This window comes from Hypanus sabinus, chromosome 28 (assembly GCF_030144855.1).
Source record: "Hypanus sabinus isolate sHypSab1 chromosome 28, sHypSab1.hap1, whole genome shotgun sequence".
Taxonomy (NCBI): domain Eukaryota; kingdom Metazoa; phylum Chordata; class Chondrichthyes; order Myliobatiformes; family Dasyatidae; genus Hypanus; species Hypanus sabinus.
In genome coordinates this window covers 36,067,872-36,209,986 of record NC_082733.1, presented here as the reverse complement: position 1 = coordinate 36,209,986, position 142,115 = coordinate 36,067,872, and the positions used below count along the sequence as shown (strand labels likewise).

General features: G+C 42.8%; 1 protein-coding gene across 3 annotated transcripts; it reads left to right on the top strand.

Annotated features, from left to right (window-relative positions):
• The first annotated feature begins 25,476 nt into the window (after window positions 1-25,476).
• On the top strand, window positions 25,477-93,960 carry LOC132382364 (synaptic vesicle glycoprotein 2B-like). 3 transcript variants are annotated; one of them, XM_059952483.1, is made up of 12 exons: window positions 25,477-26,014; window positions 50,006-50,186; window positions 53,310-53,461; window positions 69,133-69,266; window positions 70,958-71,047; window positions 71,660-71,770; window positions 75,632-75,720; window positions 80,089-80,253; window positions 81,315-81,448; window positions 90,003-90,209; window positions 91,385-91,544; window positions 93,777-93,960. In XM_059952483.1, the coding sequence occupies exons 1-12, from the start codon at window positions 25,477-25,479 to the stop codon at window positions 93,958-93,960; spliced, it is 2,145 nt and encodes a 714-aa protein (XP_059808466.1). The 3 variants fall into 3 exon arrangements, with proteins under 3 accessions (XP_059808466.1, XP_059808467.1, XP_059808469.1); XM_059952484.1 differs by lacking the exon at window positions 90,003-90,209; XM_059952486.1 differs by lacking the exons at window positions 50,006-50,186; window positions 53,310-53,461 and having other exon boundaries at window positions 25,597-26,014.
• Window positions 93,961-142,115: the final 48,155 nt, after the last annotated feature.

Below are 142,115 nucleotides of genomic sequence, written 5' to 3'. Positions count from 1 at the left end.
TGCAGCAGGGCTCCCCAAAATCTTTTATGCCATGGACACCCCCCCCCACCATAAACTGATGGGTCCCCGAATGCCAGGCTGGGAACCCCTGCTCCCCAGCCTTTATTGATTCTGTTCATTGGAGCCTCATACTCAGCGGTGAGACAACCAGAATTGGGTCTTAAACCCATGACAGGAATTTTTAAACCTGAATAAACATCAGGGTCATTGGCAATAAACCAGGGCCCGCTTTGTCGTGTGGTCCCACATCTCCGTGGAAGCAGAACATTAATTTTACATGCACCCAAAATATTCCTCACCTTTATTGAAGTTCCATGCAGGGAATATGGAATACTGTAAGGGGCAGGGTGACATTTACACACAGTGGCCACTTTATTTGGTGTAGGAGGTACCTGAGTGTATTTCTGTATGTTCCTGATCTTCTGCTGCTGTAGCCCATCTATTTCAAGCTTCACTGTGTTGTGCATTCAGGGATGCTCTTATGCATACCACGTAATGCATGGTTATTCACCTTTCTGTCAACTTCAACTATTCTGCCCATTCTCCTCTGACCTCTCTCATTAACAAGGCTTTTTCACAGAACTGCTGCTCACTATGTGGTTTTTGTTTCTCTCACCATTCTCTGTAAGTTCAAGGGACTGCTGTGCATAAAAACAGGAGGTCATCAGTTTCTGAAATACTCAAAGCACCCCATCTGGCACCAGCAAATCATTCCACAGTCAAAGGCACTTAGATCACATTCCTTTCCCATTCTGATATTTGGTCTGTAAAACCACTGAACCTCTTGACTATGCATGGAGTGGAGGTGCTGCCACATGATTGGCTGATTAGATATTTGTCTTAATAAAGTGGCCACTAAATGTACATTACAAGATGTTTAAAGCAGCTTAGATTCACTGCACTAGAATTGAAGAAGATCAAAGATAATAATGGATACAAAAATTCATTTTCATCTCAGGATTTATTCTTCTAAAGCATAATATAATATTCAGATTGAACCTTTCACTGTGAAAGCTCTATATTTAGCACCAGTGTCATTGGAAAGAAGATAATTATTTATTGATTAAGTGGATCCTGAATTTTACAAGAAATATTTTATCTCAGTTACTTCTCTTTAAGCCCCCTGCACTATGGTGTTTAGGTTACTGATCCTTCCATATAGTTCCATCTGGGAAAAAATCAGATTTACTTAATTAAATCTGGAGTAACAATCCAGAATCCCGCAGCACAATACTGGTCCTTTGGCCTGCGATGTTGTCCCTCACACTTCTGAATAAAAATTTCTGAGGGGTATAGATGGGGTAAATGCAAGCAGGCTTTTTCCGATGAGTATCACACATAAGATGCTGGAGGAACTCAGCAGGTCAGGCTGCATCTACGGAAATGAATAACCAGTCAACGTTTTGGGCCGAGACCCTTCTTCAGCTCTGAGAAGGAAGGGGAAAGATGCCAGAATTAAAAGGTGGAGGGGGGGGGGGAAGAGGCTAGCTGGAATCTGATAGGTGAAGCCAGGTGTGTTGGAACGACAAGAGGACTGGAGAGGAAGGAATCTGATAGGAGAGGCAAGGGGACCATAGGACAAAGAGAAGTATGAGGGGACCCAATGGGAGGTGATAGGCAGGTAAGAAGAGGTAAGAGGCCAGAGGAATAGAAAAAGATGGGCTTCTGTACCTAACAAAGTGGCCACTGAGTTCATGGTTTTGTAGCCTATGTTAATGTTAATGTTTGCAAGGAACATTTGCAGCCTAACGATCAGGCTGACGATTGACGTCTTGCAGACGTTCATGGACGGCTAGCTGGTGAAAGGTAACAGTCAGGTGAGCAAATAAGGTTGACGATGACTGCTTACCATTAACTGAGTGCCACAGCTTCCTGGCTTATTCGATATGTCCGGGTATGTCTAGAGAAGTTAGGCACAAAGATTAAAATTCACGACAAAAGTACATTCCCGTGTTCATAGTCACTCACTTCAAGTTTAAATGTGTTGTGCATTTAAGATGCTCTTCTGCACACCACTGTTGTTACACATGTTTATTTGAATCAATCAGGTTTATTATCACTGGCATGTATCATGAAATTATTTAACTTAGCAGCAGCAGTTCAATGCAATACATAATATAGAAGATGAAGAAAATATAATAATAATAAATAAATAAATTACAGTATATGTATATTGAATAGATTAAAAATCGTGCAAGAACAGAAATAATATATTTTAAAAAGTGAGGTAGTGTCCAAGGGTTCAAAGTCCATTTAGGAATGGGATGGCAGAGGGGAAGAAGCTGTTCCTGAATCGCTGAGTGTGTGCCTTCAGGCTTCTGTACCTCCTACCTGATGGTAACAGCGAGAAAAGGGCATGCCCTGGGTGCTGGAGGTCGCTGGCTTTCTGAGATAATGGACGCTGCCTTTCTGAGATACTGCTTCTTGAAGATGTCCTGGGTTCTTTGTAAGCTAGTACCCAAGAAAGAGCCAACTAAATTTACAACCCTCTGCAGCTTCATTCAGTCCTGTGTTGTAGACCCACCATACCAGACAGTGATGCAGCCTGTCAGAATAATCTCCATGATACATCTACAGAATTTTTTGAGTATATTTGTTGACATACCAAATCTCTTCAAACTCCTAATGAAGTATAATTGCTGTCTTGGCTTCTTTATAACTGCATTGATATGTTGGGACCAGGTTAGGTCTTGACACCCAGGAACTTGAAGCTGCTCACTCTCTCCACTTCTGATCACTCTATGAGGATTGGTATGTGTTCCTTTGTCTTAGTCTTCCTGAAGTCAACAATCAGCTTTTTTGTCTTACTGACGTTGAGTGCCAGGTTGTTGCTGTGACACCACTCCACTAGTTGGCATATCACACTCCTGTACGCTCTCTCGTCACCACGTGAGATTCTACCAACAACGCTTGTATCATCAACAAATTTATAAATGGTATTTGAGCTATGCATAGCCACACAGTCATGGGTATATAGAGAGTAGAGCAGTGGGCTAAGCACACACCCCTGAGGTGCGTCAGTGTTGATCATCAGCGAGGAGGAGATATTATCATCAATCCGCACAGATTGTGGTCTTCCGGTTAGGGAGTCAAAGATCCAATTGCAGAGGGAGGTACAGACACCATGCTGAGGCAGGAGTTCAGTCTAGTCATGACCAACCTCTCAAAGCATTTCATCACTGTAGATGTGAGTGCTCCCAGGCAATAGTCATTAAGGCAGCTCACATTATCCTTCTTAGACACTGGCTATAATTGTTGCTTTTTTGAAGCAAGTGGGAACTTTCGCCCATAGCAGTGAGAGGTTGGCTCACGTTTTCAGAGCCTTACCAGGTACTCCATCTTGACCTTCTGCCTTAGGAGGGTTAACTCTCTTTAAAGACAGCCTAACATCAGCCTCTGAGACAGAAATCACAGGGTCATCAGGTGCAGCAGGGATCTTCACAGCTGTAGTTGTGTTCTTCCTTTCAAAGCGTGCATAGAAGGTGTTGAGTTCATCTGGTAATGAAGCATCGCTGCCATTTGTGCTACTGGGTTTTGCTTTGGAGGAAGTAATGTCTTGCAGATCCTACCAGAGTTGCTGTGTATCCAATGTCACCTCCAATCTCATTCAAAATTGTCTCTTTGCCCTTGAAATAGTCCTCCGCAAATCATACCTTGTTTTCTGGTACAGACCTTAGTCGCCAGACTTGAATGCCACAGATCTAGCTTTCAGCAGACAGCGTACCTCCTGGTTCATCCACAGCTTTTGGTTTAGGAATGTACAGTAAGTCATAGGTTAAGGGTGAAAGGGGAACTTGAGGGGGAACTTTTTCAAACAGAGGGTTGTGAGAGTGCGGAATGAGCTGCCTGCAGATGTGTGGATTCAGGTTAAGTTTCAACATCTAAGAGAAATTTGGGTAGGTATATGGATACAAGAAGTATGGAGGGCTATGGTTCAGGTGCAGGTAGATGCAACTAGGCATATTAATAGTCTGACATGGACTAGATGGGCTGAAGGGCCCATTTCTTTGTTGCAGTGTTCTATGACTCTATGATCCTTTAACCTACTCCAACATCAATGTAATACTTTCCTCCTATGTAGACCTCAGTTTTCTATCACCCACATGCCTATCTAAGAGTTTCTCAGATATTTACCTTGAACCTACCTTAAATGCCCCTGATATATCTGCCTCTACCATTACCCCGGTAGGGCTTTCCATCCAGCCACCAATGTCTGTATTGAAAAGTGTTGCTCTGACATCCCCCTACACTTTCCTCCAGTCACCTCGGGTGCTAGGGTAGCGTGGCATTTAGTGCAACACTATTACAGTTCGGAGTGTCAGAGTTCAGAGTTCAATCCTGGCATCCTCTGTAAGGAGTCTGTCCGCCGTCCCCACGGAACACATGGGTTTTCTCTGGGTGCTTCGGTTTCCTCCTGTAGTCCAAAGACAAAGTGATTATTGTAAATTGTTCCATGATTAGGTTAGGGTTAATTGGGTTTGTCAAGGGTTGCTGGTATACCTTGGTTTGAAGGGCCAGAAGGACCTACTCCACATTGTATTACTGTTAAAATAAATAAATACAATTATGTTCCCTCGTATTAGCAATTACTGCCTTGGGTTAACGTCTCTGCCTCTCCTCTCAATCTATGTCTCTTAACAACTTGTGTACCTCTTTCAAGTTAATGTTAAGAATAACCATACTAAGCTGCTATAAAACCCCATCTGGTTCACTTCTAATCATCTTTACGTCATCCGGCCATGTGTGAATCCAGATTCACCAATGTTGTTGGCTCTTAGTAATGGGTAATTAGTTTATTACCATCAGATGTACTGAAATAGCAAGGATGCAATTTCAAGGCTTTCTAAGGCACTGGTGAAGCCTCACTTGGAGTATTGTGAGCAATTTTTGACCCCTTATCTAAGAAAGGGTGTGCTGACATTGGAGAGGGTTCAAAGGAGTCTCAAGAAAATGATTCTGGGATTGAAAATCTTATCCCATGATGAATGTTTGACGGCTCAAGGCCTGTGCAGACTGGAATTCAGTAGATTGAGGGGGGTTCTCATTGAAACCTATCAGATGTTGAATGGCCTCGAAAGAGTGGATGTGGAGAGGAAGTTCCCTATGGTGGTGGAGTCTAGATCACAGCCTCAGAATAGAGGGACATCCATTTAAAATGGAGATAAGGGGAACTATCTTTGGTCAGAGGGTGGTGAATCTCTGGTATTTATTGTCACAGGTGGCTGTGGAGTCCAAGTCATTAGGTATGTTTAAAGCAGAGGTTGATAGATTCTTGATTAATCAGGGCATGAAAGGAAGGCGGGAGATTGGGACTGAGAGGGAAATGATCAGGCTTCATGAAATGGCAGAGCAGACATGATGTGCCAAATAGCCTAATTCTGCTCCTATATCCTATGGTCTTTGCTACCTTACAAAGTTAAAACTTGCAACATAGGAGACAGCAGAGCTTCACTTCCAGATTAGCTTAACGCCTTCTACGCTTGCTTTGATCACCAGAACAGGAAGGAACCGTCGCCCACCTCCATGTCTCCCGATGATCCTTTCGTCTCAGTATCTGAAGATAACGTGCAGGCGACCTTCAAAAGAGTGAATCCAAGGAAAGTATCCGGTCTGGCTGGAGTACCTGGCCAAGTACTGAAAGCCTGTGCCGACCAACTGGCTGGAGTATTCACAGATATCTTCAGTCTCTTGTTCCAGCAGTGTGCGGTACCCATTTGCTTCAATCGTTCTGGTGCCCAAGGGAAGCGTGGTAACCTGTCTAAATGACAATTGCCCAGTGGCACTTATATCCACAGTGATTAAATATTTTGAGAGGCTGGTGTTGAAGCATATCAGCTCCCGACTGAGTGGTGACTTGGATCGACTCCAGGCCTACAGCAGGTGCTATCTTGCTGGCTCTTCACAGAACTCTGGAACATCTGAACAGCAAAGATGCATACTTCAGGATGCTCTTTATCAATACAGCTCAGCACTTAACGCCATCATCCCCTCTAAGTTAATCAGTAAGCTCCAAGTCTGAGCCTCAATACCCCCTTGGACAAATTGGATCCTGGACTTCCTCATTTGTAGAACCCAGTCAGTTCATATTGGCAGAAACATCTCCACAATCTCCATCAGCACAGGAGCACCACAGGAGTCTTACTGACATTGAGTGAAAGGCTGTTGTTAGAAAACCATTCAGCCAGATTTTCAGTCTCCCTCCTGTATGCTGATTCATCTCCACCTTTGATACAGCCCACAACAGTGGTGTTATCCTCAAACTTGTATACAGAGTTGGAGCTGAACTTAGCCACATAGTCATAGGTGGAAAGCAAGTAGAGCAGAGGACTAAGCACACAGCAATGTGGTACTCCTGTGCTGATGGAGATTGTGGAGGAAATTTGACATGTATGCACTCTGATAATAAATTTTACTTTGAATTTCATAGAGAAAAAGCTTTGTTTGACCTGCTATTCAGACATATCATTCCAAGAATAACTACATTAAGATAGTACAGAAGTTAAAACAATAACAAAATGAGAATATAGTGTTACAATGACAGATAAAGTGAAAAGCAGGAGGCTATAAGGTGCAAGGACAATGACAAGGTAGAATGGGAGATGAGAAGAATGTGGGGTGGGGGATTTTATTGAAACCTACTGACCATTGAAAAGCCTAGATAGACTATATGTGCTGAGGATATTTCCATTAATAGGATAGTCCAGGACTAGAGGGCACAACCTCAGAATACAAGGACATTCCTTTAAAAAAGAGATGAGGAAAAATTTCTTTAGCTAGAGGGTGATTATTCTGTGGAATTCATTACCACATAAGGCTGTGGAGGCCAAGACATTAAGTATATTTAAAGCAGAGGTTGAACGGTACTTTATTAGTCAGGGTGTTAAAGTTTGTGGGGGTAAGGCAGGCGAATGGGGTTGAGAGGGAAAATAAACCAACCATGATAACAGTCTCAAATGGCTGAATTGCCTAATTCTGCTCCTTTGTCTACTGGTCTTGTGGTCTTATAGTCTTTAGGTGAAGTATTTCTTGCTGACTGTCTTTGGTAGACAACTTCTTTTCCACAAATGGAAACATTTCCTCACGACCCACTTCATCGAAACTCTTAATAAATTTAACAATTGTTTAATTAAAAAATAAATACTTAAGGCCTATCAGATCACTCATTACTCAACGGAAGAGACTCAGACTGCTCATTCTTTCCTGAATTAGATATCCTGGCATTTCCAGTGTTAACCATATAAATTCTCCCTACAGAGAATTCAGAACTTCTACTGTTCAGAACGGACAAAAATAGGCCAGAGGACTTGTTTCTGTGACTCTAAAACTCCTTTCCATGATATAAATTGTAGAGAAAAAAATCCATTATCAATAAAATTATAATCCCTACAGAGAGCTCACTCGTTTGATATGGGACATGATGTAATTATGGTATTGGGTCTGCAGTGAATGTATCTCCAATACTCATATAGAGCTGTTTTCTTGCTGGTAGTGTTGAAGGAGCTTTAGAAGATGGAAGTCTGCAGAGAAGAAAGCCAAAATAAATATTGAGTTTACTGTTATATGAACTGTACATGCTCAAGCACAGGTGAAATGAAAAACTAGCAGCGGCATCACAGGCACATAGCATTCACAAGAAAAACATCAATTATTGATAAACTCTTATTAAAAAACACAATTAATGACTATTGAAATGCAAAGTGTTAATAGTGTAGTTATATGAAGATAGTGAATAGGATTGTGCAGATTGGTTCAAGAAGTAACTGCTCCTGAACCTGGTGGTGTGGGAGTTCGGGCTTCTGCACCTCCTGCCTGATGGACCTCCTGCCTACACGAAGATGGCTTTGCCTGGAAGGTGGGGATCTTTGATGATGGCTGATAGATGAAACAGCATTTCCCACATAAAGCTTTTGTTTCTAATCTCCTAACCAGGTAATTCTTGCACAGATGGGTGGAATGTGTGTAGGAATTAGTACAGCTGGATCTCGAAGTTTGAAGATTTCTGTTTCTAATCCGGAATTTTAATGACCACCCTTCGATGGATTGGAAGCTGAAAAACTACAGGATGATCATGCAATGAAAGTAAATGAGTGGTATCTTTTCCACTGTATGTAGATGTGTAGGCCTCCGTTAGTCTCGATAGACCATGGATTTGAGCCTTGTTTTTTATATGGAAGACTGGCAGTTGCCCAAGCTGCAAGTCTCCCCTCTCCACGCCACCGATGTTGTCCAAGGGAAGGGCATTAGGACCCATACAGCTTGGCACCGGTGTCGTTGCAGAGTAATGTGTGGTTAAGTGCCTCGCTCAAGGACACACACGCAGCCTCAGCCAAGGCTCGAACTGGCAACCTTCAGATCACAAGACGAACGTCTTAACCACTTGGCCATGCACCAACACCTGATAAAGGCACTACCGACTAGTGGAGTGGGCTGGTCACCTAACAATCCTGCTCCCTTCGTCCCTGTCTAAGCGCAGGGACATTGGACAAAAACAGGAACTATAAACATGTGAAGTTCTGCAGATGCTGGAAATCCAACGCAACACACACAAAATGCTGGAGGAATTGAGCAGGCCAGGCAGCATCAAAGGAACTGAGTAAATAGTCAATATTTTGGGCCAAGACCCTTCTTCAGGACTGGAAAGGAAGGGGGAAGTCACCAGAATAAAAAGGGGTAAGGGGAGGGGAAGGACGATAGCTAGAAGGAGATAGGTGAAGCTAGGTGGATAGGAAAGATAAAGAATTTGAGAAGAGGGGACCATAGGAGAAAGGGTAGGTGGAGGGAGAGAGCTGATAAACAAGTGAGAAGAGATAAGAGGCCAGAAGAGAGGAGAGAAGAGGGAACATTTTTTTTAATCCAGAAGGAGAAATCAACGTACATGCCATCAGGTTCAAGGCTAACCAGATGGAATAGAAGGCGCTGCTCCTTTACCCCGAGATTGGTCTCATCTTAGCACAAGAGGAGGCCATGGACCAACATTTTAGCAATTTATTTATGCTTATGTTTGTACAGTTTCTTTACAGATTATAGTTACTGATGTTTACAGTTACTGTTCTATAGATTTGCTGAGTGTGCCCACAGAAAAAAAAAGAATCTCAGGGTTTGGTTCCCATTGTTGTCTGTCAGCAGCTTGTACATTTCCCCCGTGATCGTGTGGGTTTCCTCCGAGTGCTCTGGTTTCCTCCCACAATCCAAATAGAATGTGTTGTTCATTAATGCAAACAATGCATCTCACTGTCTGCTTCGATATACATGTGACAAATAAAGCTAATCTTTATCTTTAAACTGAACAACCCACGGGCTCTTTTGTTTCATTTCAAAAATAGTCTTTATTCCTGATAAAAAAAAGAAACAAGGCAAGAAAAAAAAACTTTAAATTCATGGCCAGTATATTATGTTAGTGTATTATACAGCTTTACTTAAAGCTAGACATGAAGGAAGGCAAAATGAGGGTAAAGTACCATTAGAATAGTAGAATAGTACAGCACAGTACAGGCCTTTTGGCCCACAAAATTGTGCCGACCCTTAATGAAGTTAAGTTGTGAAGTGAGCACCTTTGATTCTGTAGTGAGGAGCACATGGCAAATTCAAAATTAAAATCAATGAAATTATAAAGAAATATAAAGCGAACCATAGATTAATTAGATTCTATAATAAGCTCTTGTGAGAAGTGAGGGTTATAATTAAAATTTCAGTGACTGGAGTGATTGTTCATTGACTTCAGTGAAAGAACAGACCAATCAGATGTTATCAACAGTGTTTGACATCTGCCTGCAAGCTCTTGTTTTGAGATTAATTACATTGTGTGCATTAGCTTTTTGAAATATCCTTTTTCTGGGTCTGTCTGGAACGAAAGAGAGTTTATCAATTGATATCAACCAAAAGACTGGCTTTAATGGGTTATGCCTGTGTGCTGAGTCTGTTGGGGTCTGTGAGACAGAACTGGGGAGGTATAGATGCCATAACCACACAGGTTTCTGCAGATGCTGGAAGTCCAGAGCAACATGCACAAAATGCTGGAGGAATACAGCAGGTCAGGCAGCATCTACGGAGAGGAATAAACAGTCGATGTTTCGGGCCGACACGCTTCATTAGGGCTGGAAAGGAAGGGGGCAGAAGCCAGAATGAGAAGCTGGGAGGGGGGAAGGGGAGGAGTACAAGCTGGTAGGTGATAGGTGAAAGCAGGTAGGGGGGCGCGGGGAGAGGATGAAGTAAGAATCTGGGAGGGGATCAGTGTTAGAGATAAAGGGCTGTAGAAGGTTCTCGGCCGGTAATGTTATCTATTTATTCCCCTCCATAGATGCTGCCTGACCTGCAGTGTTCCTCCAGCATTTTGAGAGTTTCTTTGGATTTCCAGCATTTGCAGAATCTCTGGCATCTGCGATTTCACTGCTGCACCCTTCCTCCACCTTCACTGCCGATCTGATGAGTCCTCACCTTCCACCAGCTCCACCGTTGAGGTCTTGCAGCAGTTTGCTTGGAGTAGCATTGCGAGTATAGACAACATACAGAATATAAACGTGCATGAATTACACAAGACAGAGAGGGAAACGACTGTGCAAAACGAGACATTAAAACCAAAGGAAAGGTACAGAAACAAGTTTGTGGTGGTGCAAAAGTGATGACTAGTGCTCTGCTGCTAAATTAATGTGAATTATCCAATGAGCCCAGGTCCTAAACCTCTTCTGATCTTTCCACTGGAGCTATGCCAGCTGTTTGGTTGAGTACTAAGTGAATTAGATTACCTACTCTCTTTTGTTTTGGAATGGCGGTACAGAGGACACTTTCCTGCTTGTTCTCATTGGACCACTATCTTGTCTCTTTGGCTACCCTTCATCAATGCAGCCCCTGAGGGGTTTGGCAGGTGGAAGTTTGTTTTGTTGGTGGCGGGTCGATGAACAGATGAACTGTTGATTCGTGATCCAAAACCATACTTGGGCAGGTGATCCCACTGCTCAGTCGTAAGATCTCACAGTTTGGCAGACCCTTCAGCCCATCAAGCTTGTGCCAGCCTTTGAAGAAGTGTCCAATTAGTCCAATTCTCTTGCTCTTAACTGTGCTTCTTCACAATTTCCTTTTAGAAAGTTACTACTGAGTTGCCTATCTTGCTTTTATATCCTGAATAAACCTCTTTTCTTTATCTATCTAGCTATCTAATTAGTTAGTTAGTTGGTTACAGAGCAAAGTAGGCCCTTCTGGCCCATCAACAGCAATCCCCTGATTTAATCCAAGCCTTGTCACAGGACAATTTACAATGACCAACTAACCTAGCAACCGGTGTGTCTTTGGACTGTGGGAGGAAACTGGAGTACTTAGAGGAAACCCACATGGTCATGGGAGAATGTCAGATGCAGTGGTGGGAATTGAAGCTGGTTTGCCGATACTGTAAAGTGTTTTGATTACAACTATGCTACTGGGTTGCTCCTATTTAATGCTTTTATCCCATTTCCTTTGATAACATGTTTCGGAGCAAACATTGTACACTAATAAGAACCTTGCTGCCGGCTGGTGGAGTAGTGGTATCAGTACCAGACTTCGAGGAGAATGGTGGCAGGTTCGAATCCAGCTGGCCCCTTGAACGCTTTCCATCCGTGCTGGATTGAGCATCAAGCTAGCAACTCAGCCTTATAAAAAATAGACCATTGCTAAGAAAATGCCAAAAAATGCTGCCACAAGTTGTGCAAAGGAACAACAACAACAACAACCTTGTTAAAACCTCTGATACCTCATTCATTATAAGCTGGGTTTTTGCAACCAGTGGAAAGCTTCACAACACTGCCTTGCTTCAGACACTAATGCAAACGATCAAATCCATTAACAGCACCACTCTTTTCCTGACTAGAACATGAAAACATTTGCTGGAGATGTCCTTAATTGGTTGCCATTTTGACACTTAGACATTTGTGCTGTAAGCACATCAGCTGTGGTCAATTATCTTTTGGTGCTTCACAGGAGAACTATGGAATAAAAATTGACATCAGCTCTTTCAGAGAAATAGGATGTATCATCATAATATATATTCATAATGTATAGTTGCTTCAAGAAGATGGTATCCGTCATTGAATACCATCACTGTTCGGGTCTCTTCATGTCACTACCATCAGAGAGCAGACGGAAGTCTGAAGGCCCACACTCAACAATCTTACCCTCTGCCATCAGATTTCTGAATGGTAGAGGAACCCATGAACTCTATCACATTACTCCCTTTTTTTGTATTATTTATTTACTTTGAAATTTATAGATTTTTGTGCCTTTACACTGTGCAGGTGGCACAAAAGAACACATTTCAGGTTATATGTCAGTGATAATAAATCTGATTCAGATTTTGGAACTTTTTCAGACCAGTGGGTTTTAAGGAGAATGCAGAAGGGGAGGAGGTGGATGGAAGGAATTCCTGAGTTTAGTACCAAAGTACTGAACACTTGGATGACATGAAGACGTAGAAAGGAGATTTACCAGGATTAGAGAATAGGCCTTAGGAAGATAGGTTGAGTGAGCCAGGTATTTTCCCCTTGGAGAGGAGGAGTAGGGGTGATAAGAGGTGGATAAGATGGTAAGAAGCATAGACAAAGTGGACGACCAGAGGCATTTTCTCAGGGTGGAAATGGCTTCTACAAGTAAACATAGCATTGAAGTGTTTGGAGGTCAGAGATCGACTTTTACCCGGAGAGTGATGGGTATGTGGAAAATGCTGCCGGGGGTGGTGGTACAGTCAGATACATTAGGTACATTTCAGATACTTTTTGATAGGCACATGGATGAAAGAAAAATGGAGGGCTACAGTATGTGGAAGGGAAGGGTTAGATTGACCTTGGAGTAGATTAAAGGGTTAGCAGAACACTGGGGACTGATGGACCTGTACTGTGATGTACTGTTCCCTGTTCGATGTTCTACGGCTGTCAATGGAGAAAATAGCTGAAATCAAGGAGGCACAGGGAGTAAGAAGTTGATGAGAGCAGAGTTTCAGAAGGGTATAAGGAAGTTACTGGTGTGGAATTTAAAGGCAATGGGAATTTTAAAACTTAGTCCATGATGCAACGTCGAATCACTGATGTGGATAAAGGTAAATGGTCATGCCAGGGACTGTCTCCTGCAGCTTTGCCCTGTCTGCCACAAAATGCAGGATTTCCCTGAGGCCACCCAGTTCAATTCAGCTTCCCATTCCCATTCCAGCATGTTGGTCCATGGTTTTCTCTACTACCACAACGAGGCCACACTCAGATTGAAAGACTCATATCCTCTCTGGGTGGCCTCCAACCTGATGGCATGAACATCGATTTCTCTAGCTTCCGGTAATTTCTCCCACTTCTCCCCTCTCTTTTTTCATTGACCATTGTGGTTCCTCTCTCATCCATTCTCATCAACTCCTCCTTCTCTTTCTTCCATTGTCTACTGTCCTATCTTATTAGATTCCCCTTCCTTCAGCCCTTTACCTTTTCCACTATTCACCTCCATTCATCCCCACCTTCCCCTTCCACTGGTCTCACACTTCAGGCTGGCACTCCCTCTCACCCACCCTCACTTGCCTATTCTGCCTTCTTTCCAGTCCTAATAAAGGATCTCAGCCCGATACATCGTGTTCTTTTCCCTCCACAGATGCTGTCTGACCTGCTGGGTTCCTCCAGCAGTGTGTGTGTGTGTGTGTGTGTTACTCTGGATTTCCAATCTTTGCTGAATCTCCTGTGTTTACTATCTCCTGTAGGTGGTTTTGAGGAACATTGTTGTTGTAGGGAAGCAGGGGGTGATCTCTAAACACAGTATTCCATTCCTGACTTAGACACAATCTTTGCTGAATCCTAGCTCAAGGTGTGGATCGGGTTTCTTTCAATCTAATTAACATATCTGACTTTAACAAAACAAAGAAAGAAAAAGAAAACAAAATCAGCCACTCTGCAGGAACAAAATAACCCACAGCAGCTCCTGTCAAATGGAATAAATTATGAAACCATTTGGGGAGTTGGAAGAACGTCAGCAGCCTGATGGGGAACTCCTCATGGGATTCTCGCATCAACGCAATTAAAGGGATTGCATAATGAAACTATATTTGGCTTTTTGCTTAAAAAAGAAAACAAGGATTTCTCTTTGGCATGAAGGAGGATGAGAAGTGACTTGCTAAGATGTACAAGATGATAGGAGGTACAGGATAGATATGGCAAATATTAGGTTGGACAACTTTAAGATGATTGGATAAAAGTGTGCGGGGGGGGGGAAGCAGAGGCAATGATTTACATAGAGTGGTTCAAATGGTTCAATTTAATGTCAGAGAGTGGAGACAGTATGCAAACTGAAATTCTTACTCTTCACAGACCCAAGAAACAAGAATCCCCAACAAATGGATGAACCCCAAAGGCCCCCTCCCAGCATCTGCACCAGCAAAAGCACTGTGCTCCTGCCCCCACCCCATTCCACCATGGAAGCAATAGCAACCCCCCCCCCCCCCCCCCCCCCGCCGCCAAAGAGACCTCGATCTAGAGCCCATCAAAAGCTACAGTCTGTAACCTAGCATTTTGGTATCTCAGACAGGTGGGTACATGGAACATGCTGCTACGGGTGGTGGCAGAGACTCCTAGATAGGCACATGGATGAGAAAAAGAATGGAGGGCTTATATAGGAGGAAGGGTTAGATTAATCCTATATCAGGTTAAAAGGTCGGCACAACATCATAGGCCGAAGGGCCTGTACAGTACCCCAATTATCAATGTTCTGTGTACTTCCCAGAACAATTGTTTATGTACGCCCTAACACATTCTTTCCCTTTGTTCTATATATCCCTCTCACCTTCTCCTCTTCCACAAATTAATTTGCATTTCATCCTTATGTCTATCAGAATCAGATTTAATAGCAATGACATATGTTGTGAAATTTGTTGTCTTTGCAGCAGCAGAAGTATGATTCAATACATAATAAGAAAAAAAACGGAATTACGTTAGATATATATATATATATATATATATATATATACATACATCTATATATATATGAAATAGTTAAATAAGTAATGCAAAAATAGAAACATAAAGTAGTAAGGTAGTGTTCATGACCATTCAGAAATCAGATGGCAGAGGGGAAGAAGCTGTTCCTGAATCACTGAGTGTGAGCCTTCAGGCTTCTGGACCTCCTTCCTGATGGTAGCAATGAGAAGAGGGCTTGACAAGGGTGATGGGGGTCCTTAATGACAGACCCTACCTTTTCGAAACATTGCTCCTTGAAAGATATCCTGAATGCTGGGCAGGCTAGTGCCCATGAGGGAGCTGACTCAGTTTACAACTCTCTGCAGTTTATTTCAATCCTGTGCAGTAGCAACCCCACCCCCCCCCCCCCCAAACCAGACAGTGATGTGGACAGTTAGAATGTTCTCCACAGCACTACGATAGGAATTTGCAGATGTCTTTGGTGACATGCCAAATCTCCGCAAACGAAGTTTATAGTCGTGTGCTCAAGAATGGTCAGGCACAGGTGCAAAGAAAACTTGCTAGCAACAGCAATCAGATGAGCATTCTCGACCCAAAATGTCAACAGACCTTTTAAAGACTAAAGAAAACATTAGCTTTACTTTTATATGATTTTCTATATAATTTGACTCCGACAAATATGAAATGTTGCATCTTGGTTGATCAAGTGCAAAGAGATAGTCCACTGTTAAGGGTACAGAGGGGTCTGGGGCATCCAAGTTCATAGCTCTCAGAAAGTGCCCATACAGCTTGATAGGGTGGCTAAGAAGCCACATAGCATGCTTTCCTTTATTAGCCAAGGCACTGAGTTCATATATCAGGAAATAAAAAAAAACACGAAATGCTGGCAGAACTCAGCAGGCCAGACAGCGTCTATGGGAGGAGGTAATAACGACGTTTCGGGCCGAAACCCTTCATCAAACCCTCCTGTCTGTGCTCCAAAAACTAATATTTCTGTTCACCCCAAGTATCTGCTCTGCATTCATCTCCCATGCTATGGAACACTGGGATAGTTCTCGCTGCTGTCATCAGGATGAAAGCACAGGAGCCCCAGCGCTCACGATCAGGTTCAGGAACAGTTACTACCCCTCAACCATTAGGCTCTTGAATCAAAGGAGATAACTTCACTCCTCCTCCATATACAATAATTATTTATAGCAGAAGTGTTAAATATGTGAGTACCATTACAGTGATGTAGTGGAGATGTATTTGTGGCACTTCAATTATTCTTTATCTGTCCAAAATAATGAAGTAACAAATAGAGCACAATTCTAAGGCATGTGATATTCTGTAATGAACTGATTAATGAAGACATTATTTCTCTTTCCTTACCTATAATTCCAAGACTTCATAGCTTCTTCCCCTAAGATCACTTGCAGTGACAGACAAATGGGAAAGGTTGTTTCACCATGGCATAAATTCTTGGAGAAAAGCCATCAGCAGACATAATTCTGCAAAAAATTGCTTTTCCCCTTGTTTCTCATCAAATCAGGTATTTTGACACCAGTCTCTCTTCCTCCACTTTTTTCAGGTCTTCTCATTAATTTAGGGTCAATTACTACTCCTGCACAGGTTCTTGATTAGTAAGGGCATCAAAGATTACAGGTATTTCATCAAAACATGTAGAAGAAAACTTCTTCTTCCTGAAGAAGGCCCAGCAGCGGATGTACTTCCTGCGGCTCTTGAGGAAATATGGTCTGCCTCAGGAATTGCTGCTGCAGTTCTACACTGCAGTCATTGAGTCTGTTCTGTGCACCTCCATCACTGTGTGGTTTGGAGCCGCCACCAAGCAGGATAGAACCGGACTACAGCGCACAGTGAGGACTGCCGAGCGCATCATTGGAGCCTTCCTGCCCTCTATTGTGGACTGTTTGAACTGCTTCCGTCTGGTAGGTGCTTCAGATCCCTCCAGACTAAGACTAATAGGCACTGGAGAAGTTTTTTTTCTACTGCGGTCACTTTGCTGAACAGTTAACTGCCGGTTAACTGTCGGCTAACTATTACTTGGATTGCACTACTTGTACGTATAATCTATATTTTCATTTATATTTATCATTATTATTGTTATGAGCAGAGAGACAACATCTGCCAGAAGTAAATTCCTTGTATGTGCACAGGTACTTGGCGATTAAAGTCTGATTCTGATTCTGAATACTAAAAAGCCTACATAAAGTAGATGTGCAGAGGACATTTCCAATAACCAAATAACCATATAACAAATACAGCATGGAAACAGGCCATCTCGGCCCTTCTTGTCTGTGCCGAACGCTTACTCTCACCTAGTCCCACTGGCCCGCACTCAGCCCATAACCCTCCATTCCTTTCCTGTCCCTTTTCCTATCCAATTTTACTTTAAATGACAATACCAAACCTGCCTCTACCACTTCTACTGGAAGCTCGTTCCACGCAGCTACCACTCTCTGAGTAAAGAAATTCCTCCTCATGTTACCCTTAAACTTTTGCCCCCTAACTCTCAACTCATGTCCTCAATAGCGGGAGAGTCTAGGACCGAAGGACACAGCTTCAGAATAGAAGGACGTACCTTTAGAGCAGGAATTTCTTTAGCCAGAGGATGGTGAGTCTCTGGAATTCATTGCCACAGACAGCTGTGGAGGCTAAGTCACTGAGTATATTTAAAGTGGCGGTTGATAGGCTCTTGATTAATAAGGTATTAAAGGTGTATTATTAATCCTTTTAAAGGCATAACAAGGGGAGGAAGCAGGAGAATGGTGTTGATAAGGCAAATAAGTTAGCTAAGAAGCACAAACACAAGAGAAACTGCAGATGCTGGAAATCCAAAGCAACACACATAAAATGCTGGAGGAGCTCAGCAGGCCAGGCTGCATCAGTCCTGATGAGGGGTCTGGGCCTGAAATATCGACTGTTTACTCTTTTTCAAATATGCTGCCTGACCTGATGAATTCCTCCAGCATTTTGGTGTATGCTGCTTTAGCCGAAGAGTAGATTTAATGAGCCGACTTCCACTCTTCTGTCCTATGGTCTTAGGAAATGCATGATCTCATTCTGATAATTCTATTAAATTGTGTCCACCTGATATCTCATCCTATCTGTCAGGGCGCTAATTCTTTTTGGTGTTTTTGAAAGCAGTTCCTCAGTTGCGAACCGCTGCTGTTTTTTCACAGCCAGACTGGAAGCCAAAAAAAAATAAAACACCAGATTGTGATTGTCGGCCAACTGTGCGTCATTGGCACCAAGATGGCAATCCCATAGTGAGACCATATGGATGCTGGAATAAGAAATAGACATTTTTTTTCCACAAGGGCAGGAGGTTATTGCCGCCTAGGCTGGAGTTAAAGCATACTGAGAGAGTGGAGACTTTCTCCAGCATAGTTCAAGCTACTCCTGAAATGGTGCATTTTAGCATAGTTTGTTTGAGTGAGAAACATGCTGTAGTCTCTGGCTCATCAGGACTGACATCTCCAGCCTTAGAGGAAAACAAGAAACATGACTAAGTATCTGAGAGTGCATTTGACAACGTAATTTAATCCAAGGGTCCAGACAATTTGCACTGATTGCATTGCAGTTTGGTCTTCCTGTTGGTGTCTGCAGCCCTCTGTTACCAGTGCAGCATAATAATTGTACAGGGGCTGTCTGTTAATGTAAAACAGTGGACACTCGACGATGTCAGTATAGGTCAGCTGACAGTCTAGCAACTAGCCGATCATTTGTAGAACACAGTTCTTTTTTTCTAACTTGATTTGTCACATGTACATAGAATTATATAATAAAATGTGTTGCTTTTGTCAAATCAAATCAGCAAGGAAATTGCTAAGCAGGCTGCAAGTGTTGCCAATGGCAAAATAGCATGCCCACAATTTACTAATACTAATCTTTGGAACATGGGAGGAAACCAGAGCACCTGGAGGAAGTCCATGCAATCACGGGGAGAATAGAAACAGACAACAGTGGGCGTAGCGGTTACTTGAAAACAAACCAAAACCGTTGAGATACAAAGCCAGGGTATGACACACTTCCAAATAATGAAGTTCCAAATCGAAAAAAGTATGTCCGATTCTTTATTACTAAACAAGCAAAGCTGAACGATTTTATAGTGATAAAAACTAGCAAAACAATTTAGTGAGATTACAGTCCAATTAGCAGTCTAACAGCAATATCAGCATTCAAATAATATAACTAAACTTTCTAATGGCATTCCAGTTAACCTAGTTAGTGAAATGAAGATCTTAGGGTAACTACTTAGAATATTTAAGCAGCTTAATAACGTTCCACTCAATGGTCAACAAAAAATAATATTCCCTGTGGCTTATCCACTCTCCACAAGGCAAAACAACTAGCAAAACAAGAATATGTAACTATACTCATTTATTTCTACTGTTATGAATGTACCACAGCTCTGAGGGGCCGAAGGGTGCGGGGTAGCCCACTCCTTTGTGAGAATCACAAGATCACTGTTGGGTTGGGTCAAGGTGCCCAGGAAATGAGAGAGAGAAGTGCAGAATGTCTCGTTTCCCCGGCGATGTAAAGCTATGGGACATGGCCATTGTCTCAGGAAGGCGAAGTGTGGATTGGAGATGCCCTCAGGCAAAGTGGGCTGGTTGAGGGAGAGATTGCATCACCCCCAACCTGATTGACATCTACGACCCTGCGAGTCAAGATAAAAGAGGGTCTGTAGGAACAGTCCCTCAGACGCACCAGAAGAAACGTTAAGCGACCACGTAATAGCAGGAAGTCATCTGAAGGAGGCCACGTGCGTTCAGTTCCGTTGCTGGAACTGGTGGCTGGAACCACGGAAAACGGCTTTTAGCTAACAACGGGGAAACCCACTCCCCTGGCTCAAGGGATTAGCATCATAAAAGACCTGGGCAAGTTTAAACCGCCTCACTCTTAAACCTAAAAACGCTGAAGCTTGAACGAACTAACAGAGACTGTTATATTTCCATCGGACAATACATTATCCCCTAGACAATGATAGAGCTATTTCTTATTGGTTATTATTATACCCGCGCTTTAGATTTAGTATTGACGACGTACATTACCTGTATGTTTGCATTAATCTTATTTTTGTGCCCCTTTATCAATAAATACTTTTAAAAATAGTACTATCAGACTTCAACGGACCTCTCTATCTTTGCTGGTAAGTGACCCAGTTACGGGGTTTTGTAACACTACCATGCCTGTACCTTCTTCCTGAATGGATGAAGAAAGAAGAGATCATGACCTTGGCGGCGGGGGTCCCTGATGATGGATGTTGCTTTTCTGCAACACCACTCCATGTAGATGTGCTTTAATTCTGGCATGGGCTTTACCCATGATGGACTAGGTTGCATCTATTACTTTCTGTAGGGTTTTCTGTTCTAGGACATTGGTATTTCCATACCAGACTATGATGCAACCAGTCAATATACACTTCATCACACATCTGTAGAAATTTTAGATGCCATGCCAAATCTTCTCAAACTTCTAAGGAAGTAGAGTGCTGCTGTGCTTTCTTTATAATTGCACATATGTGCTGGGCCCAGGACTGGTCCTCTGAAATGATAACATGAAGGATTTTAAAGTTGCTGACCCTCTTCACCTCTGATCCTTCGATGATCCTCCTCCTGAAGTCAATAATCAGCTCCTTGATCTTCCTGGCATTGAGTAAGAAGCAGTAGTTGTGACACCCCTCAGCAAGATTTTCAGTCTCCTGTCTTTATGCTGATTCATCACCATCTTTGATTTGCCCTGTGACAGTGGTTACATCAGCAAACTTGAATACGGCATTAGACCTGTGCTTGGCCTCGCAGTCATAAAGCAAGTAGAGCAGGGGCTAAGCACACATCAGGTGTTACACCTGCGCTGACTGCGATTGTGGAGAAGATGTTGTTGTGAATCCAACTGCAAATGAGGAAATTGAGGATCCAATTGCACAAGCAGATATTGAGGCCATGGTCTTGAAGCTTAGTGATAGTTTTGAGGGGATGATAGTATTAAATGCCAAGCTGTAGTCGATAAAGAGCATCCTGATTTTTGGTCCTTTGCTGTCCAGATGTTCCAGGGTTGTGTGAAGAGGCGATGAGACGGCATCTGCTGTGACCAATTTCACCACTAGGCAAACTGGAGCGGATCCAAGTTGCTTTTCAGGCAGGAGCTGATATGTTTCATCAATGTGGATGTAAGTGCTACTGGATGACAGTCATTAAGGCAGGTTACCACAGTCTTCTTAAAACACTGGTATAAGTGAAGTCTGCTTGAAGCAGGTGGTACCTCAGATTGCTGAAGTGAGCTCTTAAGGATCTTAGTGAACACTCCAGCCAGTTGATCAGCGCAGGTCTTTAGTACTTGGCCAGATTGTTCAAACTGCTTTTGGATAGAGACATAAGAACAGAATACAGATAAGTGACAACCTAAACAAATGCTAGAAGAGATTCAGATGGGCTGAATGGTAACCGCTTCATTCCAGTGTTGGAGAAGTTTAGAGGCAGGAATGCTGATCCTTCACCAGAGGTGTCAGATTAACACAAGGTCCATTACTGGTGTGAATGCAGACCATAGTTCTTAGGTCACTCCCCTGGGATTAGGAAACTCAGAATCAGAATTGTGTTTAATATCACTGACATATGGAGTGGAATTTGTTGTTTTGCAGCAGCAGTGCAGTGTAATACATAAAAATGTTATAAATTGCAATAACAATATGCAGTACTGTGCAAAGGTCTTAAATACACTTATATAGCTAGGATACCTAAGACTTGCACAAAACTATATTTCTCATCAGGGAGTGGAGAACAAGTTTGTAAATCCGTCCGTCACAATAGACAGGACCTCCCGGTTGCCACCCACTTCAACTCTGCCTCTCATTCCCATCTAGATATGTCCATACATGGCCTCCTATACTGCCATGATGAGGCCAAACTCAGGTTGGAGGAGCAACACCTCATCTACCGTCTGGGTAGTCTCCAGCCTGGTGGTATGAACATTGAATTCTCCAATTTCCAGTAATTCCCTCCCCCTTCCCCTATCCCAGGTCCCTCTCTGCCTCTCTTTCAACTTTCCGCTTCTTTATCTCTACAATTCTTTCGTGCTTATCCCCTGCCCCTCCCCCCTTTATCTTTCCTCTGATTGGTTTTCCACCTGGCACCTCTAGGCCCTACCCACTCCCCTATCTCTATTACTGGGCTTTGGCCCTCTCTTCTCCCCCATTCCTGACGAAGGGTCTTGGCCCGAAACGTTGGTTACTCTTTTCTCACAGATGCTGCCTGACCTGCTGAGTTCTTCCAGCGTTGTGTACGTATTCTTTGATCCATAGCACTTGCAGTTGTATTTTTGTGTTTTTTGAAGTTTGTAAATCTGAAGTGAGAAAAGGATATTGGGAATGGTGAGGGTGGGTGGAACACCATGGGAGGGGTGTGGGGCAGGTGGCAGAGAAGGAGTGCCAGGGGCGGGGGTGGCACTGATGCCAGTGCACCCATCCCTGAGGCGCTAGGCAAGTTCATTTGATTCCAAACAATTGGTTTATTGATCATTTCAATGGTGCTTCCTGTTCCCTCCCCTCAACCTTCCCCTTTTCCCAACCAGGATTCCCCTCTCCCTGCCCCCTTCCCACTGTCAGTCCATAATAGAGACCCATATCAGAATCAGGTTTATCATCACTCACATGAAAATTGTTTTTTTGCGGCAGTGAAATATATAACATTACTACAGTACTGTGCAAAAGTCTTAGGTCACCCTTTATCTGTGCCAAGGACTTTTATACAGTACTGTATAAAATTAAATTAATTAAGCAGTGCAAAAGAGAGCAAAAATAGTGAGATAGTTTTTATGGGTTTGTTCATTGTCTGTTCAGAAATAGAGGAGGGGTAGAAGCTGTTCCTAAAATTTGTTGGCAGTGGGGTAGAAGCTGCCCTAAAAGCCCTTTCCTAAAGGGGGCAGAGGGAGGTGGAAAAGAATGCCTATCACATTGCATCCTCCACAAAATTCTGGAGGAACTCAGCAAATCAGGCAGCATCTATGGAGGGGATTAAACAGTTGATATTTTGGTCCAAGACCCTTCATCCTCTCCTGGTGAAAACTCCTGGCCTGAAACATCAACTGTTTATTGCCCTCCGTAGATGACAATGGCCTGCTGAGTACCTGCAGCATTTTGTGTGTGTTGCTCTAGATTTCCGGCATCTCAAGGTTCAAGATTGTTTAATGTCATTTCCAGTATACAAATGTAAAGGACAACAAAATAATTGTTACTCTGGCTTTCATACAGTACAAAAAATACAATATGATAAATAACACAATAAACATAAATACAAAAGATAGCTTAGATACATAAATTGATTATACACTATATCCATAAATTGACGCCTTGCACAGGAGTGGCTGTACATAATGTGACTCTGATTGGTTGTGGTGGTTCGGGGTGTGGAGGAGTGCATTAATGGTGGGAGGTGTTGATCAACCTTTGTGTCTGGTGGATGCTGTGTATCTTTCTCCCATACGAGAGTGGAACAAGCAGTCTATGAGCAGGGTGGGGAGGATCCTTCATGATGTGAACTGGCCTTTTTCCTGCACCTTTATATATATCCTTGATGGCGGGTAGGCTGGTGCCATTGATTCATTGGCCAGTGTCGACTACTCATTCCAGATCTTTCCTGACCGGCTCAGTGCAGTTTCCGTACCATGCAGTAATGCAGCATGTTACGACGCTCTCTACTATGCCTCAGTAGAATGACATGAGCATAGATGTGCACAGTCCAGCTCTCTTCACCCTCCTCTGAAAGTACAGGCGTGGGCGAGCTTTCATGGTCGTGTAGAATGTGTTACAGGACCGTGTGTGGCTGCGAGACACGTGGACGGCCAGGAGTGTGATACTGTTCGCAAATTCCACTACTGTGCTGCCAATCTAAAGGGGGTGTGAGCGGTGCAGAAGCTTTTGCAATTATAAGTCACAGTGCATTCGTTATTCAACACAGACATGCACACGCAGGTTACAGTATGGCTGGAGTCCATTTGGCAATGAGTGCTCTATGCAACAGTAATTCAGTTTATCTTTTTTTCCTCACTGCCCTGCTAACTCAGTTCTACTATGAATGCATTATTAAAACTGCCTTCATTATCCAATGCAGTACTTTCGAAATCCTAACCACACACTGGGTTAAAAGGCTTTTATCTTCCATTGCTTTTGATACCAATTCCATTCATTTTACAGTATTGTGCACATATGTACGTCTTGGGCACATAGGTACTGCTAGAGTGCCTAATACTTTAGCACAGTCCTGTAGTTATTTTAATGTATTGCACTGTACTGCTGCTGCGGCAAAAACAAATTTGACGACATATGTGAGAGATCATAGGCCTGATTTTGATATGCGTCTTTATTGTGAACTGAGAGAGGGAAGGGGGCAAGGAGAGGGGGATCATGTTTGTGAAATGGGGGAAGGGAGAGGGAAGGGAGCAGGAAGCACCAGAGAAGTATTCTGTAATGATTAGTAACCCAGTTGTTTGGAATCAAATCACCCTGCCTGGTGTCTCAGAGCTGGGTGTGTCTGGACCCACACCACCCTTCACCCCTGTCACTCCTTCCCTGCTATCTGTCCCATACCCCTCCCACGGTGCTTCACCCTCACCATTCCCAACAACCTTGGCTCGCCTCAGATTTACAAATTTGCTCTTCACTCCAGTTTGACAAATACTCTAGATTGTCATCTTCAACCTACACATGATTGGAAATAGTAAACACTAGAAATTCCGCAGATGCTGGAAATCTAGAGCAACACAGACAAAATGCTGGAGCAAGTCAGCAGGTCAGGTAGCATCTATTGAGGAGAATAAACAGTCATCATTTGGGGCCAAGACCCCTCTTCAGGATGACAAGGAAAGGGGAAGATGCCAGAATAAAAAGATAGGGGGGTGGTTTGGAGAAGGAAAATAGCTAGAAGGTGATTGGTGAAGCCAGGTGAGTTGGAAAGATGATGGACGTAGTCATCTTTAGCACATTTAATTTAAAACTTCATAGTTAACAAACCAAATACAGGGATTCCACTGAGTATTGATAAAGCCCCTAAGGACTGCTAGCAGTAAGCCAGACATCCGTAAAAACAGCAACCCAATTTAAAAGCAGATCAGAAAGAGACATGTTGTAAAATTAAGTCATTTCGTTTCAATTCATGCCTTTGAGAAGTCAAATTTATTTTATTTTTTGCCTTCTTTTGCAGAAATTAACCATTGGGGCTGATCAATGAATCCTGCTAAAGGTTATTCATCACGTCAAAGCACCGACAGAGCTCGAGAGCTGTGCTTTTTAGAACTGATTGGAAGGATTGACTCGCTCTGTCCCTGATTACACCTGTCTTCTCCTGGGAGAGATGCAGTGACCTCATTGTGGAGCTGAAGAACCAGTTAAAGGATTCAGTGTTATTTCTTCAACTGAGTTCTCCTGGAAAATCAACAGAAGAACATCTATCACTTGCCATTATATTGATTGTGCCTGTCTTTTAACAGTGGAAATACGTTGTTGATAAGACCATGCCCCTGTAGTCGAGGTGTACGCCAGAAAAAAATCTAGTTTTTAGAAAGCATAATGGACGACGGATTTGGGAATAATTCGAACTTCTTCCAAGGAGCTAAGGACATTGCCAATGAGGCCAAGAGGCACGGAAGGATGCAGGACTCCTACAATAGATATGATGGTGGCGGGGACTATGCCTCCTACGATGGGGGCTATTACAACGGTGGTGAGCCCCAAATGCAGGAGGACGCTGACAGCGATGCCACAGAAGGGCACGACGAAGATGATGAGATCTATGAAGGGGAATATCAGGGAATCCCCCACCCCGATGACATTAAAGCCAATCGGAGGGCAGCAGCTCAACCCGTTTCAGACGAGTACAGGGATCAAGCAGACCTCATGGCAGAGCGCATAAAGGACGAGGAGCAGCTGGCGCACCAGTACGAGTCGATCATTGAGGAGTGCGGGCATGGGCGTTTCCAGTGGACACTCTTCTTTGTCCTCGGCTTGGCTTTAATGGCTGATGGAGTGGAGGTGTTTGTGGTAGGCTTTGCACTGCCCACAGCGGAAAGAGACATGTGCATGTCAAACTCCAATAAAGGAATGCTGGGTAAGTGCTGGTACATTGGCACTCATGGGCATGTCTTCTTAAAGTTGTGATTAAAGCAAAGAATTGCATATCCTTTCCTCCTTAAAAATAATGCAAGGTCAATCACAATGCAAATATGAAAATAGTCACCCAGCAATTTACTCTTCATCTCATGTTCTCGATTTTTATTGCTTATTTATTTATTATTTCTTTCTTTTTGTATTTGCGCAGTTTGTTGTCTTCTGTACTCTGGTTGAATGCCTGAGTTGGTGCAGTCTTTCATTAATTCTGTTATGGTTATTATTCTATAGATTTATTGAGTACGCCCTCAAGAAAATGTATCTCAGGACTGTATGTGGTGACATATATGTACTTTGATAATGAATTTGAACTTTAAGTGCAATGCAGATGTTATCTATAAAGTTAGAGTGTCAGTGAATCACACAGTATGGAATGAGCCCCTTCGGCCCATTGAGTCGTCACTAGCCATCAGCAATCTATTTCCACTCATCCTACATAGAAACATAGAAGTCTACAGCACATTGCAGGCCCTTCAGCCCACAGTGTTGAGCTGACCATGCAACCTACACTGAATCCATTTTCCATTCAAAGTTGCATGGGGATATCCTTACATTATGGTGTCCATTGTTAATGGACAGTTTCTCAGTCGACAGGAAAAAGCATTGACTCATCGGACCTAAGGCCCATTTCCATGTTGAATTACTCTCCCATCCAGTGAAATTTTCATGCTTTTCTGGAGGGACCAGCCATACATCGTGGGGGAGGGGAGGGTTTTCTTCCTATTTAGGTTGTGGCCCTGGGATGGAAGTGCAGCAGATAGCACAACACTGTTAGAGCTTGGGCTGCTCCTGAGTTCAGAATTCAATTCAACCCTGTGCATTCTCCCTGTGAGCACATGGGTTTCCTCCAGGTGCTCCAGTTCCCAGTCCGAAGATGTACTGGTTAGTAGGCTAATTGGTCATTGTCCTGTGATTAGACTGGTGTTATATAGTTGGGTTGCTGAGGAATGTGGTCACTGGGCTGGAAGGATCTGTTCTGCTCCGAATCTCTAACAAAAACAGTAAATAAATAATTCTTACCCAGTCGCAGGCACTTAGCATGCAGGGCCATACCTACCTTTGTTACATTTTATTTCCAAAATCAACTTCTATGTATTGGAGATTTGGAAATGGTGAATATAAAGCTTCTACCTTACTGCATGAGTGAAGATGGACTGAAAAGCTTTATTTATTGAAACTTGGTAAAATTTTTCAACTGACTAAAGCCCAACGTTTACATGGTTTGAGCAGAGTCAGGCTGTATTAATTTCCCTCATGTTTCAAAGTTCAAAGTAAATTTACGAGGGGTGATTGATATGTTCGTGGCCCTAGGTAGAAGGAGTCAATTTTAGAAAACCTAGCACATTTATTTTTCAACAAAGTCCCCTCCTACATGTACACACTTAGTCCAGCGGTCGTGGAGCATATAGATCTTGGACCTCCAGAAAGTGTCCACAGATGGGTGAATGATAAGTTTGTGGCCTAAGGTAGAAGGAGATGAGTTATACAGCTCCCGTTACATGCACATGCAGGTCAACTCTCTGAGTGATTATGCAGAAAGTTTGAAGTTAATAACTCATCGCCTTCTACCTTAGGTCACAAACTTATCAATCACCCCTCATATGAGCAAATTATATGTATGTCACCATATACCACCCTGCGGTTAATTTTCTTGCAGGCATTTACAGTAGAAACAAAGAAACACAATAGAATCAATGAAAAACTACACAGAAACTCAGACAACCAATGTGCAAAAGAACACACAGTGCAAGTACAAAAGAACTCCCAAATAATAATAAATAAATAAATGTAATAAATAATATAGAGAATGTACGTTATAGAGTCCTTGAAAGTGAGTCTATAGGTTGTGGAGTCAGTGGTGAGTGACGTTATCCACTCTGCTTCAGGAACTTAAGGCTCTTGTATCTTCTTCCTGATGGCAGCAATGAAAAGAGAATTTAACTCATCCTGAGATGACAAACGTGATTTCATCAGCCCCAACAGCTTATTGCAAACTGACCCATTGACCAGTCTTCCTGTATGAGCTGTTAAACCATTCAGGCTGTTGAGACCTCCTGTCTGCCTTCATTCATCTGGTGCCCCAGCGGGTTTCCTGTAGATTCAGAACACCAGCAAACACACACCCTCGCTCACTCTCACCTTCCATAGGATTACAACACTGTGACAAAATACCGCAGCCTCATAGCCTCCTTGGTTCAGGTCATCGGAGATCTGGGTTTGAAGCAAGAATCTTCCTGAACAGTACGGTTGAGTCCTTAATTCTCTTGATTCAATACCAATGCTGCTCCTTCAGCACAAGGTCTTAGCTCATATCTCAATGGAATACTGGAGATTTGAAGGGAAGACTTCTAGTGAGGTAGGCTTTGCAAGCTGAGTCACCTGCCCACTCCTTGCTGCCCTTGAGAAGCTGGTGATGGTGAGCTGTGTTACTAAACCGCTGCTGCTCCTGAGGTGTAGCTGTACACGGAATACGATGAGGGAGAGAATTCCAGGATACTGACCCAGTGCTGGAGAAGGAATGGCGATACACTTCCAAGTCAGGACCTTGGGTGGCTTGGAGGGCAACCTCCAGGAGGTAATGATTGTCAGAAAAGCTGTCTTTTGGTTGAGACATTTAAAACGAGCCTCCAGGTGAACAAAGAACACAGATCATAGAACTTTACAGCACAGTAAGGGTGTTTGACCACAATGTTGTTTTGCCCTTTTGACCTATTCCAAGATCAATCAAACACTACCCTCCTGAATAGCCTTATGTTTTTATTTAATCTCTGTGACAATCTAAGTCTCTTAAATGTCCATAAGCCTTCATTTTTCTTACCATCCAGATCTTAGAGCCTTATGAATATCCCTATTGTGTCGGTTTCTATCACCATCCCAGGCACTGTGCTCCAAACTCCCAGCTCTCTCTCTTGTAAAAAAAACTTCCTCTGACATCTCCACTAAACTTTCATCCACTCACCTTAAATAGATGTCCTCTACTATTGGCAATTGCCACCCTAAAAGAAAAAGACTGGCTGTTCACTCTATGTATGCTTCTCATAATTGTACACACCTCCATCAAGTTGCCTCTCATCCTCCTTTGCTCCAAAGAGAAATTCTTAGCTAGCTCAACCTCTCTTCATAAGGCATGTTCTCTAATCCAGCCAACGTTCTGGTAAATCTCCTCTGCGACCTTTCTAAAGCTTCTGAGTCCTTCCAATAATGAGGCGACTAGAACTGAACATAATATTGCAAGTGTGGTCTAACCAGAGTATTATAGAGCTGCCCATATTGTTACATGCTTCCAAGTGTCTGTAAGAGTTACTGCTTTTGGTTGCCTGGGCTATTCTGACACATTTCCAAATCAGCAACCTCTACAACTGAGAAAAACAAGGATGATATTGGAACCTCATCTACTGCATATCCTTCAAACCCTCTTCACCTTCTTGGGCTCTTAGCTTCCAGCAGAGCACAGGCCATTGATGACCTCCTGTCTCCATCATCCAAAGTCAATGGTATGGTTGGAGTTTATCAACATTTCTGTAATTCTTTGTATCTACTGTACAGGGGATTGGCCTATTTAGCCTCACTGCTCACTAGCCTTACCCATTTCCATCTCTCACAACTCGGATGTACAGTTGGACTTAGAGAGACTCAAACCCTCTGCCCTCAGCTATACATCACCCTAACTTGCCATTCCATCATTGTCCTCAAGTCGAAATCTTGAAACTCCCTTCCCTACAACATTAAGCAAATACTTCCACTGGCAACACCTCAATGATTCAAACAGGTGGTTCCCCATCACCTTCTCAAGAGCAGTTAGAGCTGAGCAATAAATTTTGGCCTCACCAGAAATGCTGAAGTCCCAAAAGACAAAAAACAGTAAGTAAAAAGGGCTGAGGAGATATCTTGGGTGATATGGAAAATATTTATCATTAATTAGTGCTTGGAATTGGATTATTATTGTCATAGGTACTGAGGTACAGTGAACAGCTTGTTTGCATTCCATTCATACAGATCAATTCATTACAGAGAACATTGAGGTAGAACAATATCAGAATGCCAGATAAAGTTTAAAACTTTCAGAGAAAGTGCTGTGCATGTAGACAGTAAGCTGTAAGATCATAACGAGGTTGATTGTGAGGCCAAGAGTCCATTTTATCATACTCGGGAACCAATAAACAGTTTCTAAAACAGTATTTTTGTTAAGCTCATTTATGATGAAATTAAATTCACTGCTATATTTTTTACATTGTAGAAGAGAATTGGAGCTTTGGTTTAGTACAATCTTAGATCCATACTGTGTACAAACAGATCCTTTGGTCCACCTAGTCCCTGCTGACCCACCCATACTAATCCCATTTACCAGGACCTGGTTGATTGCCTTCTCTGCTTTGGAAACTCAAGTGCTCATTTACATACTTTCTAAATGTAGTGAGAGTCTCTGCCTCCAGCCAATCAGATACCAGCCATCTTCTGGGAGAAAAGTTTCCTGCTTTGTTCCCAGCTAAGCTATGTGCCCCTTACTTTAAACCTCCTCATCATCATAATCATAATGTGTCATGCTGTATGACTTGGGCAACCATGGTCTCATGATCATGATTGTTCTTGGCAAATTTTTCTACAGAAGCGGTTTGCCATTGTCTTCTTCTGGGCAGTTTCTTTACCATATGGGCAACCCCAGCCATTATCAATACTCTACAGAGATTTTCTGCCTGGCATCAGTGGTCATATAACTAGGACTTGTGATAACCCGGCCCTTAACACCCAGAAGACCAAGGAGATCATTGTGGACTTCAGGCATGCCAGGAGCCACACTCATGTCCCCATCTACATCAATGGAGCTGTAGTGGAGTGTGTATCGAGCTTCATTTTCCTCGGTGTCCACATTTCCAAGGATCTCATCTGGTCCCCGAACTTCTCCATCCTGATCAAACAGACACAACAGCACCTTTATTTCCTGCAGAGCATCAAGAAAGCTCACCTCTGTCCCAGGATACTGATGGACTTTTACCGTTGTACCATTGAGAGCATACTCACCAACTGCATCTCAGTGTGGTGTGGCAATTGTCCCGTATCGAACCGCAAAGCACTCCAGTGTGTGGTGAAAACTGCCCAGCGGATTATCGGCACCCAATTGCCCACCAATGACAACGTCTACCATAAACGCTGCCTGGGCAGGGCGAAAAGCATTATCAAGGTTGCATCTTACCTTAACCATGGACTTTTTACTCTCCTCCCATCCGGTAGGCACTACAGGAGCCTCCGCTCCTGCACTGGCAGGCACAGGAAGAGCTTCTTTCCTTGCGGTTGTGACCCTGCTGAACCTCACTTCATAACGCTAAGCAGTATTGCACCCATATTGTACTGTCCCAGTACTTCTATATTTGTGTGCTGTAGCACTTTTTTTATTTGCAGCTATTTTGTAAATAACACTATTCTTTGCATTTCTGGGATGCTAACTGCATTTCATTGGCTTTGTATCTGTACTCGGCACAATGACAATAAAGTTGAATCTAATCTAAAAAGCTTCAGCTGCTCATAAGTCCATCCACCAGCTGATCCCATGGCTTTACATGACCCTGATTGGGGGCTAAGCAGGTGCTGCACCTTGCCCAAGAGTGACCTGCAGGCTAGCAGAGGGAAGGAGCTCCTTACACCTTCTTTGGTAGAGATGTATCTCCACCCTGCCACGCAAACTTTAACCTATGTCTGCTAACTTTAGATACCTCTGCTATGGTGAATAGTTTCCTAATATCAATCCTATCAGTGCACCTCATAATTTTGTATACCTTTATCAGGATCTCTCAGTCTCCTTCATGGAAAACAAACCCCGCTTATTCCATCTGTCCTTGTGACTGGAACACTCCATCCAAGGCAGCGTCAGTACTGTTATAGAGAGCGGGTGTCCAAGTTTCTGAAGTGGGATTGGTGCATGCAGTTTCCTAATTCCACACTGGACCATGTTCCAATGAAGTTAGTCATCTCTACTGAGTAGCTTAATTATCCATTGTTATTTCAAGCCAAGATTGTTCTAGAGCAGGGGTTCCCAACCTAGGGTCCATGGGCCTCTTGCTTAATCGTATTGGTCCATAGCATAATAACTGTTGGGAACACTGTTCTATAGACTAGACAAACCATAAGAAGAGAAAGGCAGCAGGATAAGTTATGGGAAGTTTCACAATGCACCCCACATGAGGTAGGAGAGGGCAGACAGGGGAGGAGGGGGATGGAACCATCAGAAGCCCACGATCATAAGTTTTCATTAAAAATAATATCGTCCCTTTAAGAATTTTAAACTCCAGGAGGTTATTTTAAATGGAAATGTAAGAAAGGCAGCTTTAATACAACTACCGTAAATAATATGGAATACAATATTTTGCTGTTCTTGCAGAGCCTCATTAAAATGATGGCCAGCTGCCCAGAATGGTATCAGATTGCACGGAAGTCTGTGATGTGAGTTTGCAGCAATGTATTGATTGAGGACTTTAATGGAAACTGCTTCTTAAAACACTATCTTTCATTTTGTGCATTGACAGTGAGGAAAATATATTCATGAGGCTGCAGTGCATTAACAGAGTGTCCTGGGGAAAAGGAAAGTAATGATCCAAATGCACTCATATCTTTTGAAGAGTCTTTGCTAGTGGAGATAATGGTCGGTAAAGCTTATTCTTGCCGAGGAATGGAACATGATAGAAAACAGAACATAGAACAGTACATCACAGATTCAGGCCATTCAACCCACAATGCTGATTAATTAAGCTCATTAAGCTAATGCTGCCTGATTTTGCTGATCACTTCTGCCTGCAGATGGACCAAATCCATCCCTTCTCTACATATTTATATACCTATTTAAGTGCCTCTTAAATGCCTTTGTCATATCTGTCTGGCAGTGCATTCCAGGCACCCAACACCCTCTGTGTAAAAAAAACTGGCCCTGCATATCTCCCTTGAATTTCTCCTTCTCACCTTACATGCATTACCTCTAATATTAGACACTTTGACCTGGGAAAAAGATGCCAGCAGCCTGCTCCGTGTATACCTCTCACAATTTCCAATCAGCCTTCTTCTCAGCCAAAGGAATCATCCCAAGTTTCTCAAAACTCTCCTTTTAGAACCCGCCCTAGAGAGAATCTAGGAAGTATCCTGGTAAACTGCTTCTGCACTACCCCCAAAGTCTCCACATCCTTCAATGGGTTGACCAGAATTGAATTAAACACTCCAGTAGCAGTCTCACTAGCATTTTATAAAGCTGCAGCATAATTTCCCTACTCTTGAGGTTCCCTACCCTTGACTAATAAAGAAAAACATTCCAGCCTATTAAATTATGTGACTATTTTCAGGGAGCTATGGACTTAGATCCCACGATCCCTCTATACATCAATATTGTTACGAGTCCTGCCATTAATGGTCACTTTGCATTCGATCTCACTAAGTACAATACCTATGTGAAATTGTGACTGTTCCCTTAGCTCTTGATCTTCATTGCAGGCTGATCCCCTTCTCCCCTATATCAGCTTTGAGGTTCCTACATGGAACATTGAATGTAAGGTCATAAGGCCATATGACATAGGAGCAGAATTAGGCCATTCAGCCCATCGAATTTGTGCCACCATTCCATCATGGCTGATTTATGATCCCTCTCAATCCCATTCTCCTACCTTCTCGCCGTAACCTTTGATGCCCTGACTAATCAGGATACAAACAACGTTCAATTTAAATATACCCAATGATTTGGCACAGCTGTGGCAATGAATTCCACAGATTCACTACCCTCTGGCTAAAGGAATTCCTCCTCATCTCTGTTCTAAATGGATATCGCTGTATTCTTAGGCTGTGCCCTCTGGTCATAATCTCCCCAACTGTAAGAACCATCTTCTTCATGTCCACCCTATCTAGGCCTTTCATTATTTGATACATTTCAATGAGAACCCACTCATTCTTCTAAATAGCGGTGAGTACAGGCCGACAGAGATCAAGCACTCTTGTATACATTGACCGTTTCCTTCCCAGAATTGTTCTTGTGAACCTTCTCTGCACCCTCTCCAATGCCAGCACATGTTTTCTTAGATAATGGGCCCAAAACTGCACACAGTACTCCAGGTGCAGTCTGACCGATGCCTCATAAAGCCCGAGCATTACATCCTTGCTTTTGTATTCCAGTCCTCTTGAAATGAAGGCTAACATTGCATTTGCTTCCTTAGTACTGACGCAGACTGTGTTGAATCCTGCACAAGGACTCCCAAGTCTCTTTGCACCTCTGATTTTAGATTTTTCTCCCCATTTAGAAAACAGTCTGCTCCTTTATCCCTTCTACCAAAACACTTGACCGTAGACTTTCTTACACTATATTCCATATGCCACTTCTTTACTCATTCTCCCAATCTAAGTCCTTTTGCAGATACCCTGCTTCCTCAACTCTACTTGCCCATCCATCTATCTTTGCATCATCCGCAAACTTGGCCACAACGCCATCAATTTTATCATCCAAATCATTGACATATAGTATGAAAAGAAGTGGACTCAACATCAACCCTTGCAGAACACCACTAGTCACCAGAAGCCAACCGGAAAAGACCCCCTTTATTCTTACTCTTTGCCCTTTGCCTGTCAGCTAATCTTCTATCCATGCTAGTATCTTTCCTGTAATACCATGGACTCTTACCTTGTTAAGCAGCCTCATGTGTGGCAGCTTGTCAAAGAATGCTGGTAAACAAAATTCACTGACTCTCCTTTGTCTATCCTGTCTGTTAGTTCCAACAGATTTGTCAGCCAAGATTTCCTCCGAAGGAAACCATGCTGACTTTGGCCTACTTTATCATTCATCTCCGAGTATCCTGAAACCTTATCCTTAATAACGGACTCATACATCTTTCCAACCACTGAAGTTAGGCTAACAAGCTTATAATTTCGTTCTTCTGCCTCCCTCCCTTCTTAAGGGGTGGAGTGACATTTGCAATTATCCGGTTCTCTGGAACCATTCCCAAATCTAGAGATTCTTGAAAGATCATTACTAATGGCTCCACAATCTCTTCAGCTACCTTTTTCAGAACCCTGGGGTGTAGGCCATCTGGTGCAGGTGACTTATCTACTGTCAAGCCTTTCATCTTCCCAATTGCCTTCTCCTTAGTAATAGCATCCACACTCAATTCTGTCCCTGACAATCTTGAAATTCCAGCATACTGCTAGTGGTTTCCACCGGGAATACTGTTACAAAATGCTCATCAAGTTCATCTGCTATTTCTTTGATCCATCCCCCCCCCCCCCATTACTCCCTCTCCAGCATTCTTTTCCAGCTGTCCAATATCCACTCTTGTATCTCTTATTCTTTATATATCTGAAAAAAAATTTGGTATATTGCTTTATATTTTTGGTGAGCTTACCTTCATATTTCATCGTTTCTCTCCTAATAGGTTTTCTAGTTGCCTTCTGTTGGTTTTTTAAAAGCTTCCTAAACCTCTAACTTCCCATTAAGTTTTGCTATATTATATGCTGTCTCTTTTGCTTTCGTGCTGTCATTGACTCCCCTCGTCAGCCACAGTTCCCTCATCCACCCTTTAGAGTACTTCCTCATTCCTGTGCCCCCAAATTCCCTCAAGAAAATCCAGCTATTGCTTTCCTGCCATCATCCCTGCTACTGTTCCATTCCAATGAACTTTAGCCAGACCCTCTGTAATTTCCACTGTAAAATTGATACATTCAGTATGCAAATACATGTAATTTACACTAATTGTTCATCCATAACACTCTATTCCCTTCATTTTCATGTGTCTATCTAAAAACCTTCCAAACTCTACCAGACTGCTTGCTTCTACTACTACCCCCGGTAGCCCATTACAGACCTGGCCACTCTCTCCGTGATAAACTTTCACCTCATATAGCCCTCAAGTTTATCCCCTCTAACATTAAAAGCATGTCCTCTGGAGCTTGATATTTCTACCAATGGATTCTTAGGATTCTAAGCAATGTTGAAGAATGGAGGGACTTGGGGGAGGGGGTGTCCAGAACCATAGATCCCTCAAAGCTGTCACACGAGTTAGTAGGCTGGTTAAGAAGGTGTTGGGTATGTTTGCCTCATGACTAGGGGGCTTGGGTTGAAGAGCTATGAGGTAATGTTGCATTTCTATGAAACTCTAATTAGAGCACAACTGGAGTATTGTGTTCACTTTTGATTGCCCCATTACAGGAAGGATGTGAAAATTTTAGAAAGGAAATTTATCAGAATGTTACGTAGGTTAGGGAACATGTCTTTCGAAGGAAAGTTCTGTGGCCTAGGGTTTTTCTCTTTGGCGTTGTATGAGATTATGTGTTGCACACATAGAGTGGACAGTCATCACCTTTTTCCCCATGGCGTAAGTGGCCAATACCAGAGGACATTTTTTTAAGTTGAGTGGAGGAACGTTCAGGGGAGATGTCAGAGGTACACAGAGAACAGTGCGTGTCTGGAACACATGGCAGGAAGTGGTGGTAGAGTAACGTAGAATAGATTAGGGTCCATTTAAAAACTCTTAAGCACATGGATGTAGGAAAAGTAGAATGTTATGAGCTGTTAATGTTGGAGATGTATTGGACACACGATGAGAAGAGAGGCTAACTCAGTCATCAAGACAGCACTTCAGTGGACCCCTGAAGGCAGAGGTTCCCGAGGATTGGAGGGTTGTGGATGTTGTTCCTTTATTCAAGAAAGGGAGTAGTGATAGCCCAGGAAATTATAGACCAGTGAGTCTTACCTCAGTGGTTGGTAAGTTAATAGAGAAGATTCTGAGAGGCAGGATTTATGAATATTTGAAGAGGTATAATATGATTAGGAGTAGTCAGCATGGCTTTGTAAAGGGCAGGTCATGTCTTACGAGCCTGATTGAATTTTTTGAGGATGTGACTAAACACATTAATGAGGGTAGAGCAGTAGATGTAGTGTATATGGATTTCAGCAAGGCATTTGATAAGGTATCCCATGCAAGGCTTATTGAGAAAGTAAGGAGGCATGGGATCCAAGGGGACATTGCTTTGTGGATCCAGAACTGGCTTGCCCACAGAAGGCAAAGAGTGGTTGTAGACAGGTCATATTCTGCATGGGGACCAGTAACCAGTGGTGTGCCTCAGGGATCTGTACTGGGACCCCTACTGTTTGTGATTTTTATAAATGACCTGGATGAGGAAGTGGAGGGATGGGTTAGTAAGTTTGTTGTTGACACAAAGGTTGGAGGTGTTGTGGATAGTGTGGAGGGCTGTCAGAGGTTACAGTCGGACATCGATAAGGATGCAAAACTGGGCTGAGAAGTGGCAGATGGATTCAAACCAGATAAGTGTGAAGTGGTTCATTTTGGTAGGTCCAATATAATGGCAGAATATAGTATTAATGGTAAGACTCTTGGAAGTGTGGAGTTTCAGAGGGATCTTGGGGTCCGAGTCCATAGGACGCTCAAAGCAGCTGCGCAAGTTGACTCTGTGGTTAAGAAGATGTTGAGATTCGCCCTGAACCAATCACACAAAGAAACTCAAAGCACAAGTCATTCATTCATTCTGTGTCATGTCATATGACGTAGGTGATCATGAATAAACTCTTCTTGGGCTTCCAGCCTGTACTCGATTGTAAGCCTGAGAAGAGTATATTCATCATATACACCAGGAAAGCACTAGATCCCAGGTGATCATAGTCAATCCATGACCATGGTTGTTCTTGGCAAATCTTTCTACAGAAGTGCTTTGCCATTGCCTTCTTCTGGGCAGTGTCTTTACAAGATAGGTGACCCCAGCCATTACTCTTCAGAGATTGTCTGCCTGGCGTCAGTGGTCGCATAACCAGGACTTGTGATGTGCACCAGCCATCCCCCACTTGCCCCCTTGGCTTCATGTGACCCTGAATTGGGGGGTTAAGCAGGTGCTACAGCTTGCCAAAGGGTGACCTGTAGGCTAGCGGAGGGGAGATGCACCTGACATCTCCTTTGGTAGAGAAGTATCCCCACCCTTCCACCATAAAGCACAAATACAGATGCTGAAAATCTGAAATAAAATGCTGGAAATGTTCAGCAGATCCGGCAGCACCTGTGGAGGAAGTAATGTTTCAACTCAATGATCCTTCATTGAAATAAGGAAAAGAGAGAAACAAATAGAGTTTGTGATGTGGTGGAGTTATCTTCCTGCTGCAGATGCCAGTACTTGAGGTTCTCAATGCCATCTTGATTGGCCCTTCTCCATCTTGAATAGTCACGGACCGGAAGACCCAAGGGTCGTGCCATTGCTGCATTTCTTTGAGAAGCTTCAGGTACATCCTCAAATCTATTTTCAATCTGCTTGATTATTGCTTCCCATAATAGATCTTGTCAATGATGGTCCAAAGGTTCAATGGTTCCATTTAATGTCAGAGAATGTTTATAGTATGCAACCTGAAATTCTTACTCTTCACAGACATCTAGAAAACTGACAAAAAGCCCAAAGAGTGAATAATAGAAGAATGCTAGATCCCAAAAGTCCCCCCAAGTGCCTTCCATGAATAAGCAGCAGCAATGCATCAAAGCACTTGTTCCAGCAGGCAGTATCAGTCCTCCCCCTCCCACCACCCACCATGCAAGCAATAGCAAAGCCCCTAAAGAGATTATGATGTAGAGTCCCTCAAAAAGTAACTCACCGTTTTGCCATGCTGCATACTCTCCTCTCACCAGAGAGGTGAGGGAGCAATATCTTCCCTTCCACAGTGTCAGGGGAAAGCAATAGCTCACTGTTTCGATGTTAGAGCCAGCCACGTCTCTTATTCGAGCTCACCTGACTAGAGAACCAGCAGACTTCCCCCCACCCACCACTCCCCCTTCGGGATAGAGAGGGAGCACTGGTGGGTTTGGGAACAGACGTACAAGGAAAGTGGTCAGTCCAGTTCAAACTCAGTGCTGGGAAAGGTGTCCTTGGACAAACCCTAATGTTGGTTCACTTATCATTTCAGTGAATCAGACGCTTGTTCATTGTTTATAAGAGTTATTTCAGTCCCTGCGTAATCATCAAATTCAAAATTGGCCAGCACTGTAGCGTTCTGTTATCATTTGCAGGTTTATTTCACAGTCGTTGATATCCGGAGACACTGAGATACACATGTCCCCCTGACGTTCACATAGACACCGTACAGGGACATAGTGCCGTTTGCCAAACCATTTTTTTACCATAACAGTACAACCATAGGACCATGATTTAAAGCAAAATGCCAGGCACAACCAACAACCTGGGTACAAATTGCAATCAAAATTCGACGTTGAGAAAGGAAGTCTTCCCCCCAATATTTCACAACAGCATGTGAGTTATCAGTGACGAATGCAGATCTCCCATTGTACGAAAGAAAGAGGTGAGAATTCTCTCAGCATTCTCCCAATATTTCTTCTTCAGCCACGTTCCAAAGGAAACAGGTTGCAGTTGCTTCTTTATGTATTGTTTCTGGAATCCTGCTGTGTACCAACATGCCAGACGTGACTACGTTTGAGAGTCCCAAGAATGATCTGGGAAAGAAAGATCTGAGAATCAACAGAAGATAGAAAGGGCTTGTCAAAAGGGCAATGTTATGATAGTGATGGGAGATTTTAGCATGCAGGTCGACTGGGAAAATCAAGTTGGTAATGGATATCAAAAGAGTGAATTTGTTGAATGCCTATGAGATGGCATTTTAGAGCAGTTTGTCATTAATCCTACTAGGGGATTGGCTATACTGAACTGGGTGTTATGTAATGAAACGGAGACAATTAGGGAGCTTAAGGTAAAAGAACCCTTAGGGAACTAGTGATCACAATATGATTGAGTTCAACTTGAAATTTGATAGGAGAAAGTAAGGTTTGATGTAGCAGTATTTCCGTGAAGTAAGGGAAATTACAGTGGTATGAGAGAGGAACTGGTTAAAGTAAATTGGAAGGAGCTGCTGGCAGGGATGTCAGCAGAGCAGCAATGACGTGTGTTTCTGGGAAAAATGAGGAAGGTGCAGGACATATGTATTTGAAAAATGAAGAAATACTCAACTGGTAAAATAGTACAACCATGGCTGATGCGGGAAGTCAAAGCTATTGTAAAAGCACAAGAAAGGGCATACAACAAAGCAAAAATTAGTGGGAAGATAGAGGATTGGGAAGTTTTTAAAAACCTACAGTGAGCAACTAAAACAGTCATGAGAAGGGAAAGGATAAATATGAAAGCAAGCTAGCAAGTAATATCAAAGTGTATAGTAATAGTTTTTTTCAAGTATGTTAAAAATAAAAGAGAAATGAGAGTGGACATTGGACCACTAGAAAAAGAGGCAGAAGAGATAATAGTTGGGGACAAGGAAATGGCTGATGAGCTAAATGAGTATTTTACATCAGTCTTCACTGTGGAAGGCACTAGCAGTATGCCTGATGTTGTAGTGCAAAGGAAGAAAAGTGGTTGCAGTCGCTATTACATGAGAGAAGGTGCTTAAAAAGCTGAAAGGCCTAACGGTACATAAGCCACCCAGACCAGATTATCTAGGGTTCTGAAAGAGGTAGTGTTAGTTATTGTGGTGGCATTAGAAGTGATCTTTCAAAAATCATTAGACTCTGGCATGGTGCCAGAGGATTGGAAATTTGCAAATGTCAGTCCACTCTTTAAGAAAGGAGAAAGGCAGTGAAAGGAAATTATAGATCAGTTAGCCTGACCTCAGTGACTGGGAAGAGGTTAGAGTCAACCTTAGGAGATGGAGTACTTGGTGATACAGGTCAAGATAGTACAAAGTCAGCATGGTTTCCTTCAGGGAAAATCCTGCCTGACGATCCTGTTGGAATTCTTTGAGGAGATTACAAGTGGGATAGATAAAGGGGATGCAGTAGATGTTGTAAACTTGGACTTTCAGAAGGCCTTTGACAAGATGCCACACATGAGGCTGCTTAAGTTAAGAGTCCATGGTATTATGGGAAAGTTACTAACATGGTTAGAGCATTGGCTGAATGGTAGGAGATAGCGAGTGAGAATAAAAGGTTCCTTTTCTGGTTGGCTGCCAGTGACTAGTGGTGTTCCGCAGGGATTGGTTTTGGGACCACTTCTTTTTATGCTATATATAAATGATTTGGATGATGGAATAGATGGCTTTGTTGCTAGGTTTGCAGATAATAAGAAAACTGGTAAAGGGGCAGGTAGTGTTGAGGAAACAGGTAGAATGCAGAAGGACTTAGGCAGATTAGGAGAATGGACAAGAGAGTGGCAAATGAAATACAATGTCCAAAAATGCATTGTCATGCACTTTGGTAGTAGAAATAAATGTGCAGACTGTTTTCTAAACGGAGAGAAAATACAGGAATCTGAGATGCAGAGACACTTGCAAGTCCTTGTGCAGAACACCCTGAAGGTTAACTTGCAGGTTGAGTCGGTGGTGAGGAAGGCATGTTAGCATTCATTTCAAGAGGTCTAGAATACAAGAGCAAAAGTGTGATGCTGAAGCTTTATCAGGCACTGGTGAGCCCTCACCTTGAACATTGTGAACAGTTTTGGACCCCTGATCTTAGAAAAGATGTGCTGGCATTGGAGAGGGTCCAGAGGAGGTTCACAAGGATGATTCCAGGAATGAAAGGGTTATCATACAAGGAATGTTTGATGGCTCCGGGTCTGTACTTGCTGGAATTCAGTAGGATGGGGCGGGGATCTCATTGAATCCTTTTGAATGTTGACAGACCTAAATGGAGTAGATGTGGAAAGGATGTTTCCTTTAGTGGGTGAGTCTAGGACAAGAGGGCACAGCCTCAGGTAGAAGGGTGCCCTTTCAAAACAGAGATTCGGAGAAATTTCTTTCAGCTAGAGGGTGATGAATTTGTGGAATTTGTTGCCACATGCAGCTGTGGAGGCCAGGTCATTGAGAGTATTTAAGGCAGAGATTGATTGGTTCTTGATTGGACATGGCATCAAAGGTTATGAGGAGAAGGCCGGGAACTGGGGTTGAGGAAGGGAAACATAAAGGATCACCCATAATTGAATGGTGGAGCAGACTTGATGGGCCAGAAGTTCTAATTCTACTCCTATGTCTTATGGTCTTATTGAATGTAGAAGTGCTTGATTGCTCTTGGCCTGTACTCACTGGAGTTTAGATAAATGTCGGGGGTGGGGGGATCTCTCTGAAACCTAAACAATATTGAATGGCCTAAATAGAATGGATGTAGAGAGGATATTTCCTCTAATAGGAAAGTCTGGGGCCAGAGGCCACAGCCTCAGAATACAAAGATGTACCTTTAGAACAGAGGCGAGGAGGAATTTTTTTAGCCAGAGGGTGGTGAATCTGTGGAATTCACTGTCACAGACAGCTGTGGAGGCTAAGTCATTGGGTATATTTAAAGAGGAAGCTGATAGGTTCTTGATTAGCCAGGGCATCAGAGATTACTTGGAGAAGGCAGGAAAATGAGGTTGAGAGCCACGATTAAACCACGATGAAGCTGCGGAACAGACTCGATGGGCCAAATGGCCTAATTCTGCTCCTGTGCCTTTGGGTCTTATGGTTGCTGGAAAGGTAGTTAATTGTTTAAAAAGTTTCCTGAAAAGGCATTGTTATTCACATCATGGTATCTTGCCAACTCCTTTCCCACCATGGATTTGCCCTCACTGAAACATTTGGAAGGCCAAATTATGTTAACAGTATTAAATAAATACGCATACTTGTCCGGCATTCTGATTAGTTGTTGCCAGGATTGACACAAGTGTGTGGTTATGGCCCAAGTGCAGAGGGAGAGACACTGAAGCAGATGAACAGTTTACTGACTTTTAATTAGAACTGTGCAGAATTAAAGCATAAGCAATAAATGATTGGCCCACGGGGCCGTTAGTTAAAAGTGTCAAACTGAAGGCCAATGCCAACACTGTGGCTAGGAAGCAGTAGCTTAACACTAAATGGATACAGCTTCTTTACATCATCTATTTAAATGGTAGTCCTCTTTCATGGAACAAAGACAAGGGTAAGCAGGGAACGTAGACGTTGTTCTGCTTTTGGTCGTGAATTGACAAGACTGGTGTGAGAGGAAGGGAGTTAAATACCACCACAGTGAAACACTAATCAGCTGGAACATTCATACACACAAGTGTGATTGCTGAACCTGCTCTGCAGCCCACGTGTGAGGGCGCGCAGACCCCACGACAGAGCCCATAGTGGTTATTCCAAACATTAAACTAACTGAAAGGAAAAGACAGACGTCCGAAATGTGAGCCTAATTTCATTTTTACTTTAAACGAGGTATGCACATATCATATGGTACTACCATGACATATTAAGTTCACTTATTTTTACATATAACCCATAATGAATTACTTAAATGAACAATAATACTTAATCAAATAATATATTTACAATATTACTCAAGTACTATGAAATATTAAATACACAACACTCCTCCCTGGTTAGCTATAAACTCCAATTCAATATAGAATGCCTGTCAACCATATACAATATAGACTATAAAACATAGAACATAGAAATCTACAGCACATTACAGGCCCTTTGGCCCACAATGTTGTGCTGATGACGTAAACTACACTAGAAACTGCCTAGAATTTCCCTAGCGCATAGCCCTCTATTTTTCTAAGCTCCATGTACCTATCTAAGGGTTTCTTAAAAGACCCTATTGTATCTTCTTCCACCACCATCGCTGGCACCTCATTTTAGCCAGTTCAGACCTGTGAAAAAGCCTCTGGCTATCTACACGATCAATGCCTCATGTGTATATAATATTACATGATGCAACTACGATACAGACTTGCGCAGCACAGTCAATTTTTAAATTGCCTAACAATTTAATTGCTGTGAAGGATTTCTTACCGTTGTGGGATAATGTCTTTCCTCATAAGGGAGGAGGTCACTCTGCTTGGCCGGTGAGACTTGTGGCTGTGAAACAATCTCAGGGTCTGGGCCCTCCTCTGTGATGGTTGTAGGAGCTGAATCTGGGACTGCAGGATATGGCTCTGACAGCTTTGGACAACTTTCTTCCATAACAATTGACTCTACTCGCCTCAACTGAGCAATGTGTCACCCTCAGAAGACACCAATCTCCACTGAGTAGGAGAATGGTCCAGTCCCGTCCTTAATCTTTCTGAGTATCTACTTTTGATCATCTCTGTGGCCCCTCTCCACGACTGCTTGTCCAAGGGTGAAACATTGAACCTCCTTGCTTGAAAGGAGTCCTCCATTTGTCTCCACTGTTTGTCCTGCATACTCCTGAGATGGGATTGAGCAGATCCAAGTGTGGATGCAAGGGACAGCCCAGGAAAAGCAAAGTTAGCGAATTGTTGGTTGTGGAGCGTGCTGCATTACGATACGCAAGGAGGAAATAGGCAATCTTCTGGTTCAGTGTCAGTGTAGTGCGTTCTGCTGATATCGCTCGCAGTGCGCCTTTTAGACTCTGGACAAACCTTTACACCATGTTGTTTGTAGCTGGGCGATACGGTGCAGATGAAATATGTCTTTTACATTCATTTCAGGAATGACTGAAACTGTTCTGCCACAAACTGTGGTCCATTGTCACTGGCTAGGTGTTCCAGAACTCCAGTCAAAAAGCCACTCAATACATCAACAGTGTGTGCGAGGCTGTGGTGGAGGCTATTGGGAACACTTCTACTAATACCAAGAGATTTATGCTGATGAATGGTCCGGTAAATCCCACGTGAATCCTTTGCCAGGGTTGGAGAGTCACTGCTCTAGGGATGTACTGAACATGTTGCCATCCCTCACAAAGTACAGGAGTTTCTATCTGCTGTTCTAGCCCAGCCCACCAGACAAAACTTTTAGCCAATGTTTTCATTTTACTGCACCTAGATGACTGGCAAGTAGCTTCTACAAAACTTCCGCTCTCAGCTTGGATGGGACAACCGACTCTCAATCCTCAGATAAGGAAACCTCTGTCAAGGGCAAGTTCATCTTGGTGCTGGTAAAAATGGAGGCACAGGAGCTTTCGATGCACATTTTGGGTGGCAATGTGGACCTGAGACAAGTGTGGTGCTTTTTCTGGTTTCCCCTTTGATCATCACAGTCGTATTAGGGAGACTTCCAATTTACGCTACAGTCTGTCCTCTTGTAAATTTTCAAGTATTTCCTTTTGCAAAGGTAAACAGGACAATTCACCAGCATTTCCATGATTAGGTTTGCTCTTGAGTTCAGTCTTGTAGTTGTGACCTCCAAGAAAAAGCCCATCTCTGCACACATGCTGCAGCGGTAGGGCAACACCCTCCTGTGGATTGAGAATGGACACCAGCAATTGATGATCTGTAACGAGGGCAAACTCTCTCCCATGGAAGTACTGGTTGAAATGTTTTACACCCTAAACCAGACTCCAGGCCTTTCTGTCAATCTGTGCATAATATTTTCTCTGCAACAGTAAGGGAACATGATGCAAAGGCTCTGGGGGCATTCAGTTCCATCATTCATAACGTGTGACATGACTTCACCTATACCATAAGGTGAGGCATAACAAGCAAGCTTCCACCACTGTGTGAATTTTCTCGGCTCACTTGTGTAACTCTTGTGCGCTGATTATGTGACCAAAGTAGGTGATATTTGGTTTAAAGAATTCACACTTGGTCCATTGTGCTTTGAGCCTATAATCATCTAATATTTTTAATACTATGTTTCAGAGATGTTCCTTGTCTTTTTTTCCTGTCACATTGATGTCATCTAGGTAATACTGAGTGTCTGGACAGCCTTGCAGTAGCTGGTCCGCAGCTTTCTGCCAGAGTGCAGGTGCAGATGCTATTCCAGAAATAACCCTGCGAAGTGCAGAATCAAATATCACTGTGATGATTGTACGCTCTAGTATCAATTGTTTGGTGACAATAAAAGTATTATAGCAAAAGTATTATTATAAAAGTATTATAGCTTACCCTTTGTGAGTTCTTATGGTGAGAAACATGTTGTTCACTTCTTCCACCACCATCTGCAGGTAAACCTCAGCTAGGCCACCTTGCTGAAGTGTTTCTCTTGAGAAAGGTTTGCGTGGATGTCCTCTATTCTGGGCAGAGGGTATTGATCTACTTTCTGTATTGGGGTTGATAGTGACCTTAAAATCACTACAGATCCTGACAGAGCCATTCTTTTAGGCTATCGGAATGACTGGTATTGCCCATGGGCTCCACTCAACCTTGGAAAGAACTCCTTCAGCCTCCAGGCGATATAGCTCACTGGCTACTTTATCACGGATGGTATAAGGAACTGGATGGGCTTTGTAAAACTCGGGTGTGGCACTTTCATTTAGCACTATTTTACTCTTGCTGTTTGAGCTTTCCAGTGCCATTCCTGAACCCTGCTGTGGCATCATCCAGTACCTTTCTATTGCAGGGGATGTGGCATGCAGATGGTGGATGGATCTTCAATCACATCATAGTTGTCTCAGCCAATCACAACCCAGATGGCTGGCCCTCCCGTTTTTACCACACACAGGACCTTTGGAGCTCACTGGTTTTTTCATTTCACTGTTCTGAATGTCAATCCCATGGGAGCTGTCTTTTCTCCAGTATAAGTTCCTAACTGGTTATCTGCAGGCTTAGTAACTTTGAAATGACATTCAAACTCATTTTGTGGAATGACAGAGCCAGTGTCCAATTCCATTTTGGTCGATTTGCCATTCATTTCTTCTGTAAGCCATACTGCTCGTCTATAGTTAGTTTTCACATTTCTGCTCTGCTTTTTTTTTACTTGATTGTCTCTCCTTTTGCGAAGAAAACGTGTTGTTGCAAAGAAAAAAAAAGTGCCATGCTTTTTTTAACTCGAACATCTTGCTGTGCTTCAACAGGTAAGTAGTTGTCTCGGGTTTGTTTTAAAAATACCACATCACCACTGATATGTTTTGTAACTCCAAAAATTTAACCTAGTTGAGAGGAAGAGATGGGAGTCTGAAGTGTGAGTCTAACTTTGTTTGTACTTTAAGCGAGGCATGCACATATCACATGGTGGCATCGCTAGTAGGCAATTTACTAATTTTACATATAACCCATAATGAATTATTTAAACAAGCAAGAATGCATATATCACAAATAGAATCAGGTTTAATATCATTGGCATATGTTGTGAAAATTGTATACTTATATTTGCAATATTGCTCAAATAGTTTAGTTTAGGTATCCGTTAGTCTCGTGAGACCATGGATTTGTGCCTTGGAAGGTTTCCAGGGCGCAGGCCTGGGCAGGGTTGTATGGGAGACTGGCAGTTGCCCAAGCTGCAAGCCTTCCCCTCTCCACGCCACCGATGTTGTCCAAGGGAAGGGCATTAGGACCCATGCAGCTTGGCATGGGTGTCGTCACAGAGCAATGTGTTGTTAAGTGCCTTGCTCAAGGACACAACACGCTACCTCAGCTGAGGCTCGAACCAGCGACCTTCAGATCACTAAACCGATGCCTTATCCACTCACCAACACTGCTCAAATACTACTGAAGTATTAAATATACACAGTTTTGACAAGGATCTTGAAAGAACATTGTGTCTGATTTGCAGCTGAGTCTGAGAGAGATCTGATTCACTAAGTACTGGCTGAATATCAATCTGATTTTAGACATAAGTCTTTGAGACTCAAAATTGCCTTCTCTATTAAACTTTATTACAGACTAAATAATTGCCTCTTGGGTTTTGTCTTCTTGGCGTATAAAGAAAGGATTTGAAACAGAATTCTATATGAGCATTGAAAAGAGCCAAGGGTTTCGTATGAAATCAAAGCCAGTCCTCAGTGTGGATGTGAACAGTGTGGAGCCACAGGATTCCAGCTTTGATCTCTACCGCGCATCATGTTAGCTAAAGCCATGTGCAACGGTCCCAGGATGGAGGGGAGGAAAATGCTGGAAATTCAGCTGACCCGAATTTAGCAGGAGGACCTTGCTTATATGTATCCATAAGTCAAAAAGCACAAAGGCAGGCTTTAGGACCACCAAATTTGTTCTGACTCATTTGCAGTAATTTTATGCTAATCCTATTTTATTCTCCCCAGGTTTCCGACACTGCCTCTCAGATTTTACTAATTGCCTACACACAATGTTGGGGTATCTGAAACTAGAGAACATCGTCTTCAGGTCAGAGGTGAAAGTCTGAAATAAGAACCTGAGGGGGGCAGCTTTTCTTACACAGCAGGTGTTAGGCATATGGAGGAAGAGGCTGAGATGAATACATTAGACACAGTTAAGAAATAAGTGGACAAGTATTCAGATGACACGAATTTAGGGGCGTATGGACCAAGTGCTGGGAAACGGGATATGTCACGATGTGCATTGACAATGTTGGAACACGTGTGGAGGAAAGACAGACTCCGATGTAGAGATGGTGGCTAATGTTTATTCCTAAGAATTCCAAAACACTGATGGTTCAGCCAAATGATACAGCAAGATGTAACATTCTCAAAACTAGGATTCCGTGATTAGCACTAATTGGGCATGCGCTTAAATAATACAAGTAATACAGAATCCTCAAACCTATCAAAATAAATTTAACAAGTTCAAACAGCAAGCACCAAGGATCTCTGGCTTCCCACAGAAGCCTGAAGAACTCATTACAAGGGATTATCTGGAATATACATCCTTGGTCAACATGGACAAGGAGGGACCAAAGGACATTTTTTTCATGTTCTGCAACTCTATGACTCGATGAGCTGTGCTATTTGGGCAATTTGGCCAACTTTCAGGTCTATGGGATATGAGAAGATACCAGGTGATGCAGAGGAAAGCTACCTGGTAACAGGGGGAATGTGCAGATTCTACACAAAGAGCACAGAAAGTCAGGACTGGAGTGGTATGACCGCTCCACTACCTGCTACATTACTGTGTTATGCGCAGTTCTGGGATGACAATCCAGCAAGTTGAGAGTGTATCTGACTTACCTGGCAGCAAACTCTGCACCTGAGTACAGAGCAATTGAGGTACAGAGGTTTGAAGGCACCATAATCTCTTGGATGGCAAGAGAAAGCAGAGTAGAAGTGCCTAGTTGTGTGGTGGGTTCACCCAGCACAGAGTGAGTTGTGACGATACGTGGAGAGGATCTTGCAAGCTACTGGGTGAAGGTCTAATCTCGCTCGAAATGGCTACAAGGAATGGCACCAATATGCAAACTTCCTGCTGTTGTTAATATCGCCTGCCAGCACAAAAGAGTGGAAGAGACAGGCTTGAGGCCTGCAGGTCTGGCAGCATCCATGAAGAGAAATAAGCAGTTGACATTTTGGGCCGAGACCCTTCACTTGTCCTGATGAAGGGTCTTGGCCCAAAATGTCAACTGTTCATTCCTCTCCATAGATGCTGCCTGTCCTGCTGAAAACCTCCAGCATTTTGTTTCTGTTGCTCTGGATTTCCAGCATCTGTAGAATCTTGTTGGCTGATAATTTGCAGCCGGTATGTTTTTAAAGAGCTTTTATACCTTTTTTTTAGGGGAATTTCCGAAAAATGCCTGACCCAGTAACTTTATAATTGATATGACAGGGTGTTCAGGTCTTAAAACTGAGTCTGAATACATCAGTTTACTTCCCTACATTGATGGGAATGCGGAAAGAATAACTAATGGGACTAATGCAGGGGTTCCCAACCTTTTCTATGCCATTACCATTGACCGAGGGACTAATGGGTGAATGATGATGTGGACTCTGGGGTCAGTTTCTTTCTCGTGTGATTCTGTGGCTCACTGTCTATTTTTAAAATGCTCCTTGACTCAGCTTTCAGTCACCTACAAAGCATCTCCTCATGGAGCTAAGTCTCAAATATCATTCGATTATCATTTTTGCAATCTATATATATTCATTTATGATGCTAAAGGAAATCAGCTTGTTGCAGTGAACAGTCTGTAACATGGTCCCATTCCATTCCTAATCCTCTCTTGCATCTATTATCTTTATCTCTGTACCTCATTGCTTGATGAAAAATTATTTTTGGAGAACTGGTGGAATGAAATGCTGAGAGGCTGTTGAAGTGTCTGAAATTTGGGACATAATGTCAGGATGTAGTTGATTATGTTGCTAATTTTCTTATTACTTTCTTGCAGGGTTAATAGTGTATTTGGGAATGATGTTTGGAGCCTTCATCTGGGGAGGTCTGGCAGATAAAATGGGCAGAAGGTATTGTCTCATCATCGCCTTGAGCATCAATGGCGTCTTTATTATCTTCTCATCGTTTGTCCAAGGTTATGGCATCTTCCTGTTCTGCCGACTACTTTCAGGGGTTGGGTAAGTGAACTGCAGGACAACTAATTTAGTGCTATCAAGGTAAACATGCTGCACAGCCAGCCTGGATGTCCAAGCCCCTTTCTTCTCTTTCGCTTAGATGTCAATGCCAAGACTTGGGAAGATAACATGGAGTGACATTCGGATGCTAAAATGGAGAGAATATTGGGAGCACATTTGTAGGGTTCTAGGTGAAATGCAAGCCAGTGGACTAATTTGTCCCACATGATTATTATTTGATGTCCCAGATGGTGACTATGTGAGAATGGTTGGCGCATAGCTCAGCCAGCCAAGTGAGGAGTATGCCATCACATCTTCTCCGAGGATCATCAACTTGTTGCGGTGGAGAGGTTTGTGAGTTCCTGAGATGACGAGAGTGATGCTTCCGAAGTTTAGTTATCTGGTGCTTATCTCCTGGTAACGTCACCCATGGCAGTAAGGTCAAGGGAGAGATTCCAGATAAAAAAGCGACCCAACCAAGGCCTCAAAATTGGAGCTGGTGGAAGATGATGACGTATCACAGCAGCAGTGAAGGTGCAGGAAGGTTGTAGCAGTGAAGAGACCCAGCTGGTTTGCATTCCATGCCACTGGACCCTGACCCCAGTCTGTCATGGACTGTGTGGTGGCAGTCCTACACACATTAGACCAAGTCACACTCAGGCAATAGCCATTAAGGGAATCCATCCTCCAGAATATGTGGATCCCAGATTTACCTCTGCAGCCTCCTAAAGACACTGCCACCCTACCCAATAGACAAACCCTTAGGAGAACATCATACTCAACTCAAGTGATTGCTTTATGATGCCATCACAGAATTATATTGTAGGCATTAGGGAATTGGAGTTTACTGTTGACATTGCTAGCCTGCAGACCATGTGCCCATTTGCTCTTCCCTCCCATTGAATAAGGCCAACTCAACCCCTCCCACAATTATTTGCAGTTGTGCAATAATATAGTATAATGGAAGATCTGCTGTCTTCCCACCCAGTACTTTGAGGAATAATTGAGGAAGCATTGGTATGTGCATTTGGTTTATAAATTTATTCTGTAATAATTTTTAAACAACAGAAAATCTGATGTGGGGTAGGCAGAATCTGTGAAGGTACAAACAGAATTATTGTCACAGGTTGAAAACTTTTTATCAGAACCCTGAGTTGTAATGAAAGGTCATCAACGTAAAATGGTTCTTTCTCTACTAGAGGTACCTGACTTGCAAAGTACTCCTAATATCACCTGGTTTTATTTCAGATTTCCAGTATGTGGACTATATTTTTCCAATTATAAATTTGTTCACTTGATTCATGGCTATCCACAATTAAATAATTAAACCAATAATTGCATTAAAATTTTAACAACTTGTGCACAGTAGCTCATCTACTCTTACAGCCTCCTTCCCTCTGCAGTGCGAGCCTGGCCTGATTTATTTGCTGTCTAGTAACAATTGCTGAGGGAACTCTTCTAAATAATTTGGAGTGAGTGGTTCCATTTATCACTGATATTTATAAACCTGAATTTTTCAGCCCTTATCTCAACATTTGGAGATCTGTAACTGCTGTGACTTTATACTAAGCTAGTTTATCTTCAATGCAATAATCAGTGCTCTTCCATAGCTGAATAATGAATCTGAATATATTTCTACTTAATATGGCTGAGATGTGAGAAGTTGCCATGTTTCTAACTTGTAGCTCATGCTTAGAACTTTAACATTCCCTGGAGAGCCATAATACATGGCTATTAGTGTCACCAACTCATTGGAACCTTTCTGTGATTGTTATACATTTGATAGGGGGCTCAGGGCCACTATGAATCTGCCCTTGATGATGAAGGATCCTTCCCACCCTCCTCCCATCAGGGAGGAGGCTATGCAACATTCACGCTAGGACCACCAGACTCAAAAACAGTTATTTTCCCCAAGCAGTAAGGCTGATGAACACCTTCACCCACTAACCCACCCCACCACACTCCCAACCAGAACTACTTTATCATTTCCTGTCAGAGTCACCTTATGTACAGACACTCATACACCTAGAATAACTTTATGGGCATATAATCAATCAAGGTATATACACTATCTTATGTAATTATATTTATTGTTTTTTTATTATTATAGCATTATCTATCTTATTGTGTTTTTTTATGCTGCATTGGTTCAGAGTAACAACTATACCATTCTCTTTTTACAGTCGTATACTGGAAATGACATTAAACAATCTTAATTCTTCAACTTTGAATCTTGAAACAATGATGATTTCTTCATGGAATCTAAGATAGATTGTAACATGAGATAAAATCTATCTTAGATCCATGAAAATCACATTGACTTCAGCTCAAATTTACTTTGAACTCAACTTTGAGTTAAAGACTTCACTTTAGCTCAACTTCAACAAGTTGAACTAAATGGTCACCTTCTTTATTCTGTGTATTCTTCTGTGAGAACACAGGAAAATAGAAGCAGGAGTAGACCATCATGTCCCTAAAGCTTTTCCCACTATTCTGTATGATAATGGCTGATTTATGAAGACCTCTGCCCCTCTTCTGCTCCAGTTCCCTATACCTCTCAGTTTCTTGATCTTTCTGTGTTTTCCTGAAAACACAAATACCTAGGGTTTGCTAGGGAACAGAGTCTATCCCAACAAACCATGGACTTACACGTGTCTAATATCATTCAACTTCTTTAGAAAGTTTTATATTCTTGTCTTACACGTGTCTTACACGTGTTACACGTGTCTAATATCATTCAACTTCTTTAGAAAGTTTTATATTCTTGTTCCTCTAGTTCAGGGGTTCTCAAGCTTCTTTTATGCCATGGACCAATACCTTTAGGCAAGGAGTCTATGGACCCCAGGTTGGGGAACACTGGCTGGGAACAAGGTGTTTCTCTGAACAGTGTCAGTAGAGAGGGTTTGATGTGAAGATTGAGAATGTGCCAGAATCAGAATCACATCACTAACAGAAGTCCTGAAATTTGTGGTTTTGTGGCAGCAGTTCAATGCAATATATAAGTATTTAAAGTTATAATAAGGGAGGTTAAAAAATATAAATGTAGGAAAAAGAGACCAGAGTTTTGTCAACATCGGCAAGTTAATCTTGCATTCTGAAAGTTATTTTCTTTCTTCCTTCCCTCAGCATTGGTGGCTCCATCCCCATTGTCTTTGCCTACTTCTCTGAATTCTTGTCTCGTGAGAAGCGAGGGGAACACCTCAGCTGGCTCTGCATGTTCTGGATGATCGGCGGGATTTATGCTTCAGTGATGGCCTGGACCATCATCCCACATTATGGTGAGTCTGGTGAACAACTTCCCTTCACTTGGCCCACTCAGTAAGCAGGCAGGGTGTATTGTATAAATGGAATCTATATATTGCAATAAACACAAGAGATTTTGCACATGCTGGAAATCCGCAGCAACACTCAAAATGCTGGAGGAATTCAACAGATCTGGCAGCATCTATAGGAGGAAATAAACAGTCGATATTTCATTTTGAGACTTTGATTGCTGGTCTTGCCCCGAAGTGTTGACTGCACATTCCACACCATAGATGTTGCCTGACTTGCTGAATTCCTCCAGAATTTTGTGTGTGCTGCTCTATGTATCAGATATTGTTTAGACTGCATTTGGAGCATTGTGTGCAGTTTTGTTTACCCCATTCCAACAGGGCTGTGGAGGCTTCGGAGAGAGTGCAGAAGTTATTTACCAGGATGCTGCCTGGATTAGAGGGTATGAGTTCTTAGGTGGGATTGGACAAATGTGAATTGTTTTCTCTGAAGTGTCAGAGGCTGAGGAAGTTTCTAAAATTATGAAAGATGTAGATAAGGGAGACAGAATCTATTTCTCAGGGTAGGACTGTCTAATACCAGAGGACATGGATCGAAGATGACAATGGGAAGTTTAAAGGAGATGTATGGGGCAAGTTTTTTTTTACACGGAGGGTGGTAGATGCCCAGAACAGGCTGCTAGCGTTAGAGGTGCAAATAGTTAAGTGGCATTTAAGATGCTTTGAGATAGACACATGGATATGGAGGGATGGAAGGATGTGGATCAAGTGCTGGCAGAAGAGATTTAGTTTAATCTGGCATCAAGTTTTGTAAATACACCGTGGATCAAAGGGCTTGTTCCGATGTTGCAATGTTCTTTGTGTGTTCTATAAGTGTTTGTGGATGGTGCTCAAGTCTTTGGGTGTTTCAGGTCTTCCAACATCAGCCGCCCTCACCCCGGCAAACCCAACCAGGGTTGATCAGGCCCCGGCTTGTGTCCCAGCAACGCTGGTCCACAGGTTACACCTCTTGATCTATAGCCATCTGGAGGCTTGCTCAGCAGTCCTGATGGCTCTTTTCTTTGCAGGCTCCATAATACCAAGCGGAGAGTAGGTTCTTCAGAGTGAGCAGCCAGCAAAACCTTTGCACCCCACCTCTACAGGCTGGCATTATACCCTACGCCCCTGTCTCTGGCGCTGCTCTACCAGCTCCTGGTATCTGGCTTTCCTACATCTGAACACCCCCTCAATCTGGTCTTTCCAAGGCACTGTCAGTTCTACTATAACCACTTGCTCAGGGCTGGAAGTTTTTTCGCTCCAGATGACAAGAGGTGACAAAAATGATTTGTTATTAGTTTTGTGACACCCTTTTGGAGTACCCTGGGTGATGAAAACACCAGCTAATTTGTAACCAGTCCAAGCCAATGAGCCAGATACAAGTCTAGGTCAAATTTTCCTGTTTCGTAATGAACACGAATGAAGATGAGGACATTGAGTGAACTCTAATGTCAAAATGGGGTCTTTAATGTTGTACCTGAGAAACTAGAACAAAGTGCAACCATGAGCTTATTTTTAAGCAAAGGCTGGGGACCTGTCTCTTGCTATCTTTGTGCAGCACTGTACTACAAGTGAAGATTCTGCAATGTATACGTATACGACGCTGGAAGAACTCAGCAGGTCAGGCAGCATCCGTGAGAAAAGAGTAGCCAACATTTCAGGCCGAGACCCTTCATCAGGAATGGGGGAGAAGAGAGGGCCAAAGCCCAGTAATAGAGATAGGGGAGGGGGAAGGGCTAGAGGCGCCAGGTGGAAAACCAATCAGAGAAAGGATAAAGGGGGGAGGGGATAAGCATGAAAGAACTGTAGAGGTAAAGGAGCAGAAAGTTGAAAGGGGAGAGAGGCAGAGAGGGACCTAGGATAGGGGAGGGGGAGGGGGAGGGAATTACCGGAAATTGGAGAATTCAATGTTCATACCACCAGGCTGGAGGCTAACCAGATGGTAGATGAGGTGTTGCTCCTCCAACTTGAGTTTGGCCTCATCATGACAGTAGGGGAAGCCATGTATGGACATATCTAGATGGGAATGAAAGGCAGAGTTGAAGTGGGTGGCAACTGGGAGGTCCTGTCTATTGTGACGGACGGAACGAAGGTGCTTGGGGAGGAGGTAAAACCGAGCTGTGCGGGGTGTGGGAATTATGAGTTTTTTGGCTGAGGGAGGAAGGTGTCTGGAGTTGATGAGGGTGGAGTTGGTGTGGAAGATGGTAGATTGATGTTTTTTGATGGGGTCCTGTGGCAGGGGTAAGTAGGAGGAGGTGTAGGAGAGCTGCCGTTTGGCCTCAGTGAGGTAGAGGTCTGTCCACCAGACTACTATGGTACCACCTTTGTCTTACATTCTGCAACGTAGCCCTGGACCTCAGTGACTGATAACTAAATATGCGTTCGCAGATGTCATTCTAGGGCAGTGTGGGTCGTCAGGCTCCTATACCTCCCCATGAAGCTAGCATTGAGAAGAGGGCAAGTCCTGGGTAGTGAAGGTGTTTATGGCTGATGCCACCTTCTTGTAGTCCCACCTTTTCAAGATACAGTAGCTCAGTAGTGGGCTGGTGGCGCAGTGACATTAGCGCCGGACTCCGGAATGGAGGTTCCCAGTTTTGGATCCAGTCGGGTCATTCCCGATTACGCTTTCCATCCGTGCCGGTTTGAGTGTTGAGCTCACAACTCGACTTTGTAAAATAAAGAAAAATACTGCGAAAATATCTGTACGAGGAGTGGCGCGCCACACAGTCTCTCATTCTGCGTCTTGTAAGGTATGAAAATGGCCGACGCTGGCCTCTCAGGTCTGAATCGATGTCATCATCATCATCATCATCATCACCAGTGGTGGGGAGGTTTGTGCCTGTGATGGAGCTAGCTGAGTCAACACTCCTCCACAGCCTTTTGCAGTACTGTGGTTTGGAGGCTCCATAACAGGCTGTGATGCATGTCAGAATACTCTCCAACATAGGTACTTCTGTAGAAATTTACAAGAGTCCAGCTAAAATGCCAAGCTAAATCCATCCCTTCTGCCTACAAAATGTTCACACCCCTTCATTCTCTGCACATCCATCTACCTATCAAAGAATCTCTCAAGTGCCTCTGTTATATCCACCACCAATCCTGGAAGCACATTCCAGGGATGTCTCTTTTGAACTTACCCCTTCTTACCATGAATACATGCCCTATGTTATTAGACATTTTGGCTCTGGGAAAAAGGTACCAGCTGTCCAAACTATTCAAACTATCTATTAGACCTCCCCTCAGCCTCTGGTACTCCAGAGAAAGTCAAGTCACTTTTTAATGTCATTTCGACCATAACTGCTGGTACAGTGCATAGTAAAAATGTGACAACGTTTTTCAGGACCATGGTGTTACATGATACAGTACAAAAATTAGACTGAACTACGTAAAAAACAACACAGAAAGAAAAACTACACTAGACTACAGACCTACCCAGGACTGCATAAAGTGCACAAAACAGTTCAGGCATTACAATAAATAATAAACAAGACAATAGGACAGTAAGGTGTCAGTCAAGGCTCTGGGTATTGAGGAGTCTGATAGCTTGGGGGAAGAAACTATTACATATCTGGTCATGAGAGCCCAAATGCTTCGGTGCCTTTTCCCAGACGGTGTATGAGGGGTGAGTGGGGTCCTTCATAATGCCGTTTGCTTTGTGGATGCAGCGTGTAGTGTAAATGTCCATAATGGTAGGAAGAGAGACCTCGATGATCTTCTCAGCTGACCTCACTATCCGCTGCGGGGTCTTGTTATCCGAGATGATGCAATTTCCGAACCAGGCAGTGATGCAGCTGCTCAGGATACTCTCAATACAACCCCTGTAGAATGTGGTGAGGATGGGGTGTGGGAAATGGACTTTCCTCAGCCTTCGCAGAAAGTAGAGACGCTGCTGGGCTTTCTTTGCTAACCACCCAAGTTTTAACTTTATGGCCAAGCAGACTTCTACCTCCTTTTCCTCTCACCCCGAATAGTTAACACAACTAGCTGATCCCGCAAAATTGTGTTGAATTTTGTGGCATGGTAGTGTAGTGGTTAGCACAATGCTTTACAGTATGGGTTCAATTCCTGCTGCTGCCTGTAAGGAGTTTGTACGTTCTCCCCAAAACTGCAGGGGTTTCCTCTGGGTGTCCTGGTTTCCTCCCACAGTCCAGAGACATATTGATTAGTGGGTTAATTGGTCATTGTATATTGTCTCGTGATTAGTCTAGGGTTAAATTTGGGGATTGCTGGGCAGCACAACTCAAAGGGCTGGAAGGGCCTATTCCACACTGTAAGTTTATAAATAAATGAAAAATTTTAAATGAAGTCCATATCAAACTACCACGCACAGTGAACAGATGAAGAAGCAAAAAGTGAATGCTGGGGTTGGATTATACACATAGTGGCTAACTGGGCTCTTTCAGAGTGTAATTATGTGGCCTGAGTAAATGGCTGCAGCTGGAGGACCTCTAATGTGAGATTCGCTTATTACTGGTTGACGGTCTCCTGGGGGAGTGGAATGGAGAAATAGCTCCTCTAATGAAAAAATAAATCAGAGCAATAGCACATTTCTGTAAACTCAACAGTGTTGTATTATTTAAAGAGCTGGCAAGCAATCTGCCATTTCTCAGAAAATAGACTCTGGGGCTCTGTATCAAAGATGCCCAAAGCTCAAACCACAGGAGAACCCATCATAGGGTTTTTAGGGAGGGAAGCTGATGGTGAGAGACACAATTGATGGAATGTAAAAACAATCTGAATCCGGCTGTATTTATGGTTTTTAATGTAACTTTTATATTATATACAGGAAATGAGATTGGAGGCAGATACGCACTGAGATCGATTACATATGTTAAACATACATGTCAAACTCTGCTTTTGAAATTCAATTCCACTGGAAGTGAATTTCCCAGCCTAAATACAAACTGCACACATTGCTATATCATTGTTAGCTGCATGCAATGAAAGATGTATTTCACCCTCAGGATCTCTAGCTGCAGGAAACTCGTGAAGTAAAAAATATTGTTGTGTTGCTTCTCTCAGCTGGGGAATTGTCGAAGTTATTATTATTCTGCAATTGTATTGATTTAAAATTTATGGCACTGTGCAATCCATTCAACCCATGGTAATCCATCAGATGGAATCCCATATTCTACCTTTTGGTCCACGCCATGATATCAAGTATATATTTTTTTAGATGCTAAAGGATTCTTTGCTGCCTACACTTTTTCAGACCTAGCTCCCAAGCTCCCAGCATCCTTAGAAAAAAACTTTGTATCTCCTTCTTTCCCTTAATCCTTTTTCCGATTGCAAAGCTATGCCCTCCAGCTCTGCTGAGGGGAAACATTAATTCCTTCACTTAAATTTCCCCTTCAGCCTCCCTTGTTCCAAAAGAAAAAACCTCAGCCCAGCCAATCTTTCTTCATAACTAAAATTCTCTTGAGCTACTAACAACCTCTTCAATCTCTTTTTTTTTCACCCTCATTGGGATAAGCACGTCCTGCTTGTAAAGCAATGACCAGAACAGTACAGAGTGCTCCAGCTGTGACCTAACCAATGTTTTATACAATTTTAGTATTGTCTCTTTGATTTATTAAGACTTCGAGATATTTATACTTGTTTTCTTGTGATTATAAATCATGATGTGCCAAGTGTTACTGTGAACAGTAACCAGAAAGGATGAAGTTTTTTCAAAACAACAGATGCCAATTGTTCTTCACCTTGAACTGACATTCTCTTATTCTCATCACAAGCCACCTGACAAACTACCTCACACTCAGCAGCAGGAATATCACTGTAGAGCAAGCACTAAACCACAGTGTTAGCAACACTGTACTGCAACACGTCAAAACACCTCAATAATGAACAGCTTTTAAGGAAAAATGAAGAATGCATTTTAATCCTGTTATATTAAACCATATACAAAATCAGCATCAGCATGACCACAAGAATGGGGTAATTAACCTGACAGGATTTGATATTAAACAATGAAGCAAGTGAATAACACATAAGCCAATGCATTCTTTAAAAAGCAGAAGGCTACGTCGGAGGGAAGGGTTAGATTAATTTTAGGGTAGGTTATAGAGTTGGCACAACATCATGGGACAAAGGGCTGTAACTTTCCTTTAAGGACAGTGGATTGGAATTCAAAAGAATGAGGGGGGACCTCATTGAAGCCTATCAAATGTTGAAAGGCCTCAATAGAGTGTGCATGGAGAGGATGTTTCCTGTGATGGGGGAGTCCAGGAATGGAGGACTCAGCCTCAGAATGAAGGGGCATCCTTTCAGAACAGAGATGAGGAGGAATTTCTTTGGCCAGAGAGTGATGAATCTGTGGAATTCATTGCCACAGGTAGCTGGGGGGCCAGGTCATTGGGTATATTTAAGGCAGAGGTCGATGGATTCTTGACTAATCTGGGCATGACAGGATATGGGGAGAAGGTTGGAGTTTGGAGCCAAGAGAAAAATTGGATCAGCCTTGATGAAATCGTGGTGCAGATTCAATGGGCCAAATGGACCAATTCTGCTCCAATGTCTTCTGGTCTATGTTTTATGTTCAAAAAAAAAAAATCAGTGTTCCTGAGGTTCTAGTAACTTGCAGAGTAATATTTTGGGGAAGAATATGATGTTCTGCGTTGTGTCTTATATTTGAATCCAGTACAATTTGGAAGGAAAACCTTCCTGCCATTTGCAAGAATCCTGAATTAAACTATTCTCAAGGCAAACATAATAATAGTTGACTTAAATCAGGTTAAATTTTTAGATCTGTAGCATGCACCTTCATACCAGATGACGCACATGTTTACTGCCTCGATGCAGCGTCTCGACCCAAACATCGACTGTTTATTCCTTTCCATTGATGCCGCCTGACCTGCTGAGTTCCTCCAGCATTTTGTGCATGTTGCTCTGTTTTCCAGCATCTGCAGAATCTCTTGTGTTATATGATTCACTAAGCCGGAACTTGTACGGTTATGGGATCTGGTGAAGTTTGGTTTCCCATTACAGTGACCAACAGCTCACGAATACACAACCCTGCAGTTGCTCTCTGCAGGAGACAGTGTATCAGCATTGTCTCATATTTCTGCTGAAACTAAACTGACCTTTGAGGCTTCAAGGAGAAAGTTTCTTGTCCCTGTCTGGGTGTACTGCTCTGACTATAAGACCAAAAGACATAGGAGCAGTATTAGACCATTCAGCCCATTGAGTCTGCTAAAACATTCAGTTATGGCTAATTTATTGTCCCTCTCAACCCCATTCTCCTGTCTTCTCCCCATAACCTTTGATGCCCTTACTAATGAAGGGCCCATTAACCCCCACTCTAAGTATACCTAATGATGGTCTCCACAGAGGTCTGTGGCAATGAATTCCACAGATTCATCACCTCTAGCTAAAGAAATTCATCCTCATTTCTGTTCTATAGAGATGTTCTTCTATTCTGAGGCTGTGGCCTCTGGTCCTAGACACCCCTACTATAGGAAACATCCTCTCCATGTCCACTCTTTACTGAAAACAATTTTGCATTAAAGGCAGGCATATATCAGCAACTATTCTGCACATCAATTGCACTCATTTGAGTGTTTTTAAATAATTATTTCTACTTCTTCCAAGTGGGAAACATGGAAAATTTACCCACAGCAAAGTACCATGAACAGTAGGTGGTAGGGTGGTGGTCGCTTTATTCAACAGATGATGGTAAATATGTACAATGTTTTTATCTGGACGTGATAATGGTACATGGCAAAGAAGGGAAGGAATTCAAATCTTTTCACAAAGGGGCTTATTTTGCAGCTTGCCAGGAACATCGTGGCTCAGAATGGGACAGGGTCTGGTGCAGGCTGACAAGAATAACTCCAGCAATGAAAGGGTTAATGTACAGTAGTGTGCAAAAGTCTGCAATGTGAAGGTGCTTTCAAAAATAATGAAATGAAAAGTTTCTAAATATCAAAAAAAACTATTAAGAGCAGTAAACAATTAAAAAAAAACTAAATCAAATCGATATTTGGCATGACCACTTTTTGCTTTTAAAACTGCGTCACTTCACTTAGGTACAGAGTCGTTCAGTTTTATAAGAAAATCAGCTGGTAGGTTGTTTTAAGCATTTTGCAGAACTTGCCACAGTTCTTCTGCAGACATTGGCTGTCTTGCTTGCTTCTGTCCCTTCAGGAAATCGCAGACGGGTCAGGGCTCTGTGGAGTTCCTACTATCTGAAACTATTTAAAATACGTTTGATTAAGGTTTAATACTATAGTTTAACCATATAAAATAAGACTTTTGCACAGTACTGCATGAGGAGCACCTGAAGGGTCTGGCCTTATATGCAGTGGAAAGACCATAAGATCATAAGATATGATCTCTAAGCCCCAATCTTTTTCCTTCTCCCTGTATTCCTTCAAGCCCTGACTAATCAAGAATCTCTCAACCTCTGCCTTAAATATGCCCAATGAAATGGCCTCCACAACCACCTAAGGTAATGAATTCCACAGATGCACCACTCTCTGGCTAAAGAAATTCCTCTTCATCTCTGTTCTATGTGCATGTCCTTCTATCCTGAGAGGCGAACGCATTGAAATCTACTGATACCAAAAGACCTGAACAGGGTGGACTTGGAGCAGATACTTCTGTTAGTGGAAGGATTAGGATCTTAGGGCACAGCCTCATAATAAAAGGACATCACTTTAAAACAGAGTTTGGTGAATTCATGGAACTCCTTGCCACGGATGTCTAGGGAGGCCAAGTCATCTGGTACATTTAAAGTGGTGCTTGATAGGTTCTAGATTAGTCAGGGTTCCAAAGGTTACCAGGAGAATGGGGTTAAAAAAATCCACGATTGAATGGCAGGGAGGATTTGATGGGCCATATGGCCTAATTCTGATTTTATATTTTTTGATTGTATGTAATGAGGTGCAGAATGTTTGCATTGTGTTATTGTGAGTGCCGGCACTATACAGACCAGCCTGGATGGTTTTTACTTGGATCACAGTATTTAAGTTGTACAAGTCGGTAGCAGAAGGAATGGGAAGACAGCAAGACCGGCTGGAGTATGGATTTAGATGTAAATGATGGCAGAGCTTGGCTCTCCTTGAATCTTATTTGCAGGAATTCATTGCCAGCAGGACAGAATTTTCTTGTTGGCTGAATTAAATCATTTCCAAGGTCTTGTTACTTATTTGATAACTGGTGACTGAACTCCTACATATTATTTATAGCGTTTCAAGCATGTTTACCATTAGTTTGCATAAATTGGAATTTGTCTAAATGAGCACTCAAAACACCATTGATTTTCAGCTGTTCCTGTTATTACCGCAATTTGAAGATAAATCACAGCAAGGAGATATATGTCCTCAGCTCACAACACAGTGCATTTAATTTTTCCTGGTTTACTTAAACTTAGTTGAGTGTGGATCTATGCCAATTGCTTGACATGTGGCAGACATTCAGTGTTTCCTCTGCTGCTGCATTACTTTGGAAGGCTACGGTCTGAGACCAGGCAGATCAACAGTTCAGCACGACCTGGATGGGCCAAAGGGCTTGCTTCTGTGCTGTAGTGTTCCGTGAGTCTACGACTATAAGAATTGAAGAATTAGAAGCAGGAGGCTTGTCGGGCTGTAAAGCACTGTGGATGTAGACCAGCAAGGATGAGGGATTTTGGGCCCCCTCAAGTCAAAGAGACCCCCAGGCCCGTGCCAGCTGGAGGCACAAGGTAGGTGAGTCTGCAAGTCTGGAGTTTTCAGTCCTGTCATTGCCGAGTCCTGGGATTGATACCAAAGATTGAAACTTGGTTGATCGGAAGTCCAGAAATTGATCTCCAGTGGCCATGGCCCCAAGTCTGAAAGTTCATGTCCACTGCGAAAGTCGGAGGCCTTATATCCACAAGACTATGTGTGCGTGGGAGGCTGGGAGTCCAGGGGCAACCTGTCCTAGGTTGGAAGGTTGTCTGTGTGTGTGAGAGGGTGGATGGATGTTTTACTGTTGCTGTTTTGTTTTGTTGTTGTCGTCACTGAAGGTAAGCATGCAGGTACAGGAGGCAGTGAAGAAAGTTAATGGCATGTTGGCCTTCATAACAAGGGGATTTGAGTATAGGAGCAAAGAGGTCCTTCTGCAGTTGTACCGGGCCCTGGTGACACCACACCTGGAGTATTGTGTGCAGTTTTGGTTTCCAAATTTGAGGAAGGACATTCTTGCTATTGAGGGAGTGCAGCATAGGTTCACGAGGTTGATTCCCGGGGATGGTGGGACTGTCATATATTGAAAGATTGGAGGACTGGTCTTGTATACACTGGAATTTAGAATGCTGAGAGGGGATCTGATTGAAACAGATAAGATTATTAAGGGATTGGACACACTAGAGGCAGGAAACATGTTCCTGATGTTGATAGAGTCCAGAACCAGAGGCCACCGTTTAAGAATAAGGGGAAAGCCATTTAGAACAGAGTCGAGGAAAAACTTTTTCACCCAGAGAGTTGTGGATCTATGGAATGCTCTGCCTCAGAAGGCAGTGGAGGCCAATTCTCTGGATGCTTTCAAGAAAGAGTTAGATAGAGCTCTTAAAGATAGCAGAGTCAAGGGATATGGGGAGAAGGCAGGAACGGGGTACTGATTGTGGATGAGCAGCCATGATCACATTGAATGGCAGGTCTGGCTTGAAGGGCCAAATGGCCTACTCCTGCACCTATTGTCTATTGTTGTCATCCTGCAGAAAATGGTGGGCTGGTTATGTTGGAGCCGAAATCTGTCTTGACCCTTGTGGGCTGCCCCCAGCACATCCTTAGATTGTGTTGGTTGCTAACTTAAATGACATATTTCAATGTATGTTTCAATGTACATGTGAAAGATAAATGAATTAGAAGCTGAACTTGAGAGGAGGCTTAACAGCCCTTGAATCTGTTCTATAACTCAATCTGTTCATAGCTGATCCTGCCTGATCTGCATATCCATTGTATTTTGAGTTCCAGTGACTACAGTTTTGCTTCTCTGGAATGACTGAACATTCCCTGGGACAGAGAATTCCAGAGGTTCAGAATGCTATGAAGGAAGAGATTTCTTTTCACCTGAGTCGCAAAAGGTCAGCTGCTGAATCTTGGGAGTGTGCTTCTTGGTCGAAGCTTCTCCAATCTAAGGAAGCAATCCCTCTCAGGTTCTTCAGTGTGGCAATGAGACATCCACGGTCATAGGGAGTGATGTGTTCTGGGCCTCGGCCAATGACTACCATCCCTCTGGGCACCAGGACAACCACCTTCCACCTTCTAAAGTTATGCATGCAAATGAAGCTGGACTGACCATGCAGGATGATTAAAAGGAAATTGAACATGGGCAAAGTGTTGGCACATCCATCACTCAATGGTCACCAAGGTGCTGTAAAATTACATTCAGACCTAGAACCATAATTCATTGGTTCATAAATAAGATTTTTTGCTTTCTTGCAGATTCCCTTACTTAATGCAAAGCTGCCACTTACACACAGTGACCACTTTATTTGTTACCTTCTGTACCTAATAAAGTGGCCACTGAGTGCATGTTTGTGGTCTTCGGCTGTGGTAGCCCATCCACTTCAAGGTACGACGTGTTGTGCTTTCAGAGATGCTCCTCTGCACACCACTGTTGTAACGTGTGGTTATTTGAGTTACTGCTACTTTCCTGTCAGATTGAACCAGTCTGGCCATTCTCCTCTGACATCTTTCATTAGCGAGGTATTTTTGCCCACAGATCTGCCACTCATTGGATGTTGTTTTTTTCTGTTTTTTTACCCCATTCATTGTAATTCTGGACTGTTGTGAATGAAAATCCCAGGAGATCAGCAGTTTGTGAAATACTCAATCCACCCCATCTGGCACCAACAATCACTGAAGTCAAAGTTACTTAGATCACATTCCTTTCCCCTGGTCTGAACAATAATTGAACCTCTTGACCATGTCTGCATGCTTTTATGCATTGAGTTGCTCCCACATGATTGGCTGATTAGGTGCTTGCAATAATGAGAAGGTGTACAGGTTTACCTAATAAAGTGGCATAGAAAGTTTGTGAACCTGGTAGAACTTTTTCTATTTTCTTCATAAATATGACCTAAAATGTGATCACATGTTCACATAAATCGTAAAACTAGATAAAGAGTCCCCAATTAAATAAGTAACACAAAATTACACTTGTTTATTTATTTATTGAGAAAAAATAACCAATATTACATGTATTTGTTGGAAACAGTATATGAACCTTTGCTTTCTGTAACTTTTGTGGCCCCCTTGTACAGCAATAACTTCAACCAAATATTTCTGGTAACAGTTGATCAGTCCAGCACATCAGCTTGAAAGAATTTCAGGCCATTCCTCTTTACAATACAGCTTCAACTCTGGGATGTTGGCATGCTTTCTTGCATGAACTGCTTACTTCAGGATTTTCCACAACATTTCTACAGGAGTAAGGTCAGGACTTTGACTTAGCCACTCCAAAACACGGTTTTCTTCTTTTTAAGCCATTCTGTTGTTGATTTATTCTTGTCTTTTAGGACATTGTCTTGTTGCATTTTTCAACTTCTATTAAGCTTCATGTGATGGACTGCTACCCTGACATTCTGCTGTAAAACGTCTTAAGACAATTTGGAATTAGTTGTTCCTTCAATGATTGCAAGCTGTCCAGGCCCTGAGGCAACAAAGCAGCCCCAAACCATGATGCTCCTTCCACCATGTTTCACAGTTGGAATAAGCTTGTAGTGTTGATATGCAGTGCCCTTTTTCCTCCAAACATAGCAATGTGAATTTCTACCAAAAAGTTCAATTTCTGTCTTATCTGTCCACAGAACACTGTCCCAGGAACATTGTAGAACATTCAGGTGGACCTTTGCAAACTTGAGATGTGCAGCAATATTTTTCTTTGGAGAGCAGTAGTTTCTTTGGAGTGTCTTCTATGCTGTCCTACGAACACCATTCTTATTCATCTTTTTCTTATAGTGGACACATGAACAGAGACTTTAGCAAGTTCTAGAGATTTCTGCAGGTCTTTTACTGTTACTCTTGGGTTCTTTTTCACCTCCTTCAGCATTGCATGTTGTGCTCTTGGTGTGATCTTTGCAGGATGTCCACTCCTAGGGAGAGTAGCAACAGAATCGAGTTTCCTCCATTTGTAGACAATTTCTCTTATTGTGGGCTGATGAACACTTGGGTTTTCAGAAATGCTTTTGTAGTTTTTTTTTCAGCTTCATACATCTTTATTATGGTTCCTCTAAGGTCCTCTGAAAGTTGTTTGGGTCGAGGCATGGTGCACATAAACAGACCTTTCTTTATAAGGGCAGACTCTGTCAGTAACCTGACTTTGTGTGTCTTTTTATAGGGCAGGGCACCCCTACAACCCACACTTCCAATCTCATCTCATTGGAAGGAAGACCTGACTCCAACCAGCTTTTGTAGAAGGCATTACCCCAGAGGTTCACATACTTTTCCCAACAACTACATGTAATATTGGATCTTTTTTCTTAATAAATAAATGAACAAGTATAATGTTTTTGTGTTATTTGTTTAATTGTGTTTTCTTTATCTAGTTTTAGGATTTGCATGAAGATCTAATCACATTTTAGGTCATATTTATGCAGAAATAGAGAAAATTCTACAGGGTTCACAAACTTTCTAGCACCATTGTACCTTTGAACAAAATGGCTAGCCATCTATTTCAGAAGTTAGTCATGTATTGTCCAGGCCAGGTAAAGATGGCTGTTTACCTTCCTTTGTAGAATAGTGGTAAACCACAATGCAATATTTTCACTCATTTGTTTCATCAAATAAATTTAAATTTTCTTAACTGATAGGATATGACTTCACTCCTCCACATTACTAGCTGAGTTTAATTGGACCAACTCAATAGAATATGACTGAAATCATAATTAAATTCAGTCTGTCAGTTGATTAATCTGTTTGCTTGAGCAGCAAGCCTAATACGCTCAGAGGTGTCAAATCTGAGCTTTGGGTCTGCTAGGCACAGACACAGACAGATGCAACACACACACACTCACAGATACGCACAGATACACACAGACAAGCTTAGGCACAGACACAGACAGATGCAACACACACACACTCACAGATACGCACAGATACACACAGACAAGCGTAGGCACAGACACAGACAGATGCAACACACACACACTCACAGATACGCACAGATACACACAGACAAGCGTAGGCACAGACACAGACAGATGCAACACACACACACTCACAGATACGCACAGATACACACAGACAAGCGTAGGCACAGACACAGACAGATGCAACACACACACACTCACAGATACGCACAGATACACACAGACAAGCGTAGGCACAGACACAGACAGATGCAACACACACACACTCACAGATACGCACAGATACACACAGACAAGCGTAGGCACAGACACAGACAGATGCAACACACACACACTCACAGATACGCACAGATACACACAGACAAGCGTAGGCACAGACTGTGGTGAACTATGTGCCTGTCGGGACACGCCCCTGCTGACTGCTCCTGTGGCTCCTCCCACAGGCCCCTGTATAAAGGAGACCTGCGGCCTGAAGATCGGCCTCAGTCTCCAGGACCTTGTATGATAGACACTCACTCCTGGTTCCTTCTTCCAGTCAATAAAAGCCGATATCTCGCCTACGTCTCAGTGTGAGTTATTGATGGTGCATCACAGACACAGACAGATGCAACACACACACACTCACAGATACGCACAGATACACACAGACAAGCATAGGCACAGACACAGACAGATGCAACACACACACACTCACAGATACGCACAGATACACACAGACAAGTGTAGGCACAGACACAAAGCAGAGTAAGACTTTGTATTTAGAGATACAAAGCAGAGTATGACTTTCTGGTCCTTCAATCCGTGCCATGCCAGCAACCCCTAGCAACCCCGATTTAACCCTAACCTAATCACAGGTTGCAATGACCAATTTATCTACCCAGTACATCTTTGGACAGTGGGAGGAAGCTGGAGCATCTGGGGAAAACCCACACATTCCATGGGGAGGATGTATGGATACTCCTAACAGAGGGCACCGGATTTGAACTCCGGTCTCCAATGTCCTGAGCTGTAATAGCAGTGCACTAATTGCTGTGCTACCGTGATGCCCAAATATATATATATACACACACACACACACACACACACACACACACACACACACACACACACACACACACACACACACACACACACACACACACATCCACACCCCTAAATTCATGACCAAAATGTTCTCTACTTGTATAATTATTCTGTTGTATTTCTTTATTTTCCTCTAAGTGCCTGCAAGAAAAAGAATCTCAAGGCGGAATACGATGACATATAATAAATTTACATTTGACTTTTGGTACTTATTTGAAAAAAAAACTTAGTGTTCTTTCTGCTTCTGATCAGTGCCAAGCATTTTGCAATCCTGAGATTGTCCATATGGTCACTGTTTCTGCTGACACAAGGTGTCCAGCCCACGTGAAGAGCCATTACATGAGACAGATCAACCACACAGTCTGTCGAGCTCCATGCCGGTACTCTCAGGAACTCGAGCTGTGGATATTCTGGCAAAGGCACATCTCACAAATGCACAGAGTACTGCAGTCCACCTTCGTCGGCACAGGCGGTAGTGTCCACTTACTGACCTCTCCCTCTGTTGCAGGCTGGGGCTTCAGCATGGGGTCGTCCTTCCAATTCCACAGCTGGCGCCTGTTTGTCGTCGTGTGTGCGATTCCTTGCCTCTCTGCCCTCATTGGTCTTGTATTCATGCCAGAAAGCCCGCGATACTTACTCGAGGTAAGCACCCGAGAAACCGCAACTCTTGCACAGATCTCTAAGAGAGGCTGCCTAGACATGTTTCATTCTCAAGAAGTTTCACTTCCATCCTGGAATATCTTGTGTTGTACATTAAACTACAGTACTGAGCTATATATATGTGCCTAAAACTTTTGCACAGTACTGTATCTACTAAACGTTTACTAACATTAACAAAAACTGGGACTCACAGATATTGCTGTTTCCAGGATGGAGCTGGATGTCTTTCCACCATGTGCTTCAAATCAAATCACAATTAACCACACAGGAAATGATGTAAAAATTGGCTTATTGTCCTCTGTAAAAGTCTTAGGCGCACACCCACAATATATAGCTTGAGTGCCTAAGGCTTTTACACAGTACTGTATATTTAAATATACAAGCAGCGTTTGATGGCCCAGGGTCTATACTCATTGTAGTTTAGAAAAATGAGGGGGGAGGGATCTCACTAAAACCTATTTAATATTACAAAGCCCAGAGAGAGTGTACATATGGTGGATGTTTCCTATCATGGGGGAGTCTAGGACCAGAGGACACATCCGGAGAATAGAAAAATGCCATTTTAGAACTGAGAAGAGGTGAAGCTTCTTTAGCTGGATGGTGGTGGATCCGTGGAATTCATTGCCACATAGACGGCTCTGGAGGTCAGACTATGGATATATTTAAAGTGGGGTTTGATAAGGTTCTTAATTAGTCAGGGCATTAATCAGGGTTACGCAGGAGAATGGGGCTGAAGGGGAAAATAAATCAGCCACGATGGAATGCCGGAGAAAACTTGATTAACTAAATGCCCTAATTCTGCTCTTGTGTATTCTGGTCTTAATATATAGTGTGTACGGATGGTCTAAAAATGGAAATGTGCCTGGAAATGTGTCTTAATGGCATTGTTTGACAACTGTTGGGTTATTGAGGATCTGTAGCTCCAAAGTTAAGTTGGTCAGAAAATGTCATGATGTGTCCCAGTGAATCACCTTACGTTTGGAAAGCCGTTTCCTTCTGCACACGTTCCAGTCTGTGGTGTGAGTTGGGAAGCTTGTGGCCCTCAAGATGAACAGGGAGAGCACGTGTTCCAGTTGGGCCAATTAGGATGTTATGGGACATGGAAGATCATTCAGGATGTGTTAAGATTGTCCGGGATCAGTAGAGGTACTCCGGATATGAATCACATTCAGTTGGGGAGTAGGTACGCAGGCTCAAGCTGGAGATTGTGCAAGTGAGACCAGTGAGCCATGGGGGAAAGCTCACCAAAAAGGCAAAGGCTTTAGGTACAATGCTATACAGCTGTCTCATGTGTTGGAAGAATGGATTCCCACCATTGAGGGAGAGGAAGAAGCAATTAATGTCCACTTTACTTGAGTCAGAAGTGTGCACTGTAGGACATAAAATTGGAGGTCCCTGAGGTCGCATGTGTTGGAAGAATGGATTTCCACCATTGAGGGAGAGGAAGAAGCTATTAATGTCCAATTTACTTGAGTTAAAAGTGTGCACTGTAGGACGTGAAATTGAAGGAGGTCTCTGAGATCGAAATGGATGTCAGTGAAGACTGAGGGATTAGCAGGAACTGGGAACAGCAAGATATAGTGAATCCCACAAACAGCAATAGGAAAGAAACGGAAATCTTTTGATACTGCAACTTTCTAAAGTTAATGGTTCGTTAAATTTTTGTTTGATAGATTGGGAAGCATGACGAAGCCTGGATGATCTTAAAGCAGATTTATGACACAAACATGAGAGCTAAAGGCCATCCTGAAGCTGTGTTCACGGTGAGATGAAATAAACCTCAGCCAGGAGGGCTTTGAATGTGGTGATGTTTTTACTTTGTCACAGGAATCTTCTCCTTCTCCACACCAGTACTGTTCTCCAGGGATGAGAGCTCATACCCTCACTCTCTACCAATCTGTTCACTGCAGTGGCTTTGCGAAGAATTGCATTCTCTCCATCTCCTCCCTTCCCTGTTCCTCTCTCACTCTAGCCACTCGCTGTCTCCTTCCCCCGTCCACTATTCCCACTCAGCTATCACTGTAGCTCCTTCTCCCCATCCCTCTTCTCTCTCACATCTGCCTCATTTTCCAGCAGACTTTCTCCCTTGCTTCTCACTCTACATATTTCTTTCTAGGTCCTCTCTTTCTTGATCATCTTCTCTTCCTTCTCTAAATTGCAAGTCCCTACTTTGTTTCTTCTCTCGTACTTTCTCTCCCTCCACCAGAAATCATCCTTCCAAGTGTGCACCAGTCCTTCTAGACCTTTCTAATGCCACTTCCAGAAACACTACCCACCAGGTCAATCCTTACGTGAACTGAGGGGTGTTGAAACGGGCATGGAGGGATGGCAAAATATCAGCACCAATAAATCAATAACTTTATGTTATTTTTCAGGTATCCCATATAAAAACCCCAATACAAATGGATGAATTCATTGAGATTCAGAGCTCAACGGGTACTTGGTTCCAGCGTTGGCTGGTCAGGATTATGACTGTAGTGAAGCAGGTCTGTATAAAGCAAACACACTATGATACGACAATTCTTCTCACTGATGAGTTATTCAGGGAGTGTGAGAAAGTTTATCTGCTTGTTCTGTGGCCTAATTGCAGACTTGAACCTTTGTAGTTTAGAGGCCAATAAGTTTGATTTGTGAAAGAGCAAGGTACACAATGATTTTTGGATATCAGCTCTCAAATTCCTTCCCATGAATCCAATCATGACATTATGATCATGTCAATTCTAATTAAGTTAATGCTGTATGTGAACTGATGAAAGGTTGCAACCTGAAACATTGACTCTTTTTTCCCTCCATGGCTGCTGCCTGACTTGCTGAGTCTCTCCAGCATTTACTGTGTATGTGTGCCCAAAAGTATATTCACGTTAAAAATCAGATACCAAAGCTGTAATTAAAAATGTAGTCACTGATTAGTGAAGCTTCTGGAAGTACAGTAATGTGCAAAAGACATAGGTATATATATATATAGCTAGGACTTTTGCACACTACTATATTTGTCAACATGGAGCGGAGAGTGGGTTGGCAAATCTGGTGGGAGCAAAGTATGTTGGGAATGGTGAGGGTGGAGTGTGAGGGAGTGGTGTGGGACAGCTGGCAGGGAAGGAGTACCTGAGTTGGTGTGGTGCAGACACACCCAGCCTGAGATACGAGGCAAGGTCATTTGATTCCAAGCAATTGATTTATTGATCATTACAGGATGTCTCTCTGGTGCTTCCTGCTCGCTCCACTTTCCCTTCCCCTTTTCCTAACTATGATTCCCTTTTCCCTGTCCCCTTCCCATGCTCAGTCCACAATAGAAACTCATATCAGAATCAGGTTTATCATCACTCACTATGTCATGAAATTTGCTTTTTTTGCAGCAGCAGTACAGTGCAATACATAAAATTACTGCAGTATTGTGCAAAAGTCTTATGCACCTTCGATATAGATATGCACCTAAGATTTTTGCACAGTACTGTATATATTTCTAAAATAAAGACATGCATTCATTTAGTGCCTTTCATATGTATGTCCAATTACAATTTTAAGCTGCTGTCCATCTAACAATAGCAATAACATCAGCAAGTTTGCTGATGATACTAAGCTGGGTGGCAGTGTGACATGTGATGAGGATGTTAGAAGAATTCAGGGTGACTTGGATAGGCTGGGTGAGTGGGCAGATACTTGGCAGATGACGTTTAATGTGAATAAGTGTGAGGTTATCCACTTTGGGAGTAAGAACAGGAAGGGAGATTATTATCTGAACGGTGTAGAGTTAGGTAAGGGAGAAATACAAAGAGAACTAGGAGTCCTTGTTCATCAGTCACTAAAGGTGAATGAGCAAGTACAGCAGGCAGTGAAGAAAGCTAATGGAATGTTGGCATTTATTGCAAAGGGAATTGAGTACAAGAGCAAGGAAATCCTTTTGCATTTGTACAGGGCCCTGGTGAGACCACACCTGGAGTATTGTGTACAGTTTTGGTCTCCAGGGTTAAGGAAGGACATCCTGGCTGTCGAGGAAGTGCAGCGTAGATTCACGAGGTTAACTCCCGGGATGTCCGGACTGTCTTACACAGAGAGGTTAGAGAGACTGGGCTTGTACGTGCTGGAAATAAGGAGATTGAGAGGGGATCTGATTGCAACATGTAAGATTATTAAGGGATTGGACAAGATAGAGGCAGGAAATATGTTCCAGATGCTGGGAGAGTCCAGTACCAGAGGGCATGGTTTGAGAATAAGGGGTAGGTCATTTAGGACAGAGTTAGAGAAAAACTTCTCCGAGAGAGTTGTGGGGGTCTGGAATGCACTGCCTCGGAAGGCAGTGGAGGCCAATTCTTTGGATGCTTTCAAGAAGGAGCTAGATAGGTATCTTATGGATAGGGGAATCAAGGGATATGGGGACAAGGCAGGAACTGGGTATTGATAGTAGATGATCAGCCATGATCTCAGAATGGCGGTGCAGGCTCGAAGGGCTGAATGGTCTACTTCTGCACCTATTGTCTATTGTCTATAACAATGTAGAATGGGTGACGACCAATGGGCAACAACTCCCCACACAACCATGTGATAATCACCCATTTTTTACATGGCTTGGTCACATTGTGAAATCAATGTACGTTCGTCTAGAAGGTGGTGCTGGATCCTGAATGCTTTTGCAATCCAAAGGTTTTTTGGAAGCCAAGACAAAGGCATAAAATTTGTCGTTTACGGTCGTTTTAAGTGTTACAAGAACAAGAGATGAACAAAGAGGGAGGAGCTGAGAGAACCAACAAAAGACATGGAAAAAGTAGTTGTGGTCATATGCAAGTTCAGAGATAACAAAATCCCAGTGACAACTAGTCAGATTCAAGTGACGTGACACCCTTTACTAAGAGGCTTCTAGGAAAACACAGAAGCAAACTGAACCATAATTGTTGGAAAATTAACTGGACAATTACATACTTATATAAAAATTCAAGTAAACATAGGAAATTTAAATTACAAGAAAAAATAACAATTTTACACTCTAACCCAACAGTGTTCATATAGCAATTTTGCGGCATTTTTTGGAATCATCAACATTCCATCCACCACTTACGCTGCAGCTCATTCCACACTCTCACCATCCTCTGAGTGAAGTTTCCCCCTCAGGTTCCCCCTAAATATTTCACCTTTCGCCCTTGAACTTTAGTTCTTGTCTCACCCTACCTCAGCACTCCCTCTCTCTGCGTTTCACCTATCACCATCCACCTTGTAATTCTTCCTCCTCCCCCACCTTCTTATTCTGGCTTCTTCCCCCTTCCTTTCCAGTCCTGATGAAGGATCTTGGCCCGAAAAAATCGACTGTTTATTCCCATCCATAAATGCTGCCTGACCTGCTGAGATCCTGTATTGCTTAGTAGAAATAGCCTGCTTGCATTTAATCTATCTTTGCCCCTCATGATGTACACTCTTTACTCACTGTTGTGATGTCAATTTTATGGCAGCAGCGCTGAAGAGAATATCATCATCATCATTATGCGCCATGTTGTTTGACATAGGCAAGCATGGTCATCGGCCATGATCGTTCTTGGCGTTTTTCCTACAGAAGTGGTTTGCCATTGCCTTCTTCTGGGCGGTGTCTTTGCAAGACGGGTGACCCCAGCCAATATCAATACCACTGAAGAGAGTAGCATAAATTAAATCCAGTGCAGTTGGAGGTACTGAGCAAATCAAACAGCATCATTGCAAGGTAAACAGAGTTAATGTTTTAGGTCAATGATGTTTCAACATAAATGGAAAAGTTAAAGATAAAATATTTTTAAGATGCCAAATGCTTTATATATAACTTTTCCCAGTTCTGATGAAACATGAACTCTGTTTTCCTTCTACAGTATGTTTAGGTTTGAAAATGAAATCTGTCTGCATGAAGCCCAAGCTACTGAACTTAATAGATTGTTGTAATTCGGTTACCTAAACCAATCCAATATGTGTATTTCTCCAATGCTTCCCATCAAGATGGAGTCATGTAAGCAGGCTCTTCTCTGGTAATATTGCCTCTTATTTACTTATAGCACACAGATGTAGAAGGATTCTTCATTGCTGCTTCCATAACAGTTTTTTTTAACCAGTCAGGATTGCTAGCCTTGATCTAAACCCCTCAACCTGGACCACTCTTAGTGTGACCTCTACCCTGTGACCTGTTTGGCATGGGTGACCCTAACAAGAGCCAAAGCAGAAAGGCCTGATTCCAGCCAACACAGCTCTCCAGTCCTCCAAACCCTGTGACAAGGTTGTGGTCCTCTTGGAGGAAATATTACCTCATCTCCTGAGTAATTCTAGCATCCAAGGCTTTTTTGTTTTTAATATCTATGTTCATTTCTCTGACATTTGATATTCCTTTTTGCTTGCAGGTCTGGCAGAATATGCTGCTGTGCTTTTTACCCAAGTACAGGATGACAACTCTTTTCCTGGCGGTGGTTTGGTTTACTTTGTCCTTCAGGTTAGTGTTGATCAGAAGCAAAATGTTAACAGGGAGAAGTTAGTTTGATGTGGTTTGATGGACTCTGGATCAATGGAATCTTTGGCGTTACTGCTGCTTGCATGATGGGGGTTGGGGGGTAGGTGTGGAGGGGGGACTTTGGGGCTTTGATGCTTCTATCATTCTATGGGGTTTCTTTGTTTCATGAACTTCTGTGAAGAGGACAAATTTCACGCTATTTACATACTCTGATATTAAATGTGCTTTGAAACTTTGAACTTTAAAGTTAGCTTTTCTGTTTTGGTGAATGCTCTGCTCACAGATGGATTGGATATCCAAGGTAATGGAACACCATCCCACGAGTTCACTTTCATCTGCTCTATCAAAAACAAGCAGGAAAGGATAGACTCAACGGTGACCCACAAAGATCTTCAACATTATGAAAGGCTTTGATAGGGAGATATCAGGAAGATATCTCTATCTGAAACAAAAACCTGGAGGTCATAGTTATACATTAGCCACCAATAGATCCAATAGTTTATTGAGGAAAAATTTCTTTTCCTGAGTATGATTTGAATCTTCCTCATGATAGCATTGTGATATAAGATGGCTAGGTTTTGTAACACTCAACAGGAAGGTGTCCTCACTGGGAGCATAGAGACAATGGAAAGATCAGAGCAGTTTTGAGGAGATGTTTTTATCACTCAGGGAGTGGTAGGAATCTGGAACTCACTGCCTGATGAGGTGATGGATCTATATATGCTATTTATAGATGTTGGTTGTCCATCATATCCAACAGTGACAGGAAACCTATGCGGGGGAGAGTTTTTAAGCTGAAAAATCCGTCGTACTGGAGCAGTTCCACTTTCCCAATCTGGGAAGTCTGTGTCCAGTGGTATGAATAGCTGTCACAACTGGGATCTTTTTTGGTTACCGTAGAAGACTGTGACTTCTTCTGTGCCTCATCATGCCCCTTGCTCTCTATGAAAGCGCTGCAGGATCACTTTCCTGGCCGTTGGATCACACTGTTGATCTCTTCCACTCAGTCCTCCGGAGCTAACTTCACATGCTAGGATAGGCATGCCCTTATCTCACTGAAATATGAAGTGCACCGGCTACCCTCGCTAGGTTTAACCTGCCTGTATAGCAGGGTGTGGCCACTGCCACATGCAAACCGACACTTGGAGCCATAGGTGAGGGCTGAGTGTCTGGTGGGGCCTAAGCTGAGTGAGCTGCCCCAGAACTGGCACAAGTATTAGTATATACTAATATATATTTATGGAGAGCAAAGAGCAAGACAAGGCACTGAAGAAGTCACGGTCATCCACAGCAAACAAAGAAGACTCCAGGTGTGATGAATTTTCGTATCACAGATTCCAGATTTTTGAGGTAGAGAGGGTGGAACTGTCCCAGTGCAACAGCTTTTCCTCTTTAAAAACCTTACTGCACAGGTTTCCTGTCATCGTCAGATACAAAAGGCAACACACACGTACATACACAGCCACACATACACACACACACACTGTACATATAGGTATATATAAATAATATGATGATATTCTGTGTGTATATACATAAAATACATGTACTATGATACTGTGCAAAAGTCTTAGGTGTCCTAGCTACAGGGTAGATATATGTGCCTAAATCTTTTGCACAGTATAATATATATTTTAAATATACATGTACTATGTATTATTTATATTAATGTATACATTTGTGCCATAACCCATTGAACAAGAAATGGGAAGTCAGATCCGATGATTTGCTATTTCTCAACTAATATGGACATAATGGAGCAAATTGTCTCCTCCTTCATCAGAAACCTTTGTGATCCTATGATTGTGTTGTGTACAGGGAAAAAAATCCACAATTTCCACAGATAATCTTCAAGTCTTCCAATCCAGTAAATGCATAAAGTAAGACAGTAGTAAATGATAGAAACTCTGCAGAGGATTTCACAATAAAAGGAAGATTTGTGAATTAACCATTAGTTTAATTTTAAAATTCTGAAGAAACTTTTAATTGCAATGTTATTTTTAAGAAACTGGAGTGTCAACTGCAGTCTGGTGCTATTAATTTCAGGTGCATTTATAAAACGAAACCTATGATTCTGCAGATACTGGAAAACCAGAGCAACACATGCAAAATGCTGAAGGAACTCAGCAGGTCAGGCAGCATCTATGGAAATGAATAAACAGCTGACATTTCAGGCTGAGATTCCTCATCGGGACCAGAAAGGCGGGGAAGACATCAGATTAAAAAGGTGTGGTGAGGGAAAGGAGGACGAGCTGAAAGGTGATAGGTGAAGACATGGTTGAAGAGTCAGTGGAGAGCAGTGAGAGAGGGGTTTCACTGAATTTCCATTGAAGATAAGATTTGAACTTCTGCAGAGTAGGCATCCTTCGAAGAGACTTTGTAGTGGAGCAGCAAATCATAAACACAAGCGATTCTGCAGATGCTGGAGATCCAAAGCAACTTATACAAAATGCTGGAGGAACTCAGGGAACATCTATAGAAATGAATAAACAGTTTACGTTTTAAGCTGAGACCCTTCATCAGGACTGGAAAGGAAGGGGGAAAGTGCCAGAATAAAAAAAGATGGAGGAGCAGAAGGAGGACTTTTTAGAGGATTTTAGGTGTAGCCAAATGGGTGGGAAGGGCAAAGGGCTGAAGAAGAAGGAATTTGATGAGAGAGGAGAGTGAACCATGGGAGAAAGAGAAGAAGGAAGTACACCAGGGGGAGGTGATAGGCAGGTGAGGAGAAGAGGTAAGAGGCCAGAGACCGGAGTGGGGAATAGAAGAAGGAGGAAGAGGGAAAGGAAAAAGAAAAGAAGGAGCAAAAAATTACTGGGAGGAGAAATCGATATCCGTGCCATCATGTTTGAGGCTACCTAGATGGGATATGAGGTTTTGCTGCTCCACGTTGAGAATGGCCTCATTGTGGCCAAAGAAGAGGCCTTGGACCAACATGTTATAACAGAATTGGGGATAGGAATTAAAATAGTTGGCTATTGGGAAATTACACCTTTGCAGATGGAGTGAAGGTGCTCAACAAAGTGGTCCCTCAATGTACCTCGGGTCTCACCAATGTAGAGGAGGCTGCTTAAGGAACACCGGATACAGTAGAGCACCCCAACAGACTGGCTGGGGAAGTGTTCCCTCACCTGGTAGGATTGTTTGGGATTCCAAATGGAGGTGAAGGAGGAGGTGAATGTATAGGTGTAGCATTTCTGTTGCTTGCAGGGATCCGTGACAGGAGGGAGATTAATGAGGAACGATGAATGGACAAGTGAAGCACAGAGGGAGTGATCTCTGTGGAAAACAGAGATTGGGGAGGAAGTAAAGCTGTGTTTGGTGGTAGGATCCTGGTGAAGATGGTAAAAGTTGTAGAGAATAATGTTTTGGATGTGGAGGCTCATGGTATGATAGGTGAGGACAAGAGGAACTCTATCTCTGTTTAGGTGGTGGGAAGAAGTGGTGAGCACAGATATCTAGGGGATGGAGCAGTTACACGTGAGGGCAGCATCAATGATGAACCTATAATTCACCAGAGGAAGCTCTCATGTAAGCGCAACCTTGCCCCTTCCTAATTTGCAGAAGGCCGTCCTAGGAGGTGCAGTTAAAAACTCTCACCCTCAGCTTCTTGATGAGCAATTGACTCCCAGAGCACTGGGTGTCAACAAATAGAGAAGAAAATGAGATGAATAGGGAACTGATTAGTGGTTCCCGACCAGTGTGTGCACTCTCCATAAAAGATACTCTTGTGTCACCCTTACCCCAATGACATCATCTCATGCTCCTTTTAAAGAAATGTGGATGTCTTGGGGATTCCAAGTGACTGCTAGCAACCACACAGCTGTAGCAGATTTTAATTCTTTTTTAGTTTTGTCAATGTAAAATTGGATTCAGTGAGAGGTAGCAGATAGGTTATAAGGAAGAATGAATGAGGGAATGGGATTCTTTGTTAACTGGTGTAGACTCAATGGGCCAAATAGCTTCCTCCTATGACAAAAGGAATTGATTACTATTAAGCTCCTCACACGATGCCCTATGTTCACCAACTCTTCCTTGCTGGTAATCATTGTTATTGAACTTAAGAATATGTACAGTCTTTTGTCACAATAATGTTCATGTCAATAAAGCAAGCTAACTGATAAGTAAAATGAATAATGATTCCAGGCTGGCTGTGGTTATCAAAACTCGAGGGAGTTAATTAGAGGCTGTAGCTCCTTTTAGAACTGCTTAAATTTGAAATATTCATTTTTCATGTTCTTTTTTCCATTAACGTGCTTCTATTGGACAGGCAGTGTCACCTGGGAGAGGTTCTAGTAACTAGGGAAATACGTTTAACTGTGTGCTGAACCATGCTTGATTTGGGCTCCACAGCTACTATGGACTGACTGTGTGGTTCCCAGACATGATCAAGTACTATCAGAATGAAGACTATGAATCCAGAATGAAGACGTTCCACCAGGAGAGAGTTGAGCACTTCACATTCAACTTCACACTGGAAAACCAGTTACACACAGAAGGAGAGTACATTAATGTCAGGTGAGCCCACTGAATGAACATCACTCATCCCATTATGACTATCTTAGTCTGCTCACGATAATGACCCAATTCATTCTGGATTAATATTCAAGAGGTTCATCACTGCCTTCTTCAAGCATAACCATTGGTCAAGTAAGAAAAAGGGTGCTTGGAATCAAAACTTTGGCCCTTGTGATAACTTATGATCTTCTGGGGCATCATCTTGTACACTCAGTGCCCACTTTATTATGTACACCTCTGCAACTCACAAACAAGAGAAAATCTGCAAATGTTGGAAATCCAAGCAACACACACACACACAAAATACACCTATACAACCACTCATTATTGCAAGTATCTAATCAGGCAATCATGTAGCAACAACTCAAGGCATAAAAGTATACAGGCATAGTCAAGAGGTTCAGCTGTTGTTCAGTCCAAACATTAGAACGGTAAAAAAAAAAGTGATTTAAGTGACTTGAGCATTGAAATGATTGTTAGTGCCAGATGGGGTGGCTTGAGTATCTCAGAACCTGCTGTTCTCCTGGAATTTTCACATACAACATTCTCTAAAGTTTATAGAGAGTTGTGCAAAAAAATAAAAGCAAGATCCAGTGAGCAGCAATGTGGATGAAAATGACTTGTTAAAGAAAGAGGTCAGTGGAGAATAGTCAGACTGGTTCAAGCTGACAGTAACTCAAATAACCAACTTTTGTGCAGAAGAGCATCTTTGAATACATAACATATTGAACCTTAAAGTAGATGAGCAACAGCAGAAGAAGACCCTGAACATTGTACAGGAGGCACCTCATAAAGTGGTCACTGAGTGTAGGTTCAAATCTACCAGAGCAGCTGAGGAATTTAAATTCAAATTCAATCATTTTGAAATCATAAAAAAAGACATACATTTGCTTCTGGTTCCCTGTGGCTCCTGCAGGCAGGAACTCTGCAGTGCTACTCAGACAGGACTCTGTGTAACTTTTGAGCCACCTTGCCTCCATTCCTTCCCTCTTCAGTTCAGGAGCAAATGGAAGTAGTCAAAAAATATAAGTGATCTCTTTTATTGACTTCTTCCTGGATAGGTTCATCGGGATAAAATTCAAATCTGTGACCTTTGAAGACTCTCTGTTTGAGGATTGCTACTTTGAAGACATCACATCAACCAACACTCATTTCAAGAACTGTACCTTTGTGGCCACCATCTTCTATAACACAGGTCAGTCATCTGTACCAAGTGCGTTTTAGGCGGAGACCTGATAGTAATTTGCAACCAGTGCTCAAAATGTAGGTGAATTTTATCCTGATCTTGCTGAGTAGAGGTTGATTCCCTAGTAGATCAAGACTCACGTTGACTAGTTAGAATGAAACCCATCCCTTTATCCCACTCTCTTTAGGGACGAGTGTATGTAGCGTCAGCACAGGGTCAACAGTCTCAAAAACAGTCACTTTCTCCAAGCAGTAAACACCTCCATCCACTAACCAAACTCATAGCATACCACTACTTTATCATTTCCAGTCAGTCACGGTATGTACAGACACGCCTGTACCTTAGGCCACTTTATGAAAATACAATCAATCTTTTGTATATAAGCTGTGCTTTTTTATTATTGCATTATTTATCTTACTGTTCTTTTGTGCTGCATCAAATTTGGAGTAACAAGTTTTTTGTTCTTTATACTTGCGTATTGGAAGAGATTTTAAACAATCTTGAATCTTGAATTTTGAATTTAAATGCTGAAGTGATCCAGTACGCTTGGGAAGGTAACAGCAACACAAAAGGCACTGAAAGAACTTAGTGGCCAGGCAACATCTCTGGAGGGAAATGTTTCAGGTTGAGGAACATCCAAAACAGCGACTGATGCTTTCCCTCCGCAGATGCTTCCTGACCCATTGAGTTCCTCCAGCACCCTTTCTGTTGCTCTAAATTCCAGCCTATGCCCTTCTCTGGCACCTCCATTTGGAAAGGTAACAGTTATATTACAAACAATAATCCCTCCTTGGTAGTTGAGGACTTGAAAATTTTATTTTATTTATTTATTCAGATACAGCGTAGAATATGCCCCTCTGGTCCTTCAAGCTGCGCTGCCCAGCAACCCCCGATTTAGCCCTAACGAAATCACAGGTTAATTTACAATGAGTAATTAACCTACCAACCAGTACATCCTTGGACTTTGAGAGGAAACTGGAGCACTGGGAGGAAATCCATGTGGTCACTGGGAGAACGTACAAGCTCCTTAAAGGCAGGGGCAGGAATTGAACTTTGGTCACTAGCACTGTAAAGTGATGTGTGAACTATTATGCCACTGTGCCACCCTGTCTAGAACCTGGAACTTAACAATGCCAGTATCGGTGACCACGTAACAAACAGATGGCAAAGATGTCTGGTTCTTTGACATTGTTTAAGGAGTAAAATTAGGGCCCTTAATCCATGATATCAAAGTTCGAAGTCAATTTATTATCAAAGTATATATATATGTGTCACTATATACTACCCTGAGATTCATTTTCTGGCAGAAATACAATAGAATTAATGAAAAGCTACACACACACACACACACACACACACACACACACACACACAATGTCTGACAAACTAACAATGTGCAAAAGAAGAAAAACTGTGCAAATATAAAATATGCAAATAATATTAACAATAACAAATAAATATAAATAAATAATACTGAGGACATGAGTTGTAGAGTCCTTGAAATTAAGTCAATAGATGGTGGACTCCTTTGTGTGATTTCACACCACACTAAAATTCCATAGAGTCAGAGAACACTACAGCACGGAAAAAGTCCCTTCAGCCATCAATCTGCCTAGTCCCATCGAGCTGCATCCAGATGATAGTCCTCAATACCCCTCCTAGCCATATACATACACAAAATATTTTAACTGCTGAAATCGACTTTGCATCCACCACCTGAGCTGGCAGCTCCTTCCACACCCTCACCATCCTCTGAATGAAGAAGTTCCCGTAAACATTTCATTTTCATTTTTAGAATCTTTTTATTGGTACATAATCTTCTACAGCTATAAAATGATACAAAACTTCAACAGGTTAATATGTATACACTTAAAATAGCTGAAGAAAAAAAGCTGATCGTAATATATAAAAATGGAAAAAAAATTACATATATAGGAAAAAGAAGGAGAAAAAAGAACCCCATCTAACTAGGAAAAAACCCCACTGACTACAAAAAAAGGGGAAAACCCCATTAGGAATCAACCCCCCAGAGCAATACATTTGACCATCATCTAAATATATATAAAAAAGAGTCATCAACTGCCAATTCATATTTATAAAAAAATAAAATTGGAAGGAAACCATATAGAATAATTCAAATTAAATGATAATATTTGGCAAAAGAACCCAATCTTCTCTCAAAATTGAATCGAGGATCAAAAGTTCTACTAATTTTTTCCAAACTGAGACATAACATCACTTGAGAGAACCATTCAATTAATGTAGGGGAAGAGATATCTTTCCATTTTAATAAAATAGCCCTTCTTGCCAAAAATGTAACAAATGCAATTACATGTTGGTCTGAAGATGAAATACCCTGAATATGATGCAGAACTATTCCAAATAGAACAGTCAGTCTATTAGGTAGTAAATTAATTTTCAGAGCTTTAGAAATTGTAGAAAATAAAGATTTCCAAAACGATTTTAATGAAGAACATGACCAGAACATATGTGACAGAGTAGCTAATTCAGTTTTACATCTATCGTAGTAGTTGTCTATACTAGGAAATATTTTAGATAGTCTGACCTTTGTTAAATAATAACAGTAAACAATTTTAAATTGAATTAAACAGTGGTTGGCACATATAGAAGAAGAATTTACGTTTTTCAAAACTTGAAGCCAATCTTCATTAACAAAGGTCATATTAAGTTCTCTCTCCCAATCTTGTTTAATCTTTAGTGGTGGGTTCTCTTTTTGTGACAAAAATAAATTATAAATTCTGCTAATGGAACCTCTCACTAAAGGATTTAACTTCAAAATGGTATCCAACAAATCAGATTCTTGTAAATATGGAAACTTAGGTAAATATTGTTGTAAAAAATGTCTAACCTGAAAATATTGCAAAAAATGTGTATGAGTGAGAGAATATTTATTAACTCTTCAAAAGTCATCAATTGACCATCACAAAATAAATCTGTAAAAGAACGGATCCCTTTATTTCTCCATAGGAGAAAAATGGGGTCAGTTATTGAAGGTTTAAATGAAAAGTTTTGATATAAAAAACTAGACAACTTAAATTGTTTAAAATTTAAAAAATTATGAAACTAAACCCAAATCCATAAGGATTGTTGAATAACCAGGTAAAGATTTAAATTTGGAATTTTAGAGAGCTGTAAAGGTAATGAAGCTCCTCCCTTAAACATTTTATCATTCACCCTTAACACATGACCTTCAATTGTAGTCTGACCCAACCTCAGTAGAAAAAGACAGCTTGCATTTCCCCTATCTATACCACTCATAATTTTGTATACCTCTATCAAATCTACCTTCAGTCTTCTACGGTCCAGGGAATAAAGTCCTAACCTATTCAGGCTTTTCCTATAATTCACATCCTCAGGTCCCAGCAACACCCTTGAGAATTTCTCTGCGCTCTTTCAATCTTACTTAAATCTTTCCTGCAGGTCGGTGACCAAAACTGTACACAATACTTCAAGTTAGGCCTCACCAATACCTTATACAGTTTCAACATAACATCCCAGTTCCTACACTCAATACATTGATTTATGAAGACCTATGTACTAAAAGCTTTCCTTACGACTCCATCGACCTGTGACAACACTCTCAAGAAATTATGGATCTGTATTCCTAGATCTCTCTGTTCTACCACACTCCTCAGTGCCCTACTGCTCACCATGTAAGACCTACTCTGGTTGGTCCTCCCAAGTGCAGCACCTCACACTCGTCTGCATTAAATTCCATCCGCCATTTTTCAGCACATGACATATGTGAGTGATGATTAATCTGATTCTGATATGGGTCTCTATTGTGGATTGAGAGAAGGAAGAGGGTGGAGAAAGGAGAATCATGGTTTGGAAAAGGGAAAGTGAGATGGGAGGAAGTGGGAAGCACCAGAAAGACATTCCGTAATGATCAACAGACCAATTGATTGGAATCAAATGACCTTGCCTGGTATCTCAGGGCTGGGTGTCTGCACCCATGCTGCCCCCCCCCCAACACCCCGACACTCCTGCTCAGCTACCTGTCCCACACCCCTCCCGCGGCACTCCACCCTCACCATTTCAAAAATCATTTGCTTCTGCCAGATTTACAAACTCGATTTCTGCTCCACGTTGACAAATACAGTACTTAGGCATCCGAGCTAAATAAATGTGCCAAAGACTTTTGCACAGTTCTGTAGAAGCCAAACCTCAACAGACCCATCACCGATCCCTGCAGTTCACCACTAACTACAGGCCGCCAGTCAGGGAGGCAACCTTCAACAACCACTCTCTGGCTTCTTCTGTGAATCCAATTCACTACCTCATCTTGAATACCAAGCGACTGAACTTTCTTGACAAACATCTCATGTGGGACCTTGTCAAAGTCCATATAGCCAACGTTTAATATCTTGCCTTCAATTTTCCTGATAACTTCCTCAAACATCTCTATAACATTGGTTAGACATGACTTTCCATGCACAAAGCTATTTTGACTATCCCTAATCGGATCCTGTCTTTCCACATACTTATATATCCAGTCCTGTAGAATATCGTCCGATAACTTCCTCACTGCTGATGTCAGGCTCACTGGCCTATAATTTCTTGGCTTTTTCTTAGAGTTTTTCTTAAACAACTGCAGTGACATCAGCTATCTTCCAATCCTCCAGCACCTTACACGTGTCTGTCTAAGGACGTGTAAAATATCTCTGCTAGGGCCCCTTCAATTTCTGCAATTGCCTCCCAGAGGTCTGATGGAACACATTGTGGATTCATCCACCCTAATTTTTCTCAAGACAGCAAACACCTCCTCCTCTGTAATCGGTGTAGGGACTATGACCTCACTGCTGCATGTTCTCACATCTAAAGACTTTGTGCCTGACTCCCAAGTTAATACAGATGCAAAAAGACAACTTATGATATCTCTCATCTCTTTTGGCTCCACACATCGATTAGCAGTCTGATCTTCCAGAGGACTAATTTTGCCCGTTGCTGTCCTTTTCCTCTTAATATATCTGTCCTTAGAAGTCCTTAGGACTCACCACCACCTTGTCTACCTGAGCAACCTCATGTCTTCTTTTAGCCCTCCTGATTTCCTCCTTAACTGTTCTTTTGCATTTATTATACTCCTCAAGCCCCTAGCTTGTTCCTGCCTGCCTCTACCTGCTACGCAGCTCCTTCTTTGTCTTAACCAGGCCTCAGTATCTCTCAACAACCAAGGTTCCCTAAACCTGTTATCCTTGCCTTTTATTCTGACAGGAGCACACAAACTCTGTACTCTCAAAATTTCACTTTTGAAGGTCTCCCACTTACCAAGTACTCCTTTGCCAGCAAACAGCCTGTCCCAATGCACACTTGCCAGATCTTTTCTGATACCATCAAAATAGGCCTTGAAGAGCATGGGCAGGTTGGCAGAGCGAATTAGGCAATGATCAGTTCAGTGGTCATAGCTACCTCCCAGGTAATCCTGACGTCCTTCTGGTGGCATACTCATGTGATGCCAGAACCAAATCAGGAGTGAAGTCTTGTGTATGCCACACAGATAAAAACAATTGTTGATTACATCCAAACATTGTGCCAGGAACTAGAATTAATTTTCTCTACTGCCCCCATACCAGCTAATTCCAGAAAATTGCCTATATGCAAAATCTGGCACTGACTTTGATGCCATCTCCTGCCCATTGTGTCTCACTGCAATGGCAGTGTCAAAGCATCTGATATCCTGAATGATGTGTAGGAGAGCCATTTTCATGCCTGCCACTGTCAGGACTGTCCATGAGGATCCTGAAACTCTATGTCCTATATTCATATTGAGTGGGAGTTACCTAAGCGTGATTTCGTTGAATGTGGCGATGGACAGTTCACACAGACTTGAGAGAGCAAGATCTTGATCCAGTGACAAGGGGAACTACAACCACAAAGCAGCCTCTGCCTCATGGAACATAGATACACTTGTGTTTAGGTATCTGTTAGCACAGAAACATTCGTAACAAACACCACTGGACTCAGGTGTGGAAGTTGTTACTCACAGCCTCTTTCTTGCCTCCCCCTTCCTCAATTCCATTGCTCTCTTTGACTTTGGTACCTTGGAACCTTGGGACAAAGTAAATTTATCATCTAAGTACATATATGTCATCATATACTACACTGAAATTCATTTTTGCAGGAAAATAAAATACAATGGAAGTTATAAAAACTATACATAAGCGGAGACTGACAAATAGCCAAATTATGCAAATAAGATAAAATAACTAGTACTGAAACCACGAGTTGTAGAGACCTCGAAAGCAAGCCCATAGGTTGTGGAATCAGTTCAGTGTTGTGGTGAGTGAAGTTCTCCACGCTGGTTCAGTAGCCTGATGGTTGAAGGGTATTAGCTGTTCCTGAACCTGGTGGAGTGTACTAAAGCTTCTGTACTCCTACTCAGTGGTAGCAGTGAGAAGAGAGCATGGCCTTGATGGTGGGGGTCCTTGATGATGGATGCTGCCTTCTTGTGGCAGTGATCCTTATAGATGTGCTCAGTGGTGGGGAGGGGCTGAGCTGTATCCAGAGAGTACTGCTCATATTTTATCACCTTCACTGTCTCTTTAAATTCCCCTGTCTGATATCGAGATTGGGCAGGTTAACAGCAGCAATAAAATATTGCAGAGAAGTGTTTCATTGTTTGTAGAACAACTTAAGCAGCAGTCATTTTCTAAATGGTGTCTGAATGATTCCATTATAGAAACTTGATGATTAAGATAGCATAATATATGACATTATAAAAATGTCAGCAATTTAATAATTTCCCAGTCAGGTTTGATTACATCTGTTACCTTGTGTAACAAACTGTAATGATTTTTTAGCAGATGTTGAGGTTTAAATTAATTGCATTTTTTTTGTAGCTTGTCTATGGTATTCGTAAAGATTTTAAAAGTTGATGGCTTAAATCTGAACAATGTGTGTACAGTATTTGTCCTATTTCAATATCCCAGGGATTTCCCTGTTGTTGGACACTGGACTGCTGACCACCTTGAATTTGGGAAAATTGGGCTGGGGAGGAAAATGGAGACAGATGGGTGGACAGATAAGAGAGCAGGTTTAATGATGGGATGGTTAACAGAAAGACACAAGGGTCTGAAGCGGGTATTGACCTGTACTGATCTGAATGACATCCAGTGCAGGGGAGTGAACATCTTTCCACTTCTGCCAAATTCCATTCCCATCGATCACTGGTCTCTGGCTTTTGATAGAACATAGAAAAGCATTGTACAGCACATGAACAGACCCTTTTGAACCGTGATGTCTGTGCTGAATGCAATACCAAATTTTGCCTCCAATCCCCGCAGATGGGGTTGGAGTCTGCGTATGAAATCTATGAACACAATCGGTGTTGGAGACTGAGTGAGTACGTGGATGGGAGGAAGGAAAGACGCTTGTTTTGTTGTTGTTGTTGCTTGTGTTGTTCGGTTGAGCATCATGACATGCTCTTTGGTGCTGGGACGTGTGGCCACACTTGGGGGGAGGTCCCCCCCCCCCGCATATCTTTAGGTTCTGTTGGTTATTAATGCAAATGATGTATTTTCTGTCTATGTTTTGATGTACAATAAAAAATATTCTGAATCTGAGTTGCAATAGAGATTCTTATCTAAAAGCCTCTTTAGCGGTACAATCATATCTGCTTCCATCAGCTCCCCTGCTAGCCCATTTCAGGAATTCACTACTCACTGTGTAAGAAATACTTCTGCCCTGCACATCTTTTAAACTTTCACCCTCTCATGTTAAATGATATCCTCCAGTGTTTGTCATTTCTACCCTGGGAAGAAATACTTTAACAGACTACACTAACTATGCCACTGATTATTTTAAAAACTATTAGGACTTTTAGCTTGGATCTGAAATGACATAATGTCCCAAACAACAGTCTGGTCCATAATAGTCAAAGTCAAACTAAACTTAATAATCGAAGTATGTTCTGTATATGTTACCATATACTAACTACTATGAGATTCCTTTTCATTTATAAGAAAAACAAAGATATGCAACAGAATTTGTGAAAAATGATACATAAACTAAGATGCCAAGCAATATTCACAAGAAGACAAACTGAATTAATTAATAATGAGAACATGATTTTTAAAGAGTCATTGAAAATTAGTCTGAAGTTTGTACAATCAGTTCAGGGTTGGCGTGAGTGAAGTTATCCACACAGGTTCATGGTTCAGGAGCCTGATGGTTCTAGGGTAATAACTTCCTGAACATGATGGTATGGGACCTAAAGCTCCTGTACCTCCTGCCTTATGGTAGTTGTGAGAAGAGAGCACGGCCCGGATGGTGGGGGTCCTTGTGGCAGTGCTCCATGTAGACGAGCTCAGCGGTGGGGAGAACTTCACCTGTGGTGTACTGGGATGCATCCATCGCTTTCTCTGGAGTTTTCCATTCCTGGGCATTGATGTTTTTTATCGGGCTGTGATGCAACCAGTTAGGATAGGGTGCAACTAGGAGATATTTAGTGAGGGTTTGCCACTATCAACTGGGGAAAATGCTTTATGTCAACCACGAAGGGCATCCCACAGTGAATCCTACTTAACTCCTGTGTATTTTCCAGATCTCTTCAAGACGAGGTTTTACAACAGCAGGTTTGTAAACAGCACGTTCCTACACAGCAAGGAAGGCTGCCAGATTGACTTCACCGATGATGCTGAAACTGCCTTTCTTACCTACCTGGTCAGTTTCCTAGGGTCTTTGGCTGTGTTGCCCGGAAACATTGTATCTGCCCTGTTTATGGATAAGGTTGGAAGGATTAAGATGATTGGTGAGTTATTGTTGGTTATTGTGGTTTCTTTTGTCATAATAGAAGGAAATACAAAGAGATATGGAACATCAATTGAATGTAAGAGTGAGGAGAAAGAGTGGCCCACTTGACTGCTTGAGACTGATAGGTTATTCAGGATGATCAAGGCTTATCCAGGAATGGGCGATTTCTTACTCATCCAATTAACAGGTTGACAAGGAGCTGGGGTTGTACATACAGGCTTCCCAGTGGGAACGTTCCCTCCGGGTTGAATCCTGTTTGTGTGCTGGGTGCTGACTCACTTCCAGGCCTTCAAAGTGGAACTGGATCGGCCCTCGGCTTCAAACAGGGTCACAGAGTGCAGGGGTAAATTCTCCACCGATCTTCCTGCCGGGCTGTTCTCGCATCATCTGACGGGATGAGGGAGCAAGTTTAAGGTGCTGGAAGAGGACATAGAACAGTACAGCACAGTACTGGCCCTTCAGCCAGCAACGTTGTGCTGAATTTTTAACCTACTCCAAGATCAATCTCACCCTTCCATCCCTCATTGCCCTCCATTTTTCTTTCATCCATGTGCCCATTTAAGAGTCTCTTAAATGTCGCTAATGTATCTGCCTCTGAGTGGCATCTATGAGTGTATCTGCACTCTCTGGAGTGCTGTTAAGACCCTGTTGAGTTTACTTACAGCAGAGATTGATAGATTTCTAGATATTAAAGGAATCAAGAAATATAATTTTTATTTTATTTATTTTATTGAGATAGTGAGGAATATGCCTTTTTGGCTCTTCGAGCTACACTGCCCAGCAGTCCCCCAATTTACACCTACTCTAATCATGAGGCAATTTACAATGACCAATTAACCTACCAACTGGAATGCCTTTGGACTGTGGGGGGAAACCAGAACATCTGGAGGAAACACGCACAGTCACAGGGAGAGTGTATAATCTCCTTATAGGCAGCAGTGGGAATTGAACCTGGGTTGCCTGTACTGTAACCATTGTACTAACCAATCTGCTACCAAGCCACCCATATAAAGATAGTGTAGGCAAAAAGAAGCCATAATTCTGAATAGCAGAGCAAATCTGAAAGGCTAGACAACCTATCCCTGCTTCTATCTCTGTGCTCTGAATTGCGCCATGTTATCTGTACTGTTCCTGACATGGCAACCGTTCCTTTGTTCACCTTGGCCTTTGCAGGGGGATCGATGCTGTTGTCAGCCATTACCTGCTTCTTCCTGTTTTTTGGGAGCAGCGAGTCAGCCATGATTGGAATGCAGTGTCTGTTCTGTGGGGTCAGCATAGCAGCGTGGAACGCATTGGATGTGATCACAGTGGAGCTGTACTCTACAGATAAAAGGTATGGCCATTGTCCAGCACATGACTGACCTATCTAGGACGTTACAGCACTAATGGAGAAAATCTCCCTGTTGGAGTAACTTGGTCCTTCTCATACAGGAGGATATATAAGTATACAAGAGATTCTGTAGATTGTGGAAGTCTTGAGCAATACACACAAAATTCAACAGGTCAAGCAGCTTCTATGGTGGGGAGTAAATGGTTAGGGGCTGAAATCTTTCATAAACATTTGATGCTACTTCGTAAGTCCTAATGAAAGGTGTCAGCACTTAATTGTTTATTCCCCTCCGTAGATGCTGCCTGACCTGCCAAGTTTCTCCAGCACTTTTTGGGTGTTGTGAAGGATATACAGTCTGCATTAGGTTTTTGGGGTGATCTCCTGTTGCAATTTACTAATATCAGCATCAAATATCCTCAATGTGGATGAGATGGAAAGTGATGAAACTCCACTTGAAATGCACCCACCCACACACTAACTCAATCCCAGCACCTCTACTTGGCAAGTCACACAGTTCAAGGACAATTCTTGACGGATGATAAATACTGGCCTTGCTAATGACATCCAGATTTTGTGAGTGAATCAGAAACTAAGTTTCTGCCACATTTCCCTAATTACATTAATGGTATTGTTACTGGTTTATTATTGTTACGTCTACCAATGAAAATCTTCGTTTCTGTGTCATCCAGGAAGATCATGCCATGCATACATTGATGTAGTAGAAAGAGTTAATTATATAAAACTTTGAACAGAATGGCACAGTAAGGGCCACATGGCCCATGAAGCTCTGCCAATTTTAACTTACCCACGATCAATCTAACCCTTCCCTCTTGTGTTGGTCCATAGCCCTTTATTTGTTCTTCTTCCTTGTGTCTAGCTAAGATTCTCTTAAATGTTCCTCATATATCAGACTCTATTACCACCTCTGACAGTGTATTCCAGAAATTTACTACTCTCTATTTAATGTCTATCTCTGACATCTCCCCTAAATTTTTCCTCCACTCATCTTAATTTGATATCTTCTGGTGTCAGCCATTACCATGCTGGGAAAAAGGGTCTGGTTGTCCATTTTATTTATGGCAGGGTTTCCCAGCCTGGTGTTCACAGATCCCTCAGTTAATGATAAAGGTCCATGGTGTAAAAAAGGTTGGGAACCCCTGATCTATGGGTTTTATAACCTTATACCACCAGCATCAATTTGTCTATCATTTTCCTTCGCTCAAAAAAGAAAAGTCCTTTCTCTCATACCTCTCATAAAGGTCTCTCATACCTTTTCTCATATGTTCTTGAATCCTAGTAAGTTCCCTATGCATCCACTTCCACATCCTTGCTATAATGAGGTGACCAGAACTGAACATAACACTCCAAGTGTGCCTAACCAGAGATTTATAGAGCGGTGACATTGTATCGTAACTCTTGAACTCAATCCCTTGAATAATGAAGGCTAGCACATGATGTGCCTTGTTAACCACCCTTTTAACTTGCACAGCAACTTCAAGTGATCTGCAGATCTGGACCCTAAGATCCTCTGTTCCTCCTGCCGGAAACATTGTTCTCAGCCTCCAAGTTCACCCTTCCAAAGTATATCATTTTGCACTTTTCTGGATTGAACTCCATCTGCCGTTTGTTAGCCCAGCTCTGCATGCTCTCTATGTCCCGTTGTAACCTATGTCAATCTTCTGCACTATCCACATTCTACACTATCCGAAATGTGACCAACCTTTGTGTCATCTGTAAATTCACTATCCTGCCCTTCCACTTTCTCATCCAAATCACTTATTAAAATTAACAAGAGCAAAACAGGCCCCTGTGGAACACCACTATTCCAGGCAGAATACATTCTATCTACTACCATGCACTGGCCTTCCATGGGCTTTATGTTATAGATACAGAGAGAGTGGAGAAATGAAGAGCAAGGGCCACAACAAGGTAGGTTAGGAGACCAACAGCTCATCATCATGTGAGAGATTCATTCAACAGTCTGATTATGGCAGGATGGAAGCTACCCTCAAGCCTGATGCTCTCAATGGAAACAGGGAGAAGAGAGCACAATCAGGGTAAGAGATGTCCTTGATTTTCCCGAGACAGTGGGCTGTATAGACAGTAATAGCTACAACTCTGATAAAATACTTCAGCTGAAAAGCACTAACAATGCAGAAAGAGTGGAAAGGCTGTGAAAATGTACGTCTCTCCGTGTGATAATGGAATTTAATTTTTTTGTTTTTCTTTCCTCAGAGCAACAGCATTTGGAATTCTGAATGGACTCTCCAAGTTTGCAGCCATACTGGGTATATCTATATTTGCCTCCTTCGTGGAGATAACTAAGGTGATCCCCATCTTGCTGGCTTCTATCGCGTTAGTGGGAGGTGCCCTGCTCGGCCTCCGGCTTCCCGAGACCCGGGAGCAAGTTCTGATGTGAGAGGCTTCTCCAACCCATTCTGGACTCACAGTATATGCACAGCTGCTAACCACATTCCTTACAGCCTAAAGCATCCACTCCACCATCTGTGCTTTCTGAGACTGGACATACTTGTGGTATCTGTACACTTAATACGGTTTCATGTAGCTAGTTAATGTGTATTTACAGAAGTTGTCCTGTACAAATACTCTTTAGGCTGGGATGGGGGAGGTCAGAAACCATCAGAAGTGTTGTCTTTGCTCAGTGTTTCATGCCTCTAATTTTAATTTCTCTTTCTTCTTTGTTAACCTTTGTACATCTAGACTTGACCCCTTGAAGGGTCGGTGCCCTGCTCTCAGTTAATGGGTCCATCGATGGAATTTCTGCCATGCATACTTCTTGCCAACTTGATAAGGTGTTGACATCTGCGGCAGGGGAGAGGAATCCATGTCCCTCCCCACTGTAGATCACAACTGGCAACCCTGAATCGGGTTGTCCCTGGTGCGATGGCACATCTTTAAGGGCCACACCATCAGTCTGACTGGTAACTCTCAGCTTCTTCTTCAGAAATGGACGACCATTAGGATGTCCTGAGAAAGCCTGCCAAGGGGTGCACTGGGCCTCTGTCATCGGTTCTAGAAGGCCTGTCAGTGCCGCGTTAGTGGTTGCAAGTGAGTGGTGGGGCGAAGTGGCAACTCTAGTGGCCCAGATCCAATCCTGACCGGCGGTGCTCTCTGCGTGGAGTGTGCACGTTCTCCCTGCATCCAGATTGTCCCATTTCCTCACCCATTCCAGTGATGTCAGGTTTGGCAGGTTAGTGATGCACTGTGAACTGAAACTTGTGTATCCCCAGTGAGGAGAACGAAGTAGAATTAGAGTTGGATCTCAATGGTTGGTGAGGGCCTGCTGGGTTTGAAGGGCCTACTTCCATACGGTAGGACTTCATGACTCTATGTGAGTGGGTGCACAGAATGCCATGTGTGGATTGTGCTGGAGGTAGATACATCAGGGGTATTTAAGGGGTTATTATAAAGGCATGTTTATTTATTGGGATACAACATGGAATAGCTCCTTCAACTCAGCAACTTCTGCTTAATCCTAGCCTCATCACGGGACAATTTTACAATGACCAATTAACCTACCAACTAGTACGGCTTTGGATTGTGGGAGGGAACCAGCTCTGCCCCTACAGTACCCAGTGAGGCCCCACCTTATATATTGGTACCAGATGAATGGCAGCAACCTCACTTCCCCCGGGCCTAACAGGCTCGGTCCTTTTGTGGGAACTGGGTCCATGATGCTGTCCTTTGGAAGAACATCAAATCAGACTCTTGCTTGTTTTTCATGCGGGCATGAATGGAGGGATGGATGTCCTCCAGTTAATGTCACCTAGAAACAGATTTAGTTCTGAAGAAGGGTTTCAGCCTGAAATGTTGACTGCACAGACGCCATAAGACCATAAACATAGGAACAGAATTAGGCCATTCAGCCCATCAAGTCTGCTCTGTCATTCCCTCATGGCTGATTCATTATCCCTCTCAACCCCATTCTCCTGCCTTTTCCGTGTTATCATTGATACCCTTACTAAACAAGAACCTGTCAACCTCTGCTTTAAATATACCCATTGACTTGGATTCCACAGTGTCTGGGGCAATGAGTTCCACAGATTTACCACCCCTGGGCTTAAGAAATTCCGTTCTAAAAGAATATCCTTGAATTCTAAGGCTGTCCCCTCTGGTCCTATTGGAAACATCTTTTCCACAACCATTCTGTCTAGGCCTATCAATATCCGATAGGTTTCAATGAGATCTCCCCTCGTTCTTCTAAACTTAACTGAGTACAGGCCCAGAAACCTCAAATGCTCTTTATATATCGGAATGGTAGTGTAGTGGTTAGCACAACGCTTTACAGTACCAGTGACGCGGGATTCATGGGGTTCAATTCCTGCTGGTGCCTGTAAGGAGACTGTACGTTCTCCCCATGGCCTCATGGGTTTCCTCTGGGTGCTCTGGTTCCCTTGAACAATCCAAAGACGTACCGGTTGGTAGGATAATCGGTCATTGTAAATTGTCTTCCAATTAAACCAGGATTAAATTGTCAGATTACTGGACAGCACACCTGGAAGGGTCTATTCCCAAGGGCTGTATCCTAAATTTTTTTTTTTTTTTAAATTAACCCTTTCATTTCCAGGATCATTCTGGTGAACCTCCTCTGGACCTTCTCCAATGCCAACCCATCCTTCCTTAGAGTCAGGGCCCAAAGGGACCTATAAGGCTTCGATACACTAAGAGTTCTCCACTCCGCTTCAATTCCCACACGCAATGGCGTAGCGTGGTTTCCATTTCCTTTGTTATTTTGGAGTGGTGAATGAAGAGAGATTTTGCTCTTTAAGGGTCCTTCAGAAGCTAACAGAATTCCATCTGAAGTAGAAGTCAGCTAGCTTGCCCTGTCCTTCAACACTATTAAGGTTTGAGCACAAAATCTCTTGTGTTTATTATTAAGGCTTTTCTGCCTCAGGCATCAATTCTTCTGTGACATCAATTACCTGATTTTTTAAACTTTATCTACCTCCTCTTGTAGTACCTCTATTGATCCAGCCTAGACAGCCCTCCAGGCAGTGAATTCCAGAGATTCACAACCCTCTGAGAGAGATGCAAATGATACTAATTTCAGTTTTAAACCACCACACTTTTATTGCAATTACTATGGGTTTGAGTTAAATGGAAATAAAATTATTCAAACGAGGCAGCAGATCTCTGATCTTCTGGCACTGGCCAACAGACAGAGTTCTGTAAGCTGCTGTAGGAACCCCAGAGAGCAACAGCTCCCTTCATATGCTATTAATTCCACGCCAGGATACCACCACGGAAAATGGAAGTAATGACACTCCGTTGTTTGAGATGCCTTGAAGCAGAGCGATGAATCAGTTGTATTTTCAATCATACAATAGCTGACCAGGGGACACTCCCTCTTCACTGGGGAGTGGGGATAAAGAAGTATTCTCTTCCTCAGCTTGACAAATACCTTGATAAAAACAACTACCTATACGACACACACAAAACACTGGAGGAACTCAGCAGGTCAGGCAGCATCTTTGGAAAAGAGTAAGCAGTCGACACTTCGAGCTTAGACCCTTCTTCAGGACTGAGAAGGAAGATGCCAGAATGAAAAGGTGGGGGGAGGGGAAAGAGGCCAGCTGGAAGGTGATAAGGTGAAGCCACGTTGGTGGAAAAGGTCAAGGCCTGCAGAAGATGCATGCGACATCTTGACCTGCAAATAAGTTGCCATTCCTTCACTCACTGGGTCTAAACCCTGGAATTCTATACCCAACAACACAAGGATTGCTGTGCACCAAGAAGGCAGCTCACATCCATCTTCTCAAAGGTAACTGTGGAGAGGTAGTGAATAATGGCCTTGCTGATGACACTATACCTTTATGAAAGAAAAATATCGTCATGCAGCAAGCAGCACTCCATCATCCTAATGACAACTCTCTCAAGGTATCTAATGACTCACTTTCCCTCAGCCCTATCCACGGATCTCTGCAAGCATTTTTCTTAAGCAATTTGTCGGCCTAAAAATGATTATCACGTTGAAATCGGAAATGTAATTCCATAGAGAATCTGCAGTACAGATGCCAAGAACTAACTGCGCCTCACAATTTTTATTTTAATGGTACTCTGACAAGAAAAATCCCACTCTAAAATAGTAATAAAGCTTTATTTATCATTGATGAGCCATTAATATTTAGCAGTCTCAGTCCAACCACAAACCGTAAATGCTTTCCTTCCTATGAGCTTTGCAGAGACGCTGTGCTCTGGATTGCCTGCACATTCACAGATCTGTGTGCTGATTGGAATCCGTCAGGTGCGGGATATAAAAGGTGAAACACCTTAGAATACTCTGTGGAGACAGCAAGCATTTGGAAAAGAGCAGAAGCAGAGTTGTTTTAGGTGTGAATCCTTCGCCAGGACTTCATCCGAGCTCCTTCTGGCAAAGGAAGGGCAGCCATTTAGATCACGTTTTGCACATCTCCCAATACTCTAGTGGACGGAATTATTTGTTCTGGATGAGCCTAGTATTCATTAAACAGCCCTACTTACCATGAGACAAGCTAGAAGGCAGCAACAAAACGTGTTCTAATTAGTTGGTTTGGAGTCACATACAGTCTCGATATGTAACGAGGTTACATATCGATTTGATTTCCATCTTGAGAAGTACGGGTTAAGTTGATAAAGTAGGTAGAAAAGTGGCAGGCTCTGTAGCGGGGAAGGGTTAGGTCGACCTTCAACCAAAAGGCCTGTATTGTGCTGTTCCCTTCTGTGTCCTACAAACCCCCAAAAAAGATACTACCAGGGGGAGAGACATCAAAGAAGTTTTGGAAGCCTCTCTGAAAAAATTGTAACATCCTCGTAGACTCTGGAGAAACCTTCGTATATGGCTATTCAAAATGGAGTGGAGACCTCCAGGATGATGGTGAGGACCTCTTTACTGGAGGTATTGTATGCAGAGACCAAGGGGAAGCACTTGAAAACAAAACCCCCTAAACCCTGCCCTGCCACACTGTGGACACTGTTTAAGAGTCAGTAAATCCATATTGGTGTCTTCAGCTACCTCAGATCCATGGAATTGTGGGACTGAGGGAATGGCCAGGGAGAAGAAGAACTGTGTTTTTAGCAATATTTAAGGAGTTTCATAGTCACTATTACTAACACAAGCTTCTTTTTAAAAAGATTTCTTTAAATTCACCCGCGAAACAGGGATTTGAATTCGTGCTTCTGGATAAATATTCTAAGCCTCTGCATTTTAGTTCACTTACTTGACTCACTACCTAGCACCCAATGAAAACCTTGATGTGAAGTCAGTGTTTTTGAGGTGGAAATATAATGGACATTATGCACACAGGAAGCTCTCTCACAAATAGCAATAAGTCATGGGCATTTGAAGCAGCTTGAAGGATAATTATGAACCCCCCCCCCCCCCACCCCAGGGGGAAAAATGTAGAGAAAAGGGAAAAAACAAATCACATAAATGGCAAAAAAAGAAAGTGGAAAACACAGAATGTAGAACACCAACCCACAAAGTCAGCAAAGGGTCCAGGCATATATTCAGTTCAGTTCAATCTAGTGCGATGTCTTTTGTTATCTGCAGACTGCTCCCGAACAAAGCCACAAAAAATAGCAACAAGAGTAGACTTGGATACGGAATGATCTGTTTGGATGGTGGAAGCCACCCAAACGGATCATCCCATTGCTAAGTACATCGAAGTGGTACAAAAGGAAATAAAGGATATAGTGAAAGTGCACTACAAGGGCTTTGAAGAGATAGACTGAGAGATCAGGAGTTCCTTTTTGTTATATGAGTGATCCGTCCAAGATTCAGTCGGATAAAAGCTGTCCTTGTGCTGGTGGTATGTGTTCTCAAGCTTCTGTAGCCTCTGCCCAGTGGAAGGGGTGGGAGGTGTTGGGGGACGAGAGAATGACCGGGGTGGGTGGGGTCTTTGATTATGTTGGCCACTTTCCTGAGAGGGGAGTCAGGTTTTTGTGATAGACTGGGCTGTGTTCACAGCTCTCTGCAACTTCTTGTGGTGCTAAGCAGAGCCTTTGCCGTACCAGGCTGTGATGCACCCAGATAGAATGCTCTCCTCGGTGCATCGCTAGAGCTTGGCGAAGCTCCTCCGCGACATGCCAAGTTTGAGAAAGCAGAGCACTGGCATGTTTACTCGGCCATAGTGCCCACTTGGCCAAACCAGGACAAATTGTTGGCAGTACCTACCACCGGAACGCAAAGCTCTGAACCATATCCGCCTGACAGGGTTCTGTGCTTCACCTCGCTCCCCAGAGACATCAACGACAACTCTGCACACACACACACACACACACACACACACACACACACACACACACACACACACACACACACACACACACACAACATCACCACAGAAAGATGGAGCCTGCGGAGATCGTGGACTCAGTGATTGAGAGCAACTCAACTACATGTTTTTTTTCCACGCAACTCACACTGATAGCTTCACTGACACAATAATTGCAACACAAAGGGGTTCAGTATTAAATGATTGTATATGGGATATGAAATGTAAAAGAAATATCTGTGTTGTCTAAATGTGCATGCTGCTTAGCCAGTCACACGTTGACAAATCATTCAGTGCAATATAAATGCGTCTAATTTATATGCGTCTAGAGATGTGCATGCTGCAAGGGGAGAGGCTGCTTCTGTGGGGTGTAGAGGTCACTACCTTTTAAATGTTCACTGCTGAGCACATCAATGAAAATAAAATGGAACATTTTTCCATCCTGATCAAAGGCAATACCCCTTTCATTTCAATGTTTGCAACTCAGTCAGAAACTTTTACGATCAGTCTTTAGGCAAACAGCTTCATTGTGATAGACTTATTGTACTGCTGATGTCAATTCTCACATCATGTTCATGAATGTTAGTTTAGTCTCCCTGAAACCCGGCGTATTGTTAATTATAAATAAAACATTGTGTATCCACTTCCAAGTGAGAATAAAAAAAAGAATATTTCTTTCTCATGTTTCATTTAATCGCAGTTATATCTACCGATTATTTTTCTACAAGTTTGTCTGGCTGTTCTTTAGTGAATCAGTTGGGTCCATGTCTGCTTTGTTTTAGTGTGTGTTATATTAAAAAAAATTGATGTTTTTATTGCGTGACCAGAATTTCATTTAAGTAGATAAGGAAGTGTTAGTTCTGTGCACACTTCTTGTCCACCTCTTTATCTGGGTCTGATATTTATGGGGATAGCTGGCTGTGAAAACAAGTCTTGAAGACATAAAGTCGTAGAAGCAGGCCCTTCGGCCCATCAAGTCCAGGCAGAATTATGATTCAGCCTAGTCCCATCGACCTGCACCTGAACCATAGCCCTCCCACTCATGGACCTATACAAATTTGTTAAAACTGAGCCTGCATCCACCACTTCTGCTGGCAAATTCTCACCACTGTCTCAGTGAAGATGTTTCCCTTCATCCTTAACCCGAGACCTCTCGTCTCACCCAACCTCAGACAAAAAACCCGGCTTGGAGTTCACCCTATCTATACCCCTCATAATTTTGTATATCTCTCCTCATTCCCCTATGCTCCTAAAATACTAACCTGTTTACCTCTCTATATAACTTAGTTCCTCAAGTCCCGGTAACATCCTTGTAAATTTTCTATGCTCTCTTTCAATCTTATTGATGTTTTTCCTGTAGGTCGATGACTTTATTAGGCACACCTGCTCATTAATGCGGATATATAATCAGCCAATCATGTGGCAGCAACTCAGTGCATAAAAGCAAGCAGACATGTTCAAGAGGTTCAGTTGTTGTTCAGACCAAATATCAGAAAGGGGAAGAAATGTGATCCAAGTGATTTTGGTCGTGGAATGATTGTTGGTGCCAGATGAGGTGGCTTGAGTATCTCAGAATTTGCAGATCTCCTGGGATTTTCATGCACAACAGTCTATAGAGCAAGGATTCCCAACTGGGGGTCATTGAACCCCTTATTTTCTGGTATTGGTCCGTGGCATAAAAAACGTTGGGAACCACTGCTCTAGTGTTTACAGAGACCGGTGAGAAAGACAGAAAGAATGAGTGGCAGTTTTGAAGATGAAAATGCCTTGCAATCAGAGAAGAATGGCCCAGCCAGTTCAAGGTGACAGGAAGGGGACAGTAACTCAAATAATCACGTATTACAACAGCGGTGTGCAGAAAAGTGTCTCTGAAAGCACAACATGTCAAAGCTTGAAGTCGGCGGGCTGCAGAAGCAGAAGACCATGAACATATGCTCAGTGATGACTTTATTTTGCAGAGGAGGAATAGCTGTGAGTAAGTATATATTTCTGCCCGACAGCTACAATTCCATGGTGTGGAACTCGTCCATGATTTTAAAGACCTTGTTGATTTCTTCCTCAATGAAATGATCAGTTTTACCTCATCTGCAGCTTACTGAGCTAGGTGCTGATGAGTAACTGTACATTGGATAAGGTGTGGTCAGCTATCAACATATTTATAAAAGTTGTTCTAAAATAGAAGGTAGACCTGTCTTTAATATTTAAACAATTAGTTCCTGTTTCATTCCCACATTTTGACAATGAACTACATATCTAAAGGGTAGCTCACTGGATTCAGAGCACTTAAAGATGTGATTAGGCCATGGCTGTATTACTGCACCATAGGATGAATGTTATTCCATGGTAGGGAGTGCACAGGGTGTTACCTGGACTGGATCATTTAGTTATGAGACTGGACAAACTGAATTTCTCCCCCCCCCCCCCCACCCCCGGAGCAGAGGAGACTGAGGGATGAAGTTGTCATCGATTAACTGGACTCTGTAAACTTGCACTCAGTCCAGAATCGCTCTTTACTTTCTTGTGCACAAGGAGAACAACACGGTGCCTGGCACCACACTGCTTTGACGTCTTAACAAGGAAATGCCATTTTTTATACAGAAATTCAGCAGTTGGATACAGATACTGACTAATTGGTAACCTTGTGTGTATTGAATTACTTTATTTGCACAATCAAGCACCGATCACTTTATGGTAATACACTCTGTGGTGTGGCATGGTAGCATAGTGCTTAGTATAAAGCTTTATAGAACAAGTGATTGGGGTTCAATTCCCGCCACTGCCTGTAAGAAAATTGTACATTCTCCCTATGACTGCGTGGGTTTCTTCAGGGTGCCCTGATTTCCTCCCACAGTCCAAAGACGTACTAGTTAGTAGGTTAATTGGTCATTGTAAATTGTTCCATGATTAGGCTAGGGTTAAAGCAGGGGTTACTGACTTGTGTGGCTCGAAGGGCTGGAACACCCTATTCCACACTGTATCTCAATAAATTTCAATAATAATAGACAATAGATTTTCCTTATTAAATGCCAATAATACTTCAAAATTAGTAAAGTAACTGATCAATATTAGGTGCCACAGTGACCTGATAGAAGTGTACAAAATAATGAAGATGATAGACGGGGTAAATTGTAGGAAATCTTCTAGCTAGCTTCATTTGTTCTTTCCATGACGATGATGCTTCTTAGCAATTTTTTTTTCTACAGAACTGTTTTTTCATTGCCTCCTTCTGGGCAGTGTCTTCCCAAGATGGTCAACCCCGGCCATTATCAATACTCTTTAGAAATAGTCTGCCTAGCATCAGTAGCCACATAACCAGGACTTGTGATATGCACCAGCTGGTCATACGGCCATCCGCCACCTGCTCCCGTGGGTTCACATGATCCTGATTGGGAGTGGGGGGAAATAAGCAGGAACTACTCCTTGCCCAGAGGTGACCTGCAGGCTAGTGGAGGGAAGGAGTGCCTTACACCTCCTCTGATAGAGGCATATCTTCACCATGCTACCCCTGGTGGCATCTAAAACAGGGGGGCATAGATACAAGATGGGAGATAGGAGGCTCAGAAAGAATTGGAGGAGAATTTTTTTTTTTAGCTAGAGGGTGGCTGGAATCTAGAATTCACGTCCCTGGAAAAAGTGATGGAAAAATAATCTCACACCATTGAAGATGTATCTGGGCAAGCAATTGAGTCACCAAATGAATTGGAACTGGAATAGTTCTTTAATTATTATTAAATGTACCAAGACACATTGAAAAGCTTATCTTGCAAAGTGTTCGTAGAAATCAATTTATTGCACATTGCGTTGGGTGGTAGAAGGTAAAACTATAACAGAATGCAGAATAAAGTGAAACAGCTACAGAGGAAGCCCAGTACTGCAAGGTCAATTGTGAGGTCAAGAGCCCGTCTTATCATAGCAGTAAGTAGTTGTCTAGCAGTTGGGTAGAAGCGGTCCTTCAGCCTGGTGGTAGGTGCTTTCAGGCTTTTGCATCCTGAGACCGTAAGACACAGGAGCACCTTCCGCCTGACGGGAGAGGGGAGAAGAGAGAATGGCTGGGGGTGAGTGGAGTCTATGCTTGAGTTAGAGGAGAGGTATTGGTGAGCTATGGGATCAGTAGGGACGACTCCAATGGCTAGGATAGACTAGGGGTGAGCTGCAAGGCCTGTTTCTGTGCCGTGTGACTCTCGACATCCTGAGGTCATGAACGGTGCGGCACGGGACCCACTGAGTTCCTCCAGTATCTTGTGCACTCATTTGGTGACCAGCTTTGTACACAAGTGTTTGTGGGCAAGAGTTCGAGATCAAGTTTCTCGTCTTTCAATCACATGCATGTCCGTGGCTAAATGAAACAATGTTCTTCAGTGACCAAGGTGCAAAACACAGTACATATATCATGTACAGCACATAAAATATTAGTAACACCGTAATAGTAATATTCCATAGGTGTACAAATTGACGTAATGTGCATATAGATAGATGTACAACTGCTAATGGTGCAAATATTGTGCAATAGAGAGTTCGGAAGCCTCACAGCCTGGGAAAAGAAGTTGTTTCCCAACCTAATGGTCCTTGCTATTATGCTGCAGTATCTTCTGCCTGACAGTAGATTCTACCTGACAAGGGATTGTGAGATGGATGGGAGGGGTCTCTGACAATGCAGTGCTTTTGATATATATCCTGGATGAGGTGGAGGGGGGGGGGAAGAAGACAAGAGCTGTACAACAGTGCCATCTGCTGGCTGCTGAGAATCACAACACAATGCCTGCACCACATTCCTGCAGGAGTCAGCAAAGTTGTCGGTGGGGATGTCAGTACTGCCTCACTTCACTATGGTCACAAGGTACTGGGGTCAAAAACTTCCACATGGTGTATCATAGCAAAGCCCTGACCTTTTTACAGGGATCTGAGGGCACAGCTACAGAATAAAGAGACGTCTGTTTAGAAGAGAGATTATGAGGAATTACTGTAGCCAGAGAGTGGTGATTTTGTGGAATTTGTTGGCACGGATGGCTGTATATTTTGGTGTTTTTAAAACAGAGATTGATGGGTTCTTGATTGGAAAAGGATGAAGGATTACAGGAAGAAAGTGAGAGAATGGAAGTAAAAAATAAGACCATTAGATCACAAGATATAAGAGAAGAATTAGGCCATTTGGCCCATTGAGTTCATGCTCTCTCTCAACCACAGATGTTTTTATAGACTTATTTATGGTGGAAAGGGAAAATGTCTTGTGTATTATGGCCAGCTCTGTTCTCTACATTCTCCCCATAATCTTGACCATCTTAATAATCAAGAACATATAAATCTCCGCTTTAAATATACCCAATGATTTGGCCTCCACAAGCGTCAGTGGCAATGAATTCCACAAATTCACCACCCTCTGGCTGAAGAAATTCCTCCTCAACTCTGTTCTAAAGGAGTGTCTCTGTATTCTGAGGCAGTGCCAATGATGGAGAAGATGTGATGGGCTGAATGGCCTAACTCAGCTATGTGGTCTTTCCTAACTATCAACTTCTGAACTCTCACCCTGTAACTCCAGAGATAAAATCTACATTACAGAGAAACTATGCATTTGGGCAGCACGGTAGTGTAATGGTTAGCACACCTTTTAAAGTGCCAGCAACCAAGGTTCAATTCCTGCTGCTGTCTGTAAGGAGTTTGCACGTACTCCCCATGACTGCATCGGTTTCCTCACACATCTCAAAGAAGTAAAGGTTGGTAGGTTATTTGTTATTGTTTCTTTCCATCAGAAAGCACTTTTGCTGTTTATTTATCATTTTGTCTGTTTCTAGCTCAACTCTGAACCCAGCACGGGTGGAAAACGTACGAGGAGCCTGCCGGATCTGAACCCGGACCACTTACCTTGAAGTCCTGTGCGGATGCCACTACACTACTGGCCACCTTATAGATTAATGGGTCATTGTAAACTTTCCCGTGATTAGGCCAGGATTGCTGACGTCATGGCTCAAAGAGCTGGAAGGGTCTGTTCCACTCTCAGTCTCAATAAATAAAAATAAATCTATGACCCTAAGTAAGGATTGAATCCTAAATGCTGCGAAGATTAGGAATGATTCTGCAGCCCGCACGCCAGCACATCGCAGGTTACTGGAATGAGGCGAGTGTGCGAGAGCTGCATTTCATTAGCGTTCTAGCTCATGTGCCCGTTCAGTTGTCTCACTGCTGAGCCAGAAAATTAAACATTTAAGTTCCGTTTCAGGGACCCGAGCACATAATCTAGGCTAAGACTCCAGTGGATTCTGGAGGGACCGCTACACTGCGAACTGCCATCTTTCCGACGCAATGCTCTACGGAGCCCCAGCTGCCCCCTCTGATCGCTATATCACAGGGGGGCACTGTTAGCAAGAGAGGTATGAGAACGGCCCTCTCTATGTAATGCACGGTTACTTACTTCTGACACACACCACGTTGCATTATCTGATCTTGGGAACTTTGGAAAGGTCTCGGCATGAACCGTTGACCGTTTATTCCCCTCCATAAATGCTGCCTGACTTGCTGAGTTCCTCCTGTGTTTAGGCATAGATAGTGGACAGTCAGCACCTTCTTTTCCCCCAGGGCAGAAGTGGCTAATAGTAACATAGAAACATAGAAAACCTACAGCACAATACAGGCCATTCTGCCCACAAAGCTGTGCCGAACATGTCCCTACCTTAGAACTACCTAGGCTTCACCCATAGCCCTCTATTTTTCTAAGTTCCATGTATCCATCCAGGAGTCCCTTTAAAAAGCCCTATCATTTCCACCTCCACCACCACCACCGGCAGCCCATGCCACGCACTCACCACTCTGCATAAAAAAAAACAAACAACACACTTACCCCTGACATCTCCTCTGTACTTACTTACAAGCATCTTAAAACTATGCCCTCTCATGCTAGCCATTTCAGCCCTGGGAAAAAGCCTCTGACTATCCACACAATCAATGCCTCTCATTATCTTGAACATCTCTATCAGGTCACCTCTCATCCTCTGTCACTCCAAGGAGAAAAGGCTGAGTTCACTCAACCTATTCTCATAACGCATGCTCCCCAATCCAGGCAACATCCTTGTAAATCTCCTCTGCACCCTGTCTATGGTTTCCATATCCTTCCTGTAGTGAGGCGACCAGAGCTGAGCACAGTACTCCAAGTGGGGTCTGATCAGGGTGAGAGGGCATAATTTTAATGTGATTGGAGGAAAGTAAAGGGGGTAGGTCAGAGATAGTTTTTTTTTACAAAGAAAGTGGTAGGGGTGTGGACCACACTGCCAGGTGTGGTGGTAAAGGCAAAACCCTTAATAACGTTTAAGAGTCTCTTAGATAGGCACATGGATGAAAGAAAATTGGAGAGTGATATGGTAGGGAAGGGTTAGATTGATCTGGGAGTAGGTTAAAAGGTTGGAACAACATTGCGTGTCAAAGAGCCGGTACCGTGTTCCATGTTTAAACTGGATACCGAGTTCTCCACTCTGCAATGGTGGCTACGTCAACGCACCGACACAATGAAATAATCTGTTTGATGACATGCAAAAGAAAGTGTTCTTCTCTGTACCTGGGACGTGTCAAAGCTGTGAGAGATACTAATCAAATGTTAAGACCTTGACTTTCACTGCTTGCGTCCACAGAGGGATTTTTGGTAAGTGCCGGAACGTGAACAAGTGGAGTCGGAGAGAGATAAAGCGCAGAATCAGGCCCTTCAGACTATTGAATCCACAGAGACCATCGGCCACCCCTTTACAGTAACCCTACATTAATCACATTTTTATCCTTCCCCTAAATTCTACTTCTCAGAACAGAGAACAGTAAAGGACAGGAACAGGACTTTTAGCCCACAGCATTGAGCCAGACCAAATGAGTTAGATATCAAATAGCCAGTTGAGCTAATCCAATGTCCTTATTCCTCCATTTCCCTCACATTCATGTGCCTATCTAAATGTCTCATAAAAGCCCCTAATGTATCTGCTTCTACCACCACCCAGGCACCCAGCACTTTCTGTGTGCAAAAAAGAAACTTGTCCCTCACATCCCCTTTTAAATTCCCCCCCCCCCAACCACCCCTTTAAATGTGGGAGGAAACAAGAGTACCCAGAGGAAAGCCACGTGGTCACAGGGTAAACGTGCAAACTCCTCACAGACAGCAGCAGAGGTCAGGATTAAACCTGAGTCTCTGGCTCTCAGGGGCAGTGGTTTCAGTGGCTGCATCACTGTGCCCCCTGTAGATTTTAATAATGTACCCTAGCAAAAACTTTCTATTCACTAAATAATGACTATAATAGCCAAAGGACTATAGGGGTTTAAAGATTAAAGTTTGGCTTTATTTGTCACAGGTACTTTGAATCACACAGTGTGATACATCATTTGCATCAAAGTTCGAAGCAAATTTATTATCAAAGTACCACACACAAAATGCTGGTGGACCGCAACAGGCCAGGCAGCATCTATAAGGAGAAGCACTGTCGACTTTTCAAGCCGAGACCCTTCGTCAGGACCTGATGAAGGGTCTCGGCCCGAAACGTCAACAACACTTCTCCCTATAGATGCTGCCTGGCCTGCTGCGTTCCACCAGCATTTTGTGTGTGTTGCTTGAATTTCCAGCATCTGCAGATTTCCTCGTGTTTTTCTTTATTATCAAAGTACACATTTGGCACCATATACAACCCTGAGATTTGTTCCATTGCGAGCTTACACAGTAAATCCAAGAATCAATAAAAGATTGCACCTAACGGGACGGACAACATTGAATGTGTAGAAGACAACAAGCTTTGCAAATACAAAAGAAAATAATAATAGTAATAAATAAATGAACAATAAATATCTAAAACATGAGATGAAGGGTCCTTGAAAGTGAGTCCATCGGCTGTGGGAACAGTCCAGCGATGAGCTGAGTGAAGTTATCCCCACTGGTTCAAAAGCCTGATAGCTGAAAGGCAATAACTGTTCCTGAAACTGAAGGTGTGGTTTCTGCTGACAGCAGCACGAAGAGAGCATGTCCTGGGTGGTGGGGGTACTTGATGGTAGATGCTGCTTTCCTGCAACAGTGTTCCATGTAGATATTCTCAACGATGGAAGGGGTTTTACCCATAATGGACTGAGCCATATCCACTACTTCTTGTAGGATTTTCCATTCAAGGGCATTGGTGTTTCCATACCCGGCTGTGATGCAGCCAGTCAATATACTCTCCACCACACATCTATAGGAGTTTGTCAAAGTTTCAGATCTCATGCCGAACCTTCACAAACTTCTAAGGAAGCGGAGGTGGTGCTGTGCTTTCCTCATAATTGCAGTTACGCGTTGGGCCCAGGACAGATCCTATGTAGTTATAACAACGAGGAATTTAAAGTTGCTGATCCTCTCCACCTCTGATCCTCCGATAAGGACTGGCTTACGGACCCTTTGTTTCCTCCTCCTGAAGTCAATAATCAGCTCCTCGGATCAAATCAAGTCAGCGAGGATTGTGCTGAGGTATCACCACACGTCCAGCGTCAACCCTCACCGTACATTGTTGAAATGTGGGGTGAAACTGCACCATCCGGAGGAAACCCATGGGGGGGGGGTTACAGGCAGAACATACCAACTCCTTACTGACGGTGGTGTGGTGGAATCAAACCCTGCTCTTACAGCTAGCACGGAAAAGCACTGCGTGACCATTATGGTACCATAAGGGATAATTGGAAGAATAACATGAGATTACTGTAGGATTAAGGGGCATACATAAGAGGAATCTGAGGGGAAACTTCTTCATCTAGAGGGTGGTACGAGTGTGAAACAAGCTGCCACGGGACGAGGTAAATGCAGTTCAATTGCAACATTTAAGAGAAGTTCAGACGGGTACGTGGATGAGAGCAGTGTGGAGGGCTATGTCCAGGCACAGGAAGATGGGACTGGGTAGAAGTCAGGTCAGCATGTACTAGATAGGCTGAAGGGTCTGTTTCTGTGCTGTATAGTCTATAGTTAGTGTAAATGGGTGCTTAATGGTTGGCGTGGGCTCAGTGGGTCAAAGGCCTTGCTTCTTTGCTATATGAGTCTGCAGCCCCTTCTTGCTGATCGTTTCAGCAGCTGTCAAACTGTGCAGCATTTGTAACACTGCCTCTGCAGTGGGAACTAGCAGAAGTGGCTGAGTCCTGAGTCCTGAAGTGGCTTTGTATCCAAAGCGGGTCTGGACCGGATAACGGCTGGGCAAGCTGTCAGCAACAGCTCCTGTAATCTCCCAGCAGTCTCACCCTTGACCCCATCTGGCCTACAGAGGAATCCAGTCCCCCACCACCACATCACTGCTACTTAATAATAAACCTGAGAGATTTTGAGGATGCTGGAGATCTAAAGCAACACACAGAAAATGCTGGAGGAACTCAGCAGGTCAGGAGGCATCTATGGAAAAGAGGGAACAGTCGGCATTTCAAGTCGAGACACTTCTTCAGGACTGGAAAGGAAGAGGGAAGATGCTGGAACAAAAAGGTGGGGGACCGGAACAAGGATAGCTAGAAGGTAATAAGTGAATGGAGCCGAGGGAGTAGGTGAATGGGAAGGTGTAGCACTATGGCTGCCTGCAGGAATATACCCATCGTAAATTGGGGGACTGCTTCATCAAGCACCTCAGCTCCATTCACCGAAAGCGGAACTTTCCAGTGGCCCATCATTTTAATACAGATTCCCATTCCATTTCCCATTCCAACATATCGGTCCATGGCCTGTTCCTGAGCTATGATGAGGCCACCCTCAGGGTGGAGGAGTAACACATTATATTCCATCTTGGTAGCCTTGGACCTGATGGCATGAATATTAATTTCTCCTTCAGTAAAAAAAAATTCTCTCACCCTCCCTTCTTCCTCCATTCTCTACTCTTACCTCTTCTCACCTGCCAAATCACCTCCCCCTGGTTCTTTTCCTCCTTCCCTTTCTCCTATTGTCCATTCTCCTGTCCTATCAAAATCTATCCTCTCCGGCCCTTTATCCTTCCCACCCGCCTGGCTTCACCTATCACCTTCTAGCTATCCTCCTTCCCTGCCCCCACCTTGTTATTCTGGTATCTTTCCCCCTTCCTTTCTGTCCTGAAGAAGGGTCTCAGCCCGAAACGTCAATTGTTTATTCATTTCCATGGATGCTGACTAACCTGCTGTGTCCCTCCAGCATTTTGTGTGATTTGCTTTGCTCCTTAATGATTCCACAGCAGGTAAAACTTACCAATAAATATTCTGCAGCTCCATCAGCAACATCACAAAATGTGTCATCTTCAGAAGGGACTCAATGTGTTTCTGTTTTGCTTCAGTTATGAACCTTAATAATTAAGGAATTGATGAGCCATACTTTTGGTCCTGGAGGAAAGTATTAATGATTTCAAATTTCCTGAGCATCTCAACCATGCAATTGTAAAAAACTTGGGCACAAAGGAGGTCATAAAGCTAATGGCTCCATTGCAGGCAGAGATCTCTGAGGTAGTCATATACACAAGCTCTCAACCTGAAGCCTAGAGAGCTATGGGGTTCAAAGCAGTTTATCCAAGTAGATTTTCTATGTGGGGAAGATTTATGTGTCCCCTCTGCACCCTCTGGGCTCTCTGCTCCTCAAGAGAAATAATTTTTTCCTTATTACAGTAGCAAAACTGAACCAAACTCAAAACAAAACAACAACACATACAAAATGCTGGAGGAACACAGCAGGCTGGGCAGCATCTATAGGGAGAAGCACTGTTGACGTTTCGGGCCGAGACCCTTTGCCCTTCGGGTCTCGGCCTGAAACGTCGACAGCGCTTCTCCCTATAGATGCTGCCCAGCCTGCTGTGTTCCACCAGCATTTTGTGTGTGTTGTTGTTTGAATTTCCAGCATCTGCAGATTTCCTCGTGTTTGCTCAAAACAAAACAATTGTTTCTAGTCTGCAACTACTACGGAGTTTTTATACTTGCATGACGCGCTCTCAGCTCCAATGAAATGAGTGTTACAAAGAGTTGAATCCTTTATTTGATCCTTACTTAGCAATTGGCAAACATAAAATCTAGAAACAATGATGAACTTACGTGTATCCATGTAAGCAAAGCGTAATGAAATGTTCATGAAAAGACATGATCTCTGACTGTCCCAAGCTAAAAACTGCCCCGAAATAAGCAAGAATGCATAACTTACACCCTTTACCTTCGCCATTCATATGACTAGTTATCATAATAAACATAACAACTGTGCAAAAAAGCAGCTAGAGAACAGAGGCATGGCTCCTACACTTATCTTTTCTCTAATTATTTTATCGATTACCTATAATTTAAATGGTTTAAGCTAATTTGGCGTGGTTATGGGAAGTGGGGTGATAGTGCTGAGAATGAAGTAGTTGATTCAGAAGGCACATGATATATACATCCCAAAGGGGAAGAAGTATTCTAAAGGCAAGATGACACAATTGTCACTAACAAACGAAGCCAAAGCCAACATAAAAGCCGAAGAGAGAAAGAAAATAGTGGGAAGTTAAAGGATTGGAAGCTTTTAAAAACCAACAGAAGGCAACTAAAGAAGTCTTTAAGAAGGTAAAGAAGGGATATGAAAGTAAGCCGGCCAATAATATTAAAGAGGATAGCAAAAGTTTCATCGGCTACATGAATTGTAAAAGAGAGGTGAGAGTGGATTTCAGACTGTTGGAAAACAGTACTGGGGAGGTAGTAATGGGGGACAAGGAAATGGCAGACGAAACGGAATAAGTATTTTGCATTAGTCTTCACTGTGGAAGACACTAGCAGTATGTTGGAAGTTTGAGAATGTCAGTGGGCAGAAGTGTGTGAAGTTGCCATTACCGGGGAGAAGGTTCTTGGAAAACTGAAAGGTGTGAAGGTAGGTACGTCACCTAGACCGGATGATGTACACCCCAGCGTTCTGAAAGAGGTGGCTGAAGTGATTGTGGAGGCATTAGTAATGACCTTGCAAGAACTACCAGTTTTTCTTCATCATCACATCCGCTCTACATCTGGCACTGGTTGAGGACCTTTCGTTCATGGATGCTGGGGAAAACCTTTCTGTTCGTGTAGCTCAGAGAATATGTCAATGACAGCTTGAAATTTGGCCTTCTTGCGCGCACAAGTGGAAGAAGAACATGCATATTGCAACGCAGCTAGTCAGTTTTGAATGACCTTAGCTCGGCAGTGTAGTCACCATGCATTGAATTATTTCATCAGTTCTGAGGATTAGCTTCCATTCAATGGAGGAGTCAAGATGAGGCTTTGCAGTCAGAAAGACTGTGGAAGGTGTTGGGGCAATCATCCAGCCTTGTTTGATAACAGTCTTCGCTGAGATTGGCTGTATGGAGATATGGATTTGGATCATGGATTACATGTCTTTCTGAAGCAATCGTAAAATGCAGGTGATTTTCTGTGGGCAAACAAATTCATGAAGAACTTCGGGACAATTTACAAATTTCGTCATTATCTCTCCCAAATTTAAATCCAAACCTTCGATATCTGACATGGGAGCCCTGAGTCCTACAGAACTCACTTGTGTATAGATTCCAAGATTTTCAGCCACCAATATGTCTTCGATTGGGCTACCTGTCTACATTTTATTATGCTAGATGCAAGAGATTCTGCAGATAGGAGGAGCGAGAGGAGCAAGAGCAGTTAGAATCAATGGACCTACTAGGATACTTAGGTTTGTGGATATAGAAACGAGCAATGCAGGGCACGGGAACTATGAAGTTCTTGATAGTGGATAGGACCTTTTATTACTCTGCTTGGTGTGCCTCAGGGCGCTACGTAGTTAGCGTGACGCTATTACCGCTCGGGGCTTCAGAGTTTGTTTCTGACATCATCTGTAAGGTGTCTGTATGTCCACCATGCGTGGCTTCTCTCCAGGAGCTCCCATTTCCTCCCACAGTCCACAAATATACCAGTTAGTATGTTAGTCAGTCCTTGTGAATGGCCCCATGATTGCGTGTAGGCCTCCGTTAGTCTCGATAGACCATGGATTTGCACCTTGGGAAGTTTCCAGGGTGCAAGCCTGGGCAAAGTTTTTTTTTATGGGAGACCAGCAGTTGCCCAAACTGCAAGTCTCCCCTCTCCACACCACCGATGTTGTCCAAGGGAAGGGCGTTAGGACCCATACAGCTTGGCACCGGTGTCGTCGCAGAGCAATGTGTGGTTAAGGACACACACGCAGCCTCAGCCAAGGCCCGAACTAGCGACCTTCAGATAACTAGGCAAACGCCTTAACCACTTGGCCACACGCCAACAAAAGGCCCTACGATCAGTGTTAAATCAGGGGCTGTTGAGCGGCGCTGGGCTGTATCTCAACAAATAAATCAATCACGACTGACGTGCTTGATCCTCCTCACCAGTTCCTCAACATGTTTTAGCAAAGTTGATCGGACGTCAGTTCCTGTAGTAAGTCCATGTGGACTCCTCGATTAATCTGTGCTGCTCTAAAAGATGATTTATACAGTTGTAAAAGGGTTACTTCTTGGAACATTTTCAGCTATTTTCTTCAGAACTTTCCCCTCAGAATTCTTGGCAAGGATTCAATTTAAAACTTCCTGCTTATAAATACCATCATCTTTCTGGTGTATGTACTCCCGGCATGAGGGACTAAAGTTTCTTCCTTCTATAGGTGTGATGTATTTAAACTGACCTAAATAATTCCAGATCGTACCACTAGATGGCGCTTTGGACAGGGTCTAATTCAGCTTCGCTCCAGGGATCTGTATTTCGACCAGAAAATAGAAAAAGGCTGAAATGTTTTTATCAGTGAGCACCTGGAGTCGTCAATCTTAATCAGTTCTTTTTGTACCTTATCCCTGCCCATCCTGCCCACCCACATTCAGGCACCTTTATTCTCTGCTCTCCCACGGGAGCGACTGGAACCAAGGCATCCTGTTAAATCTTCTCAGCATTCCTCAGGCACTGAATTGAATACCTAGAACTGCACTGGGTTATTTGACGATGGTGGCATCATAATAACCTAAACACAAGAGATTCTGCAAGCGTTGGCAATCTTGAGGAACACACGCAAGTGCGGGAGGAACTCAGCAGTTCAGGCAGCATCTATGGAGAGGAATAACCAGTCCATGTTTGCTGGTGATACTCTTCATCAGGACTGGAAAGAAATGGGGAAGAAGTTAGAATAAAAAGCTGAGGGGAGGGGGAGGGAGTACAAGCTGACAGGTGATGGGTGAAGTCAGGTGAGCGGGAAGATAGGTAATTGGGGGAGGGAAGATGAAGTGAGAGGCTGGGAAATGATAGGTGGAAAAGGTAAAGGGCTGAAGAAGACTGAATCTGATTGGAGAGGACAGTGGACCACTGGAGAATGAGAAGGGGGGAGGGGAACCAGAGGGCGGTGATAGGTGAAGAGTAGAGAAGGGGTGTGAGGGGAGGCAGAGTGGGGAATTGAAAAAGAAAGAAGGTGGGGGGGGGAGAAGTTACTGCAAGATAGAGAAATCGATGTTCATGCCATTGGGTTGGAGGCTATCAGATGGAATGTGAGGCATTGCTCTTCCAGCTTGAGTGTCGCCTCACAGTGGTTGTAAACGAGGCCATGGACCAACGTGTCGTAATGGAAATGGGAAGTGGAATTGAAATGGATGGCCACTGGGAAATCCGGCCTTTTTTAGTGGATGGAGCAAAGGTCTCTCCAACGTAGAGGAGCCCACGCTGGGAGCGTTAGATACAATAAATCACCCCCACAAACTCACAGGTGAGGTGTTGCCTCAACAGGAAGGACTGTCTGGGGCCCAGAATGGTGCTGAGGGAAGAGTTGTAGGAGCAGGTATAGCGCCTGTCCCTCTTGTAGGGGTAAGTGCCAGGAGGAAGATAAGCAGGCAAGAGAATCACGGAGAGAGTGACCTCTGTGGAGAGTGGTGGGGAGGGGGTTGTTGCGGAAGATAAGGATGTGCTTAATGGTAGGATCCCGCTGAAGATGTTAGGAGTTATAGAAGATGATGTGCTGGACCCTCCAAGAGGAGCCTTGCATGCCTTAATGACCTGAAGAGCGAAATTGGCTGGAGTCTGGGCTTTATGCTTTGGCTCGTGGTAGGGTCACCCATGTCAAACAGGTCAAAGGGTAGAGGCCAGACTAAGAGTGATCCACCGGTCCTCCAGGTTCGGGGGTTTATTTCAGGGCTATCAACCCTGACTGGTAAAACAGAAGTGGAAACAGCGATGAAATATCTGTATGCAATAGTATTCCCGAGTCTCCACCCAGGACTTGCATGACTGACGGTAGTGAAAACCGAGGTACTGACACGGTGAAGGAAGCCCTGAATGCCAGCAGAGATAGAGGCCCTAAACGCCAGTGGAATAGCGGGCAATAGAGTAGAGAACGTGCTGCACACAGAGGGGTGGTAGGAAAGGACAAGGGCAACCTATTGTTTTTATGGTGGCAAAAGACATTGTGAGGGAATATGTAGGAAGTGGAAGAGTCAACTGTGGTGGAAGCACAACTGAGGATCTGACTTTTGGTTGTGATATCCAACATCATTTGATAGAGATAAGAATAATGCCAGCCTAATTGATTATTGTGGATCACAACCAATGACTTGATTGCGATAGACTCACACCCAGCGTTAGGATAGCCAAGGTGAGTGTATTGTGGAAAACTCGCTTGCAGCAACATATTAGTATGGACAACACATTGAGCACGAATTACACATAAATTGTATGAGACCATGAAGAGAGTGAGAGTAAGAAAGAGAATTCCTTAGTGTGAACAAAAGACAAAGTCAGAGAAAAGCCCATGGGGTTGTACACGAGCTAGTTCATCCCATGTTCGCTGCTGACGTAGGATTAGGGTTGTGCAGGTCAGTTGAAGAACCAGATGGTTGGGGGGAAATTGCTGTTCCTGACCCTGGTGGTGTGGGACTTTGCGACTTTGTGTCTTTTCCCCTTTCCTTCACAGCTCTAATGAAGGGTCTCTGCCCGAAACGTAGTCTGTTTATTGGTTTCAGCACGAACCAATCCTCATAGAGGGATCAGAAGTGAACAGAGCAAGCAATTTCAAGTTACTGGGTGTCAAGATCTCTGGGATCAAACCTGGTCTCTACATGTATATGCAACTATAAAGAAGGCAAGACCATGGCTATATTTCATTAGGAATTGGAACACTCAAAAACCTCTATAGGTATACTATGGAGGGCATTCTGCAGGCTGCATCACTGACCCCTTGGGGGTTGGTGGGGCTTTACTGCACAGGGCTGAAAGAAGCTCCAGAAAGTGAGCTCCATCTTGGCTACTAGCCTTTGTAGTATCCAAAGCATCTTCATGGAGTGGTGCCTCAGAAAGTCAATGTCCTTTATTAAGGACCTCCATGATCTAGGACATGCCCTCTTCTCATTGTTATCACCAGGAAGGAGTCAGAAGACTGAAGGCACTCACTCAGCGATTCAGGAACAGCTTCTTCCCCTCTGCCATTTGATTCCTAAACGGACATTGAACCCATGGACACTAGCTCTCTTGTTAAAATTATATGTTATTTCTGTTTTTGCATTATTTTTATTCTACTTAATATACATATATACTTACTGTAATATTTTTATTTTCTGTAAGATCATGTATTGCATTATACTGCTGCTGCTGCTAAGTTAACAAATATCACAACACAAACCGATGATAATAAACCTGATTTCCCGAGATGCTGCCTGACCTGCTGCGTTTCTCCAGCATTTTATGCTTATTGCTCTCTACCTCCTGCCTGACCAACACAGATTATTTAACTGTGATCAAATCACTACTGACAAGCTCTCTATGGTTTGTTCATTCGTTATGTTCTGCTGTGTATGACTGGGTGATCATGATCTCTCCAAGACCATGACTGTTCTTGGCAAATTATTCTACAGAAGAGCTTTGTCATTCCCTGCTCTGGGCAGTGTCATTACAAGATGGATGATCCACAGCCATTATCAATATTCTTCAGAGACTGTCTGCCTGGTGTCTGAGCCCATAACCAGGGCTTGTGATATAAGACCATAAAACTTAGGAGCAGAATTAGGCCATTCAGGCCATTGAGTCTGCTCTGCCATTCCATCATGGTTGATCCTGGATCCAACTCAACCTCATACACATGCCTTCTCGCCATATCCTTTGATGCCCTGACCAATTAGGAGACAATTAGGGGTCTGTGGCAGAGCATTCCACAGTTTCACTACTCTCTGGCTAAAAAAAAAATCCTCTGTTCTAAAAGGTCACCCCTCAATTTTGATACCCCATCATAGGAAACATCCTCTCCACATCCACTCTATCTAGTCCTTTCAACATTCAGTAGGTTTCAATGAGGTCCCCCCCCCCCCCACCGCATTCTTCTAAATTCCACTGAGTACAGGCCCAAAGCTGCCAAACGCTCCTCATATGTTAACTCCTTAATTCCTGGAATCGTCTTTGTGAACTTTCTCTGGACCAGCGGCTCCCCAATGCCTTCACGTGACCTAATTCGGTGTGGGGAGGGGGTAACTAAGCAGGTGCTACACCTTGCCCAAGGGTGAACTGCAGGCTAGTGGAGGGAAGGAGCACCTTACACCTCCTTTGGTAGAGATGTATCTTAACCCTGCCACCCTGTGGTAGGGTGGTAAAAAGCTTATTCGGTGGCTTTGAAATTATAAAGTATTTGACTGTGGAAGGTTGGCGACAAGCTATTGACTGTGGTAGAATTAAGGTTAACTATTTGATTGTGGTGAAATAACAGTGGTAGAATTATGACTGACCGCTTGACAGTGCTGGCTGGCAGTATGTTATTTGATTGTGGTGGAATTATAACAGACTAGTGATCGTCATAGAGTTGCTCAGCACGATGTTTGTACAGGGACTTAAAGAGTGCTTTGGTTAAGCAACACTAGGAGGTTTAAAGTCACAGTTACACAACACAGACACAAGCCTTTTGGCTCTGGTCATCCAGGCCAGCCAAGGTTTCTCCTTGAGTTAGCCCCATTTGCTTGCATTTGGCCCATATCCCAGGGTTCCCATCTTGGGGTCCAAGGAACCATTGATTAACGGTTTGAGTCCATGGCATAAAAATGGTTAGGAACCCTGGGTCTAAACCTTCCCCATCGATTCACGTGGCTACTGAATAATACTGAATGCACCTATTGCAGGAAAGCAGCCAGAATAATCAAAAGACCTCATCCCCCACCACCAGACATTCTCTCTTCCCCCTTCTTCCAACAGGCAGAAGATACAAAAGCCTGAAAACACATACCACCAGGCTCAAGGACAGCTTCGATCACACTGTTTCCAGACGCTTGAACAAACCGATTTTTGTCAACACTTGTCAACACACTATGATCTTGCACTTTAACATTTATCTGTATTATGTTTTTTCAGTCGCTGTTAAACTGCATTGTTGTTGTTTTTACCTTATGCTAGCTCAATGCACTGTGTAATGATTTGATCTGTGTGATCAGTATACAAGAACAGCTTTTCACAGTGTCTTGGCACATGATAAACCAATTCCAACATTCAAAGAGGATAATATGCTGGGCACATGGATAACATTTCCTGGAAGGAAGATGTTTCATGAAGAGTTCATTATTTAGATTTTATTCTGCACCATTGTCATTCACAAATGTCTATGCTGGAAGTGAGACCCAGTAACAAGGAACAGTTAGAGTGTAGTGCAAAGTTCTCTGTAATCTCCTTTACAGCTATTGCTCGGAGTAGGAATTGCTACACTGCCTGAAAACTGTGTGGGACTTAAAATGAGATATTTTTGTAATATGCATACTATAAATATTTAGAATGAAAATTCAAAAATCAAATACTTCTATTTATTAATTGTGTGGCATAATGAAATACTGGGCAACTAAGAAAATCTCTCACATTTCACAAACCATTTCTCATTATGTCCAATTCCAGCTCCGCAGCAACAAAGGTTATATGCACGGGAGCATTTCAACTACTGCCAGCCCACGCAGCCGTGCAGCTTAGAGGGAAAACTGGGAGTGAGGCGCCTGGGATCTTACAGGACAATGGGAGCAAAGATCTAGTTCTGTACCTCACAGTACATAATGATGGGTACCAAAACAAATGCTGAAGACCAAAGCTAAATTAAATGAAATCAGTTGCAGAACATAAGAAAAAAAAGCACCAGGTCCTCCAACTGACTTGTACAACACTAACACTACCTCAGCAATAGATTACTATGGACCACCTGTTGTACAACCATGGCCCTTTATCGGATTTTGTCCTCTCTCTCTCTCTCTCTCTCTCTCTCTCTCTCTCTCTCTCTCTCTCTCTCTCTCTCTCTCTCTCTCTCTCTCTCTCTCTCTCTCTCTCTCTCTCTCTCTCATCTGTCCCTATCTTTGCCAACTCTTAACAATAGCACTGGTGGTGACCTAGCCCTCCCTCCCTCCCTTTCACTCTCTCTCTCTCTCTTCACTGTCTTGAACAATTCATGTATAATTTATGCTCTGTGTGCTGTCTGTATCTGTGTGCTTGTAATGCAGATGCAAGTGTTTCTTTGTACCTGTACCTCACTGTACTTGAAGAGAGGGAGTCAGGCTGGATTTTAAAAAAGGATGACAGGGAAAAGCAAGAGCAGATATAAATAATTAAAAGCATATTAAAATAAAATTCCAATAACAATTTGCTACCTTAAAGACACCAGTTTTAGTGTTTCCATTATCTGTGATGAAGGAACATAAATTTTGCAGGAACATAAATCTTATCATTACATAGGCATTTTTACAGTGATAGAAACCTTCGCTTGTTATGAACCAGCCTTGACTTTCTCAGATTGCACTGGGGTAGGTTTTACTCCTGTAACTCAGTGGAGACTTGCTTGGAGATTACTCTGCATTCTGTTATTATTTTACCTCGTACCACCTCAATGCACTGTGCAATGATATGACCAGTATGAAAAGTATGCAAGACAAGCTCGGTACGTGGTATACTAATCAACCAATTTGGTGACTTGCGTGTTTGCCCAGATGCATCTTCAGTGGCGTGAGAAATATCCTCCACTATCTTTTCAGTAGATGCATTCCAAATTCCTGAAAAAAATATCCTCCTTCTAATCTGTCTGAACCAGGCATTCCCAAACTGTTTTTATGCCATGGAACTTTACTATTAACGGAGGGATCCATGGACTCCAGGTTTGGAAATGCTGCATTATATCTTTGCCCTCCTGTTTAAGACCCTCCTACCATGTGAGAAAGATTCCTACAATCTACTCAGTCTATCCCCCTCGTAACATTGGGAGGCTCCAGCAGGCCACTGTGGAAGTTTTAGCAAGGTTAAGGTAATGTCCAGGCAAAAATAATTTATAGATAGTGCACAAGACAACCCAGGCCTTTGAAGAAACTAATTTGAAGAGCATAGCTTCCCTTTGCACAGCAAGGGACTGGAGCCATTTGGCACGATATGATCTTTATGAACAGTATGCAAGACAAACTTTTCATTATGCCTCAGTACATTTTACAATAATTAATCAAATCCATTTCTAATCCTAAATATAGTGTCAGTAAAGTACAGCACAGAAGCAGGCCTGTCGGCCCATCTAGTCCATGCTGAGCCATTTAAACTGCCTATTCCCATTGACCTGCACCGTGCCCAGAGCTCTACGTAGCCCTTATTCATGTTCCTATCCAAACTTCTCTCAAACATTGAAATCAAGCTCGGCTACACCACTTACGCTGGTATCTTGTTCCACACTCTCATGACCCTCTGAGTGAAGAAATTTTCCCCTCATGTTCTCCTTAAAATGTTCACCTTTCACCCTTAACTTATGACCTTTCACTGTAGTCCCACCCAACCTCAGTGGAAAGAGCCTGCTTGCATTTACTCTATCAATACCCTCATAGTTCTGTAAACTTCTATCAAATCTCCTCTGTCTTTTATGTTCCAAGGAATAAAGTCCTGTTGCTCAAGAGTCAGGCCTTGTTCTGACTCAAGACCCAGAAGCGCCTTCAGCTCTACAATCTGCCTTCATTTTCAAGCTCCTCTAACTCTTACCCCCTTGCTCATCCCGAATTCCAAGTGCAAGAAGGGCAAAACCTAAGTGTCTTGAGATCTCTTCGCAAACCTCCACCTTATCTTAATAACTTACTGTTGGCAATGTTTTTCACCATCTGGCCTAACAGCCTTTGTGTAGCACAGTGCAAATTTTATTTGATAAGAACTCTGTGAAGAACCATAATTTGATTAAACTGCATTGTTTAAACATAACATTGTTTTGCCATTTTATAATTCATATAATTACACAGGAGACCATTCAGCCCATTGGATTGATGCCTACTCCCAGGGATAGACTCCTACTCGCCCTCCTTAATTCCTTGGTCTTTTTCAATTTATTCTTTCTCTCATGCCCATTGAATACATGTTGCATCTTCTGCTGCTTACACTCAGTGGCCACTTTATTAGGTACACCGTATACCTACTCATTAATGCAAGTATGTGTTGGCGCATGGCCTAGTGGGCATGGCATCAGACTAGTAACCTGAAGGTCACTGGTTCGAGCCTCAGCTGAGGCAGCGTGTTTGTGTCCTTGAGCAAGGCACTTAACAACACATTGCTCTGCGACGTCACCGGTGCCAAGCTGCATGGGTCCTAGTGCCCTTCCCTTGGACAACATTGGTGCCGTGGAGAGGGGAAGGCCTGCAGCTTGGGCAACTGCCAGTCTCCCATACAACCCTTCCCAGGCCTGCGCCCTGGAAACTCCAGGCACAGATCCATGTTCTCTCGAGACCGACGGATGCCATAATCAATGCAAGTATCTAATCAGTCAATCATGTGGCAGCAACTCAATGCGTAAAAGCATGCAGACATGGTCAAGAGGTTCAGTTGTTCAGATCAAACATCAGAATGGAGAACAAAATGTGATCTAAGTGACTTTGACTGCGGAATAGTTGTTGGTGCCAGATGGAGTGGTTTGAGTATCTCAGAAACTGCTGATCTCCTGGGATTTCCACGCACAACAGTCTCTCTAGTTCACAGACGATAGTGCAAAATACAAAAAAAAACATCCAGTGAACAGCAGTGCTATGGTTGCAAACACCTTGGTAATGAGAGAGGTCAGAGGATAATGGCCAGACTGGTTCAAACTGACAGGAGAGTGTCAGTAACTCAAATAACCACTTGTCCCAAGAGTGGCGTGCAGAAGAGCATCTTTGAATGGACAACACATTGAACCTTTTAGTGGATGGGCTACAGCAGCAGAAGACCACGGCCGTACACTTGGTGGCCACTTTATTAGTTACAGGAGATCCCTGATAAGGTGACCACTGCGTACCTACACTAAAGGACAATTTACAGTGGCCATTTAAGCCATCAGCCTTATAGGCATAGGCATGGAAACCAGAGCACCCAGAAGAAATCTGTACACTCTTGGAGAGGAATTTCAAACTCCGCTCAGACAGCACTCAAAGTCGGGATTGAACCTGGATACCAGTCACTGCAAGGCGGTGGCACTATCTGGTGCAACTGCTATGCCATCTATAAAGTTATCAGAAAGCTGGTGGATTTATTGTTCTTACATTTCTATTTATCGCGGATCTGCCTTATCACTGATATGCTGATCTCCACTGGTGCTTTACAAGTAATGTCGTAAATGCACGCTGAGGACATCAGAATGTGAAGACGCACACTCAACATTTTAGGAACAGCTTCTTTCCCTCCTCCATCAGATTTCCAAATGGACAATTAACCAGCCCATGAACACAACCCACTACCTCACTATTTTTGCTCTCTTTTTGCACAATTATTTAATTTAATTTATGCATATGGCCCTTCTGGTTCTTTTGGCCCAATTTGTAATGTCCTACTAACCTACCAAATGGTTCATCTTTGGACTCATTGGAATGTAGAAGAACGTGTGGGGATCTCATTGAAATGTACCGAGTGTTGAAAGGACTAGATAGGGTGGATGTGGAGACGATGTTCCCTGCGGTGGGGGTATACTGAACCAGAGGGCACAGCCTCAAAATTGAGGGTCAAGCTCTTAGAACAGAGCTAAGGAGGAATTTTGTTAGCCAGAGAGTAGTGAATCTGTGGAATGCTCTGCCACAGACTGCAGTGGAGGCCATGTCCGTGCATATATTTAAGACGGAAGATGATCGTTTCCTGATCAGTCAGGGCATCAAAGGATATGGTGAGAAGAAATGTGTATGGGGTTGCTGGGGTCCTGGATCAGCCATGATGGAATGGTGCAGCCAATTTGAAGGGCTGAATGGTCTAATTCTGCTCCTACGGCTTAAGGTCTTATGGACTCTGGGAGGAAACCGGAGCACCCGGAGGAGATCTGCGTGGTCATGGCTGAACATACAAACTCCTTGCACGCAGCGGTGAAAATTGAAACTGGTTCGCCTGTACTATGAAGCATTGTGTTAACCACTATGCTCCTGTGTTGCTCTAACGACTGTGCATTTCTATACATCTATGTGTATATATTTATCTGTCTATATATATTTTTAATTGTAATTTATAGACTATTTTGTTATGCACTGCACTGCTGCTACAGAACAACAAATTTCATGACATATTTCGGTGATATTAAACCTGATTCTGAATTTGTCAACCAGTCATCAGCTGAGGGAAACTGGTAAGTGATCAGATAACAGTTGCTCAGTCCTGTTTTCAATGTATTCACTGAACTTTCCTTAATCTGATATGGTCCCAGAAGCATGAAAATTAATATCTTCATGAAGACCTGATAAAAGTAGGAATAGCTCTCCCATGTGAAGCCTGAGTGGTTTGGGGTTAACACTAGACTAGACAACACACACAAAATGCTGGAGGAACTCAACAGGTCAGGTAGCATCTATGGAAAAGAGTTAACAGAGTAAACAGTTGATGCTTTGGGCCAGTTGTCGCATCAGCCTTGATGTCTCCGTTATTCCTAGAGATACATCTCCTGCGCTATGATGTGAGATCCATACTCCATTGCTATTGCAGTTCTTTACTTGGTATAGCTCTGTAAAGGACAGATAGACTTTCTCACAATAGTATTTAATTGTATATTATGTTATTAACTAATAACATACTCTCTCAGGTAAAGAATTTCATGAGCCTTGCACCTGTATTTGTTAATTGTCATCTTCTCTGGTCGTTAAGCCCTTGTTCTTGCTCTTTAACCTAGTCAAGTTTATTATGACTGGCATGGGGTTTCAGCCTACTGTGATTATGTAAAGTGGACTCCCAATTAGTGCTTATCAGGGGGTCCTTGTATGTGTGTGTTTCGAGAAGGATTCAGCTCATGGTATCACTCAGTCAAGCCACCGATGTTCTTTTGAAGTTCTGATGAATAAACTCAGTTCTGTCTCAGCGTGGGAGTCTGCCATCCCTCCATACCTGGCTTTCGTTGTCTTTCAGTGCACTCCATGACACAAGTGATTCTGCAGATGCTGGAAGCCTGGAGCATCACACACAATGTTGGAGGAACTCAGCAGGTCAAGCTGCATCTGTGGAGGGGAATAAACAGTTGACATTTTGGACCAAGTCATTGCATCCGGACTGCAAAGGAAGGGGGAAGAAGCCAGAATAAGAAGTTGGGGGGTGGGGTTGGGAAGGAATATAAGCTGGCAGGTAATAGGTGAAAACAGGTGAGGGGGAAGATAGGTGGGGGCGGGAGGAGAATAAATTGAGAAGCTGGGAGGTGATAGGTGGAAGAGTTAAAGGGCTGAAGAAGAAGGAATCTGATCGGAGAGGAGAGTGGACAATGGGAGAAAGGGAAGGAGGAGGGGTGGCAGAGAGAGGTGATAGGCAGGTGAGAAGAAGAGAAGAGGCAAGTGGGGATCCAAAGTGGGGAATGGTAAAAGAGAAAGGGTGTGGAGAAGAAATAACAAGAAGTTTGAAAAAGGGATGTTCGTGCCCTCAGATGGGAGGTTACCCAGATGGAATATATTCCTTCAACTGGAATGTGTCTTCATTGTATCAATAGTAGAGGAGGCCTTTAATGTGCTTACTAATATGTTGGAATGCTTTTAGAAAATTATTTATGTTTTTCATGGACAAAATTAGTGGTATCTGTAACTTTTGTTATCCTTGAATCATCTGGGCCCCTATCCTTTGCAGATAATCAGGATTAAGTGCACATAAGCAAAATATTTCAGCTTAGACGATGGGTCAAAGAGGGGTGGAAGGGTTTTGAGGCAGTTAGTTGTAGACAGTACTACATCATCTGATTTCTACAAGCACTGGGCCATTATAACGTGTTTTCCAATTGTTTTTGGCCGACTAAGACGCTACTTTTATAAAGCTGAGTGCGTCTATACAAAAGGCAGGAAATAGAATGGAGACAGAGGCCAGGCATTAAAGGCTACACAATTATAAATGGCTGACAGTGGGTCTCAGGATTATAACAGTAATATATTGTTGCAATCTAGCGACAGGCAATAAAGGTTAGCGGGAGGAAACAAGATGCACATTTAGACTGCTCTGGTATACAGATATCGAGAATCCTTTCTGATTTATAGTTTCTTTCAGCACTTTAATATTCAGTGTGTTTATTGGTGAAACAGTATCAGTCATTGATCTGTGAGAGGGTCACACCAGTAGGCCTCGCAGTGAGCCGTCGATTATAAGAAGAAGTCAATTTGTTGTGGGGAAATGGAATTGTTTTCAGAGGCTGGGGGGAATAGAATTATAGGAAATGCAGTGACAGAAACTGAAACAACTGTCTATGACTTATTTCTTCTCTGTAATGCAGTAGGTGGAGGATAGTTAACATATAAATTTTTTGCACAAAATCAATAGTGGACTGGATAATAGACTTGACTGAGTGAATGAAGATTCAGTTGCCAATACAGACAGTAGTTTACGACTAACACTTCTTTCTATTTGGTTTCCAGCTGTTTTCCAGCTTCCCCATGTTTCCTAGGCTCCACCACTCCCTCCTCAAGCCTGCCAACCCTCACTGGCATACACAGGTCCACTATCCCTGAAGGTCAAACCCTTGAAAGAAAGTGTGAGAACCTTGAATCAATCTCAAGCCCCATCCGTCTTCCCAATGAAGCACTTCCTGAAGCATGGTTATGGTTGTAATGTAGAGAAGGCAGAAGCCAATTTATGCAAACAAGGTGCCAGAATCAGCAGATTAAGACTGGAAAGCACAACCTTAGGATAGAAGGATGTCCCTTCAGAACATAGAAGAAGAGGAATTTCTTTGAGGAGGTGAATCTGTGGAATTCATTACCACACAGTTGGCTGTAGAGGCTACATCATTGGGTATATTTAAAGTAGAGATTGATAGGTTCTTGATTAGTAAGGGCGTCAAAGTTACAGAAAGCAGGCAGGAGAATAGGATTGAGTGAGATAATAAATCGGCCATGATGGAATGGCCTTAACTCTTCTCCCATGCCTTATGGTCTTGTGGTCCCTATTTATGAAGATACAGAAATCCATCAACTATCCCACTTTCTTTGCTGATGGGCAGGTCTGTTCAAAGTCTTCCTTTGCATCAGCATTTTAAGTCCTTGCCTGAACTAATACTAATCTCTCTTCTCTTCTAACATGAATGCTGATCCCAAATAAAGGCAAACAATCTGCTTGCTTGTGATTCCAACATTTCTCATTTGCTTTGTTTCTGAACTGCATTTTGTTCATCTTTTCAGAAAAAAGTACAGCCAGAAAACTAATCATATTCAGGGGAAGAATGTATTTTTATAATCTGTAGACAATTGCACCACATATAACCCAAAAGGTTTTAAATTGTTTTGGAACTAACTCCATATGCTGTTGCCTAATCACTGCATGGTATGTTACAAAATCAATTAGCACAGCATCAGGCAAAAACGGATGGGGATACCTGGGAAATGTTTCCAACAATGAAACATTCAGGCCATGGACTCTGACTGGACCCACGTGTATCCATAACTGTGGTGATGCATGCGGACCACTGGGTCTGTTCAATTGCTGCGACTAGTGTCTGCTACAGTTTCATCAGGAGCTTCATGTCAGTTCAAGCGTGTTCCTGGGTAAATTAATTTCTGTCTGCTTTAGATTAGGGTGTAAATTGTTATCCTTCTTCATGCTTGCTTGTTTATATTTTGTTTATTTTTCTAGAGATACAGCATAGTAACAGGCCCTTTCAGCCCAACAAGTACTTGCAGTCCATTACACCCATGTGACTCATTAACCTACTTACCCTTTCGTGTTTGGAATATTTGAGGAGAGTGGAAGACGTGTACGGTTGCGCGCCACAATCCCAAGTAGACACCGGGTCGAGCAGGGGAGAGAGAATTTAAAAGAAGTGAGTGGGGAGCGGTTGGCACCTCTTTCTATGCCACATTTTCCAAGGAGAGAATTAGGCGCTTGGCACGGACCATTAAAAGAAGTTAGGTTTAATCGGAGCAGCCATTGTACAAGTGGCCCAGTGCTGGAGCAGGGAGTTGAGGCTTCAACTCTTTCAGGCTCAGGAGAGATAAAGGCTTTGGGTAGGTTCTTTATTTCTTCCTTGTTGCACATTCAGAGCAGTGGGGATGCCAGACAAGATACTGGAATACTCCTCTTGTAGAATGTGTATTGGGAGGGAGACCTCAAATGTCCTTGGTGACTACATCTGTAAGAAGTACATCTAGATGCTGCTTTTAACAGGCCATGTTAAGGTGTCTGAGATCAAACTAGATGAACTCCAGATCATTTGGGAGGCTTACAGTGAGGTAGTTACACCCAAGGTGCAGGACACAGGTTGATGACCATCAGGAGGGGGAACGGAGATAGGCACCCTGTGCAGAGTACCCCTGAGGTCATTCCCCTCAACAATGGGTTTAGATACTGTTGGGGGGAAAACTAGCCAAGAAAAGCCACAGTGGACGGTCTTGGCATGGTGCCTGGCTTTGTGGCTCAGAAGTGGGAGCAAAGACAAGCACCAGGTGATAGGGGATTCATTGGAAGGGACTAAGATCTTAGCAGGAAGGTTTGCAAGTGCTGCACAGGGCAGTTTGAACTAGAGTTGCAGGAAATAGCAAGAAAAACACCAGAATGGATAATGGAGTTGTTGTGGAAAAAGGTGTTGTTAAGCCTACATATAAAGTCAGGAATCAAAAGTTCGAGTATGGTGGAACTATTGTTCAACACAAAGGGTTTTGTAGCAAATACTTTGCATCTAGTGATCATAATGCCATTAGTTTCAATATAATTATGGAAAAGGATAGTTCGGGTCTTTGTGCTGAAATTCTAAATCGAATTAAGGCCAATTTTGTTGGTATCAGAAATGATCTGGCAAGTGTAGATTAGGACAGGTTGTTTTCTGGCAAAGGCATACTTGGTCAGTGGAAAGCTTTCAAAAGTGAAAATTTGAGAGTACAGAGTTTGCATGTTCCTGTCAGGATAAAAGGCAAGGATAACTGGTTTAGGGAACCTTTGTTTCTCAAGAGATATTGAGGCTCTGATTAAGAAAAAGAGGAGATGCATAGCAGGAATAGGCAGACAGGAACAAATGAGGTACTTGAGGAGTAATGAGGTATCTAAGGTACTTCTGGAGTAAGAAATGCAAGAGAACACTGAAGAATGAAATCAGGAAGGCTAAAGGGAGACATGGGGTTGCTCTAGCAGAGGAGGTGAAGGAGAATCCAGAGGGCTTCTACAGATATATTAAAAGCAAAAGGATAGCAAAGGACAAAAGTTTGCATCTGTATTTACTCAGAAGAAGGAACAAAGTCTACAGATGTGAGGCAATTCAGCAGCAAGGTCGTAGACCCTATACAGATTACAGAGGAGGGGTGTCTGCTGTTTTGAGGCAAATTCAGGTGGAAAAATCTGCAGATCTTGACAATGTGTTTCCTTAGAGATTGTGGGAGGCTAGTGTAAAAATTGCAAAGGTCCTAGCAGAGATATTTAAAACATCCTGTGTAACGGATGAGGTACCGGAGGATTGTTTATGAGAGAAGAAGCCAGGGAATTATAGGCTGATGAGCCTGACATCACTGGAAAGTTAGTGGGAATGTTATTGAAAGGTTTCTAAGGGACCGGATATATACGTTTTTGGATAGACAACGACTGCTTAAGGATGGTCAACATGACTTTGTGTGTTGTAAGTCACTTGGAGCCAATCTTGTACAATTTTTCAAGTAAGTTGAATATATGGCAGTGGATGTTGTCTTCATGGACTTTAGCAAGGCCTTTGACAAGGTCCTGCATGGGAGGTTGTTCAAGAGGTTCAGGTGAGGTAGTAAATTGGATTAAACATTGACTTTGCAGATAAATTCAGAGTGGTAGCAGATGGTTGCCTCACTGACTGGGGGGGCTGTCACTAGTGGTGAGCCACAGGGATCTGTGCTGGGTCCATTGTTGTTTGTCAACTGTATCAATGACTAGGTGGTTGTCTGGTACAGCGAGGAAGACTATCAAAGCTTGCAGTGGGATCTAGACCAGCTGGAAAAATGGGCTGAAAAATTGCAGATGGAATTTAATACAGACAATGTGAGGTGTTCCACTTCGGAGGGACCAACCAGGATAGGTCTTACACAATAAATGGTAGGGCAGTGGAACAGATAGTTCTGGGAGCGTAGGTCCATAATTTGTGGGAAGTGGTGCAGATAGATATGGTCACAAAGAAAGCTCTTAGCACATTAGCCTTTAAAAAATCAAAGTATTAAGTAGAGGTGATGGGATGTTGGTTTATGAGATGTTGGTGAGGCCGAACGTGGAATATAGTGCGGAGCTTAGGACAATGGTACCTTTGTGTGCACCTTCTGAAACAGCTGTATTTCTATTTTTAATCTCTCTTTTTTTCCTTTTCAGGGTTCTTTTGAAGACCCTGACTTGGAGTTACATGCTGACTTTGTTTCTTAGTGAGAATGAGACCCGCTCTCAGGGCCTCATGACCAGCTGTTTTCGAGATGCCAAGGATACGGCCTAGAAGACTACCAGACCTTCAGAGTGCCGGATTTTCGCGGCTCTGGAAGCGGGAAGATTTGAGGTCGCTGCCGCCGAAGAAAACTGGTGTGTCATGGAAGACTGAAGATCATAAGCAGCGAGCTGGCTACAGGCTGTGTGCCCAGAGATCTGAGTTCTTTGGGCACAGAGCTTGGAAAAGTGACACAACAGACTTTCAACACCATAAATCGGCAAGTTGTGTGTTATTTCTCCCCTCTCGCTGTGAAACGGGGACACCTCTTTTTCCCTTATTAGGGAGAGAGAGCCTGTGGAATGTCGAATTACTGGGTGAATGAGTAGTCTTTGGGGTACTGCTAATCTGTGTCTATTATTGATGCTTTGCTGCATGCTTGAGCGCTCAGTGGAGGGTACAGATGCTTTTTGCTGATTGAGGAGGGGGTTCGTTGCTTTTCTACTATTTATGTGTGGGAGGGCTTCGCGGTTCTAACTTTTAACTGTCATTCATTTTTTGGGGCACTCCTCTGTTTTAGTGGATGCTGCAAAGAAAAAGAATTTCATGATGTATATTGTATACATTTATCTGACATTAAATTGAACCTCTTGAGTTTTGGTCACCAACCTACAGGAAAATGTAAATATGATTGAAAGAGTACAGAGGAAATTTACAACAATATTGCCAGGACTTGATGACTGAGTTATAGGAAATGGTTGAATAGGTTAGGACTTTATTCTCTAGAACATAGAAGATTAAAGGGAAATTTGATAGAGGTATATAAAATTATTAGGGGTATAGATGGGGAAAATGCAAGCAGGCTTTTTCAACTGAGGTTGGGTGATACGACAAGTAGAGATCATGGTTTAAGGCTGAAAGGTGAATTGTTTAACGGACTATTGGGGGGGGGGGGAATTTCTTCACTCAGAGAATGAGGGGAGTGTGGAACGAGCTTCCTGCCCAAGTGGAGGATGTGGGTTCAATTTCAATATTTAAGAGAAGTTTGGGTAGGTACATGGATGGGAGGGATATGGAGGGCTGCAGATTGAGAGGACTAGGCAGGTTAAATGTTCAGTACAGACGATATGAACCAAAGAGCCTGTTTCTCTTCTATATTGTTCTATGGCCTGTGGTCATGGGGAAAACTACAAACTCAGTACATACGGTGGTGAAATTGAAACTGGGTTGCTGGCGTTACACTAAATGATATCCTACTGTATATGTTTGTATAATCAACTATTTGTCTGTGAGTGTTCAGTGGATTGTCAGTAATTTGTAGTACAGCTGGTTTTGTACTTTTGTGGTTCCTTTGTTTGGAAGTCTGTGACGTTATGGCAGTGTAAATCAAGACTATCCTTATTGCCTCACTGCGAGAGGGGAGACATAATAAAACATCAAATTTGCGATGATAAAGTCTGCCACATCGTTTTCTTTTCGAGTTCTCTGTTGCTGTTCTTATCAGAGTTTTCCTTACTTACAATAGCGCTTAACAGTGACTCCTTTGAGCTCATCTGTGGAAACAGCATAATTTCTACCTTTAATGTCTCTCTTTTTCCTTTTCAGGGTGGATGTGGTCCTGACGGAGACCCTGATCTCGAATTACTCTGACTCTTTGACTTTGGTTCTTTGTGGTGGTGGGACCTGTGGTGAACTACACATACCTGTCTGGACACGCCCCCCTGCTGACTGCTCCTGTGGCTCCTCCCACAGACCCCTGCATAAAGGAGATCAAGGCCTGAGCCCGGCCTCTCAGTCTCCAGGATGTCGTATGGTGGTCACTCACTGCTTGTTCCTTCTTCCAGTCAATAAAAGCCGATATCTCGCCTTTCGTCTCAGAGTGAGTTATTGATGGTGCATCAGGACCCGTTCTCAGGGGGTCAGGTTCCGAGCTTTTCGATACCCCAAGGACTAGGCCTAGCAGACAAGGGCTTGGGAGCCCTGTGGACAAGCCAGCTCTAAGCTGTGCCCCCGACTGAAGCATTGCAGAGGTGAAAAGAAATTCGGAAACAGTGGATAGGCTGCCGTGGGCACTGTTCTTGGCGAATTGCCGATTCTCTGGTCGGAGAACTGTAAGCAGAAGTGTTGCGGCAGACTTTATCACTGCAGACCAGCGAGTTGTTTTGTTATAGCTCCCCTCTTGCTGTGAAAGGGTGACACCTCTCCGTCCCTTTATAAGGAGAGAGAGAGCCTGTGGCGTATCGAGTTGTCAGGGCGGAACTGCAGATGATGGTCTTTCTTGGGTGCTTTGCTATTGCTTGCTTGTTGGCTGGAGGGTTCTGATGCATTCTTTTTGCTGGCGTAAGTGGAGGGGGGAGGGTCATTGCTTTGCTGCTGCTTGTGTGTGAGAGGGGGCTAGTGGGGGGGTGGGGTTCTAACATTTTTACTCTCACTCATTCTTTGGGGCACTCTTCTCTTTTCGTGGATGTCTGCGAAGCACAAGAATTTCAGGTTGCACGTTGTATACATTTCTCTGATGTTAAACGGATCTATTGAACTATTTGTCTGGCTTGAAAGAGTTTTAATGTAAAGACTGCGAGGCAGGTTGTTTGTTAGAGTGAGTTGGTTACAGTTACTTGCTCAGCTGCTTTAGTGTTATTTCTATGTTATAAACATCTAATAAAATGCCTTTAGCCACAGAATTACAGCCATTTCATTTGATAGCATAAGCTCAAGCTACTCACTCAATGTTAAGAACAGCTTCTTCCGCTCCGCCATCAGGTTTCTCAATGGTCCATAAACACTACCTCAGCTTTTTCTCACTTTTTGCACGACTAATTTTTTTAATATGTGCTTATTATTGCAAATTCCAGTAATTTTTTAAAAGTTTTGCTCTATACAGCTGCCACAAAAATTCCACAATATATGTCGGTGATAATAAACCTGATTCTGATTCCGAAACCAGATTTGCACCCGATTCTTGACTTTTGAAGAGCCTTCAGAACAACATCATCTCCAGATTCAATAGCTGCTCGTGTGCTAAATTTCAGTGGCAGTTTGGTGGTTGCAATCAGTCCCCATAAACCAATGGAACTCAGTAGATTGAAAGTAAGGAAGCAAGATAAACTACACAACAAATGCATTTAGAGATCACAGCCACAGGTGAACTTCTACTCTTTTATGAAGCATACTGGATAACTAGAGCAGATCAGGGATGATAATGGCTGAAGAAAATCCAGACACATGGTTTTGTGAAGAGAAATGAAAAAGGTGACATCCTTCAGGCAGTTCGCAAAACTTTCTTTTACTTCTTTTTCTTTCAGATATGATTCTGCTACTATTGGAACCTGCAATTTACTTTTTGATGATGTGTTTTTGGGACAATTGAGCGATCTGGTGCCTTGCTGTCTCTGACGAAGTTTGGTGAGGTTTGGACCGGAGTGTGTGGTCTGGAAGCGGGACGCGAGCTCATGATCGACTCCATTTCTCACTGACCTCGCCGATTAAATCATTAAGCAAGGTTGAAATTGGCAAGGACAAGAGAAGAAGGCGAGTGGGTGTTCACTGCCACCTACCTGTGTTTGATGGACGTCTCTCTCTCCCTCGCTGCTCCCGGATGAAGGCGCCTGGGCTTGACCAGTGGATATGTCGAATATCCCTGTGGATATTCCTTCCCAGACAGGAGCTGTAATCCTGTGGCTATTCCTTCCCGGACAGGGAACTGTTTCCCTGTGGACGTTCTTTCCCAGCCAGGAGCTGTGTTCCTGTGAATATTCCTGGCCATGCCTCTCTCTGCAGCAGTTCCAGTTACTTGTTTACCACCTCCCACTCACAGACTATTTAGAACAGGCAATAAATGTTCTTTTTGTCAGCAACACCTATAAATAATTAAAATGTAATTGAAACAGAATAAAAGGAACTGATAAACACCAATCCCACTCTAATTCTGCCAGCTGCAATTTTGCCATAGTTTGCCCTTATGATATATCTTTCTTTTAAAGTAGTCAGTTTTCTTGCCACAAGCCTATTTTTTTTACTTGTCAGCGTCTCTGCACTGGATAATTTTACATTTCAGCCTCTGATTGATGCCTGCTGGTACCAAAGATTGAATTTTCTTTTGTTTTGTTAAGCAGAGGGCAATAAGATTGTTAGCATCTTTGCTCAGAGCAGCAGGCAATGAAGCCTGACCCAATTTCTACCTCTCCACAGACAGATGATGAACCGCTATCCCGTACTCCAAGGGCCATCAGCATTATATAAGCATTGAGGTTCAGCTTGGAAGTCCTACACCAGAGAAGTGAAATCAAAAGTGACATTCACACACCCCATCACCCCCATCCTCTATCGAAATGAATAAACTTCTCTGCAAACTCATTTCGTCTGATCCATTTCATTTTAATGTACTTTCTGCAGAATAGAAAATATAACTTCTTTTCGGCTTCTTATTTTCACAGCTGCCACGAGATTCCAAATTGTTTTTACCTTGTGTTCACCTCCTCCAGATCTTCTGAGTGGGTGACGTGAACTCCTGTGACACCAATACCTTCCTCTAGCTCAGCAAAGCGAGCTTCAAGATGTTCATAATCAGAATCAGGTTTAATATCACTGGCAAACTGTGAAAGTCATTGCTTTGCAGCAGCAATACATTGCAATACATAAAAATCTATTAATTGCTATAAGAATTATATGGAGAAAATAAATTAAATAAGTAGTGAGTAAAAAGAGTAAAATAGTGAGTCAGTGTTCATGGATTGGTTTAATGTCTGTGCAGAGAGAGAGAAGTTGTTCGTGAAATGTTGCATCTGTCTCTTCAGGGTCCTGTACCTCCCAGTTGATGGTAGCAATGAGAAGAGGGCAGATGATGGGGGTCCTTAATGATGCATGCCACCTTGTTTAGGCATTTTCTGTTGAAGATATCCTTGATGGAGGGGAGACTTGTGCCATTGATGGAGATGATTGAGTTTGGAAACCTCTGCAGCTTTTTCAGATCCTCTGAAGTGGCCCCTCCATACCAGACAGTAGCAGAAGGAAAAAAAGACTTATACCTGAACAGCAAACACGAGGAAATCTGCAGGCACTGGAAATTCAAGCAACACACACAAAATGCTGGTGGAACGCAGCAGGTCAGGCAGCATCAATAGGGAGAAGCACTGTCAATGTTTCAGGCCAAGACCCTACGTCAGGATGTTGACATCGGCAGAGCTTCTTCCTATAGATGTTGCCTGACCTGCTGCGTTCCACCAGCATTTTGTTTGTGTTGCTTATACCTGATTAGTCCTTTTTACTATTTTATGAGGCCTTAATTGTTATTTGGTTATTTCAAGGTGATCGAAAAATTGACACAGTATTTGGTGTTGTTCTTTCACTGTTGGACAGCTTCATTCCATAACAAATCATGTGACTATTGACCTACAATGACATTGAGCATATGATGAACATTCAGGATAGGATAAGGTTACCCAGGTAATATAAAACAATTATGTTTATTCCTCAGCTGTCTGTAAAAGACTTGGCCAAACACAAAAAAATAGATCTCATTGCATTTTGGTTTGAACTGTTAAATTTGGATTTTCATTCGGTGCCCCTAACTTACACATTCTATAGGGACACATTGGACTTGCTACTAGGAGAGCTTGAATTGATACCACAGATTCAAAATTCAAGATTCAAATTATCAAAGAATGTATCAATTATACCACCTTGAGATGTATCTGCCTACAGGCAGCCACAAAGCAAGGAACCTGGAAGAATGCAATTAAAAAATAAAGACCAACTTCCAATGTGCAGACAAAAGAAAAAAAAAACACAAATCATGCAAACAGTAAAAGCGAGCAACAGCAACAACACTCTAAACCAAAATGAGTCCTTAGATCCAAATCCCTGGAGTGGACCCAAAACTTTGGTATCAATTCATCATAGTAGAAAAGCAAATCACTGCCAAGTTTGCCGAAACGAATCACAGCAGGCAGGGGCAATCTCATAGCCACAGTGTTGCAGAGAGAGGAGTGAAAATCATGGGAGAGCAAGAAAGCTCAGCCTGATTCTCAACACACTGCCTTTCTATTCTACCCAGGCTTAAATTGCTCAAACAGCAGATCGTACCTCACATCAGGACCAGGGCTTGGCCAAGGCGGACAGCTCCGGGCCTAAAACATGTTACCCAGTGACTCACTTTGTGCCTAGGTTTTGCTGCTGAAGTAGTTGCTCTGCGTTTAGAGGATCCAACTTCGCACCCAGGTTGGTTGGATGGACATCGAAATTCCTTTGCCTCGACCTCTCCTCTCTGGATTGCTCACTCCAACCTTGTCTGCGTCGATTTTGCACGGTTCATCCCTTGAATTTGCTTCACCTTAGCTCACCCCTTCGTCGTTTGCAGTGATAGTTTACTACAATTTACTTTTTAAAAAGTCTTATTAGTAACATTTTTAGTCAAATTTCTTTGCTTTTGAACTACCAGTAAGCTGATGCATGCCTTTGGTAACAACATGTTAAATGAGGAATTAAACCTGGTGCCCCTATCAGCAGCAGGCAAAGGGACACAGATTTCTTTCTTGCTCTACTTACGTCGATGCCCTTTCAAAATACAATCAATTGTTATTCAGCATTTGTAGCAGGATATTAAAGCGAATGCCAGCTCTCCTCTCAGATATATGTAAAATATCTCATACTGTTAGTCTGAAGGAAAAGGGTGCCTGCACTGAGTGGCCACTTTAGGTACACCTGCTCATTAATGCAATCACCTCATCAACTAAACATTGCAGCAACTCGATGCATTAAAGCATGCAGACATACCAAACATCAGAATGGGGAAGAAATGTGATCTAAGTGATTTTGACAGTGGAATGATTGTTGGAGCCCATGGGGCGGTTTGAATATTACAGGCATTGCTGATCTTCTGGGATTTTCACCCACAACAGTTTCCAGAGTTTACAGGGAATAGTGCGAAAAACAAAAAAAATAATCCAGTTAGCAGCAATTCTGTGGGCAAATATGCCATGTTAATGAGGGAGGTCAGAGAAGAATGGCCTGACCTATTCAAACTGACAGGAAGACGACAGTAACTCAAATAACCACACATTACAGCAGTGAGTACAGAAGAGCATCTCTGAATGCACAACATGTTGAACCTTAAAGGCCTCAAATGCCACAAACACACACTCAATGGCCACTTTATTTTGTGCAGGAGGTACCTAATAAACTGGCCACTGAGTGTAATTTTGTGGTTAATATTTATGCCTCAACCAAGATCACTTAAGATCAGATGATCTTGACACCAGCCCATTGGCGTCTGGGAGAGCTTGTACAAACTGGCTGGTGAATTTTCTTCATTACAACAATTTGAACTACATGTCAGGTTTCAGAGAGCCTATTAATACTCACTTATTTTAAAATTTTACTGCTTCTAAGTGCATTTTGTGTTGGTGGGTCCGTGCATGCTCACCAACGTTATCCCAGCAATGTGCTTTGGGACATTTCCTGATAATGAGAAAAGGATTTTAAAAGTGCGAGCCTCTCTCTCTCTCTCCCAGAACTAGAGAAAAAATCATGCTCACAGGAAGCATTAAAATGTTACAGGAAAACTAGACATTGTTAATGAGCAGTATTGAAAAGGCCATTATTGAGGTAAAATTCCATCTTCTGTTAGAACATATTGTACTGACCTTTTGACCCACTCTAAAATCAATCTAACCCTTCCCAACAACATAGCCTTCTATTTACCTTTCATCTATGTGCCTATCTAGACTCTCTTAAATATCCCTAAATGAATCTGTCTCTACTACCAACTCTGGCAGTGTGTTCCACACTTAACACTCCCTATGTAAAAAAAACTACCTCAGGCATCTCCCTATAATTATCTCCAATCACCTTAATAGGGTGTCCTCTCTTATTAGCCAATGGCACACTGGGAAAAAGGTGCTATCCACTCTACCTATGATTCTTATACACCTCTGTTGCAAACACAGTCTCTGCCACGGAGTCTGGATGGGCAGCTAAAAGGGGTCAGCAATCACTCTTCCGAGAATCCACATTCCGGACAACTCGGGTTTCTTGGTGGTTGTATTTAGCTCCCTTGCTTTTGTTTCAGACACGTTGGGCCTTGCCTAAAGTACAGTGATAGCAATGCCCTCCAAATAACAGATAACATAATTGTTAAGCAAACTTTAAGGATTTGGTCTCAATTTAGGAAATTTTTTGGTTTAGCGAATTTTTCATTATCATCTCCCATTCTCCCTAATTATTTTTTTATCCCTTCCATGACTGACAAAGTCTTTAAGGATTGGGATGAACTAGGTATTAAGTGTTTTGGGACCTGCTTATCTCAGGATCTCTTGCTTCATTTGACCAATTGTCAACTAAATTTGCACTCCCAAAAACACATTTTTACAGATACCTTCAAATTAGAGATTTCTTATGTTTCCAATTAACTACTTTTCCTGTAGGTCCTGATAAAAATTTACTGGACGATCTTTTAAATTTAAAACCTTTTGTTAATGGTATCTATAACTTGTTGATTGATTCCAGACAAGACTTTTTAGATAAAATAAAAAAGCTTGAGAGGATGACCTAAATTGTCAGATTTCTGATGATAGATGGAATAAAATTCTTAAACGGGTTAATAAATCATCTTTCTGTGCTCCTCATTCTCTTCTACAATTTAAAGTGGTTCATAGAGCTTACATTTCTAAACAGAAGCTCTCCGGTTTTTATCCGAATGTTTCTCCACTTTGTAATAAATGCAACTCTGCTGATGCCTCTTTAATTCATATGTTTTGGTTTTGCCCTAAAATTGAAAAGTTTTGGCGGGAGGTATTCCATACCTTCTCACAACTTTTTAGGGTCCAATTTGACCCAAATCCCCTTACTGCCTTGTTTGGTATAATTGCAGATGAAGATATAACTTTAAATACTTCTAACCTACAGGTTTTAGTTTTTACCTCTCTTTTAGCAAGGAGAGCAATTTTGCTTAAATGGAAGGAGTCTACCCCTCCTACATATCTTCAATGGCTACGTGATATTATGACTTATTTAAATTTAGAGAAGATCCACTGCTCAGTCTTAAATTCGAAACAACCTTTTTATATCTGGGGACCTTTTCTAAATTACTTTTCCAATTTATAAAGTTTAACAGTGCACAGACTTTTATGTATATTTTTATCTTCTTTTCTTAAGCGAATATGTTCTCTTTTCTGATTTATCCATTATCATCCATCAGCTTTTTTCTTTGGTAGTTGGTGGGGGTTGACCTTTTTTATATAAAAATTTTTTTTATGATGTATGACCTATCTTTAAATTTTTGATTACAGAGTGGTATACCTTTATGTGTTATGCTATAACATTTTGATCAATTTTATCACAATATATGAATGTACACAAGTTATGTTGCGATGTATCTATGTGTTGCACTCTGTAAATCTTGTTTTTTTTTCTTCTGAATAAAAATATTGTAAAAAGAAAGCAATGCCCTCCACTTAACTTAGTCCATGTTCCAAGAAAGATGATTGCAAGTTAAGGCTGATTTATACTTGTGTGGATGGGCTACGCCACAACCTATGTCGTAACCCTGATTTTCACTTCTGCATCACTCCACGCCGTAGCGAGCATGCGTTGGTGTGCGCCAAAACGCTAGTTGGCGGTGGGGTTTCTATGCCACCATGTTGAGTTTCTTCGTGAGAGACATAGACGAGGAAATGCATTTCAAACATTTTTGCACGTCGGCAGGTAGATTTGACGATTTGGTTCATCTATTTCGCATTGGTGTACGCACAGCCTACAGACATGGCGGAGAAGAAGCAACTGGAAATGCGTAGGAGGAAATGCGATGCTACCAAGCGGACCAATCACAGTTGTTGCGGTCTGTGTCGCCACGACGCATGAGTAACTTTTCTGGAGAGATGCACGTCACCCTATGGCGTAGGGTACGCGTTACGTACGGCGTAGATGCAACGCACAAGTATAAATCAGCCTTGAGTCAGATGCTGTAAAGGAACAGTGTTAATTTAGTATTTATTGCTGCTTCTGAGCTGTAGTGATGTAGATTTCAGTTTGAGCATTTTAGTTAGCTATCCTGTTCTTTCCACTTCTCTCTCTCTGTGTACCTGTGCCATCACTGAACTCCATGCCAGCAAGACCCACCATCAAAATGGACATAGCAGAGACAGAACAGCTGGCCCCAGCCCTGAACTCTGTTGGTCAGATGGAGGAGAAGTTAAAGTCATTGGAGGCCGGGTTGGCAGAAATGGCTCAGGCAGTGCGACAGGTTCTTCCAGAGTGCCAAGCATCGTCCAAGCAGAAAGAACGAGTGTCAGCGACTTGTCACAGACATCCAGAATCAGGTGGCGGCCATTACTGCTCTCACTGTCACTGGACAGCAGCCTTCTGCCAGAGCTCCTAGCATCAGCACATCCTCCTCTACATCAGTCTCATCAGCTTCAGCCACTAATGTCCCAATTCCCCAGGCAGCTTCCAGACCCGAACTGAGCATTCCTCCGCCAGACAGTTACTCCAGTGACCCCCAACGGCTGCAGGAGCTGTATTACCCAGCGTGAGCTGACTTTTCAAGCCCAGCCAGGCCAGTACAGTGATAACACATGTAAACTGGCTTACATGGTGAATCTTGTAGATGGACATCCACTCAGCCTGCTCAGTGCTCTACCAGAACAGGGCTTCCCCGCAGCCCAGTCTTTCCAGCAATTTGTAGTCGAGCTGAAAAGAATGTTTGATCTCCCATTACAGTGTCAGGAAGCTGCCCACTGACTCCTACACATGCACAAAAGAAAAGGGGCAGTAAGGATTTACATTCCGCACTCTTGTGGTTGAGACAGGGTGGAGGGAGAGATCCCTCACTGTTTTCCAGCCTGGGGTAAGAGCAGGGCTCCAGCATAAGGTCACAGTGCATGATGACCTGGACAGCCTGGTTGATCTGCTAAATTATTCTCCAGTCTTCCCCATTCCTTTCCAGTCCTGAAGAAGGGTCGCGATGTGCTGCACAAAATAGACCAGGGAGGTAGGAGGGTGAGAGGTAGGAGGGTGAGAGGAGATGGTGGAGTAAAGGTGGGAGAAGTCACCTGCTTGAGCTGGGAAACATGGAACACTGGGTGAATCTTCTAGATAGTGGTGGGGTTAGTCTATTGGAAGAACAGTTGATAGCCCTGATCAGCAGCCCAAAATCCATAAGATACACCCTGAAGTATCCAGGAAGCAAAGTTGTCTGGTGTAGTGAGAAGACTAGAACTGAATACAATACTCCAGCTGTGATCTAACCAGGGTTTTACAGAATTGTGACAATGCCACAAGGCTCTTGAAATCAATTGCTCAACTAACAAAAACCAACACACTATGTGCCATCTTGACCACTTTATCAACTTGCATGACAACTGTGAGGGACTTAGACCACAAGATCCCTCTGCTCCTTCACAATGGTAGGAATCCTGCCATTAACCTTCTACAATGCCATTCATTTTGACCTTCCAAAGTGCATTACTTCCCACTTTTCCAGATTGAACTCCATCTGCCACTTCTCAGTCCAGCTCTGCTTCCTGTCAATGTCCTGTTGCAACCTATGACAATTTTCTACACCATCCACAGATTCACCAACCTTTGTGTCATCTGTAAACTCACTATTCCAGTTTGTACTTCTTCATCCAAGTTATTTATAAAAAT

Bases quoted from the DNA above. Each gene is read 5' to 3' on its own strand.
- LOC132382364 (XM_059952483.1), top strand. From the start codon at position 25,477: ATGGACGACGGATTTGGGAATAATTCGAACTTCTTCCAAGGAGCTAAG. The intron at 75,721-80,088 runs GTTAGTGTTGAT...TGGGCTCCACAG, and splicing joins TGGTTTACTTTGTCCTTCAG to CTACTATGGACTGACTGTGT. The intron at 80,254-81,314 runs GTGAGCCCACTG...CTTCCTGGATAG, and splicing joins GGAGAGTACATTAATGTCAG to GTTCATCGGGATAAAATTCA.